At 37.7% G+C, this 143,444-nt stretch overlaps 9 protein-coding genes, 2 long non-coding RNA genes and 1 pseudogene across 13 annotated transcripts in view; 6 read left to right on the forward strand and 6 right to left on the reverse strand.

Annotated features, from left to right (window-relative positions):
• Positions 1–1,432: 1,432 nt before the first annotated feature.
• LOC146489626 (uncharacterized) lies at positions 1,433–2,640 on the reverse strand. The gene has a single exon (XM_085104268.1). The coding sequence runs from the start codon at positions 2,263–2,265 to the stop codon at positions 1,498–1,500; it is 768 nt and encodes a 255-aa protein (XP_084960394.1). The 5' UTR covers positions 2,266–2,640; the 3' UTR covers positions 1,433–1,497.
• A 3,854-nt stretch (positions 2,641–6,494) lies between these two features.
• On the reverse strand, positions 6,495–29,389 carry LOC146489627 (exocyst complex component 8-like). Its single transcript, XM_085103544.1, has 21 exons — positions 29,286–29,389; positions 29,015–29,170; positions 28,123–28,218; positions 26,266–26,342; positions 25,677–25,819; positions 24,788–24,867; positions 24,219–24,292; positions 23,328–23,595; positions 21,357–21,406; positions 21,108–21,201; positions 18,870–18,921; positions 17,927–18,071; positions 17,265–17,317; positions 16,029–16,156; positions 15,459–15,589; positions 14,396–14,515; positions 13,191–13,299; positions 11,753–11,847; positions 9,396–9,491; positions 8,967–9,038; positions 6,495–7,917 (listed from the first exon to the last, which is right to left on the reverse strand). Exons 1-21 carry the CDS (start codon positions 29,371–29,373, stop codon positions 7,807–7,809), a joined length of 2,238 nt encoding a protein of 745 aa, XP_084959670.1. The 5' UTR covers positions 29,374–29,389; the 3' UTR covers positions 6,495–7,806.
• A 14-nt stretch (positions 29,390–29,403) lies between these two features.
• On the forward strand, positions 29,404–58,707 carry LOC146489628 (exosome complex component 10-like). 2 transcript variants are annotated; one of them, XM_085103531.1, is made up of 26 exons: positions 29,404–29,527; positions 33,230–33,366; positions 34,129–34,258; positions 34,523–34,642; positions 35,102–35,261; positions 36,267–36,378; positions 41,950–42,025; positions 43,119–43,229; positions 44,196–44,339; positions 45,632–45,822; positions 47,032–47,188; positions 47,926–48,006; positions 48,581–48,648; positions 50,650–50,700; positions 51,092–51,209; positions 52,418–52,459; positions 53,153–53,222; positions 53,679–53,782; positions 53,949–54,029; positions 54,238–54,321; positions 54,661–54,706; positions 54,996–55,072; positions 55,157–55,295; positions 56,109–56,164; positions 57,042–57,112; positions 58,424–58,707. In XM_085103531.1, exons 1-26 carry the CDS (start codon positions 29,444–29,446, stop codon positions 58,458–58,460), a joined length of 2,547 nt encoding a protein of 848 aa, XP_084959657.1. In that variant the 5' UTR covers positions 29,404–29,443; the 3' UTR covers positions 58,461–58,707. The 2 variants fall into 2 exon arrangements, with proteins under 2 accessions (XP_084959657.1, XP_084959659.1); XM_085103533.1 differs by having other exon boundaries at positions 55,169–55,295.
• Positions 38,665–41,883, reverse strand: LOC146489629 (uncharacterized; annotated as a pseudogene).
• A 3,109-nt stretch (positions 58,708–61,816) lies between the features above and the next one.
• Positions 61,817–62,572, forward strand: LOC146489630 (uncharacterized). Its single transcript, XM_085104710.1, has one exon. It carries the CDS (start codon positions 61,817–61,819, stop codon positions 62,570–62,572), a length of 756 nt encoding a protein of 251 aa, XP_084960836.1.
• A 3,381-nt stretch (positions 62,573–65,953) lies between these two features.
• Positions 65,954–66,844, forward strand: LOC146489631 (uncharacterized). The gene has a single exon (XM_085104280.1). The coding sequence runs from the start codon at positions 65,954–65,956 to the stop codon at positions 66,821–66,823; it is 870 nt and encodes a 289-aa protein (XP_084960406.1). The 3' UTR covers positions 66,824–66,844.
• Positions 66,845–78,090: 11,246 nt separating this feature from the next.
• On the reverse strand, positions 78,091–81,935 carry LOC146489632 (uncharacterized). Its single transcript, XR_014863529.1, has 3 exons — positions 81,788–81,935; positions 80,165–80,231; positions 78,091–78,753 (listed from the first exon to the last, which is right to left on the reverse strand). It is a non-coding gene; the product is annotated as an uncharacterized LOC146489632 (long non-coding RNA).
• A 6,024-nt stretch (positions 81,936–87,959) lies between these two features.
• On the reverse strand, positions 87,960–99,640 carry LOC146489633 (E3 ubiquitin-protein ligase TRAIP-like). The gene is made up of 14 exons (XM_085103561.1): positions 99,429–99,640; positions 99,139–99,163; positions 98,066–98,198; positions 97,390–97,429; positions 96,905–96,939; positions 96,584–96,626; positions 94,966–95,042; positions 93,831–93,925; positions 93,579–93,686; positions 92,955–93,042; positions 92,514–92,603; positions 92,109–92,197; positions 90,971–91,108; positions 87,960–89,835 (listed from the first exon to the last, which is right to left on the reverse strand). The coding sequence occupies exons 1-14, from the start codon at positions 99,490–99,492 to the stop codon at positions 89,544–89,546; spliced, it is 1,317 nt and encodes a 438-aa protein (XP_084959687.1). The 5' UTR covers positions 99,493–99,640; the 3' UTR covers positions 87,960–89,543.
• A 66-nt stretch (positions 99,641–99,706) lies between these two features.
• On the forward strand, positions 99,707–121,268 carry LOC146489634 (28S rRNA (cytosine(4447)-C(5))-methyltransferase-like). 2 transcript variants are annotated; one of them, XM_085103550.1, is made up of 22 exons: positions 99,707–99,926; positions 101,682–101,730; positions 102,282–102,333; positions 103,109–103,149; positions 104,183–104,253; positions 104,951–104,981; positions 105,891–105,981; positions 106,484–106,576; positions 107,184–107,239; positions 107,357–107,442; positions 108,142–108,235; positions 108,789–108,894; positions 111,533–111,622; positions 111,896–111,983; positions 113,199–113,339; positions 113,944–114,033; positions 114,806–114,855; positions 115,436–115,525; positions 117,030–117,152; positions 118,273–118,370; positions 119,186–119,310; positions 120,523–121,268. In XM_085103550.1, exons 1-22 carry the CDS (start codon positions 99,833–99,835, stop codon positions 120,693–120,695), a joined length of 1,932 nt encoding a protein of 643 aa, XP_084959676.1. In that variant the 5' UTR covers positions 99,707–99,832; the 3' UTR covers positions 120,696–121,268. The 2 variants fall into 2 exon arrangements, with proteins under 2 accessions (XP_084959676.1, XP_084959682.1); XM_085103556.1 differs by lacking the exon at positions 99,707–99,926 and adding an exon at positions 100,055–100,075.
• Positions 109,267–110,403, forward strand: LOC146489635 (uncharacterized). The gene is made up of 2 exons (XR_014863425.1): positions 109,267–110,185; positions 110,234–110,403. It is a non-coding gene; the product is annotated as an uncharacterized LOC146489635 (long non-coding RNA).
• Positions 121,269–121,951: 683 nt separating the features above from the next.
• On the reverse strand, positions 121,952–127,635 carry LOC146489636 (transmembrane protein 26-like). Its single transcript, XM_085103574.1, has 4 exons — positions 127,342–127,635; positions 126,555–126,735; positions 125,289–125,609; positions 121,952–124,246 (listed from the first exon to the last, which is right to left on the reverse strand). The coding sequence occupies exons 1-4, from the start codon at positions 127,557–127,559 to the stop codon at positions 123,725–123,727; spliced, it is 1,242 nt and encodes a 413-aa protein (XP_084959700.1). The 5' UTR covers positions 127,560–127,635; the 3' UTR covers positions 121,952–123,724.
• A 141-nt stretch (positions 127,636–127,776) lies between these two features.
• LOC146489637 (large subunit GTPase 1 homolog) overlaps positions 127,777–143,444 on the forward strand; it is a 15,933-nt gene continuing 265 nt past the window's right edge. Inside the window, exons 1-15 of the mRNA XM_085103592.1 lie at positions 127,777–127,916; positions 130,819–130,936; positions 131,490–131,610; positions 133,339–133,425; positions 133,950–134,036; positions 137,330–137,390; positions 137,545–137,627; positions 137,741–137,825; positions 138,404–139,000; positions 139,185–139,286; positions 139,650–139,793; positions 140,797–140,914; positions 141,385–141,464; positions 141,902–142,033; positions 142,927–142,959. Coding sequence (XP_084959718.1) covers positions 127,827–127,916; positions 130,819–130,936; positions 131,490–131,610; positions 133,339–133,425; positions 133,950–134,036; positions 137,330–137,390; positions 137,545–137,627; positions 137,741–137,825; positions 138,404–139,000; positions 139,185–139,286; positions 139,650–139,793; positions 140,797–140,914; positions 141,385–141,464; positions 141,902–142,033; positions 142,927–142,959 — 1,938 coding nt within the window. The 5' untranslated portion in view covers positions 127,777–127,826. The remainder of the gene's footprint in view (positions 127,917–130,818; positions 130,937–131,489; positions 131,611–133,338; positions 133,426–133,949; positions 134,037–137,329; positions 137,391–137,544; positions 137,628–137,740; positions 137,826–138,403; positions 139,001–139,184; positions 139,287–139,649; positions 139,794–140,796; positions 140,915–141,384; positions 141,465–141,901; positions 142,034–142,926; positions 142,960–143,444) is intronic.

The raw sequence follows: 143,444 nt of genomic DNA on the forward strand, positions 1-143,444 counted from the left end.
AACAACACAGCCTTGATCATAGACAAAGAAACGATCTGTACAAGAAAGACGCTTGAATCTTGGCACACAGCTGAAATGATCACGGCTGAAAACAACTCATTTTTTCACTGTCTTCACACTTTTGTCACTTTTTGTAGACTTTTATACATTTTGTATAGAAAAATATTGACCACCTGTTTTTTCCCCTAGCTATGGGGTAGCTGTGGGGTAACTTGTAAGACGTTTGAGCTGAAAGATAATGTAATGTCGGAAAGTATTCAGATATTCTCCTTTCGGCAAGTGGAGGGAAAACTCAATCTATGATTGACTTCCAACTTATTGTGTCCTTCCAAAACCGGCGTTCTGTTAGCATGGACCATGAACTATCCAAAACAGTTACAATAGACTTATAAGTAAAACATTGAAATTCCACATGCGTTATAAGTTTCAGTTCATTGCATTGATGCTCAAAACAACACTGAATTTCAAACGTGTTACTGAATAAGAATTTTCATGGAGCATGTGAGGACGCGACGAGGCCATAATTTAAACGTTATACCTCGTTACGTATTACGTAATTCACTTATCCTCTTATGCCGGCAGTCGCTTTATAAAAAACCCAAGTGGGTCAAAATTTATGTTCGATTAAGAATTTTATTTTTAGAAAGGCCAGTCAAACCTGGTATGTATCAGAAACACCACACCTGTTTATGAAGTGTTTTGAACCTTCACTGAAAAAAAATTAATTCAAAATATACCACGGGAAGCATTTCACTTCATCTGTAAACCAATCGTATTTCACTTGACCAGAATAAAAGCAAATTGTCCATCAAATTGTATAAATAAAAAGATGAGAGCAGATGTCTTTGTTTGTTCATTCAGTCTCTTTATGCAAAGTTTAAATTCACATCATAATCCCTGTCTTAGTTTATCCATCCCTGGAATGCCGAATAAAGCTAAAAATGTATGCAAAAGAAAGATCTTTTCTGCAACTGGGAATAACAAAAGAGAGTAAGCAAGAAACTCAGTTGTCAACTTCAACGTATCACTCTATTCAAGTAACCTGACGTTATCAAATTCCACAACATCTTCTTCCTCTAAACACATGGCACAGCCATAGCTACACGTATGGCACCATTATCTAGGCGTCTTACCTGGTGCCCAAATATTAGTCAAATCAGGTCAAATCTCCTCACTTTAAGTAGTGATTCAAAGTATAAACTGGCTTTATACTGGTCAGTAAGTCTACTGTTAAATGCCCCAGGGTGGGGATGGAAAGAGAGATGAAATGCTGAACACCCCCCCCCCCCCCCTCCACACTGCAGCGTGATCCTAGCATTTTTACCAAACATTTGAAAAATACTAAAATGTCACTTTGTTTTTTCTTCTTGCACATTTTTCCTGTACCACTTAATTTCACAAGAATACATTTGCTCAATGTGTAATACTAGCCTTTACATAACAACAGCAAATAATTTAAACCTTCCACGAGATATTTGCGTTGAGAGAAATATGTATTCACAACATATACCGATGTTGTTTGTTAAACAAAATTGTTTCTATATGAAAGCCTCTTTTTTCTGTTCCTTTTGTAGGGCAGACAGTGTTAACGGTCGTTTCACTAGAGGAACCGTAACTAACGTCTTTCCTCGTCTTCATTTCATCCTCCTGGGCCGATGTCTTTTCCTTTGAACGTTCTTCTGCTGCAAAACTTTCCCGATTTCTTCTCGGAGCTCTTTTTCGCTTGTAGTCGCCCCGACTAAAGTCTTCGTAGTTAATCGGGTTGATTGCCCAAAAGTGTCCCTTGCCGTTAGGTGAGCGACCCACTTTAACAAAGCAATCATTCAGTGATAAGTTGTGGCGTATAGAGTTCCGCCATCCCGGTCCTTTATTTCTGAAGTAAGGATAATGCGTCAGAATGTAGTTGTAGATGTCGCCGAGCACAAGTTTCTGTTGTGGAGAGCTGAGAATCGCCTTTCCAATCAGACCAATGTATGACTGCGTTGGTTTCTCTTCGTTTGCGCTGTGGTAAGGCATGCCTTGTAAGGACGGGTGATAACACTGACTCGTCAAAGCCGGCAATACTCTGATGTCTTTATCCCGATGAACTGAATACATATCTGGACTGACATAACTGACACCAAAATGAGCTGGGCAAGGAAATACTGAAACAGTAGCTGCAGAAGGAAGATAAAACCTGGCAGAGGTCAAACTCACGGGGGAAAAACTGCTCTGCATGGGTTCAAAACTTGAAGCGATAAAATCTGCTGATTTAAAAACTGACATAACACCAATGCTGTTTGCACACGATGTGCACTGGAATATAAATGGACCTGCAGAAGTGAACAAGCTGTGATATTGGCTTGCAGCCTGAACGTTTGTTAACAATTGGTCGATAGCGCCTTGATCGCAGTTTTCAAAAATAACTTTGCTTGAAAAATAAACAAAGAAACAGAAGAAACAATTTTACTTATTGTTATCTTGGAAAAAAACGCATTTTTCCAGCTGTTAGTAAATAGACTACTGCATTTGCCATCAGATTATCTCCTATTACGTAATTATTTGTAATTAGCGGTATGCGCACCTTGTGTTTGGATTTTCTTTCTGTGTCGTTTGTTGGGAGAAAAAGTGAACGTGACAAAAATGAACTGCATACATATGTCAAAACTCACTAGTTTTCTCGCACAATACAATCTTACCTATTCTACCTCAATTCACTCATTTTTGTACAACGCTATAAATGTCTTTTTGAGCGGAAGACTTGAATGTTGTGCAACTAGTAATTAATAACGAAATCACCTGAAGGACAAAATAACAAGTTCAAGTTTCAAATAAACTCATTTGGACATACGATGTAACGCTGACACCTCGACCTCGTTATATTCCTGCTCACTATTTTTTTTAGACTGTTCACGATCCTCTATTTTTCTGTGGGATTTTCAAGACTCGTACGCTTCGATCGAACTCCCGTCATCATGGCTTATAACGGCGCAGGCAACCTGGGGAGACTTTAGTTTCTAATCTACCGAGGGGAGCGGTACCCTGACTGGGGCTCTCACCTTTACAAACTGAGAAGGCGGGAGTTCGACCGATTTGAAAAATAAGGATTTTCGTACAATCCGTCCACATTTTAGGCGTTGTATGAGTAAAAAATATGCATGCATGTTCCAGTTTATAGGTAAATTGTTTTGTTGCACTGAGCTGCTACATTATGTTTAAAATGTGAAATTTGATAATTTAAATATAGCGACTGTTGTGTTTATATCAAGGAAAAAAAATGCAGTGCATAGAGTTTAAATCCACGGTCCAAATTTGAGTACATTCCATTCTATAATTATGGTGAGGCGATCGGGAATCATTTGTGGTACAATTTAGGGATCATTTGCGGTCCGGGGATCATATGCGGGTCTGTATCAAAGTACACCTTTGTATCGTTGTTTAATAGCCGTAATTCTTTTTCAAAATTGAGCCTTTCTATGGGTATTTCCGAAGAAATCGAAGACGCGAAGATCACAGCGGAAAAAACGAAGATCTCAAGATTGAAGCGAAGATCTGAAAATTGACCAAAATTTGTGTGATCAAATTGAACACTCAGATATAAAACTGTCAACACAGGCGTCCCAAGCTCACGTTTAGAGAAAGCCAAAAATTAATTATCTATTTATTCATAAATGCGTCACGGTTGTGTGAGTTGGAACGTGACCTTTCATCTTACGCGGTGTTAGGTTACATGAGAACCGTTGAGAATTTGAGCGCTTTATAGATTTATAAGACGTTGTATGGGGAATAAAATATCGTTCATTTAGAACGCCAAATACTTTAAAATATCCTCATTGTTTTTACGTAAGATGATTAAAAAAAACTCACCTCTTGTGTGCCCGTTGTGCTTTTTTGTTATTTTCGCTGTTTTGGGCTCTTTATGCCACCACTGTTCTCCCCTTCATAAGACGGAGTCACGTTCCAACTCACACAACCGTGACGCATTTATGAATAAATAGATAATTAATTTTTCGCTTTCTCTCAACGTGAGCTTGGGACGCCTGTGCTGTCAAAAGTCGTAAACACTACACAAAATATCTATTATTTCTGAATTTTGGCATTTGACCACAGGTATCTCGCTGCGTGAAGATTGCACGGATATGAGTGTCTAACAGATCCTCGTCTTTACGAAGCTTATCATTGTTGTCTCTCGCTTTCGAAAGCTATTCTCGGTTTTCACTGTCACGCCATTGAAAAAAAAATCGAAACCATTCCATGAATGAAGTCAAGAAATTGACATGGTATAGAGGATAAATAAATAAGGCATCTGTCCAAGTGTCAGGTCTGTGCGGCATTCCGTACTCGAGTTATTTGACAAAATGTTCCACATAAATTTATAGAGCTTAGTATTGAGACGCCATGTTTGTGTCCAACATGGCGGCCGGAAATAGGAAAAAACATCTGGAGTTCACTTTTGCCAGAAAAGAGGTTTGTTTGCCCTTGTGAATTTTCGAATGTTTAGATTAACATTTCTCCTCAAACTTAAATTGTTTAGAATGATGAAAATCACCCGAAGAGTCATTTGTAAGATACGGAAAAGCTCTGTCACGGCCGTCCTCCTGATGTCACGCACGATGGAAATTCGGAAATTGAAACTGTTCTATTTTCAAAAGGAAGCACGACATCGAGCTAAGAAATTGTAAACAGACATATTTTTAGGTAATCTTTCCTGGAATGAAGGTAAAAATTTTGTAGGCCTCCCAGTTTTGAATTCTAGAATTTGGTGACGTCACGTGAAAACCGAGAATAGCTTGTTGTGCTGTCTTTTAGCTCTCTGAGTTGCTTCTTATCTGAAAAACAGCTATTGTGTTCTTAGAGCTGACAGTACCTCCATTATTTTGTGGCTTAGCTCGCATCTGCAGCAGGTTAAGATAAGAGTAAGACAGACGGACAACTCTCTTGTGAGTCTCTAGGATGCTAGTGAAATTTCTTTTGGCGAGTGTCTAATGTTTCTCGTGCAAGACTACAGTTTCGATTTCTTGGAATCTCATCAGCTGCTAGCATATTAAAATGGGGTTAAAACGTCGCCAAAAAATCCAACAATTTTTTAATGTTTCAATAACTGTTCATCTTGCTTCTCGTGAATTTGAACACTGAGTTATGCAATTTGCTATTGAAATTAATAACACTGAATACACGTTTTTTTTTTTAATTCGAAAAAACGAAGATCTTCCTAATAACACGAAACTTTGCGAAAAAAAATCGCGAGGAAAACGAAGACCGTGGGTACCCATAAAGAGGCTCAAAATTGTTGTGGGTAACGTGTCACCAATTGTAAGATGGGTGTGGTTGAAATTTTATGTTACCTATTGCTAATTACGAATAGTTTGTACTTCCTTTGGGGAAGAAACAGAAACTGTCATTAATGGTCGTTAACCTATGCCCCATTCACACCAAGACTTAAACACGTTTAAAAGCTGTTTAGTTAAACACAGTTTAAAATTGTTTCCTTCATAAAAGCTGCTTTCGGATTTTTGTCGACTACAGATTTAGCACAAAGGAAAGCTTAAGTTAAAGTTTACTTGAATTCCACGTCAAAGCCAATGGTTGAGATTTCTGTTACCGATTTTCATTTTGTTAAACCCGGTTTAATTAAACATGTTTTGTTGTTGTGGATGGGGCTCTAGTTTTAGAAAACACCTAAGGCTTTGTCTCAAATGCGTGTTCAATGGAATTCGTTTTAAAGAAAAAAAAAACCACGTAAGTGCCTCATGATTGCATAAGTGTAATTTTCACGCTGTTTATGCGCCGTACACTTTTCAAGTTTCACGAAGAGTTCAAGAACCGTAAGAAATCGCTGGCCAGGGTGATACTAATGTGAGGTGAGTATGTAGTGGTGATGGTTATTTAACACAGGTTCCGTTACTGTATCAGGCTGATTTAGTAACAGAACGGGAGCGTAAGTTGACAACGGCGCGCGCATCAAGAATGCACATATAGTCGAAATAGACTCGCATCCAGACTATTCCGTGCGCTCTCGCGTCCTCAAATGACATTCCCGTTCTGTTGCTAAATGCAGCAATCCAAAACACAGCTGTGCTGTCTGCAAATGATGAACATTGAAACGCGTTGTTTGATAAGCTTGTTTATCGTTTATTGGACAACATACAAGCGGACTAAAGAGCACCACTGAAAGAAACGACTACAGCTATCAAAAGAAAATATATACAATAATTTTTAACTATTTACAAAACAATTATTTCAGTTACATATAATTTGTTTGCATTTATGTCTAACTTTTACCTTTCAAATAACTATCTTCTGTCGCCTGCTGGTAAATGTCTGTGACATAGTATCTATTCTTGAAGTTCTGTCCGAACGATTGGTGTGCCTTCTCGGAGTATGATGTAATGTTGTTGTTGTTGTTTTTTTTTTTTTTCAATAACTCCTTTAATTGAGGAAATTGCTAATGCCTTTGGCATCTAGTCAAAATCCTTGTTTATTTCAACATTTTTCGGTATACTTTGTAATCCAAACACTGCGAACAATGTTTGTGATGGATGGCAGAGTTAGGATTGAAATGACCCAATTCCATTGGAAATCTTCATTACAAATGGTATGTTTATACAACACTTTTCAATTCATTTTAATAAAAACTGGCAACTTAAAGAGATCTGGAATAGCGGTGATGCGTTGATTAAATTTTCAAAACTTCAAAACAAACTTTCAAAACAATCGTGCGTTTCTCTGATTGTCTCAAGCATAAGTCTTATAAATTCATTTTTTCCATTAACAGAGGCAATGTCACTTTAATTTTGTCATGAAATGGAAAGTCACTTGTCATTTGGGAAATTAATGTTAATCTGGCAAGAGTTCAAAGTGGAACAGTTGAAAAGATTGGAGAACAGCTGCCTGTGCTCGGCGCTCGTCGTGTTTATGCATACAGTTTTAGCCGTACTCTTGTAGACAGCTGTAGAGCACCTTCCCGGTTCAAACATTTCCTTCTGTATTTTTCGAGAAAGAAGTGCTTGAGCAGATCGGAAGCGTCGGTTTTGTTGATGCTTGTCAACTCCAGTGTCTTGCCATATCGATCATTGTACCACGCTTGAAGGCGGAGAACAGCACTCTCAGTTCCTTTGACAGTGTTCTTCGCGATCTGCTTTCTCTAGAACTCTTCAATCTCCTCGTCGTCTAAAATTACAATACTACTTCTTTTCTTATTCGGCTCAGTTTGGGTTCAGATTCGTTAGTTTTTGGATCGCTATCTTTATTCAGCGACTCTCCTGTTTCGGTTTTGGTATCGATGTTCTCAAACAACTCTTTGAAAAAAGTACCGCAAATATCAAAATTTGGTATTTCGCCCAATTCACCACCACAGGAAATGATATGGGACCTCGACAACTCCTCTATTGAATTTCCACCTTTTTTCCTGTTTCAATTAAACGATTTTAGACACGAAAAATAACGAAATTGCCGGCAAATTTCAAACATCCCGAAATTTGTTTGCGAGTGAAAAATGTTACCATGGATACGTTCGCAGGTGGCAAGAATATGCATTTTGACCAGGCGCGAAATGATTTCTTTTCAGTTTTACTTGTCCTTAATAATGGAGGAATCGTGATACAAAACTAAACGATTTTGAGACAGCAAAACCGCATTATATTGACGGCGTCAATATAATGCCAAAAAGGACGTCAATAAAGCAGTATTGCAGTATTGCCGTCTCAAAATCGCAATTAGTTTATAAAATCAACTGTTACATTACTCGTCCGAGTTTTCTGTCAGCAATGGTCCAGTGGGCTGAATTAAACGTTGTTATGAATAACATTCCCATATTCAGTATCTGTATCAGCTGGCATCCTGTCCCTCGGCATCAGGAGAGCCAGTGCAAGGAGGCATGGCCTGTAACCGCTTCAGTTCACTTTGTATTTTTAAAAGCCGACTCCCGTTGCTACCCAGCTGCAAAATAATACGTGGAAAAATTAGTGAACCAAAACTACAGACAACACTACAGAGCGAACAGTAGAAGGGCGAATGAATTGCATCGATTAATCCTTACGGCCGTAGTTGGCGTTTGTTAGACGGTGCTGTGGTCAATTAAAGATCTATTCCGTCACTAAAGAATTGAAACACTCGGTTGACACCACTCAGGAGGTGGCTGCTTAAGGACGGTGTCTACTAATACCGAAGTATTTTTACGCGGTTTATGACTATGCAGGGAAAGTAGATCTTAGCAAGGGCTATTGGAATCCAAAAAGAAAATTGGGAGTAACCACGAATTTTGTAGAGATAATTAACCAACAAGTATTCTAAAAAGCTGTAAAATATAAAGGAATGTATGGCGTTTTTTCCCAAATTGAAGCTTTATTATCCCTAAAAAACGCATGGTCAGACCCAATTTTCTTTTTGGATACCAAAAGCACTTGCTAAGTTCTGCTTTCTCCGCATAGTTTTAAACCGCGCAAGAATACCCCTGTATTAGTAGGCACCACCCATAGGAAACCCGAGTATCTAGAGATGCGCAGAACGTATGCGCAGTAACAAAAGTAGCCCCGTCCTTGCTTTATGTATGGCGTAATCAATATATATCAAGTCAGGGTTTTAGGGCTTTTAAAAATCCATGACTTTCCATGACCTTTTCAAGTTATCCATCACAATGTGTTCGCATTTTAAGGTGTCAAAATATGCAGTGTTTATTTCTACTGGGTGAAAATCTGTTTGTTGGTTACTTTTCGTGCTTTCTTACTGACCCACAATTAAAATCCATGACTTTCCAGCCCTGGAAAACGAAATAACAAAATTCCACGACTTTCCAGGTTTTCCATGACCCGTACGAACCCTGCAAGTTATTCCTAACGCACAAATTTTTACTACAAAGAAACACCAGATAGCACATTTGAAAGCAAAAAGAAGCAGGTTGATACAGATCACAAATTATCCTCCTGACAAACAAAAGAACTCCTTGCCGTGCAAGAGACTCGACTTGAACTAAAAGTGACGCTACAAACCTTTAATTTCTTTTTAACAAGCGGAAGGATGGTTTCTAACACAAACGAAGCATTCTTGAGGATAAAATCACGCTGAAGTAAAAAAAGAGGCATAATGACAAATGAAATGTGGATCACAACAACAGCATATCAATTATAAGATGAAAACTTGCAGAATATTGTTATTCACTTTGATCACTGTAAAATACCCTGACCCAACCATTGTACCACATAGATATATAGAAGATATAGTAATAAGCACCAAACAAAGTCAAACAACATTCAACACCAAGGCAATAGCAAATCCTGACGTCCAATCTATACACCTATCTCTCCATAATTTGACGAGACTGGACATTTAGGGGTGTAACCAAGCTTTCTTAGAAGCATTTCTCTTCACTTTCATTTCCACTCATTCATTTACTTATCATTAAAACCCATGTTTCGTACCTGATTTGAATAACGACCAGCTTTAAGAATGCCGTCAAACTGGACAACTTGGTTCTGAAACAAGTCACCTATAGCATTCACAAACGTTTCCTGAAGCTGAAAGGTAAACAATAAACCCATGTTTGTTAACAAGATCCCTTTTTCTCACTCGTGATCCGTAACTTTAGATACCATATGACCGGACCAATGTCCCAGCATATGGCGGACCATGGGTGACCTAAGATCTCCAACTAATATCTCTTTCCTCTTGGGTCTGTTCTGCCAGCCCTCTGTCCATATGGATATTTGTCACGGCTGTAGAGGGACATTGCACGAGTTACCCCTTGTAGCTTTCACTATCTTATGATTTTGTCGCGGCCTGACAGAGCTAGAGATGGATCTGGGAAAATATCATGGCCCGTAAACTTTTCTTAGCATTGTCCGCTTATAGTCATTTTCATGGTTCTAAACTTAGGAGCAGATTTAACATAGAATTAAGAAATAATTTTAAAACAATAAAGCATTATTACCATAATATTAAGGCTTTCGGTGTCATTGATTTCCTGTCATCATTTTTTCCAGTAAAAACATCAAAGTTATTTAACTCTTTCAGAGTAGAAGGGTTCAGCATAGTTTTTGACAAGGAGAACTAAACTACACCGCTAACTATTACATTCTTTCGCTCTCTCACTAAATTAAAAGCGCGCGCGCTAACAATCAATCTTAGCTTCGAGATAGTCTGGGTACTAGAGTGTGACGTTATCGTTTGAATAAAACGTCGTGTTCAAATAATGTCGCGAGCTCGGTTAGATAAACAAACTTAACTGTTTTATCAAAGGAGCCAGGTAAAACGACTCAGTTTTAGCTGTTAAAGTTTTAAAGGTGAGCTGTAATTTGCCTTTCTTCAGCTCCGTGTTTCAACACTTTACATTTTCAAGTTGTTTCATCTACGAGAAGACTTAGTCCAGCCAGCTTTAATAATGCAAAATAAGAACTCTTCTTCGGCAGACGCCGGACACTCAGGTAGAAAGAAATGATAAGTTTAAAATTTGCTGAAACTGCATAGAATGATACATGTCAGCTCAGGCACGTAGGGCCAGCTGTGGTGCCGCAGTTTGAAACGTGTGGTAGAGAGATTCACCCTGAATTTATCCATAATTTTCTCCCTCGCTAAGATGTTTTACACATTTCCTTCGTGGTTTTCGTTGTTTGGCGTTTTTTGAACTCTCTACCGGGTCTGTTCACTGTGCCCCTGACGAGATTGACAGACCTTCTGAGCAGACCGTAGCTTTATTTTGCTTTAGTCACTCTATGCTGTTTCTTAATTATTTTTTTGGTGAGCTCACTGAAATACGTGCATAAGGTTTTAATTGTTACTTAACATTAAGTAATAAGGACGAATGCTCGTCGCTTCTCACTCGTTCCGAAAAGATAAGCGTTTTAAGTTTGCATTAAAATATCAGAAAATCAATTCAAATAAAAACACCTATGGCTATAAACAAAGGAGCTGTCCAGTCGGTCGTTCAGCTGTTCATCTCGTTTCGCGGGTTCGTTCACTCGGTGTTTCGTTCGTTCGTTTTTACCGGTGAGCGCTCGGTGGACCGTTTGTTCGTTAACTCAATCATTCGGCCATCCGTTCGCACGTTTGGATGTTCGTTCGTTCGGGCTTCCGTTTGTTCGTTCGTTTGCGTTTCTGGTTTGTTCAGTTGTTCCTCCGTTTGCCCAGTTCTTTTTGTTATCCATGGGCATAAACATGTTATAAAGAATAAAACTTAACCATTTAAAAGCTGTATGAAAACATTACGAAGAAGCCCTCAATTCAAAAACAACCGTATAATCGGCATTTGGTGCTGTTCTTTCGGTCGTGCGGTCATATCTAATATCCATATGCACAGAGGACTGAAAATTAAAACTCCAATAAGAGATACACACTAATAGCCCTTTTCAAACCAATTATAACCGTGCAATTGGCTTCTTATGCTGATCTTTCGGTTATGGGGCTGGGTTGACTTTCGGTCATGTGGTTTGTTCATTACAGCTGGTATACATGGGGTTTTTTGTCTGATTATTCGGTTAGTCTCTCAATGGCCCTATTGGTTTCGGCCGGCTTATGTTCACTCCTCTTTCCGTCTGTCTGTCCCTTCCCATATAAATCCGTATGGTTCAGTTATCTTCACTAGTGCTACTAGTGACACGGTTTTCTACAAACAAATTAACTTTTTATATGGGCTTAATCCTAAAAGTTTAAAAGCTATATTAAAACATCAGAAGTTTTCCCTTCGTGTTTTAATATTAAAGCTGCAATGCTATAGAGAGAGACTTCATCTCTCTCCTCTGATCTGACACACAAAGCCAGGACTGTCTTACATGGTACGTACCTGTGGTGTGTTGACACGTAACCCATCTGCCACAAATCCCAACACTCCTTTAGTAAATACTACAGTAGCACTGCTCAGCTCCACCTTTCTCCTAACTGGGAGATAAAAGACATAAGTTAAGTGGTTATTGACTAAGTTTGAGAACCCTGTGGAAGAGACGGGCAAGGAAAAATAAAGGAAAATATTTCTAGATTTCCACCAAACAACCTTGTTACAGGGTAAACTTGAACATTTTTTAAATGATAATAGTAATAGTAATAATAATAATAATAATAATAATAATAATAATAATAATAATAGCTTCATTTCTATAGCGCTCATATCCTGAGCTCATGGCGCTTTACAATGCAATAAATAAAAATGATTTACATATCTCAAGCATGAAATAAAATATATCAAAATCTAATTACAATTCACAAAGAAAAGGAAAAGAAAACAAAAATTCACATGTTAATTAGTTTGCTATTAAAATTAATATATAATGCTAACAATTTATGCAAAAAGCTAAATATACATTCTATAAGTATCGACATATGATACATGTACAGATTTTAACATCGTTTTACAAAAACATTGACCTACTCTCTAAAATTTACGCAAAAAGATTTGTTTTCAGTCCTTTCTTAAAACTAGTTACAGATGGTGACTTGCGCAGATCAAATGGTAGTGAGTTCCACAGTTTAGGGGCGCACACTGAAAAAGCCTTGTCCCTGTAAGTTTTCGTGAGAGACCTAGGCTGTTCTAGCAGCTGCTGAGATGCGGACCGCAAGTTCCTCGAGCGCGTTCGATAACTAACTTTTTAAACATGAAAAGGTGTGTGACCAGTCGAAAAGAGGAGTGAGCGGCGAGAAAACTCTGCAGTACTCGCACAACCAATCAGAATGCGTGATTCAATTCATCAAGAGGATGCCACGGGCAAAAGAAGTGTGGTTTGACAAATTACAAAACAGTTAAGGACGATGCCTACTTTTGCTACCGTGCATACGTTCTGCGCATCTCGAGATACTCGGGTTTTTTTATGGGTGGTGGCTACTAGTACAGGGATATTTTTGCGATTTTTGCGCGGTTTAAAACTATGCGGAGAAAGTAGAACATAGCAAGTGCTTTTGGTATCCAAAAATAAAACTGGGGGGGGGGGGGGGTACCATGCATTTTTCAGAGATAATAAAGCTTCAATTTGGGGAAAAAAAACGCCATACATTGCTTTGTATTTTACGGTTTTTTAGAATAATTGTTGCTTAATTATCTCTATAAAAATCCGTGGTTGCCCCAATTTTCTTTTTGAATTCCAATAGCCCTTGCTAAGGTCTACTTTTCCCATAGTCATAAACCGTGCAAAAATACTTCGTTAGTAGGCACCGTCCTTAAAGAAAACATGAAGTGAAAAGGTTTATTGGAAACATTGTTTGTCATGTAAGTCACCCAAGCAGACACTCACCAACAAAAAATGTTTCAAAATCTGTAATGCCGCAGCTTTCCATTTCTCCACACAGTGTGGCCAGTTGATCGCTTTGTCCTTCAAAGTCCATGGGTCTCCAGTTAGCTTCCTGCAAAATGCAAAACGTACAATCAACTTTTTGGCAGCTGCACTAAACTGCATTTGAAAATTATTCCCCAACTTCTACACTGCTGTTTAAGGGGGAGGGGGGCTACCTTAGCTAACACATTGTTACTATGGAAACTCTCACTTCCACAGTGCAGTTGTTTGGATCATCAACCTTTATTACAAAAACAGTAAATGCTTATGTCAGGTTATAGCGAAGGCTGGTATATCTCAGACTCGGAACTCTACCCATTTTTCTCCGACTTTTAGAGATTTTTCTCTCTAACATAACGTGAACTTTATATCAACACGAATTTTTGGGTAGCCAGAAAAACTAATATCTCTGTGTGTTGTGACGATTTTAAAATCCATCCGTTCACCCTCATACATTTCACCAATAAAGCGCCACAGAATAATGGAAAACAGAGTATCACAAAATACCATCATGAACAACTCTCATTTTGTAGTTAAGTGAGCCCCCCCCCCCCCCCCCACTCCCTTAATCACTAAAGCTACACATAAAGGCAGTTGGAACTCAGTAGAACAGCAACAACAAAATGTATAGAGGAGCCTTACTTGAAGACATTCAAAGTAGGCTAACCACATATTCTTGATCTGCTTCAGTTAAAAAATGAAAAACAAAATTCTATGTTTAGATCTCAATTACGCCACTCAACCGTTGCCTACAACTGCCTGCACCTTACAAACGACTTATTGGTAACATCAACAACACAGACAAACAATAGACAATTTGACTAAGAATAGACCAACGGACTTTTGACTTATAAAAAGACGGATCGAAAGGGTCGAAATGCACCAATCACTTTTTACAGTCTTTACAGCCAATAACATCACCGCTTAACTGAAAAACGACCAATAACATCTCGACTTCGTTCACCAATCAGGTCAACAACCAGAGACATATATACCATCTACTGACGTTCCACAATTTACTTGACTTTGAAGATGACTTCCGCTCAGCTCGTCCAAATGTCAGTCAATGCCACGCGGGTGATTATAATTTACGTACTTTATAATAGATCTCAATCAATAAATTTAAATATAAAAAGTGACAAATGGCATCATGTATGCAAACATACAGCGGCCCTGTGTCTTGCAAACTTGACCATCTGGTCTCTAGTGTCAAGTAATGCCTCGGCAATGTCCATCTTAAGCATTTGCTGCATTGAGAACGTCAAGTCCAGGCCTATCTCATGTAGCTAAACATTAAACAAAATAACAACAATGAGGGGAAGTTTAGTTTACTTTTATTATTTTTCTAAGCTATTTTAGCCATTTCCCGTCATGATTTCAGTGTAACACACAGGGTATTAGTAAATGAAAAAAACAAGTTATGCATTATTCGTTTGACACAGCGGTATGTGAACTTGAGTAATTTAGTACTGAAAAAAGACTGGACCATTGCATACGGCAATTCCCAGAGTTTCGATTGGCTCGGCGGCCAAGGGATATCAGTCATTACACCATGTACAAGAAGTAGCGTTATGAAATCGTCTTCTGGTCTTTGTTGCAAAGTGAACTCAGCAAGAGCTAACAACATTTCATGGTTACTTTCAATTAAGCAATTACTTGTTGGATTGGCTCTTCACACCTCATTGGTTACCTATCATATCATATCCATGCTATTGGAATAATTATTAAATGTAACAGGGAAATGATAAATCAATTTATTATCTCTCAGTTAGTACGCGCGGTGTGATTGGTCCATTTTGCGGGCCGTATTTCTTTGTGCGGCCCGCTAAATTTCCCTTGACTTCAACTAGTTTCCTTTCCGGTGCACCCGATTAACCCCATACATCTAATAAATATCTTACTAGCCTCGCTTTCTTGGTCTGTACTGTAAGTTACAGATCATCGTTTTTCCGTGTTCATTTATGGCCCAACCGCGACGAGGATTCGTAACTTACAGTACGGAACGAGAAAACGAGATAAGTAAGAGGTATATAATTTATAGCCCCATTCCATATGCATAATTGACTACTGGGTGAATGAGAATAAGGATAGTGGTTGTATTTTTTTGTCTTCATTGCAAGGAATCAAACCATATGAATACATGTTTGGAAGTAGGAATGTGTTTACATCTACTAACAATGACTGGCCATCACAAGAAACAGTTCATATTTGCTAGTTGTGATGACATACCTTTTCACACTCTTGTTTGGCCATACTGACACACACACCAATAGCTGCCAAACCCATCTCCCTGCGGAACACTTGGCACGAAAAACGGGACACAAAGTGCTGAAGCTCACTATTTGCCCACACTACAAAGGCTGTTGAAAACAACACAACAAAACCCATTGATGAATAATACTGTGCAGATCTGTATTGACAAATCAGTCTTCAAATCATCCAGCGAAACAAAACGGTCAAAAGCTTAAAATTGGGCGAGGTTTTAACCTAAAAGTGGTTCAATTGTAGTTTATGTTCTAAGTGTGTGGTGCTAATGACATGATTTACGCTGAGGCAATAAACTATTAAACAGATAAATCTCAAGTTGAGTGACTGCTTAGCAGACCTCAGAAAACCCTGGAAACCCTGATAGGGTTTTGTTACGATCAAACTGCAACATTGAGCTAAAGGTAAAATGACAACAAGTGAATTGATAGTTATTGTCACAAATCTGGTTTATAACCCAATAGATTTTCGGTCACTGAATCATCTTAAAGAAGATTATAAGCTATGAATCCAACACGCTGATGCATCACGGACCTGAGCTGAATCCTCTGTTAGCTGAGAATACTTGATCAAACTCCTTGCCAGTTTCAATAATGCTGCTGAAGAACGCACTTGACAACTTGTTGATGTACAGTGACGTAGCTCCTTCAATCTTTAGTTGTCTTCAAGAAAAGAAATGTAAGAAAAGAAGGATCAATTGTTACAGTGTACATTGTCAAAAATATCCGTATTGCACTGAAACTTTTCAAACCAAAATCCAATTTAAAACACAACCAAGACATACATTTAACCCAGACATGAGCAATGTTAACCAAAAGGTCATTTAATTCGTTCCTAGAATTGAAGGCTTGAGAGCATAACCAACCCAAATTTGGGCAGAAGTTATGAAATGGTTAGGCGATCATGATGTTAGAATTGAATTGCTTTCTGTTAAAGACATAATGTTAGGTATTTTAGTGTGTAAAGATGATCTGTTTATCAATCACATATTGTTACTTGCGAAACGGTCAAAATTCAGGATGCAAAAAAGTCATACCATCTTTCAGAGTGTTCACTGCGAATATTACGTTGGTTTTCCAGCTTGAGACAACAATCACCAGATCAAAAAATAAACTCCCCATCCATCTCGTAAAATGGAGCAAATACAATAAGGAGAACGAATCAAGTTAGCTTTCTCTTTCCTTCAGTATAAATCATTCTAATATTTTTACTTTACTTCATCTTTTCGCAAGAGATACGTTATGATAGTTTGCAATGTGTGTTTGAGGTCCTTTGTACAAATGTGTGTGTGTGCAATTTAGTTTAAAAACAACTGTAATCCTATTACATTAAAATAAAAACTATTAAAATACAAAAAAAAAAAAATAGAATAAAATAACCAACCCAAATGACTTTTCAGAGCTCAGATTCACCAGAGATTTTGCGTGTCACGTTGTGGCCTCGATTTCCTTCAGGAAACGTTGCTCCAATATTTTATTCGCTGCTTTGCGCTTCGTTTTGTGATAAAAACAGAAATCTTGCCCATAGTCATAGGTTTTTATTGCAAATTAACGAAGCTGCGGATAAAACATTGGAGCAATGTTTCCTGAAGGAATTCAAGGCCTCATGCAAAAACTCTGATGAATCTGAGCTAAAACAGAAAAAGCAATCTGAAAAGTCATTTGGGTTGGTTATACTCTCAAGCCTTCAATTGTAATAGTTCTGGTGTGCTTTTTTCAAAACTAAACAGTAACACATGTCCAGTTTGTATGTGTACAGTGTTTTATGTACCTGAGACTATGTTTAATGGCTTCACTTCTGTTCCTTAAGAACAATTCACATGCCTGCAAGATAAAAACAAAGTCGAGGAAAAGATTGTTGTTGTTCATTGTGGTACGTACTTTGTGGCAAAGTTTACATCGGAGAAACAGGTAGATCCGTACAGGAGAGAATCAAAGAACTCGACAGGGATATACGACTCGCCCATACCTAGAGTACCAAGACTGCCGCCGTTTCTAAACACACCCACGAGACCAGCCACTATCTACTTTGGGACAAGGTAAAGTCTATTGATCGAGACTCACTGGTACACACGTAGGGTTAGGAAGCTATCCACATAAGACTTCAAACTAATAATATCAACAGCAGGGTGTGAAGCGCTTTAGGGGTCCAAAAATATAGTAATATAGGACTCAACGACCTGAAAATATAGGACAAAACCCACCAACACTGCAGTAATCCGGCAGTAACTCATAGGCCCAACGTAAGGACGTTCCTCTTACTTCACGCTGGGCTAGTACAAAAATGTTTTTGTCGGGAGGGGGGGTGGAAGAGGATGCTTATTAACTTTTTGGGCTTTCAGAGTGGGCGCTTATTCGAGGGTGGGCAGTTAACCGACAACGACTTTACTTAGTTATTTTATTATTGATCTATTTATTCTTTTGCCAACACACCTCAGAAGCTCTCCCTAATCGCACCAGTAATGACACGGCGCGTCGTGTGGCTCGTGGTCCCACATGAAGTAAAAAACTTCGGCTGCAGTCCAGCTCGTCAATAAGAGCCTCTACTAGTAGTTTGACTCGGCGATCCAAACGTACTCTGTTCACAGAAAAAATAGCCATCATAAGTGAATAAAATTTAACGACAATAAGTTTTCTTTTCGAACAATGCATCACTTGATTATCTACCTTTAGTTAATGGAACTTGAATTCATGAATAAAAAAATATTACAGTCTTGAAATGAGTAATACATATATGTAAGAAATACATTATAATAAGCTAATTGTCAGAGATTCTATGCCTATCCCATTATTAAATAGTACCAGAGTAATGTTGTGTATTTACACTTAATCATTTTACCAAGGCTTACAGAACTTTACTGGTGTCAAGCTACTCAACTGTGGCATATTGTGAAGTTGTTTGTAAAGTGTGCATACTGACTCAAATAACCAAGGTATTAAACTTGTCAACAACAGCGGTGAAAAGAAACAATCTTGGACAGTGATATCTTTAAGACACTGTTAAAACAATTTCGTGGAAGAATTTACAAACTTAGGTAGCGCAGTATAATGTACAAGTAAGGATGCAGCATTTGTGTTCCATGAAACCAATTGAAAGTGATATGAAAACTGCTAAACGCGTGTTGAAAAATTATGCAGGTCTATGTCATCTTGACCTCCACCATCAAGCTGAACAATGCCTGATCACAGTGTAATCAAATCTTTTACTTCAGTAAATTTTCTATTATTATCGATATTATCGATGGCATTTACCTACGGAAGTAGTAGCTCTGAGACTGCATTAATATACTCGAGTTTTTTTTTTTTTTTGGGGGGGGGGGGGGGAGGAGGGGGCAAGAGCATGGGACTTCATTTAATTCAGTTATAATACACATACTTGATTTCCTTTGCTGCTTTAGAGCTACTGTTCTCTTTTAAATACTGATTTGCTGAAAACATAAAATAGCAAACAATCAAATGAAAGTACACAGCATGCTGGTTTCCCTTGCAGTAAAACTGATGTACTGCCAAACAGACAACAAAATTTCATGGTAGGTGAAGGCTAATTTAAGAAGGTATAGGTTGTCATGACTCTTAAGTATGAATTGAAAAGCCTGTCCATGGCCCATTTTCTTGGCTGCAACATTGTCATAGGCCAGATGTTTATGCCTGAATCTGTAAATTTCTAACTATACAGAGTGTTTCAAAAGTTCGTCCCGATGTAAAGTTGTTTATTTCTTAAACAAATCAATTGTTTGTTAGAACTTTTTCAATAAATTGAGGTAGATAATTTATTAAAATGGGTGGCAATAGCAATTTCAATTGTCAACTTGATGCCTTTGTTTCGATTTTCGCGCCAAATGTACACACGCGCGTTTTCCCACCATTTTTTCGCGCCCTTTGTGCATGTTGTTCCTTTCCCGAATTTGTTGTTATTCTCTGATTTTTTCCTGAACTTTCTGTTTTCTCTGTTACGAAAATGAAGTCAGACATTGTTTATGCTAGAGCTCAAGCAGCCATATTACGATCATCTGGTCATTCAGTCAAAGAAATCGCTAAATTGACTGAACGTTGGGTGAACAAGTGGTTGAAAAGACAGTGCTTCGAAGACAAACCATGACGCGGGCGACCGTCTGTTTTGACGAATTGTGCTCGAAAATCAATCGAGAAAGCGAAGTACAAACGGAACATTTCAACAAGGAAGATTGCCAAGAATCTTCAGCAGAAAAATATCCAAGTTTCGAGCATAACGGTGTGGAGATACATGACTAGGAAAGGATGGAAGGCTTTCAAGCGAAAGAAAATACCTCTGTTGAGCGAAAAGCAAAGAAAAGCCCGTTTGAGATTTGCCAAGAAATACGCGAAGCTGACAGCAGAGGATTGGGACAATTTTTTCTTTACAGATGAGTGTCCTAAATATCTTTTCCAGTACTCAAATCCAAAAAACGATATTGTATGGGGCTCGCAGGAATGTGATGTTCCTCCAGCTTTCCAAGTGAAGCAAAGTGCAAAGGTGATGGTGTGGGGTGGCATGACGGGTCGTGGGCTCACAAAGTTACACATGCTACCCACAGGCTAAACCGTAACTTCTGAATACTACATCAACCAAATCCTTGAGAAAGAAGTCAAACCGTTAACATCAAGGCGTCAGCTTACAGGTGGCCCGATAGAGAGGAAGCTGTTTAGCTCAAAGAAAGAGATGACATTCGTTCAGGATGGAGCACCGGCTCACACTTCAGAGGCAACTCAGAGATGGTGTCAAAAGAATCTGCCAAACTTTATAGCCAAGGATGGCTGGCCAGCGAACTCTCCTGATCTCAATCCCATTGAGAACATCTGGAGTATCATTGACGAGACAACGTACAAAGATCCAGCCCCCAAAACGATGAAAGAGCTGAAGAGGCGACTACGCTTTGCATGGAAAAATGTGACTCTTGACACGCTAAAGGAACTCGCACATTCTATGCCCAGGCGATTAGAAAATGTCATTAAAAATAAAGGCGGGCATTCTGGTTACTAATAATTTGTATGATCGAATGAAAAATAAGCAAAAAATAATATACCTAATTTTTAAAGAGGTAGTTTAAATAAATAATAAAACGTCAGAAGAAAACAAATCGGAACGAACTTTTGAAACACCCGGTACATGTTCTGGTTAAATTTATTATATACACTTGAAATATAAGTGGTTAATGAATACAGTGTTTTATGGCCACAAGATGATTGTGCCCTCTCACAGATGCTTACAAAAGTCTGTTGAACTGTGAACTAGATTCCAATGACACTGGACTTGCTCTTTCACATACTAGCTACATCCTTGCATGAACTTTTTTTCTTCAGTCAGTAAACTCAAAGCTTTTATAACTGTCCAAATCATCCAAATCTAAATCAAAGTGAAATCATAACTTTGAAATAGTATGAATGTCATGGCTTCCTACTTCAGCACATGGTCTACCATTTGATAGCATTAATAAAATTAATCATTGTTAATCATACTCTTTACTGGAATTACTAAGCAATAGAGTCTGATTTGGAATAAAATTCAAAAATTACAGTAAGAAGTTCAGCTTGTCTGTCAGATTTTATATAGCAGTCTTCTAATGCTAAGGAGTGCATGCATAAGAGACATACTCACTTCTGTCTATTAATTCCATTGCTCTTTCAAAATCTCTTTGTGCTATAAACATGTCTAAATCCTCTGGTAGATCTCTAAGCCAGCCTTTCCCAACCTGAAACAATTATTATAGTAAATTAAAGAAAAACAGACTCCTGGTTAAATCTACTTGTTAATTCCTCCAAAATGGAGAGCCTACATGGAGAAGGTGCTACATAGTACCTGAATTAACATAAATTACAATGCAGAAAAGAAATTAAATATAATTACCTTTACTATCTTTGAGCTACCTGAACCAGGTGAAGATGATGCCAGAGGCCCTGAAATCACACATGTAAATCATTTTATTCAAATTTAATTGTTGTGTCATTCTTTAGAATGAAACAAGTAATGAGGAATTGATACTATTGTCCAACTCCACTTCATAGTACTACTCAAACCGATATAGTGTGGCATTTGGTCTATTTGTACACTCAGCAGAATGTGGTAATTATTTGACGTACAGTTAGCTGATGCACACACCTCATCCCATTTCAGTTTTTGTCATTGTTGTAATTTATAAGGGGGCTTCAGATTACAAAGTACGAGTACCACGCTGTTAATCATTTAATGGGAGTTAATTTATTTCAAATGCTGTGTCACTGAATTGTATCTTTAGGTGGCTGACACTGGCTTCCATCCTTTTGCAGCACTTACACTTTGACAGATAATAGAACCATTCTTTATCACTTGATACAACAACAATGGTATCAAAAACATGCCTAAACAATTGTGAACATATTATGGTCATTTTCTTTAGTTGACATAGTAGGTTACAATAGCAATGGTGTGACCTGTTAAAAACACCCCTAATTTTACCTTTAAGGATGGTGCCTACTAATACCGAAGTATTTTTGCGCGGTTAATGACTATGCGGGTAAAGCAGATCTTAGCGAGGGCTATGGAAATCCAAAAAGAAGATTGGGGGTAACTACACATTCTTTTAGAGATAATTAAGCAACAAGAATTCTAAAAAACTATAAAAAATAAAGGTCTGCATGGCCCTTTTTTCCAAATTAAAGCTTTGTTATCTCTGAAAAATGCATGGTTACCCACAATTTTCTTTTTGGAAACCAACAGCACTTGCTATGTTCTGCTTTTTCCGCATAGTTTTAAACCATGCAAAAAAATCCCTTTATTACCAGGCACAACCCATAGGAAATCCGAGTATGCCGAGATGCGCAGAACGTATGCGCAGTAACAAAAGTAGGCACCGTCCTTGAGTGCTTATAACTCAAAAACGAGTTGGTGACCACATTTTTTATTATGGAAATGTAATTACCATGTTAACATACAATTTTTTTGCAAAGTTTAAAAGCCACCTAAAAATTTTTCAAAATTTAAAGTGGCTCTGAACCACTCTGGTAGAATATTTTTAAACTTTGCAAAAAATTGTGTCTACCATGGGGATCACTAACCACTTAAAGGTAAAATAAGGGCTGTTTTAAACAGGTTAACTGTTGCTATGGTAACCCATAATTTATGTGGAGAAAATGACCATAACTTGTTCACCAATAGTCATCATTGTATCATTATTGTTGTATCAATTACTGATAAAGACTGACAGTATCGATCCATCAAAGTGTAAGTGTTGCAATACATCACTAAAAGTTTATAACGAAATTAATTATGTTAAAACTACCCAAACTATTTAACATCTCACTACCATTAAATTTGGTAGACTTAATAGAGCTTAGTACAGTTGGCTACCGTTTTTAACATTCTTTTGTTCATATCAAATTAATATTTTAGAATATTTTACCTTGAACAAGGTAAGAAACTTGTAACAGAATATTAAAATGGAAGCCATTTTGGAATAAGGTTCTTACATGTATTTTAAAGGAGCTTAGAGTGGGCTGTTTCTTAACGTTCAAAGGCAAGCTGTTCGAGAGGACAGAACTGCAATATTGAGAACTTTGTTTTCCCGCCTCAGTATTAGGTCTAAGAATAAGGAGATTTTAAGATTGTGTGAGATTAAAATGGATCAACACAAAGAAAACCTCTAGCTATACAAAACTGAGCAAGAGTAGACTAGAATATTTGAACATCAACTTCTTTTATGTATGTACGTGCACACAAAAACACAAAATTAAAACAAACAAACAGAAAACATAACACACCCCCCTGTCAATAAGCTCTTCTGCAATAATTTTGTTTATTAATTTTAGCACGAAGAAAATTAAGTTTTGCAAATGAACCCACCTTCATCTTCATCAAAAGGATTTGTTGATTTCTTTTCTTTAAAAGGATTTTTGTCATCATCATCATCACCTTCATCATCATCTTCATTAGCAAAGGGATTGTTGTCCAGGAATGGGTTAGTACTATTTGAACTGCTGATAGTCCCTCCACTTGAGCTGCTGATTGTCTCTTTACTTGCCACCTCAGAATCTTCTTGTATATTAAGTTCTTGCTCCAGCTTCAGTTTAAAGTTCTTTTTACATTCTTCTATTTGGTCTAGCCACTCTTTCTGAGGAGCAAGTAAGGAGACTGTAAATTGTGCAAAGTTAGAGTCCGATAATTGGTTCAATACCTGAACTGTAAGTACATGCATCCTTTACAGAACCCCACACTTTACAGATAGTTAATATATAGCTGTACATGCAGCCAAAGTGATAACTTGGGAAATAACTTAGCATGACAAGTTCTATTATATTTTAATCACATCTTTTTTTAATGATCATGAGATATGCAGAGTGACTTATTGAGGTGAGATGCGTGTTGGAGAGCTTCATCATCCAAGGACATGTTTCTCTAGAATTCAAAGCCACCAAAGCCTAATTGGATTAATTATCTAGTGGAAAACTTTATTACTGCTGTATTATGATAGGATTTTCCTGAAGGAATTCAAGGCCATAAGCAAAAATTCCAGTGTATCTGAGCTAAAACAACAAAAATCTATCTGAAAAGTCATTGGGTCAGTTATGCTGTCAGCCCTTCAATATTGTTCAACACAATTTATTAGTGAGAAAATGAAAAAAAAAAGAACTTTCTTACATGGCCACCCCCCACCCCACCCTGAATACAAGTAAGTCCAGGGGTCCTTTGAATACTATAACATCATTATAGGTATAAATTGAAATATTTACTCACCTTTAATTGTTTATTGTCTGCTTGATACACATGGGTCTCCGGAAAAAGAAAGATCTTAAAAGCATTTTTCAAACCTAAGAAACAGTATTTTGAAAGTTTAAAATAAAGAATAGTTAGATCAAAGAATTCAAGAAAGCTGATCTTGAAAATGCTTCTGAGAATTTCTCAAAGCATTTCATAGAATACTGTTTATTACTCTGCTTAAACAGAATTCAAGAAGGTGCATGAAGGCCTGGGCCCAGTAAAGTTGTTCAAAGCCCGATTAAGCTACTCCTGGATTAACAACAACTTTGGTTCGAGTTTAATTACACAACAATAAAGATTTTTCAAAGAGATTATTGTCCCTCAGTTTTGACGTTGACTTGTCTTTACCACAAGCTTAACATTAAAGTTTAAAAACAACTTTAACGAGCGAGCAGAAAACCTCGGTTAACTTTTAATCGTGAATTAACGTTAATCGGTTTTCGAGCAACTGGGCCCACACCACTATCTGTTGACCACCATTCAACTACAATGCAACTTGAGACTGACTCTTTAAGTAAACTATTCTAAATACAAAAAATACACACCGTCAGCACTGGTCATATTCACCACAGCAACATTTTCAAGCTCAAATAAACAAATAAACTTGTAACGAACTGGACCTCGCCTGGGTAAACAGAAGATAATAACAAACACGACTGTTGCCATGAGTCGCTTTGAAATGGATGGTGGCATTCACGGTTGGTTACAATTAGTAAACTAAGGCCTTTTGGCATGACTTGAACCTTGGTTGATTGTTAATCTCATCATACAGAGATGATATTAAATTCAAGACTTAGCAAGATGGTGAGACTAGCATTGGTTTCTCTGAGCAATTGAGATTCTGAGATAACTTGACAACGAGACCCATGAAACTGAATAAAATATTGGGACACATACAATGTATTTTTGAAAGACCATTCACTACCCCTGCCATTCAATGTGCAGTTCCAGAAAATATCCATACTCCCCCATGGAAGGTTTTTTGTTTTACACCACCTTCCCCCTAGGAAATTCCAGTTTAGCTTCATACTTTGCTTCCAAACATTTTGACTTTTAAGACCCCCCTCCCCCTAGAAATTTCTGATGACCTTCCATTGGGTGGGTATGGATTTTTTTCTGGTACTGCACAATAATCTGCCACTGTATTATCCTGTTGTTACTATCTAGATTATTACATGATTGTCCACTTTAAATTATTCTGTTGCTTTTATCTACAGTAGATTGTTACATGATTGTCTTTTAAAGACAAATTAAAGTAAAAACCCTTGTGGGAAGAAAAATGGCAGAGCACTTTAAACAAGACCTTGGAAAATCAAACTTAGTTTTTGATGATCAGTCCTCATATTTTACAATGGTCTGTGATGGTTATTATACAATGAGCTACATGTATAATGACAGAATTTAATGAGACCTAAAATCCCGATTATCACATACCTGTTTTGAATAATGCTGGCTATTACCATGCTGTCATGTAACAAGAAAGCGTGTACTTTAAACCTCGGGAGAAAAGATTGTGGATCCATCTCGACCAGGTCTCCTTCATATACACAATTTATATCACTTATATCCATGACACTCTGATATCAAAAAAGAACAAAAATGGAGATGCAATTAACAATGTTACATTGACCATGATTTTGACTAAGGCAGGCATAAATTCAGATCAAGATGGTTATTCCTTGTAACCATTTTTAAGTGAGGGCAACTCACACTTACAGTTTTGCTTACATGTACTTGACAAGTAAGAACTCTAGTTGTTTCCACAAGAATTGGAATATCTGTCAATCGATAGTCAATGTTGTCTTATGAGATCTCCAAAAGATACCATACTGATCACCATGTTATCAACTTTTTAATGATCAGGATAAGATAATGAGATTCACTATTATTAATACATTGATGCTTCAATCCTGGCCTGGCCAAATGTAAACTGCCAATGCTATTTTTGTATCTGTCCCAGAAAATACTGGCCAGGATTGCTGTTACACCTGCATTCACCTTAACCTACTATGTATGTACTTACAGCAAGACCCTCAACAGACTCAATTGAACTGCTCCCTTTTTCATCTTTTTTGGAAGGTTTTGTTGATAAAGTGGAGTCTAAGAAAAGCACATCAGAGGGATGTTATTTTGAGACTAGAAATAGAATTATTATAAAATGCAGTTAAATGCAATTTAACGGAGTTAACAACAAGGAGCGCCTGTTCCATCCTGTTGGCCAGTGGCATTTGTGAGATGCGCATGTACCAAGACCCGTCATGCTCTGGGACCAGTATACATCTTAGCGTGGTCTAGTGGATTTAGCATTAAGCCATTTTGGTGTGTTCGGCAGCTTTTTAGCATGCTTTATTCAGCATGGAGGTATCACAAACATTGTGACTCGGTTTATAAGCGGTTTCTTCCCTTCCCCTTCCCTCCCCTTTTCCACTGATGTTCTCAGTGTGACGGATGCCTGCTTTCTTCCCTGCCGCGTGGGGGCTCATGGCTGGGTTGCCAGGATTTCCCAGCCATGGGAGCGGTCTCCATCTAGCAGCTGGCTGCCAATAGTGGAAGCTCCTGGGTATCACAGGCACTCAACCTCCACTTAGCAATGCAGTTGTTAATCTGCATAAATGTCAGACACTAACTACTCCTGACCAGTGTTTTTTCTTCTTTTTTTCTTTCTCCATTTGTAACAACACCACCAAAATTTGGTGTCCCTATTAGAGACAGTCTATAATTTAGCAGGAGTTCTTTTCACTAAAATTTAGAACTTTGCTGGTACTTCAACTCCTGTCTATAACAGCTGGGTGTCCATAAGACAGGAGTTCAATTGAATAGTTCTTTGTTATCCATTCTTTCCAGCTACTCAATCCTGTAAGCAGACTGTTTTAATCCACTTTTCCCCTCCCTGGGAGGGAGGAATGTTCATATGGGGAGGCTCTAACAAGAGATTTAACTTTATCAACTTTTATTAAATAAAGATGGTATCTACATGTATAGCCAACCACTATAGGAAACCCATAGGAACACGACTGCCAACATCACAGACTACAAATCCAATTTCTGTCACTTATATTCCTCTCCGTTTGGTTCATAAAAAAGTATTATTAAGTCTTATGGGTAAACAAAAATGTCTTATTAATGAAGTACATAAAAAAATGTAAAGCAACTATGTGACATCTATACATGTAGCATTTCTAACAGTATCCCTTACAGATACTTTTTTTATATACAGTAAACAACAACTTCATTGAAGACCTGTAGACATTCCTGGAATAACTTGTAATAATCCCTGCATTTAATTTAGTTAACAACAAGGACTTCTCTTTTAAATAGAATGCACCATCTTTCTCGACAATGTTTCTATCAATTATTGGATTTACTTTAATGGGCTATTTTCTTTAAATCATTAGGGATGGCGGCGAGAAGTTGAATATACTGAAACATATTTGTATGCAATACCTTTCACATGCATAAAACAAATGTATCCTTTTCTTATACTTCAAAGATATTGGTGTTATTGGTACAGCTGGACTATTATTTGCGATTTAATTTCTGCCAAGAATTTTTGATCAGTTATTATTAGCCTTGCTATTAAGTAATTGGGATTACTTCCCAACCTTTTGGTGCATAGTGATTAGTCTATTTAATATGTAACCCTTTAAAATACTGAAAGTGTAAATTTCCCTACCCTTTCACATACTTAGAGCGTAAAAATAGGGATCCCTTTCAGGTGGAGCCTAACCTTATAGCCCACTAGTAACCCCTGTCTGAGTTTATAAAGCAGACAGGGAAAACATTGCTCTGGAAAACATTCTCAGTTTTATGAACTCTGTCATATTGTTACAATGTACAGCTGCTGGTCATGTTACCAACTTTGCAGAGCTGTTGAGTTTACCTTGTGTTCCAAATAGAGACATATCTTCTTGGCTGGCTAGAATTGATCTCTGTTCTGCTAAGAAATGTCCCAGCTGATACATCTCAGCTTCCAGGTCTGCAGGTGTACAAAGCTAAGGAAATTGCAGTGTTTTTGAAGGTCCTTAATAATTAAGTGTGTAATTTACAATATGCAATATAATGTGATGTCAGACATGGACTCTTACATTTAAAATTAATGCATAACTGTCATTTAATTATCTAATTGTTTTGAAAGGTTTAAAAGACTAAAATGTTTAAAACTATTTCTGAATACTGTGAACTTTTTCCTTGCACCTCATACTTCAAGTAGAACTGAAGGTAGAAGAACTTGCACATTTTGCATGAGGTAATCGTTATAAACAAATATAATTGAATTATTGAGGTTATCGGAAAAATAGTTAAACACTTAGATACAGTGCAAAATTGGCATGCAACACTGTGGAAAACAAATTAAATTTGTCCATCTCTGGTAACAATTCATCCAAAACTTGTTGCATGTGATTTATTGCACCCAACAAATTTTGGGGTGGACACAACTTTAAAAGTTGCAAGCAAACGTGCACCCCATATAAAGGCCTTTACAAGTAACATGAATCCTGAGAAATAAGAACTAAAATGATTTTCCTTTATCAAGTTTTCAGTCCTGATGCATGATTGGTTCAGAAATTTAATAAAACAACACAACAATACTAGTACTGATTCACATGAAACTAGGCTAAGCGTACTTCAAAACTTCTTATTTATATTGAATTATTTTCATTGAACATGAATATTTTAAATATCTGTTAAAGGTCTTCTTCCTACTGTAATAGGTTCCCTGTCACTACATTCTTACTATACTGCCAAACGCGGTTTTAAACAATTAAGGATACATGATATTTCCTTGGATGTTTCGATGAACTGCATGTAATTCTTGTACACATTTTTCTTCAGACTAATAGCAGTTTCCTCGCTTAACGTCTGAATGCGTTTTCTATGATCTTGAAGCTCGGCATCAGTATCACATTGGGCGGACAAATCCCTCACATCTACATGAGGAAAGCAGTCAGAGCACTTCATACACAGCTAAACATTCCCAAACATTACACACCAGCTGCATATTAACACGCTACTGGAAATAAATGAAAAATTATTTTAGCTTACATTTCTCAGGATCAAAGGAAGAACTTGTAAATTTGAAAGCAAGCTGAGAAGGAGGTTGAGAAGGTACATCGTCCATTGACAGCGCCATGTTTGTTTTCGTGGGGTCCCGGAAGAGCACTGGGTACCAGTCTGTTACTGAGGCTTTATGAGGATTCAAGATGGCTGACCACATGGACCAGGAACAGTCCGGGACGAGCGAGGAGTTTTTGCCTGGAATTAGAGAGCTGAAAACATTTTCGCAGGTACGCAGACCAGAGTTGTAAAGAATTAACTCTGCAGTGTATGTTGAAGTACTAAAGTGAACCCATAAGTTTTCCACTGAGCGTTAGCCTTGGTAAGGAAAATGGCGATCGCGGTTCGGAGCGATTGAAGAATACCCAGCTTTTTTGGAAGGCCACAGATCTACTGTTCCCGCAGTCGATAAGTAATTCATTCTAAAGTAGTAGAACTCGTGGTCCTTCAATCACGCAGCTCGGTAGTTGATGAGATGAATTATTTAATCTGAGGTAGTAGTGAGCTTTTTCCTATGTTAGTACAACTGGCTGTCCTTCAGTCCTCCAGTCATGGAGTCATGACTGGAGGACTGGAGGAACAGTGTTTTAACTTGGATATTAAGTGGACTGGGTATTCTGCAATCTAGACAAGGTCGCACAAGGTAAAGAAAAAATCTTTGACTTCAGTGGGAATCAAACCCGCAACCTCCGGATTTGATTGTCTGTTGCTCTACCGACTGAGCTACAACGGGAGCCTCATAACTCAGTTAGTAGAGTAACGGACGATCAAATCTCTAGGTCGTGGGTTCGATTTCCTCTCCAGGTAAGAAAGACGCCAAGTAGCCTTTATTCATGCTTTCTTGGTCCAAATGTAGTTGATTGACAGCAGGTATAGTCTGAAGTCATGACTGTTCTGGGCCGAAAATTAAACAACTAGATAACAACAGGAATACTGTCACAGCCATATCTGAATCTAACAAACTGGAATGTGGGGAACACGCGAGCTGAAATAATGCGAGCTGCGAGCTGCGAGCTGCTAACAAAAAGATAAATAAATTTAAAAAAATCGGGAAATAAAAATTTACGCGAATTCATGTATCATCCTCGAAATACCGAAAACATGGACTCACGAGGAGAGCGCAACGGGAGTCTCGTTTGGCCCGTCACGCAATCCCGCTTTTCAGTCAGTATCAGGTCTTGTCTCATCATGACGACATGACTCTAGCCGAATAAATCTCGTAATTAATAAATTGTTGAAAGGGGTTGTTTGCGCAACATAAGCGGCTGCGAAAAGATGTGGGAAGAAAGCTACTAAGCGAACTGAAGGCCGGTCCTATTCTTTTTCCTATTACTATTATTATTATTATTATTATTATTATTATTATTATTTTTTATTTATTTATTTTTTTTTATTATAATTTTTTTTTTCTCGCAGCTCGCAGCTCGCAGCTCGCAGCTCGCAGATGTGAGCTCGCAAAATCCCCGGCCCGAACAAACTGCACGCTGTCTTTGAGCTGCAGCTATTTTGGACAACTTTTTTTACTTGTGCATATATAATGTACCTTCTGCCAAACACTGCTGTATTTCGTGCCTACTCGAAATCTATTAGTGAAGCTATGGTCAAAATGTTTACGAGTGACGGGAAAGGTATTACAGATTGTATGGCTTTATTTGGTTTTGTGAACAAATTTTTATCAATCTTTATTGAATTTATGACTGTTACACAAGCAGTGGTGTATTTTGGATAATGGATCTTAAACAGTGTATGGATTTTTCAGAAAAACATTAACTCTTCCAAACAACAGCTCAGCAGAGTTAATGAAGATAATGAAGTAGGCAGCAATTTTCACCAGCAGCCAGCTATTTTTCACAACCCTATCAAATGCAATCGGTCATTCTAATTCAGCCTGAAAGCAGTGGATGAAGAGTCACTCTGTGGATGTGCCACTGAAATTCCCATTTTATTTTAATTTATTTATTTATCAGTTAGCTTTGGCATATGTATGGAGTGCTATCTTAAACAAGGTTCTTTTACTTACGGTATACATGGTAGATTACTGTACCTAAATTTGCAGTAGAAGTTCTTGAGTCGTTCTACTATTGTACTGGAAGAGTAGATCTACACTGTATTTGTACTTCAGCTTGGTAAACCTTTCTGCAATAGGAACATAGGCATATTTGTGTCAAAGTACTTTAGCATACCTGCTAATTGGAGACACAGTTAATACCAAATAAATATTATTTCTTGACTTATTTGTCTGGGATTTGTATACCACATTAATTGAAGGTCTGAGAGCATAACCGACTTATGTCGAACTTTAGCGCGGCTTTCGATTTCGCACAGATTTGTCCGAATTTTGGCTCTCCCTGGTTTGGAAAACATTTCGCGGTTTTACAATCGTGGACAAAACTCCTTGAGAAAACCAAACACGAACAGAACAAAAACCACTTCCTTACTTCTCCCTCCCACCCCCTCCCCCTATGCAATGACAACCGAACACAGACAGCCAAAAAACCACTCACTTACTGTTTCTCCCTTCATAATTCTACCACAGTTACTTCTCCCTCCCCCCTCCCCCTTATGCAATGTTGATGTGGGAAGCGATGCTTGCCAGGAAACTGTTCGTGACCCAAAAGACAACAATGAGTCTACAAGTGAACGCGCTTGGAAGGCAAATTTTTTTTATAGGTTTTGTCCACGTCAGACTCGTTTTCCAAATTATCGGTAGGCTAAAAGTTTCCACTGTTCACGAGCCGTGTTTAGTCGCACCAGTTGTTGTTGCTATAAGTAACGTTTGAGATGATAACATGGTTTGCTTTTGCGGGTTGTAACAAGCCCAAAATAGATCAAGGCAGTCGGGATAAACAACTTGCGTATCGTACTGGCTAGTTGGTTTCGCTTTTGTTTGGTGAAGTTTGTAAACGCACGACATCTATGGATCTTTTGAAAAGTTATGAAATTGACGAATGCAGTTCACAGGAACTGGTGGAAATGTTGTCCAAAGAATCCCTCCTTGGTAGTGATGACTGTGCTGTGGCGAATTTTTCAATTCGATTATCATATCCCGCGGGAGCATCAGAGACAAATTCCGCCATATGCAAGGTGTTTTGCAAGCCTTAGTTGTGGTTTGCCAGGCTTGAAATTCGGTATGTAACGATTAACTTGACAATTTCAAGGCAATGATTCAATAAAAGTACGATTAACATAGATTTTCAACGGTTAACACCGAGTGGTCGTAAAAAGAATAGATAGTCTTTTCCTTTTAATAGAACTGCCGTTAATCGTTGTTAATCGTTGAAATGGCTGCATGTCTTCCTGTTAATCGTGTAAAATGCTAGTATTTTGCGTTATCAAGAGTGATATGTCGACAAACGGGACAAAGCTGGATTTTACGCCAGGAAATGGACACATTTTCTCTTGGAGAATGTAACTGTTTACATTTCGGACATTCCTGTCACGTACGTAGTAGTTTGTAACAGAATCAAATAAAAGCGTGACAGCATTCTTTTTGTTGCTCCCGCGAAAAACACCGCTTTCGTGTGCCGTGTTTCAAAGACAATGAGTGTATATTGAATACAAGTATTTAATCCTTAGTGCATTGTCCTTTTGGTCATCCAGTGTCTATAATGTTACCGATATATCTTTACAAGATGGTAAAATTTGTCAATGGCATTAATACGAAACACAAAGCGGCGTGAAAAAATACTGGACAATGGTTTTCAATCGAATTGCAGTTCACATGCAAAAGTTAGGACAAATCTGAGCTACATCGGAAAACGGGCTGAAATTCGACATAGGTTGGTTATGCTCCCAGCCCTTCAATTTTGATGCTGTGCAGTGTAGTTAAATTTTTGTCATATTAAAAATAACAACTTTTTGTTGAATAATTTGCAGCAGTGCAACATGAAAATTCATTGTCATACTCATAACATTCGTAAATGTTTTCTCAGGAATCTCTGGTCGCCATTGTTGAAGCCGTCAAAGCAGCTGGTAATCTGCCAGCAGCAGGAGAAGATCATGATTTTTACTACAGCTTCTCTGATTTCAGAGAATTCAGAACAGCTCAGGGGGCAAGACTTCTCAGCAAGTAAACAATATTGATATTACATATAAGCAACAGTTAAGGACAATATTTACCCTAAAAATGATTAAAAGCAAACAGAGAAACAAACAAACTCCCAATGAATTTTTAAACTCAGAACCTCTAAGTCACCCAAATTTTGCCAATGAAGTATGATAGTACAGGCCGGTAGAGTGAAGCCTATTGGTCCAAAGGTTGTCCATTGAATCAGTAGCCAATCAAAATATTTCTACTCTGGTAGTACTGATAAGGTTGGCTGCAGCAAATCTTAGTATTTATTGCAGGGCTGATTAGATTGGTCTGCAGCATAACTAGGGTTGTCACCAACTTTCTTCTCTAACTTTTTGGATTTGACATAGGAGGGTTTTCAAGGCATTGGCAATTTGACATACTGCTGTTAAAATATAACAGTGTTATAGCCAAAAAGTCTGTATAGCAGCAGGCAAGTTATAAGTTTAAGAAAAAAACGACAACACTTTGATTTTCAAAGACATGTTTTGACAGCTCTTCTGTCATCTTCAGTTTAAAGTCATAAAGTCTGTAGTTGACAGAAGAGCTGTCAAAACATGTCCACTTCTTGAAAAATCAAAACTGTCAGGTCGTTTTTCTTATAATGGTAATTATAATCTAACACTGACACTAATGGTTGGGACCTAGCCTTTTATTTGAGGTAAAAGAGGTTCGGAGCCGGAGCTAATAGAAATCCACTATATTTAATGCACCAAGGCTTCTTTTTTGTTTTGGCTTTAAGATTGCTTGTTTTCACAGCATAGGTAATCTGCTGCGTCACTGGAGGGTACACTGTCAGTGGCCGGCTGACAGCCTTGATGTTGATCCAGACAGTGACGAGTTGCTTGACAGTCTTGTAGAAGCTAATGACATGATCCTTGAGGGAGTGGTAAGGCTAGTGGCTCAGTAATAATATTCCTATTGTCAGATACTTGTAGTCTATTTAAGGTTCACACCTAGCATTTTGCCAAGAAGTAACATCTGTGGCAGTGACAAGTTCTTAAATTTTTGTTGAGTTGGGATGAATCCAAAGAGCTGATGTTATTTTTCTGCCCAATCTTTGAGCGGGGTGGGAAGGGAGAGGAACCCAATCTGATAATTCTCCCTTGAAGACTGGTGTGACGTTTTTATAATTTGTTTGTTTTTTAAAAAGGACACAAGCCTTGATGAGGCAGCAGGTTTCACTAAATCAAACAAAGCAGCAAATCAGACAGTGGCTGGGGCTCCGGGGCAACAAGGAACACCAGTGGTGTCCAGTTGGAACAGAAAGAAGGTGACTATTAAACTACCCATAATAGGCTTGATTCCTGACATGCAGAATCACTTGTTTTAAATAGGTTTGTATGTGGTTCATGTATAGTTTTGAAACAAAATTCCTCTTGGAAGATTAATTCTGGAGAACTGCGAGAGGTATGGTTTACAGAAAGTTCTACAAACTCCTACTCTAAATTTTCAGGTCTACCCCTCCATCCTCCCTCCCCCCACCAACTGCAGGAGCCTTTTTTGTGCTTGGGCAAGGGTCAGTGTGTACTTGTGTAAACCAACTTGTTGCCATAAAGAAGGATTTGTCATAATTTTATTTAATATAAAAGAAAACTTACCAGCTTTTAGATGAACAATATCAGCACTTTCTTGTGTTTTAACTCATGTAAAGAAATTGCATTGTTTTTTTAAATAGTTATTACGCAGCATACACTGTACTTTAATCTTTTCATCTTTCTCTATTCTACAGAGAGATACCCCAGGGAAAAGGGACGCCAGTTTTCGTTTTCTTATGGCCAAAAACATCCAACGTCCGCAACTGAGATTTAAGGACAAGATTGACAATAGCAACACTCCTTTTATTCCAATCCTCAAAAGCAAGCCAAATGCATTGAGACCTTTACAATCCAGTAAGTTTGACATTGCTCTTTTTCGAACATAACTACATATGTATAGATGAACCTTTGAAGTGGATCATCTATCATCATCATCATCATCATCATTATTACAGCTGTTTAAGCAAACCTTGCATATGTACATGTTGAGATTGAGAGCAAAAGCATTCAAAGAAAAAAACCTTTTTTCCAACCTCTGTTTTCACCCTTAATGCATCAATAGAGATTCTGTTCACATACATTATTTTGTGCGAAGACAACACATTTTTTTGTACTTTAAAGGGGAACTTTTAAGATGCAGCTTTGGCTTGAAAAGGCATTTAAAACAAGTTGAGGTGCACCTAAAGCATAGGCAAAAAAAAAAGACAAGCAGTAAACTAAAGTTTAATAATATCAATTGTTATTTAGTAATAAACCCCTTCAGGCTGCTGGTATATAATTTGGAGGATAATGTCCAATACAGAAAGATTGTCCAAATAATGAACAGTTTTCTTTGAGGACAACTGTGAAATTTTGAGGACAATCTTTCATCCAGCGGCATTTTCATCCAACATACCAATAAGCTGGCAAGGGGTTTATTTGTTTTATAACCCTCCATTATTTTCTGAGATGTGTGCTTTACTGTAGAAAATTGAAAAACAGCTTGTGATGGTTACTGCATGATTCCAATAGACAGCTGGCAAATTAATGCAAGCTGGCTGGTTTACTTGGTTTTATTATACTGTGATTAGATTAGATGAATTAAAACCTAAAAATGTGATGTTCTTTCATTGCTTTTGTGACAATAAATGCTGATAAATGTTGTCTGATTTTGCACCACGATATGTGTTTTGTCTATTAAGAGCACACAGTAATTAATTATTGGTGGGTTGAGCATTAACATGACTAGTTAGGAATTAATGTTCAAATTCTGATTTATTGTCTATTAAAGAAAGTTTCCTGTACTTTGAATTTGGCTTAATTAATCTTTTTTCTGTGATGGTAGTCACACTAAAATGTTCTTTATTTTTATTTCATAAGTTGCATCAAGCACCAGCATTCAACCTGAAAATTTGGAAGTGCCCTCAGTTATTGCTGATTTTGTACATCAGGAGAGAATGAGAGCACTGCAGAGTGAACCTGTTGTCAAGAGGTAATAATAGGGAGCTTAAATACAGTCGTTCGTGAGCCATGGACGGCAACCAGAAGTCGAATGTTTCCTTTTTTGGCATGGTTTTGCTCCTTACCACAGACAGGAAAAGCTCTTGTTGATGACTGTGGCTGGACGTTACAAACACGATGGTGTGAAAATGCTCCAAAAAGGGAAAAATTCAATTTCTAGTTGCCGTCCATGTGCTGTGCTTAAGTTCCCTTATGATAACAGTCAACTGATCTGAACTCATGGATTAATCATTCAAGCACTCAGCGGTGCCATAGCTGTTGTGTACTGTATTTATACCTGACAACTCTCACGCCTTACATGTATGTGTCACGCCTATGGGTTAAAAACTTCAATCTCATACCAGCTCACCCTTATGGACCAATTTCTTGTGCCTGGTTGAAAAATGTGAGCTATTTCAGCCTTAACTGAAATAGCTCACATTCTAAATATAGTACGTAAACTCAAACCAATGCAAGAAATGAAAAGTCCATGTAAAATAAGTAAATAATGATGCTTTCCCTGAAATGGGCCATTCCAGAAAATATCCATACCCAACAACAGACGGCCTCCATGTTTTAACCACCCTTGCCTTTGGAAATTCCAAAATGCGTTACCCCCCATGCCCTCAGAATTCCATAATCGTTCACCCCCCCTCCTCTTCAGAATTTCCAGTTTTTCTGGGAAGTATGTTTTCGACTTTAGCAATGAGTACATGAACAAACGAACATGAATTTATGCCTCTTCAGGGCTGTTATATAGCGGCACTAGGCGACAAGCTTTACTCTTCAGCGACAAGAAAAACCTACCGCTAGCGGCCAGGCTGTGAAAACTTCTTTTTAAGTCCGTATTTGGCTATAATAATAAACACCATTTATGGCAGTTTCACTCCTCTTTGTTTTCTTGTGCTGTTTTGACGTTTACAAAGCAGAATAGCTCAAATTCAGACAGTTAAAATCTTTCAGTGATCAAATATACCGTCGAGTCTTGTATGTTGCGTCCTTTTATAGGTCATGTAGTGTGCACGAAAAGTGTTCTCAACCGACATGCCTCATGTAGTGTACATGAAATGTATCATGATCTATCGATGTTTGTCTTCTGCTTCCGCCGTCATACGTTCGTGGATAATTTTATTTATGAACTACAAAAGTCCACTACAATAACGTTTTCAAGGAACTCACTCTACACTTTCTACTCCAGAAATCTCACCTGTGGAATTCACCAGTGCCTTCAGATATCCAAACGTAAATACCCCCCCCCCCCCCATGCCCTCAGAATTCCATAATCGTGAACCCCCCTCTCCTTCGGAAATCTTAAAAGCGGTCCGTGGTATGGTATTGATATTTTCTGAAATCCCCCAATCTCTGCATTTTGAAGGTCCTTATGGAGCATAATCATTTTCTTGAGAACTTCAAAATTATTTGGAATGTCTTCAGAAATCTTTGGATATAGTCGTGTTGTCTACAAAAATCCTGGAACTCCCAGGATAAAAATCTCATCCCTTTTAGTCAGAAAAAATTGTATTAATTAAAGACAAAAGCTGATATAGTGGTTGGCTAATTAAATGACTGACTAAAAAGGTGTATGACTAGCAGCTGGGACCAGCTCACACATAAGATAAAAGAAACGAACGGGGCACAGGGGGGAATCAGGGATACTAAGTAGAGGTATTTTCAATACACGCTTCCCAAATTGATTAGTCTTAGACCAAAAAAACTTAACACACAACCCATAGTGCGAGGGTTCAATGTCTCCCCTGCGAAGGCAACAATAAGCGTTATCAGCACACCGAGCGTCGGGAACCAAGTTGGAAATACGTGCAAATAGGAAAGAGGCAAACACGAAGGCGCAGGAGAAGGTAACGTGAATGGGGTCATCGATGTGACCAGAACTAACCAGAAGACCTAATAACTGGGGTGTGATGGGGGGAGCACGCAGAGGACAGTGCTGAGCTAACCTATCGATTCCTCGCAGGGTGGCTTGAATCTCGTGAGAGCTAAAATCTGGAAACGAATACCCTAAGGTAACATGAAGTAACTTAACCCCACTGAGATAATTACGAATTGATGGCGGGGTCATAGAACAACTCAAAAATTTACAATATAAACTAACTGTATTTAAGGAAGCTGGTAAAATGGCGAAATTGAAATGTAAACAAAAGTATAAATATGATCGCCATTGAGTTCGATGATTCTTGTGAGTTCCTGCGGCATATGCAGCCTTGCGTGTCTTTCTGAGATTCCTTGACAGCTTGGACAACACAGGGTCTGTAGAAAGAAACTAGATATCATCAGATGGGGCGAACAAAGAGGGATGCACGACGATTTCCTGCAAAGACAGAGATCCAGAAGTGGCGAAAAATTGTTCTTTATAATCGGGATTCAAATGCCAACGGGACAATAAATCAGCGAGGCGGTTGTCAGAACTGGACAAATGAGTCGCGCGTAACTCGAATTCCTGAGAGGCTGCGACAAACCAAATTGCACGTAAACAAACGGCTAAACGATGGTCTTGTACACGACTGGAATTGAGCGTGCTGACCACCGCTTTGTTGTCACACTGGACAATAATACGCAAGCCCTTCCAATTACATCCCCACAAGCGACACGCGACGAGGATGGCGAGAGCTTCCAGATGATGAATTGAAGGAAACTGAACAATTATCTCGGACGGAAATTCACTGTGAAAGAATTGCAGAGCTGTCAGTCCTCTGCATCCGGTTAAACACGTGTCCGTACTAAAAACACCGTCAGGAGTCGACCAGCTAAGAGACAAAGGAATGACAGACACACCATTGTAGGTCCTGAGAAAACGTAACCACCATTGAATATCCCGGTGAAATTCCTGAGAGAGTTTAGTGTGATAATGATTGTGTTTCAACGAGCGAAGAAGAATGAGAGTGCGGGACTAAAACAAACGACTTTGCCTGACGCACTTAGTAACAAACGACAATTTCCCGACTAACGATTGGAGTTCAGATTTTGTAGCCGACCTCCGCGTTGTCCATTGTAGTAGCAAAGTCTCGAGTTCCTGTAGCCTTTCGGGGGTCACTGAGAGAGTTAAGTCAAGAGAGTTGACCTCAATGCCCAGACGAGTGAGAACAGTGGAAGGTGGACAGGCCTTCGAAGGTGATTCTTGTAATCCTAAATCGTGTAAGAGTGCGCCACATTGATTTTAATTTAGTAAAGCCTGTTCTGGTGAAGAAACACCAATAAAATTGTCAAGATAATTGATCACATAGCAATCATCCTGTAAAAGCATGTGAGAGACGGCGGACGTTGATCGCTGACAGGCCATGGCGGCAGTCTTGAGACCCATAGGAAAAACTACGTCGAAGTAAAGTGCATCGTTCCACCGATATCCTAACGATGGATAATCGAAAGGATCGATAGGAAATTGACGATACGCCCTCTTTAAGTCACGCTTAAACAGCAAACAGCCCTGGCCGAGCAAGGCGACACAATCCACGATAGTATCTATCGTAGGATAAACAAGAGAATACTGTTCCGACAAGTAAATATGATCAGGAATGGCATCGTTTATAGACGATCCAGTTGGCCAACTGAGGTCTAAAATAATCCGCCGCTCGGAAGTATTCGGCTTCGAAACGGAGTTTAACGGTGAGACCACAATGGGACGCGAAAAAGGGTTGCTAGCAAAGGGTCCAATGACCGCACCTCAGTCGTGTTCAACTGAGAGATAAGAATCTACCGCGAGAGGAAAGTCTGTGGCGCCTTTGTGATTGCGAGGAAACTGATCCGTGGACAGAGAACTTGCAAAATCCAAACCGACCGGCCAGCCAAACTCGAGATCATCGTAATCATGGTAGTCACGTAGTCTTGAACGCCAAAGGGGTAAATTAAGCAAAGAAGGAACTTTTTATCGCGCTCCTAAAAAGTTGTACTGGCGACGCGCCCAAACGAGATCGTGTAAATGCACAGATGGTTGCGAAGATTGTCTCGAATAAAGCGAGCCACTCAAAACATAAGGTAAACAAGATAGCTCAAAAATGTCTGTGGCAGCATCAAAATGTCTAGAGTCTTGCAACGAAGTGAATTCAGGGTGATAGCGAGAAAGTCTAGAGTCTAGCGAAGATCGCGAGAGTTTAGAGTCTAGATACGAAAGTGTAGAGCCTTGCAAAAGTCCTGCGTCGTATCGCGAATCAAGTCAAGCCGGTGTGATTGAAGAGCTTTTGGAGGTAGATCCGGTGACCACGTTCTTTGTAGAACACTTGGAAGAGAATTCCGAATGTCTAGCAATCACGCGGGAAACTGTCCAACATTTAGCACAAATGTGTTGGAGCCACTTGGTCTCGTTCCGAATAGTGCCCTAGTGGTCCTTCGTGTGCGTGCACTTTCCGTTCTGATAGCCCCGACAAAACAGGACCGCCGCCCCGAAACGACTTGCGTTGGCACTCCCCATTGACCTTGAATCGTTGCGAAGAAGGCAAGATTCCAGGGTTGAAAAGGAATCTCCCCATCGTGCCCGACCGCATTCGATTTCGAAAAGCACAGCAGCGTGGAACTCGCGCACGGCTGGCCAAGTGAATTGCGTAACTAGATACATCAAACCAATAAAATGATCGATACGAGTGCTTCGTTCCGTCTCGGAGATTGTTGGTAGTTTAACTATAGAAACGTACCCAGCGGAAAACTCGGCTAGGGATAACTCGTCATAGCCCTTGTCCTTGGACACATATGCAAGACTCAACTGACTGTGGCGCCATAGTTGAGGATTACAACCCGACTTGTTAATTTTGTAGTTTTACCAGACTTTAAACGCGCCTTACCTTGTGCACTGCGAGTAGTTGGATTGTGCTCATCGTCTTCGGAATCGCTTGACGAAAACCTGAGGCACTCCAATTCTTCCGAAACTTGTTTATTAAGTGTCGGATTAGAACGAAGGGCCTTGATGTTCAGATGTGGCTCCCGAGGTGTACTTTGCTTGTTTTGTTTCTGCAACTGTGCATGCCTTTGGCGAAGGGCGTGTAGCTCGGCTTTCAACCGAGACACCTCTGTTTCGCACTCCAGTGCCTCGTTGTCGGCCTTAGCTCTAGCAATCGCAGCTGTAAGTGCGGCCACTTCGTCTTTAGGAGCACTAGCACTTGCACTGGTGCCCACATTTGCCAGTTTCCCCGATAGAGGAGTACTTGAAGCGTGATCCTGGCTTGCACTGGGCATAGCCTGTTCGAGTGGTGGCTGATACTGAAAACTGTCATGAAACTCTTCCTCTTCCTTTTCTTGCCCTTCATGCATAGCCGCGTAATCACGGGCAACGCGCTCTCGCAAATTGTAAGACATCATTGAAAACAGTAGAAGCTCAGCAAAAACTAACATATATGAACAGCAACTAAGGATAGTGAATCTCTGATACCAATGAAGGCCGCTATCTGATCTAGACACGTATGCTAAGTGTAACTAGAGCTAAGGCCACGTGAGTGGAAGGGCGCCAAAAGCAATCGCGGGAAATTAACTGTTTTGAAAAGGCTTCCAAAACAAAACAATTAAATGACTGACTGACCAACAAACCAACCAACTGATCAATTGATTGATTGATTACTGACAGCACAGTCCACCCTTATCAGCATGAACTACAAGTCTTTCAGCCCCCAGAGGGTCAGCTGAAGCCACGTAAAGAGCAAGTGAGTTCATTTTGCTGCTTATTTTTCTCACCCATATGACAAGTTAAGTCTTGAATAGTATTATTTTACAATGAGCGCATAACATTTTGACAGATAGAATAAACGTGGGTATATTTTAAGCCTGGTGAATGAATGAGAACGGTGTGTTATTCAGTGAGTGACACAGGAAACTCAGTAAAGGGAAATCTTGAGTGCTATTATCAGGAGTCAAACCTACAATAGGAGCACTTGGATTTCCTTTTTCTGAGTTTTCCTGTGTCACTCACTGGATAATACACCATTCTCATTTTGCTGGGTATTATGCACTTGGGTACTATTGGCACTTGTCTGCATAGATGACCAAATGAAGGCCTTGGTGGATATTAATTTTGACCTACAGTATATTGCATTTTAGATCACCTTCTGTTGTTTTAGCTCAGATTCACTGATCAGAATATTTTGCATGTTACTTCAATTCCTTCAGGAAATGTTACCCCAATGTTTTGTCTGCTGCTTACTTCTTTATTTCTTGACAAAAACTAAAAAATAATTCCCATAATTATAGGTTTTTATAATTGCAAATGTCAATGTGTGAGGTAACATTTTCTGATGGAATGCAAGGCCACATGGAAAAAGTCTTGTGGATCTGTCATGAAGCAGCAAAAAGCTATCTAGAATGCCCTGTACTGTAGGTCAGTTTGGGGAACACTTAGGGAACGCTAGGGGAATGCTTAGGGAACGCAATGCAGAACGCTTTAAGAATGCATTCAGTGCAGCGTTCTCTGTTTGGTTACTTCTGTCCGGTACTGTATGTGCCGAGCCCTTTAAATGTTACTTGTCACTGAGAAACCCACAGTAGTTAACAAGACATGAAAATGGACAAAATAGAACACAGCAGCACTTGCTCATGGCTATGGGAAACGACACGTCTTGGTATCTGAACATAATTTATAGCATTGATTCAGTATTGATTCATTATATCACCTGGCTGGCCCTATTTCATAGCATGGTCACCAAGAAATCTGAATGGAGCCTTGAAATGAATATGAGACATTTTTAGCCATTATGGGTAGCACATGCAGATACATGGTTATCATTTGTTTAATATCTTTAGCTGTATGAGGAATTAGACAAGACACCATACACTCTTGTGGAAACACAAGAGCAGCTGCAGGAACTGAGTGAGTGCCTTGCTGCAGTCACTGAATTTGCTGTTGATTTGGAGGTACGTTGTACAACACTTGTTATAATATGATAAACAGTTGAAGGGTGTCTCTTTACCTGCAGTAAAACATGTGTTAAAAATTACACCATAAGATTCAAAAGAAAATTAGACTGACAGTTACAGTTAAATGAATTTTCTTTGAGTAAAAGTTGTTAGGAATAATAATAATTATACCTGTGTGACTGACTGAAAAAGACATTCTATCATCTATTCACCAGGCTTTAAACATAACATTGCATTTCTTTCACATTATACCACTCATCAACATTTAAATCCTAGCAGTATGCAGGAAGTTTGTTACGTGAACCTAGTTTTATCACCTTAGCTCCCACCACTCTCCTGTAGCTCAGTGGTAGAGCATCTGAACTAGTTATCAGAAGGTCTTAGTTTCCACGCCTGGTAGGAGCACTCGGATTTTCTTTTTTGGAGTATGCCTGTGTCATTGACTGAAAAAATACATCAATCTATCATTTTATTGACAAGGCTTAAAATGTGACATCACACTTTTTTTTACAATTAAAATGTTTTCAGTATACTTAGCCACAGAATAAAAATGACAACTAATTGAAAGAAAATGAGGCTAAATAAGAGAAGAAAAATTAATATAGAATAATACACTGTTCATGTATTTTCCTCTTTCAACACTAACATTGCAAATTAGGTAGGAATGCAGCCCTCTTAAAAGATTGAGAGAGAGACTGTCTTATTGACAGTACATGTAGAAGGCATGTTATATGACTGGAGTATTGGGAAAAATTAGTGTGAAATCACCAGCTGCTGGTACAGAGGGCTTGGAATGCCAGTATATTATATCATACAGTGTATTAGAGAGGACACTGTACCTTGAACAAGGAACCAATCTGATCACTGAGTAGTGCAATATTCTTTGCTCAGTATGTGAGTAAATTATTGGTAATAAATTATATTAATTTTATCTTGTTTGTGACCAAATCTTTCTGTTTTCAGCATCATTCATACAGGTCATTCCAGGGATTCTGTTGTCTGATGCAGATATCCACAAGGCACCATGACTATCTTATTGATACACTGGAACTGCGGACTGAGCTCCACATACTTAACGATTCTTTTACCAATCCAAATATACTCAAGGTATAAGCGAGTAAAGACACATTAGTAAAACCGTATGTCTGTCTATTCCAAATCTGTCTCCAGCTTGCATGTTAACAGTGTAATGTTAGCACATTCCTTATAGTCTGTATGTAGTAGATAAGTGTTTAAGAGACAGCATACTTACCTACACACATAAGTCTTATATGCATGTTAAAATACATTGGCAGTATATGATCACTCCAACAATATAATGCTGCATCATTTGTCAGTCAGTTTGAAATAAGGATTAAGGCCAAGGGAAGTCAGTCCCTGTGTGAATTGCCAAGCTTGACTTAATAAGATGAGCTAGAGAGGCTGTAGTAAATAGTGTAGCTGAAAAATGGCAAGAAAGGTTAGCACAAAATGGTAAATTTGGCTTGGTAGGGCGTGACTATCATCAGTAGCCAGCAACTAGAATTATCAACCAGCAACTGCAAGGAAGATGATCCACTACTCAGTTTGAAACTACAAAAATTGGGGAACAGACTAGGCCTCCCTCGCAGATGCTCTATTGGCTCGTCACACAATCTTTCCTCCCCAAGGTTAGGGAGGAAAGATTGTGTGAAGAGCCATAAGAGTGGGAGACTAAAATATAGACTTGAGTGGTCCTACTTTTTTGCTCAGATCATGCACATGAAGCAACAGTAAAATTGTGCAATTTTGAAAAGTGAACAAGGAGGACTGGGGATAGGAAGGAAAAAGTAGAAATCATGCGAGCATGACGGAACTTAGTAGAAGAAAGAGACTGCTTGCAGTCTAATTGTGCAGTTCCAGAAAATATCCATACTCCCCCCACGGAAGGTTTTTTGTTTTGCACCCCTCCTCCCCCCAGGAAATTCTAGTTTAGCTTCATACTTTGCTTCTAAAATTTTGGCTTCTAAGACCCGCCTCCCCCTAGGAATTTCCGATGACCTTCCTTCGGGTGGGTATCAATTTTTTTGGAACTGCATATTGGGTAGCATGGTTTATTTCAAAGACATGCCCATTTTCAGTGAAGTTAATCCTGTCAAACAGATGTATGTCAAAACAATCACATGCCTGTCAAACCCAGAACACCATGATCTCAAGGCAATAAGACTGGGGAGTCATGGGGTTGATTCCCACCCCAGACATTGATTTATTTTTACATTATTTTGTTCTGTTAATCTTGTGTATGGCATAGATCAGAGTTTAGATTTCCTAGTTTGTTGTTGACTAGCTAGTAGAAATAGGCTCTCCAAAACTTAATTTCAGCACTGAGGAGGAAATTCCAAACTTCACATTTATCTGAGTTCGTTCTTTATTCTTGATAGGTTTTTCATGGGGCTGACATGGATATTGGATGGCTTCAGCGAGACTTTGGGATTTATGTTGTGAACATGTTTGACACAGGCCAGGCTGCACGAGTGTTAAACTATGGAAAATACTCCTTGGCATTCCTGTTGAAGAAGTTCTGTGATGTGACAGCAAATAAACAGTACCAGCTGGCAGACTGGAGAATAAGGTATTCAGTATTCCAAGTTTTAAGTTTCTAAATTCCACCCACTGCCCTGCTAATAGCAAAACAAAAACTCACTTTGTTTTTTAGTGTGGCTGGGTGGAGTTTAGTTCTTGGAACTTGTGAAACGTCATTGAGCAGGGTGTCCTTAATGATGATTATAAGTAGCTCACATTCTTGTGGTTACACTGTATCTTTCTTATTGAAAAGGTGGTTGTGCAAACAAGGTTGCTACAGTAAATCTTTATCACATGACTGCACAAAGACATAGTCATGTCATGCCATCATGGGAAACACCTGTCCAGAGCAAACCATATATATATATACAAATTTTCTAGTTGCAGTGAGAAGTATTTGAGTTGGTTTGCTGTACAGAAATTGGCATTTGGATTAATTTGCAAGGAGTTTTTTTTATGAATTAACAGTCGCAATGTGAAGAAACATAAACTTCAATAGCAACTCTAGTATTCAATACTTTTAAAATAAAAAAAAATAAACCTTTAAGTCATTTAATGTAATGATAGGACTTTATTATATAAATGTAATAATTATGTGAACAAAGCCACAGTTCTGTAACGGCAATGGCCTAGGCCATGTGTTATTGAAGGTGCATCTGGCTGTGGGATGAAACTGTTCTCGTGCTTTGTGCAACTTATGGTTCTGATAGTATAGCATGTTTAATCTCCTTGCTAGACACAGCAGGTCCTGGGGGGTTGTTGTCAACATTTACATTCAACTTGTTCTGCTTTACTCAGAAACACTACAAACAGATTGCAAAGTTTTGGTGCCCCATTTGTTAAGTCGTGTGTTTGACAATTTTTTCCATTTTTCATTCTCTTGGTTTTCTTTCTTTCTTTCTTGTTCATATTTGCTGCAGTTTGCCTCAGAGGTTTCGTAAAGCAAATATATTAATGTGACTTGCTGTATATTACATTATTATAAACAAAGCAGTGCCATGCACCTTGACCATCACCAGGAGATATCAATTGACATCTAAGGCACCCTCATAAAATAATCATTCTATGTTTATGGCACAACAGAGAGGAATATACATGAGGACATACATTCCAAACCAACAAGCAAATTATTGAGACCCTCTATAAATGACATTTTTTAAATTAATTTGATTTTGCAATGGAAAAGGAAAAGTTTTAGGGCTTTGTCTCCTGTTAATGTTGAGTTTAATTTTTTATTTTGTTTGTTTTCAATTTGCAGGCCTCTACCATCTGAAATGGTGCGTTATGCAAGAGAGGACACACATTATTTGCTTTACATATGTGATCGATTGCATAATGAGCTTATCACAAAAGGAAATGCAAACAGCAACTTGTTACAGTCTGTGTACTCCAGAAGTAAAGATGTTTGCTTGAAGGTGTGTTCAGTTGGACTTGGATCACTTGTACTTGTAGATGAGGTTCATCATGACAACAGAAGATTAGCTCAAAGTGTTTGTTAGCAGGGAAATTTATTCTCAATCTTTGATAATCTGTAGCTCTCACTGAATACCTAAATTGAAAGAAACTGTCTGAATGTTCCTGTCTTGTAGTAGTACTATGAACAAAAATCATTTCATTGATAGTAAAAGAAGATTAAGATTGAATTTGTGGAACCCCTTCTATTTTGGAACAAAAATCTCAAGCATAAAGGTGAAGCATAAATGTATCTGCTATTGTCTCATATATTTTTACCTAAATTTTGATTTCTTCAGTAACCTGTGACTGAGGGCTAATATTCAGAATTTCAGCTTAGAAGTCTACAAGAAACATACTTAAACCATTCAAAATCTCACGATAAAATGAGCATGCAAATTTTAAGGAAGATACAGTATTCAGTGACAGGAGTTACGCCAGTGAGTTCCTACAAGTCTCCCAGTAGCTCAGTAATTGGAACATCTGACCAGTGCATGCAAATGTGTCCTGCTGCTGTTTGGATGTGAAATTTTTCTCATCCCATTCCTGTAGCATGCTGAATACTGATTAAAATCTTTCTTTAAAATGCAGCACAATCATTTGTCAGGAACTGAATCAAATCTATTTGTTTTTATTTGTTTGTTTGTTTGTTTTTTTCATGGTAATTATTTACTAACCTGATCTCTTTTCTTCAATTTAGCGGTATGAGAAGCCATTATTTACCAGTGAATCTTATCAAAGAGTATTGGAAAAACACAAACGGACATTTAACTCTGAGCAGGTGACCACAAAAAGTAGCACAGAGCTTAATAGTTCTTAAGCCTATTGATCGACAGTGCTGTTGCTAACTTTTGAAGTGGGTGGGGAAGTGAAAAAGTATACTAGGGGAAAATCCCTGGCCCATACCCTCATTGACAGCCCTGTTTCAATCACAGTTATAAGGACAATTGACAGGAATCAGAAAGTCATCACAATGTACTAAATTTGACTTGGTCTACCAGTCTAATCCTCGCAATTAGCAATCAGTGAGGAGAATTGTTTACATTATTGTTAGTAACTTTTCAGGCAATTGTTTAAACTTAAAGATGTTTAGTGGTAGGATTTCTCTGGTGTGGACTGGAAACAGCTGGCTACAGTTGGCAAAAAAAACCTGGGGAGGGGAGAGGGCGAGGTTCTCCATAAGAATGTTCTATTACCGAGACAATGTTTTGTATTTAGGATGTTCTCATTTAGACGGGTATCTACAGCTGTAATTTCACCTTTCCTGTTTTGTCTTATTTGGGTCTACAATCCCCAGTGCACTTCTCTATGCACAATTCAGTTCAGTTACATATAAAAGTATACTTTTTCTACAGCTGTGCGCATTTCGTCTTCTCTACGCCTGGAGAGACAACATCGCACGAGAGGAAGATGAAAGCTATGGGTGAGTACCAGTTTCAGTCAGCCTTACTAAATTGTTTTTGTCGGATTAATTGAGAAATAGAAATTTATTAATGGAAATTAATGAGTATTGGATTTTGTTGCTTGTGCCTTCACTGTGGGATAGTTGATTTGGACTGTACCCTCATCAGCTTTTAGCTGTGGTCACACTGCGCACTTTTGCCCTAGGTAAACTTGACTTGTTGACAGTTTTACTTAGGGAAACTTAAATTTAGAAGTGTGACCGATTTTTCCCCAGGTAAATTACCTAGGGGAAATTTTTCCATCGAAGCTTGAATATGTCAAGAGAACAATAGAATTTCCCTTGACAGTTACCCTACATGTTTTGAAGGGGTAGACTGAAATCCCAAGGTAGTTAGCCAATAGATGCTCGTCGGCAAACACACTGATGACAGATTTTATTTTATCGCGTCACATTTTACTTGAAAAACATCGAAGTGCAAGTCTTTTTGTCATTTTTGTGGCGTGCGTGTGCGTGTGTCAAAGAAAGAAGATGGCATGGTTAAGATCAAACATGTAGGTATAAATCAAATCAGTACTGAGGCCTTGGAAGAACCCACGCAATACGCCGAGGCCGACATTCCTGCAAGGCAAAAGCAGTAAATACACAGAGTAACGCAACTAGTCCTCTTCTTTGGGCCCGTCGAGCAATCAGTCGCTGAAGGAAAATCACTCGTGATCCCCTTACTCGTTGCAACAACGTAAAAAAAGTAATGAAAAGAGGAGAACTATTTCTCTTTGATCTGCGTGATTTTCCAACATGTTGTTTTCGATTTGCGCGGAATAATTTAAATTTAATCCTGTCAATCCCTTGTAAATACCTCAATGTGATTTTCCTTAGTGTGACCTTTTCACCTGGGGAAAATGAAACCCGAGATAAATTTACCTCGGGTGAACTCAGTTAAATTTTCCCTAGGTAAATCAATTTTCTCGCGGGCAAAAGTGCGTAGTGTGACCTCAACTATTATGCCTTAGCAACTGTAGTTGTTAAATTAAAAATAACATGGCTGTACACGTCAGAATATTAACTACCACAAACATGACATTTAATTACATGAAAACCTAGTTTCATGTGTAGTCTTGCCAACTGAATTAAGTAAAAAATTAGAAGTTGTGAAGAGGTTTGATTCAAACTTGTGGAAATGTAAAATTCTTAGTGGAAAAAAGTCTTAACTCTTTAGTGCTGAAAAAAATAAGGCTATAATTGGATTGTCTTTGAGGTTTAGGAATGGGGTGTTTTATTTGTGTGAGTCAGGGGTACATGTGCCATTTCAGTAAAAGCTGGTATGTGAAAGTTTGGGGGTTGGACCCTCTGGACTCTCCCCCTTTCCCCCCCCCCCCCCTTACAATAACCAATCGCTATGAGGACTGCAAGGCCAAATTGTCACTTGAGCCTGTTTTTTCCCAAGCCCTTCCTATCGTTATTGTTACTAACCAAAGTATGTAGTATGGAGCCACTACACCTGTATGAAACCCACGTTTCCTCAACCCTGAATGAGATCTCTTAAAGACTTCACATTTGCTTATGCTAAACTCACTGTACTTAGCAAATCTATTCATTAACCTGGTTTTACACTTAGTTCAGTATTTAGAAAATAATGTCATTTATAAGCACCATTGGTTAGCTTACTGAGAGTTCACCTGTTGGCTAGCTTAGCTTAGGTTGAGTTCAATTGGCTTTATTCAGGAATAAGAATGAATGGAATAGCTGCTAGATTTTTCTTTTTAAGTAAAGTTGGGAAAATGCACCTACAAACTTTTGCTGGCACGTGATAATTTAAGAGCAATTTTGTACTCCAGTTACTCCAAAAACCTCTTATGAGGGATTTCTTGTGATGATGGTATGTATTCCTATTCCGGAATGGGGTGAATCAAACTCACCCTTAAAATCTTAATCTTTGACAGTCTTCATTTGACTCAGTTTTTCTTGCTTTTGATATTCTCATGACAGTGAGTTTCAATGATTATTATTTGTTTTTTTCAGCTTTGTTCTTCCTAATCATATGATGTTCCAGATTGCAGAAACAATGCCAAGGTAAGTATGATTAACTGAACATTATAGACCCTATGCAAAAATGGCTGACATTTTAATACTCTTTTGTTTGCATTCAAATTAGCCTCACTAGCCTCGTTCACAGTGAAATATTCTTTTGATTTTTGAACTCAAGAACGAGGTTAGTGAGGTGAACTTTTAATCTGACCAGTAAATACTATTTATTATAATATTGATAATGTGTAAACCACTTTGTTTTTTAAGTTTATTATTAAGTATTAATTTTATTGTTTACAATAATTCCAACTGAAACTTTATCCCAAGAAATGATTAATCGGCTTTAAATCTTACAGTGACTTGAAGTGACAAACTAACTAAAGTAAAATGGTGGGAAAAAAATAGTATGTGATGTTGTCACTTTTGGTTGTTTCAGAGATGCCCAGGGTGTGTTAGCTTGTTGCAATCCAGTACCCACACTTGTTAAGCAGTATGTGAATGAGATACATTTGTTGATTATGCAAGCAAAGGAACTTGCACTCACCTCAAACAAGGTCAGTATATTTTTCAGTTTTTATTGGAATAATAATAAGACTCCTTGATTATACTTGGTCTATGGTACAGTCAATCTTATGTAACAATGTTAGAACTTCTTCTTTTGCACATCTGCAAATTGAGTAAAACATTTTTATGTATAGTAGCAGTTGGGCAACTCTAAATGAAAACAATGAAAGATTAAACTAAATGATTTAAAAATGTAATATTAGAGTTGTTCCGCACAAGAGCGTTGCGTATGCAAATATCAAACTACTCATGTTGGACATGCAAATAACAATAACAGACGTGAAATGCACGCACCGCCTCATAATAGCTATTGGCCAGAATTTCAAGACGCAGTAGGAAGCATCGACGTTACGCCACATGAAATTCAGATTCCCTCAACAGAGCCACAGAGAGAATTTTATAGTGGACACAGGCACTTTCATTTATTAAACACTCAACTAATTTGTGACAACACAGGTCACATTCGATTTTTACAGACACGCTTTCTTGGAGGCATGCACGACTCCCAAACATTCCGCCTAATGGAACCTGTTGGTCCAGGGCAGGTGCTAGATTTGCCGAACGGAGTAGTGCTCCTAGCTGATTAAGGGTATCCTGATAATGTTCCTTTGCTAACACCGTTTCGTCAAGCACAAATACGCGCAATGAGGAACAACAGAGAAAGACGAAGGGCAAGAAAGTTCAATAGAGAGCTTGCGAGAAAGCGCGTTAGAGTTGAACACATTTTCAAACAAATAAAAGATTTCAAATGTACATCATCGATCTGGCGTCATCCGAGGTGGTTGCTGCCAAAAAAGTGTAATAGAAGTTTGTACCTTTTTAACAGAGCGCAGAATTACTTTGTTTCGGGGATTACTTTAGGAGGTTGCAGAAACAAACAGCGCTGATAATTAAATCAAAATAACAACCACGAAAGCAGTTGTTTAATCAATAGCTATTATGAGGCGGTGCGTGCATTTCACGTCTGTTATTGTTATTTGCATGTCCAACGTAAGTAGTTTGATGTTTGCATACGCAACGTTTTTGTGCGGAACAACTCCATTTACTATCAAATGCCTAAACCCAAATCTTAGGTGATTACTTAGAAAAAGATAATATATTACTATAAATAAACTGTAATGTAATAAAATGTTTACATTGCTTTTACAATAAAGTTACAAATTGCTGATTATATGTTTCTCTGGTTATGTTTTTGCAGAATTCTTCTTCCACTGTAAACACTTCCAAACAAAGTGGCTTGGTGAGAACAGCAAAGCAGCTTACTGTGCTTCTGGTTTAGTAATAATAATAATAATAATAATAATAATAATAATAATAATAATAATAATAATAATAGTAATAATAATGATGATGATGATGATGATGATGATGGTGATGATAATAATAATAATAACGGTTTATTCACAGCATATCCACATAAAAAGAATGTGGCTCTTCATCTGTGAAGGCCTACAATACTACAATAATAATTATTTAATATTTAATACTAATTAATAGTAATTAATAGTAATTATTTAATATTTATAAGAAAGGATGAAAAAATCTATGATAAATCTATGCATGAATACAAATGTGTAGAATGTAATAGTTAGTGGTTTCTATGTCTTTACAAGGAAGACAGCGCGTGCCTTCAAGAACGCCTTGCAGAAACTGCAGTATTCTTAAGTTTAGTCAGGCATTGATGCTGATTATAGATTTTACTGTATATGTACTTGGGTAAAATTATCGGATCTTTATTGCAAACTCAGGTACTTTAGTGTCAATAGTGTTGAATGCAAAACCATTGACTATAAGGCAAGTTGGGCAGACAAATTGTAATATTCTTTAAAGAATTAAAGATTTCGGATAAATGGCTCATTTAAATGAAACTGGGAATTTTTTTGAAGATACTGTATTGCCTAATATTAATTTTGATTCTATTTTTCATTTAAAGTCAGGATCCAGCCTTTCACAACCACCTTTGATTGACCAAGAAATGAAATCAAATCATTTGTTATTGAGTGGTGAGTAAAATGAATCCCTTTGTCATATGCCATGTTACCTGCCAACATTTTCATTTACCACAAACAAGGCACTTTTATTTACGTGGTCATGGTTTAATCACCCCCTCCCCCAAAGAAAAAGAAAAAGGAACAGCATTGTAGGGGGAGTGGGAACGAATGCTTGGTTTATGAAATGAGTTAATAATTAAAGGTAATTTGGTCACTGTAAAGAGATTCGAGAGTGATGTTTCAAGCATTAGTCCTTTGTCTAAGCCAAGAGTCTTATTTCAGTCAAAAAGCTTGTTGACATTGTTGTTGTTGTTGAAGGGTTTGGTTAGAGTCACTTTTAAGCTTTTAAAACTAAAACGCCCAGTCTTCCAACTTTCCATTTCTTGACAAACCAAGCCATGTCTTTTTTTTAAGGACTTGGCTTTTCTTGTGTGACAAAATGTTTACTCTTTCCTTTGATTTCTTCAGGTGATTCATCAGTTTTTCCAGCCAGTCCAACCTCATTTGGGCACATAATAGCATCAGGTCCCCCTGTAACAACAAGGGCAAGACCAGCTGTATCACTATTTGAGGTATTACTGATTCGTTTACTATGGTATATCTATCAACAACAAAAACACATTGGACTTACATGCAATACCAGCTCTGAGAATGCACATCATGTAGCTACTATTGTTTGAAGGGGGGGGGATTGCCTTCTAATGTTGCAATGCTTAACTCTCATTTGTGTGACTTCAGATTTGTGAAGAGAAACAGCTGACTGATGGAGAAAAGAAAGCAGCGAAAATCAAAGCTTCTTTTGAAAATCCATTTCAAAAGGTTTGTCTCTGTTTACTCTCAAAAATTTGAACAAAGTTATTAACTATTTACCCGCAGAGTATCCAACCAAGATGTCATTTTCCCTGTTTGTTTTTTCCGGTATTAGCAGTAACAGCCATGTTGTTGGTTTGTGATCACCATGGACCGTCCCTGAAAAGATTTTATTGATTTTTGTAAGCTTACTTTTTTACACTCTGTTCACCTTCAGTTTCTTCCAGTGAAGAGTCAGTCAGAGACAACTGAAGGCAAATCGGTCATTGATGAACCTCAGAGCCAAGAGCATGTTCACAAGGTCAGTGTAACGAGCCTCAAGTATAATGTGTGCCACAGGAGAACCTCTAGTACCTACACTTAGGCCATAACTGAAGCTCTTGTAACTTCATTGCGTAGTAGAGTTTCAATTTTTTTGTGCGCCAAAAGTATAGAGTGTTTTCACATGACGTCAGGGCGGCCATGTTGGTGTCTCAAACTAAACCTCTGGGAATTGAACTCTATTTTTATGCAAATACTTTCTTTTGTTTCAGTAAACCAATATGGCCAGTAGTCACGTGAATGAAAACGCTCTATATGCCAGTACATGTCGTACAAATGTTGTGCCATTCCATTTCCATGTTATTTTTTGTACCTTCAGATTAATCAACAGTGGAAAAGAGCTGCGCAAACATCAATCACTCCAGGTAACATCTAAATTCTCGTTTTCCTTTTGCTTTTCTTTGCTTTGTGGCTGTTGTTTGTTTTTGTGAAACCCCTTAGCTACCAAACCCTTCACTAAATGTAGTTTTATTTCATCGCGTTAACTAACCCAGTCTATCAAGCCCATCTTAATGCTGATATCATATCAGCACTCTTGTGGCAATTTTAATGTATGTTTATGACCTTGTAAATATAGATAAACAGTGTCCGCAATTAGCAGTGATGGTAAACATCCAGACACTTAAATAAACTATTCAATTATTCATTATGTAGAACCAAATGACAACAAGAAGCGTAAACTTTCTGATGATGAAGAACCATCAGAGGATTCAACGCCATTAAGGGATAGAGTGAGTGTTTGCTTGTTCTACTCTTCTCGTCTATGCAGCAACGACAGTTTCTGTTTTGACGCGTGTTTGTTTGTTTATCGTTAGACACATGGAAAGTCTTCAAAGAAAAGAAAACGTGAATCTTGTGAGGGCAGCCCGTCCACATCGCATAGCAGTGACAAGGAAGGCTCAGACGCCTTTGTACCGTTCGACTACTCTGCAGCAGATTACTCTACATTTTCCGGTACCATTCTCCCCCTTTATTTCATCTTAAGATTCCAGTCGATCTTAGGCTGGTTTATTACTTGAAATTTTTTTTAAATTAGTTGTGAAAATTTGGATAAGTACTGTTGTTAATTATAAATCTACCTTGAAAAACAGAAAAACTGCTAAGATTATTACGATAACATTGGAACAACTCATAAGCGGAAAGCTATGGAAAGTTAACGTTTATAAACAAGCGTTAGAAGCCATACAGAACATGATAACAAAATTATTTTCTTTTCAAATTCAAGTCGCATAGAAAAAGCAGTTGACAGTAATCTGTCCGATCGGTGGTGCTAGCATTTACGTCTCTAACAAATAAAAGTTGAATAAGTGGAAATAGCGATGTTTATCTCACGCCAGCCATCTGGTGTGTAACATCGCAGGTACCCTAGCATTACATTGCTGCTCTGTGTTCGATCTCTTCATGGCTTTTCTTCTAAATTTCGATTGCTATCATCTGCTTAACAGTTTATGAACCATTAGCGACCAAACTGCGGCTTCCCGTCTTCAAAGGACTCTCTCAGCCGCCTCTCAGCTCCTTATAACAGCAAGGAGCACGTCACATTATATTATTCTTAGTTCGTTGACTTTCTTAGTAAAGTTATACTTTCTTGTTGACCAACACTGAGCTGTACAGAACAAAATATCTTAACAAAACTGCTTACAAACTTCTCATTACCTTTATTAATTGAAAATTCTTAAACTTAAAGTGCTTTTTTTGTGGTAAAGGGATGATTCAAATACAGTCCTTTAAGTAGTTAAGTTCTACTAAACAATTTGTTTGTTTTAGGTGGAAGAGAAACCACAGAAAAACCCATCGTGTTTGATCCTTACAGGGATTCCAAAGTAAGCAACGACATTTTCTAACATACCTCCGTAAATTCCTTTCTCTAATAAGCCTGTCCCTGTGCTAATTCAAATTCCAAAAGAACGCAAACGTAACCTATTTTACAGCATGTCAAAACTTTAGAATTACTGTACGCAGTCGAACCTGTATTAAGCGGCACCGTATTAAGCGGACACCCTCTTTAAGCGGTCACTTGTCAAAGTCCCGAAAATTACTTCCCTTAGTTACGGTCACCCTTTACCAAGTTCTGACGAGTTGTTTCGATTGTCTTGACCTGTGTAAAGGTCACTTTGGAAAGGAAACCACTCAAATATAATACGAAAAAGCCCGACAGGTAATTGAATTTCTAAAGACCTGCAATAGTAACTGTTTTATTAGTTCGTTTTTATATACTGTTCTCCTTTTTCGTACTATTTTGCTGTTGCAGTTTCTTACCCGAGTAATTGATTTCGTGAGCGCTTTTGTGCATAAGTGATCAAATGTGATATAAAATGGGGAACTGTCGGCTTACAGGTCGTGGACATATTTGTATGAGGATTGACAAATAAAAGAAAGCCTTTCAATTTAAGCTTGGTGACGAAGAGTTTATCATGTCGCAAGTATGGGATAAATAAAAGCCTAGTCCCTTCATTCAGGGACTCAGACGTTTTCTTTGTCGTCCCACACTTCTTTTGTGGGGGTTCTGGTCTTCAGTTTCTTCTGTAAATTGGGTGTATTTTGGCCCTGTTGACACCAACGTCAGCGTTAATCCACCTGTAGTCAGTTTTTTTTTTCTTTTTTAGCTCATAGTAAAATCTCAGTTTGCATAGTAACCTCGGTAAACAAGTAATTTTACTTAATTAATTATTGAAAATGATTTCTTAAACCTTTGTTTAGCAATCCAAAGGGCCACGATCTAAAGTACACATGAAATCTGGACAGAGAAATTTGACGTTTTCCTCGAACAAGTAAGTTAAATAAGGTTCAAACATGTATTGATCTGGGCCCTAGTAGATTGCGGAGGTATGTCGGAGCCATGGAATAGTCTTAAAAGACTAAGATTAAACTTCGTTCGAGAGTAGCCATTCAAGTGAAGGGTACTGAACAAGAGAATCCATCAGACCGATAGTCACGGGGCAGAAGCACTCTATTGTTTTTGTTGTTCGTCACTAAATTTTTATCAGAACAGGAATCACTTAAACACAGACATTTCGAATTTAAGGCCCAGCGCGGCGCCTATTGAAAACAAGGATAGTTTTGCTGAGAGTTGAAACAACAAAACAAGAATAAACAAACAGGATATAAATACAATGAAAGCGATGTGTTTGTTAATTAATGAATTACAAAAAAAAATTCTGCTGACGAGTTGCATGATAGTTTATCACTTTGGATGAACACCACACGTCACGTGATCAATTTAATCTGGGAACTTTAGTAGTGAACTATAATTCCCTGTAGTGTCAGCCTGTAAAGCAAGCGTTTCCATGGGGTCCATTTTATGTCGCTTTCGACACAACTTTCGCAGAAAATACCAGGAAACGCTTGCTACACAGTGCACACTCTGTTTTTTTTTTATTTTTTTTTATAAGGACTTTTTTTTATAAGAACGTCGAGGCTGAGATTAACCAAAATTTTAAGAACACATTAAGAACATTCCTCAGGCTGAGAATCGATTAAGAACGTTTTTATTTTGCTAATCTGTATATAAAATCAAGGTAACAAATGTAAATTAACCAAAATACTTAAGGGCATGTTTTGTATAACAAACAATGGTGACACACATCTCGGTTTGTCATAATCAGCAGTTCTTGATACCATATCTCAGCAGGCAATGCACTTTGATAGGTTTCCTCGTCACGTCCTCGTTGATTTAGTGTATACCATATAATTTAAGAACATCTTAAGAACGTTTTCAGCCTCAAATCGCAAAAAAAATATAACAACGTCCAGCGTCAGCTCCAAAACTACTGTAGACGTTCTTATAAAATAATAATAATAATAATAATAATAATAATAATAATAATAATAATAATAATAATAATAAAAATATAAGAAAACCCAATCGGTTGAACTGTCGATAGAGTTTCTTACTCCTGTCTCCAGTGAAGTTCCTCTAAAAGAGGAAGACCGATTCTCCAGAAATACAGATTATGTTAATCTGCTGATGCTTAATTTATTATTTTAACCGGACCTTCAAAATCTTTTTTTTATGCTGAGCCCGTTTACGAAAGGTGTACGTAAAGACAGTTTTTGATTTCCATTTGTTTTTGTTATTTCAGACGCGCCGATCACAAACAATGCTGGCCTCGTAGATGACGACACAGAATAAAGATTATATTCTCTCTTAATGAACCTTATCGATTTTTTAACCTTTATCAGCTTTAGAATTATTTTAGGTGAAAGTCTCTTCAACTTATTTCCCTCCGTTTGTCAATGGATGATAATTTAATTTTTTTTGTAGAGATCAATGAAAACTACCTTGTTATACCTTTTAAAATGATTTTAGATGTTTTAGAGACTTTTACGCAATTCGACTTGAAATAAAAGGTCATTGTTAATTAAAGTGGGTATTTCATTAATTTCCCCAAAAGATTCCCCACAAGACAGTATTAACAGTAGTAAATATGTTCAAGTTTGTTTCCTTTTGATTCACAACTTTCTTGGTATTTTATACACTCGAACCTTCATGTGCGACCACCTATCCAAAACACCAAATTTTCCCCAGTCAAAGCCCTATAGTTGGAACTTCTCGTAAACGACCACCTCACTAAGCGATCGCGACCACTTTTGGGGGTGACGACATATTTTTTTCGTTGTTTTTAACCTCTTGTAAGCGACCACTTGACACATGGTCTGATCTCCATGTTCGCTCGGTATGAACTATGCTACTCAGAGTTTAGAGGTACGTCTAGTGACAATCTAACACTGCTCTTATTGTAACTAGGAAAATGTATGCAATGAATATTATCTTCGAATAAGGCGATGTGTCAGGCCTGTTACCGAAAAAACCCCTCTGGTTCGACTCTCGTAAGCGACCACCAAATCTTGGCATTTTAGGTGTTCGCTTACAGGGGGTTTGACTGTATTTGAACTGCTGATGAAAGGATGAAAAATGTACCCCACGCACTGCTAACTGACGACCTTAGGTCTAGGCTCTCCAAACTTGTGGATCCTTGCGAAGGAAACTTCGTTAGTCCCGATTTTGCCCGTGAAATATTCGCCCCTTCCCCTGACATCCCCGAACCTACTGAGATCTGGGTACGAGAATAGCTCCTGGGTATCCAAGGATACCGATCTTGCGGCTCGAATAAAAGGGGTTAAGAACGAACTCCAATTTTGCTGCTGAGTCTTTCGGTTGTTTCGTTGTGTTATCAGCACTTTTTTAATCTTTAAACAGAAGCGATCCTACGCTCTCTAATTTGATACTTTATGAATCTCTTTATTGTTGTATAATTGGGTCTCGTGAACGTGTTCTTTAGCGTCGCGCATTCATCGATGGAAGTTTTCCACGCTGATGAGCGTTAATAACGCTGGTCTACATGGCTGTCATAGTTGAGGAACAAACCAATGATGTTGGGATTTCTGTAGACGCTCGTCTCAAGCTTGGAACCCATCTTTGTGTGTTTGTGCCCAGGAAATGACACTCTCCCTTTGGTACACTCTAGTGAATGTGTGTGGAAAAGAAAAGAATTCTTGCATGATCCATGAAACCACTCCGCGTGTGCAAGCTAAGAATAAAACTGGTTTTCTACTAATGTAAGTAAAGCCATATTATAAAACATAAAAAGCCTTGACTGTGCTGGCTTTGTTCTGTAAAATAAAAAGCACGCAAGGAAGTGACGAGAGCACTCGAGAGGTATCCTACTTTTCGTTCGTGCGCTTAATACAGGGCCCCTTACACAATACAGGTTTGAATGTACAACCTATTGTAAAGCGCTTAAATTCTCAATAGCTGATCAGCAGAAGTCAAATTCGGCTCGTATCCGGATTGATATCAATTGTAAATACTGAAATAGACTTCATAGCAATGGACTAACTCTTCTCTTGTTCCATTTAATTTGAGCACTGTCAGAGAATTGAAAATACAAACTCCTTCGAATTCAGTTAACGGAAAATGTGGCTTATCATTCCGGTCTAGATCACTGTTAAAGAGCGAAGAGCCGCGGATATACGTATATACTGTCAGTAAGGTCGAGTCTGTTTATGGTATTGCTATGGTACCATACTAATTCTGAAGAGATGAAGACGTCCACAGCGCTGAATGTTATAGATTGGCACCTGAACTGAAAAGAATAGAAAAGGAAAGCTATTCACGAATGTAATGAACTGAGAACCAAGCAACTCAGTTAGGAACTAAGGAAAAAGTGACATTTTATTCTAAAACAACGACAAAGTCAACAAAACCTTTACACTAGTTGACAATTGTGTTCCGCAGAAAATGAATGTCGTTTTGGTTTTATCAACAAAGTTGATAAGGTAATTTTGCGAAGAGAGGGTATCCTGGGAACGAGGTTGCGAGTGCTGACGTTTCGAGCGTCAGCCCTTCGTCAGAGTGAATGACGCACATTTTAATTCGCGCTGACGAAGAGCTATCGCTGGAAACGTCAGCACTAGCATCTCTCTACATTGGCCAAATTACCTGATCAACTCAGTTGTAAAACCAAACATTCGTTTTCACTTCCCACCGATGCAGCACCACACTGATATCTTTAGAAACTAAACCCCGTTACCATTTTTCGTAGTAAATGAGTGTCAACGAAAACGTTATATATTAATTTTATGCGCTTATTTTTGGCTTAAAATCCATTCTATTGAAATCTGTTTCACGAGTAAAAGGAATGTGACAACAAGCTAACAATCTGATTGTTTAGGTTAAACCAGAGTAGTGACGCCCTGTGGTCAGAACCCCTCATTAAAAAACAATAACGCTAGCATTAGTAGACAATGGGGAAACAATACAACGCCAATAACGAATTTAGCTGAATGGGAATGCAGCGAGACATTCTTTTCACTCCAAAACATAAACACGACTTTAAATGACGTCAAAATATCCTATAGTTGTCCACTAGTTGGACACTCGGTTGTGCTTTTCTAAGCTCTTTTGTTTTTCAGTGTTTTGTTGAACAATCATTGTTTCCTGTAGTACAGAAAAGGTGTTGTCTTTGGGGATTAATCAAGTAAATTTCCCTATAATTGAAAAATACGAAGGTAGTGTTTTTTAGCTTGTTGTGAATTGCTCCTCCCGAGAAAGCACTTCTAAAGAAAACCAAACATAGGGCTGGGTGCTAATTACAAATAATTAACTTAACGATACTAAAAAAGAATTTTCGTGAGAATGTAGTTCACACACAAAAACATCCGTGAGCTTTAAGAAAAGGCAGTTGATGAGTATGACTTTTCCTTTTAGTTTTTTTTCTCCTTAAACCCTACTTTATATCAAAATTGTGATTAGCTTGGTGAATTGAAGATATTGAAGTGTTTGATTGTTTATCAGATACAATAGCTCCATTGAAAAACTACGTAACGACATATAGATTGCGAGCCAATATCAAAGCTTGTTCACTTGTGGCAGATTCATTTATATCCAAGTATTCAGCGTGTGAGGGACATACAGCATTGGTGTTATGTCAGTTTTTAAATCAGCAGATTTTATCGCTTCAAGGTTTGGACCCATGCAGAGCAGTTTTTCCCCCGTGAGTTTGACCTCTGCCAGGTTTTATCTTCCTTCTGCAGCTACTGTTTCAGTATTTCCTTGCCCGGCTCATTTTGGTGCCAGTTATGTCAGTCCAGATATGTATTCAGTTCATCGCGATAAAGACATCAGAGTACTGCCCGCTTTGACGAATCAGTGTTATCACCCGTCCTTTCAAGGCATGCCTTACCACAGCACAAACGAAGAGAAACCAACACAGTCATACATTGGTCTGATTGGAAAGGCGATTCTCAGCTCTCCACAACAGAAACTTGTGCTCGGCGACATCTACAACTACATTCTGACGCATTATCCTTACTTCAGAAATAAAGGACCGGGATGGCGGAACTCTATACGCCACAACTTATCACTGAATGATTGCTTTGTTAAAGTGGGTCGCTCACCTAACGGCAAGGGACACTTTTGGGCAATCAACCCGATTAACTACGAAGACTTTAGTCGGGGCGACTACAAGCGAAAAAGAGCTCCGAGAAGAAATCGGGAAAGTTTCGCAGCAGAAGAACGTTCAAAGGAAAAGACATCGGGCAAAGAGGATGAAATGAAGACGAGGAAGGGTTCCTCGAGTGAAACGACCGTTAACACTGTCTGCCTTACAAATGGAACAGAAAAAAGAGGCTTTCACATAGAAACACTTTTGTGTAACAAATGGGAAATGGTGAAAAATACTGAGCCACACAACGAAGTCTCAGCGTTTACTATTGCACCCAGGGCCTGATTGTTATGTGCCGCACAAAATATGATCGTAAATTGATTTTCCTGGCACCAAGAGATATTTTAAGGTAAACGGAATTGAAGGTTTAAAAGCGCACTGTATTTTTCCAATTGAGGATAACTAGCATAGCTTTGCTTTAAACGAAAAAACGTTAAAGCGATTCACTGCAATATCTGAGCGAATGGTTGGTATGCTTTAGAATGAAAATATCATGAACATTTTCTGTTGAGGAAGAATGTGAACGTACCATTAGAATCGCTAAGTTAGATAAAATTAAAACCGTGATACTGGTAAAGGTAGCTGTTATATGTTCTTACTAAATTCGTTTACAACAAACATTTTATCGCAAAGGGTAATAAATTATTTGTGAAAAACACAAACAACCTTGCTAATGGACTAAACTGATTTGTATTCCAGTGCAGCGATTGAAAATCAAGATGCAGCGCTAACGACTCCCATCTTTACTCCATTCTATTCACATGTAAATCTACATATTACTTAGCAATGGAAAAACAACAAGCAAACTTTATGGTGTGGTCCGGTTTAGTTTAACGTTACAAAGATGTTAGCAGTTTCCATGGATTTGAAATAAGAAAATAAAACAAAAAAAAAAATACTTAGTTAGAACAGATGGAGTGGAAAGCTCGGGTTAGATAATCTGGCCATGACTCGAATGTATTAACAAAGTGTTTAAAAATCGCGCTAACTTTTTAGAGTAACGAAGTCAAGTCAAATAAAATTACATGGTATATAAACACTGGTCTAAACAGCAAAGCGATTATTTTGAAAGCTTCTAAGTAAGCAAAGCTTCTCTGCTGTAGAAACGACGTTAGGACGAAAGTGTCAGTTATCGGGGCTTGTTTGTTTGACTTGATCAGCTTGTGGAATCGTTAGTATTGTTATTTTCTTATATCGCATCACGTCATGTGTTAAACGTTTCACGCTTTATACGATCAGTTAGTCCACCAAAATATACCGCCGAACAAACTTAAAAACTATATCTCCCTTGATCTCTTTAACAATTGAAAAAAAGAAGACCGCATTCAAGATATCAATAAACCACAAAGCTCTACGATGAACAAATCATTCCGCAAATACTTGAACTACATAAAATTTCGGGTAAACAGCAATTTGATGACAATAAAGTTTAATTGAACGTCTAAAAAAAGAAACTGCAGTATTAAAGGTAAACTTTCTCCAAGGAAAAGACGAATGGGACCAGGCATCACTGGCCTTCCGTCAAATGAATATTCTATCGAAAAAAAGGTTTGTGAGACATCTACCACTTTTCCAGGTCTTTGATTGTATTGGCATACAGATTACTCCGGTAAGGAGGAGGTCAACTGAACAACAGACAGCATTTACTTCAGAGCCGCGCATTAGTAATTTACGCCGAACGTGCAAGTTGTAACCTTTGATGTCGAGAGTGTAGCCACGTGGCTGGATTATTTGTAAATTGTTTCTCTTGCATCCTTCTTCCTTCTTATGATTTCTTAAGGTTCTCGGTTCCCGGTAGATTTTAAAACAAGTCGCTGCAGTTAAAATAAATCCAAGATACTAAATAATTTCCTGCCTTTATTTTTTTCAGCTTGTACAAAAAACTGCATAAACAAAGTGCTCCAAGTGAACGAGAAGCTGGCAAGATGAGAGAAAATATAGAGAAATCAAAAAACATGAAAAAAAGGAACAAATAAAAAAAAGTCCGCAGAAAACGCCAAGTCAATATTTCCTCAAATAATTAGCGAGGTTAGCTTCTAAAGAAACTGTGGTGCTCCATCGGTGGGGATTGAAAACGAAAGGGTCTTATAAACTAGGTAATTTGACCACCGTAAAGAAATTCGAGCGATTCGAGTGCTGCTTGAAGCTCTTTAAGGTGGCAAAATTACCTTATCAACTGAGCTGATAAAACCATATTTCCTCGTGTAACTTTTCCTTGACAACTGTGGTGGTACACAAAGAATCTTTTGCCATGACAGCTAAAAATGTTCAGAACACTTCAGTTACAACAACTTGGTTTGCAAATCCTTAGCTTCCACAAATTCGCTCTTTTTGAACAAAACAAGTAAAATTGTGATTATGGCGGATATATTTTTTTGTGTGTTTTTAGAACGAAATCGATAGATGACCATGGTGAGCTGGACCACGTGAGCTATCAAAACACACAGCCACTGCTTAAGATTGGTTTTCCACCTGAGTGAATAGCACTTTACGGTATTATTTGTTTACTTTTATACCATCAACTAAATCACAAATAAATAGTATGCAATAAGCTTCAGGTGCCGTCACACTTGTAAGATTTGTGAAATCTTCAAAGTTATTCAACTCGACGAAACTCACACAAGTAAAGATACAAAGTTATTTAATTTCCGTTTACCCGAAACGCAAGAAAAGGGAAAGAACAATAGTGATAACTTAGGAGCGAGGAGTCCAACTTCCGTTGTATTTCGTCTTTTTTGTCTTCCTTCTCAACAATTGATAATAAATTCTTATCGCTGTCAAAAACTTTTCGCTTTTCGTTTCTATTTGCCTTGTTACCAGTTTAGCTAACTTATGCTCTGCACCTAATCAAACGTAGAAAACACGTCGTTCACTTGACAGTAAACTCTGATCCAAGGTAGAAGCTAATTGTTTTGTTGTGGGCCGCAGCAATCACGCCCCTTTGTCAGAACCCTCCATTAGTAAACAATAACGCCAGCATTAGCGCTTAAGGCAAACAATACCACATCAATAGCGAATTGTGCAAAACATAACTGCGGGCGGGAGTGTTAGTAACGTTGAACTTCACACAGCTCAGTTCTAAATTATTACGAAGTGTACCGAAAGCTGGTTTGACGAAGGACCACACAAATATTCATCGTTAATTTCTAAACGTATCTCGATTTGTTTCGTAAATTGGTAGTGATTGTCTCTTGGGACAGTAAACTGAATGTCTTTTTTGAAGTAAAACCTATTTTGAACTTGTTGTAATTAGCTCCTCCCAACAAACAACTTGGAAAGAAAAGCTAAACACAAGGCGTGGGTGCTAATTACAAATAATTAGCTTTTACTAATAAAAGAAAAATAACGAGATTGCAAATGCAGCTCTCTTTTTACCACTGAAAATTCTCGGAGATTTTCTTTTAATAACTTCAGTCATATCATTTCACTCAATTCAAAGTTTGTACTTTACCTTCTAACATTTGAATTGCGTCGAGAAAAGCTAATAAACGGACTCAAACCAATATCAACGTTTTTATTGTTTACGAAATACAAAGCGTTATCAATCAATTACTTTAAAACATGCGTGTTCCAAGTCAATATCACAGCTTGTTCACTTGTGGCAGATTCATTTATATCCAAGTATTCAACGTGTGAGGGACATACAGCATTGGTGTTATGTCGGTTATGAAATCAGTAGATTTTATCGCTTCAAGGTTTGGACCCATGCAGAGCAGTTTTTCCCCCGTGAGTTTGACCTCTGCCAGGTTTTATCTTCCTTCTGCAGCTACTGTTCCAGTATTTCCTTGCCCAGCTCATTTTGGTGCCAGTTATGTCAGTCCAGGTATGTATTCAATTCATCGGGATAAAGACATCAGAGTATTGCCGGCTTTGACGAATCAGTGTTATCACCCGTCCTTTCAAGGCATGCCTTACCACAGCACAAACGAAGAGAAACCAACGCAGTCATACATTGGTCTGATTGGAAAGGCGATTCTCAGCTCTCCACAACAGAAACTTGTGCTCGGCGACATCTACAACTACATTCTGACGCATTATCCTTACTTCAGAAATAAAGGACCGGGATGGCGGAACTCTATACGCCACAACTTATCACTGAATGATTGCTTTGTTAAAGTGGGTCGCTCACCTAACGGCAAGGGACACTTTTGGGCAATCAACCCGATTAACTACGAAGACTTTAGTCGGGGCGACTACAAGCGAAAAAGAGCTCCGAGAAGAAATCGGGAAAGTTTTGCAGCAGAAGAACGTTCAAAGGAAAAGGCATCGGGCAAAGAGGATGAAATGAAGACGAGGAAGGGTTCCTCGAGTGAAACGACCGTTAACACTGTCTGCCTTACAAATGGAACAGAAAAAAGAGGCTTTCACATAGAAACACTTTTGTGTAACAAATGGGAAATGGTGAAAACTGCTGAGCCACACAGCAAAGTGTCAGCATTTACTGTCGTGCCCCACGGATTTTTATCTGCCACACGAAATATCAACGATAATACATCAAGAACATTTGTAGGCAATGTGAGTTGTACGAGGGGTTAATTATCAGCGCGAGAGCCGTTAAATCGGATGAGCGAGGAACTGTGTTTTTATGCGTAGGTCTGCGCTGTAAATACACGAGAACTACTTGAGAAGAGAAGACTATCATCTAACCAAACGCATGTTTTACCAAAAGAATGACACGATTTATCTACCGGCAGTGGCCTGTAACTATATTATGTTCAAAGATGATAATAGAAAATCGTAATAGTATAGATAATTTTCCCAAAAAATCAAGCAAGTTTAAATAGCTCTGCAGTTATCGGGTAATTTTTACAGTTTGGAAACGCTTGATCGTTAAGTTCAAAATGACCGAAAACATGAACTGATGGTATGGGAAAGTACATTACAGCGATGTATAAAATTATAGAACAGTCAGCATTCGGAAGCTTGGTAATGATGGCATTGTATCCTCACTCACAAAAATGACTGGCACGTATTTGGAAGCAAATCTAAAAACAATAAAGTTTGCTTTCTTGTTTGTTTTATTGTTGAGTGAAATGTTGATTTACATGTGAATAGAATGGAGTTGAGATGGAAGTCGTTAGCGCTGCATCTTGATTAGTTTTTCTCAATATGTTCAATTTGAAATAGAAGACTAACAGTGGAAAAGCAATTATTACAGGGAAGCGTGTAAACTGCCAAACAGGCCATGAAGTAGAGTTTCTCTACATTTACATTTTCTTCGCTTAAGGCAAAAACGGAAAACACTGGCTTATTTCAAGTATTATCACATACCTAGGTCTACTGAAGTTTTGAAAAACATTGTCAGAAATAGATCGGAGTAGCAGTTCATGTTCATCTAGAGAATCTTGTCGTCTTTTTCATTTGTAATCTGTCATTATCTGTTAGCGCTATTAAAAACTGAACTTTTGTGAGACATGAGTAATGATTTTCTAACAACCTTTTTGGGTAAAGGAAACAGAAAACAAAAGAATATGCCAAATTCCTGGCGTAAAAGTGATCGCGGCGGCTCACGAGAGAGTTTTTAAAACTGTATTTGACTGAGAAACAAACCGCTAGGAGACAGAGTTGACTGTGGTCTCTCTTTCCTTTCCATGCTGATAGGCAAGGGAGAGGGACACTCAAGCCCACCTAACAGCTGCTTAACGATACAGCCCACCTTCTCACGCCCACACGTGTGCAGTTCAACCCTCTCTAGAGTGAATTGGCCATAGACGCTGGTTTAGATGTGCCTCTGTCATTGATCGAAAGACACTTTATTAACCTACAACGATTAACACCGGCTTTTCACCAGTTTGCTAGCTTGATGATCTTCATCTCAAACAACGTTTTAACGTTGTGGTTTTAGAATAACGAAAGGCAAGTTAAAACAATACATTAATGTTATGTGGCCGGAAGTCTCATCTTTTTTGGACACAAACTTGGGATGATGGTTTTGCAAAAGCCAAGAAAGCATTATTTTTAAATAGCTGGTAAGTATCTGATAAAGCAGCAGCGTTTTTTGATTAGTTAATAAATTCAATTTTGGGCTTACTTTGTTGAACAAGGGTGTTTCCTTTACGAGAGAGTTGTAAGCTAGACAAAATAGATCACAGCAAATTTATAAGTGTAAGAGTAAAATAAAATCGTGATAAACATATTTTATAGATAAATATCAATAATGAATAGATAGTAATAAGGAAATGATTTACTGAGTAATTACCGTGGAACACGTATGAAGCGGCCTCAAGAGAAGAAATGGCAAGTGATCCCTCTACACTACAATGGTTTACATGGATTATTGCCAGAAAATCAAAAATCATCGTTTAGCTCAGTGACAACGGAATCACGTCTAGACGATAATAAAAGGGTGTTGCAATGTTTTTACACTCGGCGCCCAATAACTTGGACTCTTTTACAAAACAAAGCCAAAGTGCGTGAATTAAATTCTCAGTGACTTCTTAATGGGGGTAAAAACAATAATAGAACCGTCATTGAGACGACCAAAAGTGGGCTTGGCCGCTTAATAGAGGTTATATCTACAATAGTATACAGGAAAAAGTTACTAAACTAAGCTTAGCGGGTGGCGCGAAGTAAACGTTTTCGTGAACATTTTTTCAAACTTTCGCTGATTGATTATTTCGAAAGACAATAAAAAGAATAGGACACCATTCTGGCGAGGAAGAGTGTATCGAGCCAGGAACCAGTTTTGAGCAGTTTGTAAATTGGATGAAACACTCTTTTGAGTGTTTTACTTGAATAGCTTCTCAAACCATATCAAACTTGAAGTAATTCAAAAATTCAAAGCAAAAGTTCACCAAATTTGATGACAATTAGAGCCTCTTCAAAGTATCTGTCCGGTAACCCGGTTGGTACGGATAGCGGAGCGAATTTTGTTTTCTGTTTATATGGGAAATTTCAGCTCGGTTACCGAGATGAAAAAAGGCGCGATTCTTCGCTTTGGTCTTTTTTTCCTTTGAAAAACTGGACTAGATCAGCAAACAACTGTGAACCAAGCACAAGCCCGAACATAGATTCATCGTCCATATTTAGGTCGCAGTTCCTGGCGTCGAATTTGTTTATCAGCGTCGAAAACAAGGCCTTTGTTGGCCATTTTTTGGTGGTCATGGTAACCAGGTTGAAAGGTTGGAAATGGTAGAGAGGCTAGCCAGACCTCGGAAACCGGGCCAACCCCATACAAGAGAGTTCCTTAGATCATATTTTCAAACCTTATTAGTCTGACAATTTAGGTATCAAGTTGTTCAAAAGAAAACACGCCGAGGATTTAAATGAAAAACTTCTTGTTGTACCTGAATATTTAATTTATTGATTCATAAGGCAAAATATTGGTAGAGGTGTTACTTTGAAAAACTTTTACATAGCATGAACATTTGAAAGCCGATTTTGCTAAATCTTAACAGAGATATTGGGGAACAATGGAAGGGCATAAGGATTTTTAGTTATAGAATGGATCGCACTTTGTGGCAACTCTGTTAGCTACTAAAGTAAACTGATTTTTAAAAAAACGCGGTTTTGTGTCCAAGTTTTCTCCTCGAGAAGAACACAAAGAAACTCAGTAATCAGTCAAAACCTCCATTGTGTCATATCTCAGTGACTACGAATTTTTTATTTCAAGTTTCATTGAAAGTTATTAGATTTTAAAGGCGCAAAATTTATCATGCTAGAATTCAAAGCCTTCAATCTTCCCTTCTTAAGCTTATTTTTGAAAGAATTTTGGCGACAGTTATGATAGTCTACAGTACACCTAGTCTACCCCCCCCCCCCCCCCCCTGCCGTGTCAACTCATGAGAAATGCGAAAGAAAGAAATGCGCTGCCAGATATTTGCTGGGCAGATGAAAAGGAAGTTAAGGCCTTGACGAGTAAGCAGCTTAGACTATATTTGCAGCAACAGGGTTTGAAAGTCACCGGAAGGAAGCGAGAACTAGCTGAAAGGGTTCTGAGCCACACGCTTGATAGCAGGAAGTCTGAGATCGAGTACTCGTTAAAAGATTGTCGATATGACTTATTGGACGAAAGTGATCGAGCCGGAATCGACTGATTCGGTATCCAGTGAATCAACAAGCGATTTACAACCAGATTCTATGTATGTGGAGAGTGGCCTTGAGGTATCATTTTGTTCCCGATGAAAATATCATGCAAATTAACCAATGAAACGGCCACGAGGCCCTGAATAAGTAAATACAGTAAGTGGTCTCAATATCAAGGAAAAAAAAAACGTAGATCCGCATAAGGGGTTGGCGGGGGGAGTGGAGGTTGTGTCTTATTTATTTTTGTTATGAAGGTGGGGCTTGGTATAATTATATTTTCGTCTGCGGTAGGGGGTGAGACCTTTAGAATTTTTAAGCCGTTGCTAAACGTTCTAACGTTGTTGTATAACATTTTCAGGATCAACAATGTTGGAAAGTTTAGCACCCCATATTAGAAGATGTTTGATCAACATTTTTGTTGGTTGAATGTCAGAGTGTTGTCAGATCATGTTTATCCGTGCACCCAACATTGTTATAAAACAAATGTTGTACAACAATGTTGGAAAGCTCGTGCAGTCTCAAGAACTTTCAAGGCATCAATCTTACCTATTAATTGCAAATTGCAGTTAGAGGTGGCTGGTGTTTGGAAATATAAGTTTACTACCGGTTGGCGTTTGTGAACAATAGTTTCCAAGTTTAATTTGCTCTACGCGCGAAAGTGCTTCGACTCCAGAAACCGGCTCAAAACGAGTCTTATCTCGCGCGCGCACTCTGCGTCATATAAGGTCCTATTGTGACATCAACATTCAATTTGCTCTTTTTCACGGAACAGATCAGCTGTCTCTTTCGTGCAAAAAGCAAAAGTCTCAATATGAGAGAGAAGGTGTTCGTATTGGTTACCGCGATAGCAGTTTTCTTTTTGCTATCAGATTACACTTCTAACAAGAAGGTAAGACATGTTCATCATCACTTCTTTATTTATGATTTTACTTTTACCGCACTCGAAATGTTCATCCTAGAAACTAAGAGAAGTTTCCTTTCATATCAAAATGCTTACTATTCTCAGCAAATCATGCTCGTTTTCATCATTCGCGTATTAAAATGAAAAGAAAAAAGCATGATCCTATAACGTCAAGAATTTCAGTAACGATGAATTTTAAAAACTTTGTTTAGTTTTTCCCGAAAACCAAACAACTTTCGGTTGCCATAGCAGTTCCAAGCTTTTCTCGCGCGCGTGTAGCCATTTAATTTTTTTTCTTCGAAAAGCTTGTTTAAGCGTGCGGTTGGACGGCTAAGTCGATATTCCTTTACGCAAGTTTCGGCAAGTTGAATAAGTGTTTGGTTGAAAATGAATTTGCCTTCTAAGCAATGAAACTATTACAAATTCTATTGCTCGGTTTTGAATACTTTCAATTTAATTAAGACAAAACAGCGACTTTACATCTCATCACTAACATTCATAAACTCATCTTCGCAGGGTTTGAATTTGCAGTTGAGAAGAAAGACTTCTTCTTTAACGACTTTGAACGTGACACCAGTATTGCTGGGGGATGGGTAGGACGGGTGAGTAAGTTGTCTCCACACTATTTCAATCCTTTCAATCTCGAGAGCGTCACTATAAGAATTGAAGAAACATAACAAGTTGATTTTGTAAAATATATAGAAACTAAAACTTGCAACACTACGTGAGACATTGCGCAATGCTGCAGAAACTAAAGTACGGTGCGTCCTTTTCCTACTGCGCATGCGTTCTGCGCATCACGGGATGTTCCGAGAGGCTCTGATTTCTTAAGGACGGTGCCTACTAATTCAAAGGTATTTTTGCGTGGTTTTATGAATATGCGGGAAAGAAGATCTTGACAAGTGTCATTGAAATTCACAAAGAAAATAAGGGGTAACCACACATTTTTCAGAGATAATCAAGTTTCAAGTTGGAAAAAACTTCCATACATTGTTAGGTATTTTCAAGCTTTTTAGAAATATTGTTGATTAATTATCTCTGAAAAATGCACGGTTACCCGTATTTTTCTTTTTGGATTTCAATAACGCTTGCTAAGGTCTTCATAAGCCGCGCAAAAATACCTTTAAATTAGTTGGCACCGTCCTTAAGATACAGTTATTTTTTTTTTCTGTAACTTGCAACTCAACACCGTCGCGGGACAAGTTGGTGACGATAATGGTCGTGCAATATCCCCTCTTTGCAAAGTGTATTGCAACGTGAAATTGCCTCGTGAGTTGAGAATTCTGACTTTTCACATCGTTCTGAGGTACATTTCAGCGTGTAACAGTACTCAGCAACTGTTATCGTCATCAACGCGTTGAAGTTACTGGGAAAACTGCCTTGGGTAACAGATCGTGTGTTAATTCAGGACAATACTCTTTCTGGTACTGGTTCGAAAATGTTGTGTTTGACGTTACGAGCGGAATTGACTTTATTTTCCGTTGAGAAAGCGCGCGCATTACATCTGACGTCATTTATATTGCCTGTACTCTTACATTCAAGTCAGGAGTTTAAGCAGATATGACCACGACGGCAACGAGAACGTCATGAAACAATAGGATTTAATGAGCAAAACAATGCCCTGCACGTGCGTTATAAATTTTGGTACATTTCTACGCCGTTCTCGACAAAACAAGAACGTAAAATGACTAAATTTAAGGTTTTGTGGAGAACGCGATGTCAAGAAACTCCTTTCTGACCTGACCAGCAAAGATAGCTTTATTTTAATGACCGGTATTTTTATTGGGAGCGTCTCTATCCTGTTGATAATACGGGCTGTGAAAGGTTATCGACAAAGAAGGTGAGTTGTATTGTGGCAAAACAACAACAACAAAAACAACAAAACTTCGTCTTTTCTGTTCCCAGGAGTGGGGGGCCCAAACGTTCGAAGGATTTACTCGCGCTCTCTTTGTGTTTCTAATATTAGCGCCCGAGAAATTCTACCAGAACGTAGAAAACCGTTGCAGAAGACTACCACTCAATTCAGTTATCAATTGAGGCTATGTTCACAGGGGACCGGTTCCAAATGGTTCCGATCTAAAAATCGTGACGGATGGGCCTTTTGTTCACACGGGACCTGCTAACTGTACCGTCAATCCGTTCCCGATCAGGTCCGATAACTGGACCTCCAAAAAAGCAGGTCCAGTTTTGTAACCGTTTTGGTCCCAAATGGATCTGTCACCGTGTAAACACCAGGACCGGTTTCTTTTGGTACTAGCAGCGCAATTAAGCTTGGGTATTAGTTGAATTTATAGTACTTCGGTCAAGATAAACACCCTTTCCTTGGTGAAAACGCTCTTATCTCTGCCGTCAGGATATTCAGCTACTTGTGAGGCATCAAAAATCTCGGAAGGATATCTTTCGAGAAACCTTTTAATGATGTCTTCATATTTCCTTTTAACAGTTTCCCAATCTTTTCCGTTTGAAGCCTGGTAGGCTTTGTAATTTATAATAACTTTTAAGAGAAGGGATAATTCATCGTCTGTCCAGCTGAAGGCTTTATCTCTTTCCTCTATCGATTTAGCCTTCGGCGCCATTTTGAAAGCTTAACTGGTAAAAACAGCAGCTTTTCTTACTTCGATTCAGTACCGAACCATAACAGACCAGTCCCGTGTGGCCTGACATTGATAAGCGGTACGGTGCCGTGTGAACAGAAATGGTCCGTTCCAGGATAGGGTCGGATCCATTTGGGACTGGTCCCGTGTGAACATAGCTTGAGTGCTACAAGTCGGTGGCTGGGACAGTTGTCTCTAACTTGCACTGTAAGCCGCATAGAGGCCTGGGTCTGTCTCCAATAACCACCCTCCCGCACTATAAAAGGAACTTCGGCCTGGCCAAGCCACCTGTCACTGTATTGTAGACACTGAGCTGTAAACATTGCAGAGTCCGTGCGGCAAGATATATACCCCTTACTGACTGAGTTCCCCTGGGTCTGTAGTTTGCGGTCTGCAGTCTGTGGTCTGCAAATGTCAGACATCACATCTTTATTTCTATCTCATAAATGAATGTTTGCAGGTTCAATTTTATCTTTTTTTCTGCTGACATAGTCAGCAGCAACATGTTATTGCTAAAACTCTCTTTTCCGTACACAAGTTTCATGGAAAGATGTGGCACATTCTTTGTAAAGATACAGCTGGAGAGATACATGAACATAAGACGCCGTTGAAGAAAGAGAAGATGCCAGCAACATGGAATGAAATAAATGAAAAATTCACCAAGAAGTATTAGTATGGCGAATGTGCCTAAGCTAAAAAACGAAAGTGTGCGCTACAAACATACTAACCCTCAATTTCACATCCTGCCAGGAGTCGTTCAGAGTTCAGGTGTGAGCCTGTTTGTAGCTTTACACTATTAAATGCTGAGAAAGCGGGCTTTCTCATTAGTAGTTCTTTTGTTGTGCGTCATGCATAATCTACAGCCTTCGAGTTAAGCTGAACTGTTTGCTGGGCCCATCGACTGCAGCCAAAGCTGACCCATGTTGGAATGTTTAAAACCTCCACACGCGGGCAAGCCTGAACATCATTCTTGTGCAAAAGATAAAATCGCAATGTCAGGACTCAAAGTTTATTTTAGACTTTGGGAGCACCTGTGCTACCAGGTGTAAATTTCTAGGCGCACTGCCGAAAGTTTAGGCGCACAGCTAAAAATTTTAGGAGCACAACTTAAAATACAAGTAGCACCAAAAAGAAAAATCAGAAGCTTCAGACATGTTATCAGTGATCATTGATAATGGTGTCATGACGACAAAACGAAACGTTGTCCATTTCTTTTGCTTATTTTCGCTTGCTGATCGTTAACCAGCACGGTAATGTTTTATTTCAATTGTGTGTTTGTTTCTTTCAGTTTCTTACTGTACGTTTGCGATAGCAATAATACTGTTACTTTTTTTAGAATATTACATGTTATGGTAGGTTAAGCAAGATAATAAGACAAAACGAAGGTAAGGAATAACGTCATTGAATCCTTTCGATCAGACGAAATCCTTCAAGTCCCACGGATCACCCAACTGAAATTAATTTATCTGGCCACTTTCTGTAGGCAAGGTTAGGTCGCCTTGATCTCTGCCCACTGTTTAACCACTTCAAAACTGCGGTAGTTGGGTCAAAATTAATGTGTTGGAAGGCAGCAGCCGGCCGTTTGAGAATAAATTGTCTTTTTGTAAATGAGCGTTTTGGAAAAGAGAATAAATTACATTGTTGACTGTGCATTGACTTAACTGAAATAAAATTCATTGTTTCACAGGAAATATGTAACACTTGTGCTTGCCTTAGTCTCTTAACCCAGATTGTTTAGACATTCTTGACTCTTTGATATCGGCAAAGCGAACTAAATTGTGCGAGAAGCACGTGTTTCAGAAGGTTGCCTTCACTCGTACGTGTCAGCGGTGCGGTCACAAAACCGAGAAGAGTCTGGGGTGGGTTGAAACACGGACAAGAAATGGACTTGGGAAAACAACAAAGAAAACACACACTGATGCAAGAAAAACGGTGTAACTTTATTATGTGGAACCTATCCACATTTGAATTTATTATTTCAAGCTTCTGTTTTGTGTTTAATCAGGCAGAGTACACAATAATTGCCAGGTGAGGAATCAAAGTGGCCTAGATTCAGGTGCACTGAACTTGGGCATTCTTAGGCGCGTGAGTGCGATCACGTATGATTTTTCAGGCGCAAAATAAAAAATTTAGTCGCATATGCGACCAGCTGGTCGTTAACATTGAGCCCTGAATGTCACTGAGAGAAGGTTTTCCAGTTTTTCATGGGTATTCTGGTAGATTGAAGGGTGTTTTGGGATCAGTTTTTCACGGGCATTCTGGTGGCAAGATCAAGGGTTTTTTTGGGACCACTTGTACCACCGCGCTTGGTAACCGTCGGGACCTGAGCACAAGGTCCATGCGAATGGTGTCCCTCGCACGTGGTGTGCCTGCACTGATCAACGGCCAACCAACGGATCTTCAACTTTTTCAACTTAATTTCTTTAATTTTCCCCGTACATCTCTAGTACTATATTAAGAAAAAAATTACTATTTTACATTTTAATAACGAAGAAAGAAATGAATGTACAATAGATTAAAAGTTGTAAAGTCAGCCAACCCAACAACTGTTTCCTCTTTCTTGCGCTTGGCTGGTCTTCTGATGCACAGGCTTAGGCTGGTATTCTGCATACTGCACGTTGATCTAACAGTTTTGCCCGGCCTCATACGTGTCCTCACTCAATTCGACATCCTAAGAGACAGGTTCGACAGCGTCATCATCAAATTCGTCAAGTTTTCCACAGGATTCACTGGCGTTGGAATAATGTCCGCCACCATCTTGCTCACAGCTTTTGGTGAAGAAGGGGCTTTCCCACCACCTGTTTTCTTGCTGTCCCTTCTATGCTCATCAAATTCCTTTTTCCTTTGGATTTTCACGCGCTTCTTAGTACAACCCTGTGTTGCTTTCAGGTTGCGCTTGTTCCCATCTGGATTTCTAGTGTTGAAGGATTTCGCAATTTTTTCCCACGACGTCTTTTTCCATTTTAATCAAGCATTGCTATATCCTTTGTTCTCAATATAAGGATATTGTTTTCCCAGCTCAGCAAGAAAAAGTATTTCTTGCTCACTGAAATTGGCATTTCGCGATTTGGAACTCGTTTCAATGTCTTGTCTTTCAGTTTCAGTGTTATCGTGAAAGTTCAATTCTAACGCCCGTTCTTGCAAAACAATCGCAAGTTTGTAGAAACTACGTCTATCCGTGGCCTATGGACGCCTAAACCTCGATTTTCGAAAAAGCCAGCTTCGTTTAAATATTCCGCCCAGTGACTCTTGATTTCTATTTAACCTATCTTAAAGACTTAGTCAGAGAAAGTCAGATTATCGTCCTATTAGAAAAGAGAAGCTCATTTTATTTTTTTGTGGTTTCCAAAGTATTGCAATAAAAAAGTGTATGATTGGAAGAAAAGATTTCCTCATTTCATGTTTTCCTTTTCAGCCCGGCTCAATAACTGAACATTACGAAAGCCTGAGTATGAGCAGCCGTCACCGCCAATAATACAAGAGTGTCAAATGGCATAGAGTAAACGTGGTGAATTGCAATATGGAATAAATGTTTTAGAAATGAAGCTGCCCCACCAGTTGTCATTTGTGAAATGGTTTAATTACTGCCTCGTCCCCAGTCGCCCCGCGCTCACTCAAAGGGCATAAGCGGAGCGCGAGGAGTGAAGGGAAGGAAAAAACGCATCAGCTCCCGCTCGCGTATTTCTCCTTCCCATGAGTCTCCGCTCGCGCTTTTAGCTCGTTCCCATGCTCTCCGATTCGTTCATCATTCCCGGCTCTCCGATTCGTCCTCGTTTATCCCCGTCAAAATCCCCAAGAAAAGCCTGTAGAGGAGGCAGGTTTAATCAAACAATAAACCATTTTAATAGGCGGATGAGAAACCGTCTACTCTCCCATGTTGAAATGAAACAACCTAACCAGAATCGGTCCACGTAAATCATGATCCACCTTTGTTACGTACGCGGTAGACTGTTCATAGTCCCCCTATTTTTCCGTGGGATTCTCGACACTGCCGCCATCTTGGTTTGTAAAAGCGAGCGCGATCTGGGGAGAGTGTCTAAACTGCAGAGGGGAGGGGAGCGGAGTTGAGAGGCGGCGGGAAAAATAGGTGAAAGCGTTTTAACAAGAACTATGCTAGCCCCCAAAAATGCCGAAAAATACACTTAATCGTCGGCTTGATGTCCATTCGTCTACCCAAATGATCCCACAGTCACTTCCTCGTACCAGTCTTCTTACAGTTTCTGGAGTGGGAAATTAACAAAATAATACTGTACACACAGTAACCATAGCAGTAGGAAACCAAATGATGTAAACAGGTTCATTTATTTAGTTTCTTAACAATTCATTCCCTTGTGTTACGTACGAATTGTCTAGGCAAACAAATCAAAAAATCAAATACCATATCGGCACCTAAAAATAACCATTAATCTTGCCAGTCACCACAGACAGACAATCCTGATTTACAAAATACTGCCAGCAGACTGATCCCAACGGCGGAGGTGACGAGCTTGATAGAATAAACAACAAAGACTAGAATAACTGAAATATATTTGTTTTAAAAAAACAATATTTTGCCCGATATTTCGGTTTGCATGCAAACCTTCCTCGGGGGCTGAACGAAAAAGAAAAGTGAGAAACATAGAAGGATCGTTACAAATGAAGATTAAAAATATAAAATATGTTACAATGGTAGGTTATTTAGGACTAAGTTACAAGTGTGAACATGTCATTGGCGTGTTTCGTCACGTCTATGTTTTAGCTTTGTTGATTAAATGAGCTTCACGAGCCTTTCTAACTGAATCACTTTTGCAGCATGTAATCCAAATTTAACCGACGAGTAGGTGAGTTTGCTCATCCAAAAAGGATTATTCCCGTAAAGGCTTGGTTATCCGCCATTGGCATCTTTTCCAGCATTGAGAAGGCGACTGGAAAAACGTGGTGGTCTTTGGACTCGTTTGTCGGTGGATCTGATAAAAAAAAAAAAAAAAAAGAGATATAGAGTGCGTGAGAATAACATCTAATAATGATAGTATGTGTTTATGGTGTCCTACTTGCTGCAAAAAATGAAAAGCCTTTTCCTTTTTCAAACAAAAAAATAACATGCCATGCCCTCTGCACCCCAAGAAGTTTAAAATAATTTTTATGATAATTGTTTCTTAAATATATATTTTTTCTTTTTTCATAAAAAGGAAGTAAGTATCTGCTTTGTAAAATGTAAATAAAAGAATGGAGTTCGCTTTTTTTCCCCTGCAAATTATGCCGCAAGTTCTTGTTTCTGCTGGAATTAATGATCTCAAATTTATCTTCGTATTTTCCTGTTTGTTTTCGTAATGGATCAACTTCAACTTACGTGCCGAGCCGCTACAGTACTTGCTGTTCCCAAAAAAATTTTCAGCTAACGAATCAGATAAAACTGTGTTAATTTATACAAGTTTGCCTTTTGAGAGGTCAGAAAATTACGGAGGAATGCAGGCAACAATTTCACTATTTTTTAGCTTGAAAAACTTTCAAAATTGATGTGCACTGTATGGGTAGCCAGTGTGTACTTTGATGGAAGGGTGTGATGTGCTCACGTTGTTCAGTTTATTGCATTTTTTTTCTATTATGTTCTCGTGCTCATCTTATTCCGCCTCGACTAGCTTTGTGGCTATTTGCTGGGACAAGCCCTTTATATCATCTGAATTTGTAAATAAATTGTTGTTGCTGTAGTTCTCGTGATCAACCATGCCGCAGGATTCTCGAATTCCTGTTTGGGCAGACCATGAAAAATGCTGTTACAGTATAAAAGTTGTAAATCAAGTTTGTCTTTAACTTTCTTCTGCACAAGCTTCACAATTTCTTTAAATCCAAATCTAGCCTTAAATCTTCGAAATAAAATGCCCATGCTACTTCAAATATTCAGCTAAAGCGGACACTTGGTCATGTTCTCAGCTACATACAAACTCTACATTTTTAACCACTTATAAGCGGACACCTCTCTTAAGCGGACACTTGGTCATGTTTTCAGCTACCTAGAAATAAAAAACCCTACATTTTTAACCATTTACAGGCGGAACCTCTCTTAAGCGGGCCGTTTTTCTGGCCCCAAGGGTCTCCGCTTACGGGAGGCTCGACAGTACGCACTTTAAAGGACACAAAACGGTCCAGGTTAAAAATTTTGATTAAATAATCTTGTTGGGTAGCCCCGTGTCTTTTTAAAAGTCACAATGTTTATAATGCGTTTGGTTAGGGCCTTTTACATACAAAAATGTTTTATATCAGAGTGGGCTGTCTATTCAGTGTTGCAGTCTTTGCCGGTAACTAAACATTGAGGCACAACTAAAGAAAAATATACGATTATACTCAGTAGAGCTGAATTAGCCTTAAAATGAATTTTACCTTCATCTTTAGTTGCGTTTGAATATCCTTCCACCATTTCAAGCGCCCTTTCTTCTTGGAGGGCAATCTCCAGAGAGAAATACAGAACGGTTTTGACTTTTTTAAAGGATTTTTATTAGCTTCACGAGACGCTAATATACAATACTGACTAAACACTACCCAACGCTAATTGCGATAATTACCGTACTAACTGTTCTTACAATATATGCTTACTATACTACGGTACTAACAATTACACTATGTACAATACTAACAGTATCTTCACTACTTACTTTTTTATTATTATTATTATACAATTTTATTACTAACATAACTGACATTACAGTACAAAAGCCACTTACATTGCACTACTAAAAGGAACCTAGATTACAATCAATCCACAAACACTGTGGTATGAACAGGTAAGCTAAACGAAAAGAAACGAGCGTAAAAAAAGGACGACAACAATAGAACAAAAGCAAAAGAGTAGTGGAAAGTGATTCAAGGAATCCTCAAATAACCACGTCTTCGATTAATTTGTTGCGAAATCAGTGGTTCCCATTTAATCTTGAAGTGCTTTAGATAACCGTTTTCCTTGGCAATATCATATTCGATCCCAGTTTTTACGTAATTCTGTTTCAAACAAAGGGGAAGAAAAGGGGTGCCTCGTCTAGATGCAACGATATATGTAAAACATGGCTACTAAAAGGACTAAATTGAGGAGCATACAGAACCTTGAATACAGAACCTTGAATTATCTATCATACCATATAAAACTTGAGCGGGAGTATGATTGAATTCAATCTGGTTGTTTCGAAGCCACCATTCCCGAAAATCATTCCAAAACTGAGCTAAGTACGGTAAGCGGACAGTGAAACAGCAGATGCAGAAGTGTCTCAGGATTTTCTTTACAGAAATAGTATTTATCGTCCTGTACAATACTTGCTTTGAAAAGCCTATCCTTAGTGAACACAGTACTATGAATGATTTTAAACTGAAATATGCGCAATTTGATTTCCTCTGTTATATCCATGATAGAAGATTTTCTTTGATGAAGGTGACACAAATTTACTGTCAGCGATAGCCTGTAGCAGGTTTGCAGTGGTAAGATGGTAAGATTCGAGCTGTTAGTGCGCCAATTAGCAATTAAATCTAAAATGGCACGGGATTCTTTGTAGATGTTATTCCAATTTTGACGGATTGAATTGCATAAACCGTGATATGTTGTAAAGCCTACGAGTTGTAAAACCTACGAGTGAAAACTTCAAAAGGGAAAAATTTACCATTGTCACTCATTAGGTCTTTGATTTTGTAGACTCCTTTACGAAACCACGTTGGGAAAAACACAGATGTATTTTCAATTTTTATGTGTTTGTTGTTCCAGATGATTGTTTCGTTTGGACTAAAATCACTCTTGCCCACTAAGTGTGTGATCTCCTCCCAAAATTCTAACAGTCTTACGTAAAAAGGTGGTACGTCCTTCAAGTCAAGTTATTTTAACTGTGTAGTTACATTGCAACAGAAAGGAGAAACCTCCTAGATGCACAGAATGGTTTTGATGCCAGGGAAAGTTTGTTACAAATAACTAAAGAATTAATCATGAGAAATGTCGATCAAATAACTTTTAAAAAAAGGATGACCCACCTCGTCGGTTGCAGACATTTTGTTTCTTTCCTCAAGATATGTTGAACGGCTTCAATCGACCAGGTTCAGATGGTATACAAGTCACAAAAGCTTACCTGCAGATGTATTTGATTTTTATAGCCTACCCGTTTGAAGTACAAAAATACGATACCTTTGTTTTTCTTAAATTGTGAGTTATTCATATGATGAAATTTTGGCCTATCACGTAGTACGAAAAAATATGATAGCTTTGTTTTTCTCAAATTGTGAGTTATTCATATGATGAAATGTTGACCTATCACGTGGCTACGTTCCTTTATCATATGATGGCAGACAAGACACGAGGCGCGGAGGGGTCAATGTTAAGCCTAGTTCGCCTAGTTCTGAAATCTCGTGTTTGTCTTCGGACATGTTCTCTCGTGAAGAGTGAGAAGATCTGGGAACAAGATTATATATTTGTGGCTAAATTTCCTGGCAGTGGGCAGTAACAGCACAAATCGGGGGCGAGCTGGGACGCTTCCATTAACCCCAAAAGTTTGATTCAACCGGTTCAAATGCCAATATAACGTGCTGGAGTGCTTTCCATTTGCCGTTATGGAAAAACCAGAGAGAATTTTCCGTGAAATGGATTCTCAAGCGCGCTGGGGAATCACTGAAAAGGAACGCTTCTTTCTACTGGCAATTTTGGGAAAAAAATCGCGCATTTTACCAAGGAACATGGTCTGCAAATGTGATGAGGCAAATGGTTCAGTCATATTTTCCGGTCATTTCGGTAAAAACGAGAAAGGAGGAATAGGTCTGAAGTTATTCCTTCTTTTCCCAAAACTTTCCGGTGGGAAGGACTGTAAGTGTTCCATTTGTTGTCCCATGCACGAGAACGACTTGTTTGTGTGCCGTATTTTGCTACTACAGTTGGCACGTGGCCTACAATATGAGACCTCCAATACCAGGCCCCAACAAACGATCTCAGGCCCCAACCTACCATAACAGGCCCCGACATTTTCGTCTATTGTTTAGTCGCGTTATGAAGACGATTTACATTGGGTGCCCCTGGTAGTTCAGTCGAGGCTTGCGTAATTCATTACAAGTGAAAACAACGTCGCAAAATACTTCTGTTTTAAGACAAAGCTTGCGGAGAGAAAAGTCACTCGATTGAGTACAAACTCGCTGTAGAAGTTTTGTTCTACTCGAATGCTCGTTTATTATATCGACTTCGTCGCGAAATATTTTTAAACATATTCAGTGGAGAGGTGAATAACTCGGGTGCTTACTAATCTGCCTGAAGAATTGTCTCGCTCACTTCTCAGGGGCACCCAACGACAATTTTCTCTCAGATCCTTTGAAACGTTATTTTAGGCAATCTGGAGTGGCTTTAAAGCTCTATAGGTTTATTTTAGGCAGCGCTATAATATTTTTATCTGTTCGGTCATTCTAGGGGAACTTGAGTCTTTTCGAAATTAGTAGGGCATTTTTGTCCATTTCCCGAAAACCTTAGGTCTTATTTCCTTTCCGAAAATCTTAGCTGACCGTTTTTCGTTACCCGAAACAACATTTTTATCAATCCGAAAACACTAGGCCTTAAATTTCCCATATCACGAAAGTTCGAGGTGAAAATTCCCTTTAGGAACATAATTTACCGAAACGATCCGTTGGGTGCCCCTGACTTCTACGCCAAAGAAATGATGTTCATTCAAAACTTCTACGTACGCTCCCCTTGGAAGTAATAAGAAATACAAATATATTCCCAAACACGCATTCAAACATAAAATAGTTTTTACTGATAACATGCCTTTAAATGATAAGTTGCACAGCCCTTTTTACGTTAAATCAAACGTTACCCTAAACTCTTATACCGAGAAAGTTACGAAGGAATCACAGCGGTTTGTACCGTACCACATGATACATTGAGTATATGCACCAAGCAAGTCTTCCCAGCAACAAAAAAGATAAACTCTTAAACTTTACAACTTATTTACTCTTTTGAATGTTAGAGGGGCCTTTCTTTTCAGATTGTACATTCTTTTTGCTCCCCCTCCCTAAGGTAAGATAAGATAAAATCCTTCAGAACTATACCATATTTGATTTAAATAAATCTAACTACCTAACTAAATTAATGTTGTAAATAACTACTACAATAAGAGAAATGATAAAAACCTGCTTTACAAGAAAGCCGTGTATAAAAACAAAATAAAATTTATACTGTCAAAGTCATAATTCTTCAACTTAGATTTAAATTCATTAAGAGACAGCGACTGTCGAATATTTAAGGGCAGAGTATTCCACAGTACAACTCCGCTGTAAGATAGACTTCTTTGACAATAATTAGTGCGGGGCTGTGGGATACTGAGCAAGCGTACCATCACTATCTCTTAGGTTATAAGTTAAAGTATCAGAACAGAAGACAGCGTGAACTAAGATATTCCGGAACCATATTATTAACAATCTTGTTCATCATTATTGATTTATTAACTGAGACGTTGACGGTCCAGTTTATCCCAGTTTACCATCCGCAACAATTCATGAGTACTACGATCGCAATTTGAAAATGTTACGACGCGTGCTGCGCGATTTTGTAATTTTTGTAACTTTTGAGAAGAACTCTTACAACAGGATCCCCACACCGAACTGCAGTAATCGAGATGAGGTTGGACTAATGAACTGTAAATGGGAAGTAAAGTCTTATATGGTACCAAATACCTAATACGTTTAATGGCGCTAATACCAGAAGCAATCTTTTTAGAAAGCTCATTGATATGACACTCCCAAGTAAGGTTTACACCTAAGGATTTAACAGTCGAGACTCGTTTTATCGGAAACTGGTTGATATTAACAGTAGGATTCACTGTAAAATTTAAGCCTTTGTTTGGAACCAATCAGAAGGAATTCTGTCTTTGTCATATTTAAAGTTAGTTTGTTGGCTGCAAGCCACACACGATTTCTCTCCAAATCAAGATTAATACAACTATTTATTTCATCAACATCACTGCCAGCAAAAGTAACCCTTTAGTGTCATCGGTATACATCCTTGGTTGGGAATGCTGGAGGCAATTAGGCAAATGATTTATATATAATAGAAAAAGAAGGGGCCCAAGAATCGTTCTCTGTGGAACACCACAACGAAGGAACATTTTGGACAATTTATTCCCGTTTACAAGACACGTTTGGGTACGGTTTTTTAAATAAGAGCAGAACCATTGGTTTATGGAACCCTGGATACCATAAGGTTGTAATTTAGAAAGAAAAATAGTGGTCCACAGTATCGAAAGCCTTCTTAAGATCTAAAAATACAACGGCATTAATAAAGCCACGATCGCTTCAATCAATGCAGTAACTGCAGAATGAAGCGAGCGAAAACCGGATTGGTGTCTACTGAGAAGATTATTTTCGTTTAGGTAATGATACAATTGATCATATAATAATAATAATAATAATAATAATAATAATAATAATAATAATAATAATAATAATAATAATAATAATAATTCCCCAACAACAACAACAACAACAACAACAACAACAACAAAGTTGCAATTGAACTGTGACCACCCACCCTCAAAGTTCTTTTTAAGTTCAGGACATGAGGTTCGTTTGCTGATGAAAAATAGAAGAGAGTGTTGGGTTTTAGTTCTATCAAATTTATTTCAAACAAACACATAATTTATTTAGCCAACTGTCGGAGTATTATGTTAATCTCGTACCCCGATCTCAGTCGTCGGTTCGGGAATGTCGAAACTGACCGTGGGAGATCTGGGTACGAGATTAGTATTATGTTACATCATACAAATGGGATAAATCCACTTGCAAGGAAGAAAAAAATAGAAGTGAGTGCTGGGTTTTGGGTGAACATATCTACATATGTAGTTGTATCAAATTTATTTCAAACAATAACAACATTAATCAGTTTTGGCTTGGAACCAGTTGCTCAGATGTAAAAAAATTGGATCTTGTGTCTTATAGGGGGCCTCGATCGATAGCAACGGTCGATATGTCGGTCGACTCAAGACCGACTGACGGTCGAGATCTCGGTCGAGCCACGGTTGCTACTCGGTCGACACTCGGTCGATAATTGGGGATGACTGGGTCGATGTTGTGCCGCTATGGCGGTCGTCGTATCGACCGAGGTGGCTGTCGGCCGATATAGATAGTAATACACCAACACTTCACCAACACATCACCGATACTTCATCGATATTTCACTGCTTACCGGCCGATAGTATCGGCCGATATATCGGTCAATATTCTATCAATATGTTTTATCGACACTTCGTCCTTATCTCGATCGGCATTCGTGTACCTACCCCACTGATCTATCGGTCGTCATATCAGTTGATGGCCAATAGAGTAACTACCGATAGTCGGTCGATAGTCTGTCGTTATCTCGTTTTATTCTTCCACTATTGCATCATTTTACCATATTACCGTGTAGCATGAAAATTTTGCGTGTTCGGATTTTGCGAATTTACCTCGATTCGCGAAAATTAGCTCCCGTAGAAAAAAGGAAACCCGCAAAATAAAACGCCGCGAAAATTAACTCCCTTAAGTAATTAAAAACTCTGCTTTTAATAGACTTTTACCACTGGGGTGAAATACATTATACTTAAACAAGAACAGTAACATGAAATTTCGATAAAACAAGCAACCAGAGCTTAGATACATACGGTATTCTGTATCCAGACAGACAGTTTACAAAGACCAGAAAAAGCTCCGTTTTCAAAACATAAGCAGCTTTGCCGTGTCAGCAAACGAATTTCACCATCATTGCAGATACTGAAAATCAACTGCACAAATATGCGTTGCCATAATTTGTGATCTATGAGTTGACGATACCTTCTTGCTTTTAAAGCCCCTAAACAAACGTAAGGGAGTTTACTTAATCGTCATTTCGTTAATTTTCAATGAAAGAAATTGTTTTCAACGCAACTCGCAAAATATCCGCGCGTATTATATGTTAAACCATCGAATAACGTGTAAATCATCAATTACTCTCGGGATCTTTAGTCTTAAAACATAAAACGCATGGTACTTGTGTCAAAACTTACCTACATAAATAAATAATTTTAAATGATGTTTAACAAGAGAATATTATCTTATCTGGAGTTGAAACAACAGTCAAACAAGCGAAAACTGCTTAAACGTCCATAAATGGTCGCCTAATAGTCCGAAGTCATATTTAACTAATCGTATGCAACGATGTCTCGTTAATGGTTCTCTTTCTAGAATCTGCTCACTTAAATGTGGGGTACCGCAAGGAACAATCCTTGGCCCCCTTTTATTTCTTATTTATATTAATGACTTGCCAAACTGCCTTACTTCGTGCCAGCCTAGGATGTATGCCGATGACACCCACATCACATATGCTGGCGTTGATGTGAATTCAATACAGTTAAATCTGAATCACGATTTAGATAACCTAAACAAATGCAGCTTATTTCCAATAAACTTACTTTGAACACTGCTAAAACTGAATTCATGCTAATTGGCTCCAGACAAAAATTGAGTACTTTGTCGAACCCACTTGAGCTCTCCGGCGATTAATAATGTTCCGATAGAACACGTTTCCTCTGTCAAATCGCTAGGATAGTGAGGTTATTTCTTATTTTTATACTCCTGCTGGATTTTACCGTGTTTAAAAAGAGGATTTATTGATTGATTGATTGATTGATTGATATTGTGTCCGTATTAAAGAGGTGTCCGTAAGGAGAGGTTACACAGTTCGGATTTCTACTGTATTTGCGATTTCTGCTTATAAGCTACTTGCGTTCTCTCTTTTCCTATCACACTTTACTTGTCTTTTCTTTTGTTATTCTTGTATATTTTTGACGCGGACTTATACGTTGCCGTTGCAGGCAAAATCCTCGTTTCTTTTCATGTCGACCAAGTATCGGCCGATGTATCGACCGATACTTTACCGATACTTCACCGACGGCTCACCGATATATTGCCGACACACTGCCGATGCTACCGCGACCCGACTGTCGGTCGATCGTGATCCAATGATCGGTCGATCCGTCGCCTATATAGCGGCCGATGCTCGACCGACACCCGCCCGCTACTCGACCGACAATCGACCGATACTCGGAGGATGCATCGACCGAGATCTCGACCGTCAATCGATCGTGAGTCGACCGACATATCGACCGTTACTATCGATCGAGGCCCCCTATAAGACACAAGATCCAAAAAATTATGTGGTAAGGGGCATCACACACAACAGGTTAAGTTATAGAATGTGAATATGTTTCTCAATTGACAGGTTGTTTTTATCCAGTTTTACACAAGAAAACTGAAAAACATGATTATTGAAAGCGGTCACAGGCAGTAATGAAATAAAATATTAAGAAGCTTTGGCATTGATTCACATTCTTAATTTTTGACCAAAGCTTAAATATAAATAACTTTACAAAATTTTGACATTCCCCAAAACAATAACTGATAAGCTAGAGGTTGAAATGTCTCCTTTCAAGAGTGCACGATAATAATTTATTCTAGGTGTTATGTCTCAATTAACTGATCAATATAATTTTCTTTCACTATTCACAATTAAGTCACAAACCGTAGAGCCATGAATATCTGTTTATATAGTGCCTGTGGAGTAAACAAGTTCACCTTATTTGAAAAGCCTTTTAAAATAAAGAAGTCATCATCATCATCATCATCATCATAAGTGGTTAAAGTGTGGTGACAAATCATAAAATCGTAAATATCTTTGGAGAGAATGGGCTTTGGTAATTGAAACTTGGCATGGTCTATATTGTGATGTTACTAAGGCAACACTCTTGGCCCCAGTCCCGTTCTGCTTTGAGCCAAACATTGCCATTTGTGACACTATAATATGAAAGAGGTGGTACTGTTTGAGACAGATGCAATGCTTAGTCTCCCATCTACAATATTATTAAGGAATGGGTGATGTTCCTCAAGCCTAAAAAGTCATTCCCAGATGAGTGAGATCTGGAAACAAAACTGTTGCCAAGGCAACATCACTCCATGTCTTTCTCAAGTTGCATTACTGGTGCTAAGTATGATGTAATATTTCCAGAGGTATTCTTGATTTTGTGATTTGTCCCCGTAGTGTGACCACGTATGACATCATCACTTGTCAATGTTTAACTTGAATATCTTTAGAACAAGGAAAGGTATTTCAAAAAAGATAACTCCCTTCCTATTTTGAAAGGAGAACTTTATCATTATTTGTCCACTCCTCTTTTTAATAACATGCTGCCTGTAAGGCATTAATTACTTGTAGTGATCTGTAATGGGAACTGTTTAAATTCTAAGCTAGCATAGACCACCTTGTTTAAGGTTTAAGTATCACACCAGTGTTTAAGAAAAGTAGAGGTACTGCTACATGTGAAATGCAGTTATAAATAATATCCTTCATTAAGAACTAAAGGGATTGACTGCAAACAGTCTCTGATTTTCTACCATAAAAGAATTATAAAATTAACTACATTCGACTCCCAATAACTCGAACCTTGAAGGGAAATTGAAAAGGGTTCGAGTTATCGAGAGTAAAATTATATAGAAAATGACCTGAAGGAAAATTGGTTTGAGTAAGCAAGGGTTCAAGTTATCGGGAATGGACTGTAGTTTCATGCAGCAAAGCCACTCCATGGTTTTACATTGGATCATTCTCACATGACACTCTCTCTCCGCCATTTTTGAGAAAATAGAAAACATAACACTTAGACTACTCAGAGTGGCCACAGAACACTAACAACTCGATCCTTTTATACACATAGCCAATGTATATCACAATAATGTTTCATTAAATATTGCCTCATGCCAAGTCCAAGTCCATGACTGGTAAAGGAGGCTCCGCATTGGTGTGCTTATTGCTCTTGATAAACTTGGATACCCCTGTGGGTCTGGCTACTTTACGCGATACTGCCTTCTTTGGTCTGGATGGAGCAACAAACCTAGTGTGTCCTCCTAGCCCATCATAGCCCCGTCTAAACACTGATGTACCAACTGGCTCTGGCAGCTTTCGCAGCTGTTGTTGTGTGGGCTTTAAAGGGGCTCTCTGAAAAGGGGAAGCCACGCTTGTTGTCTTCACTAGTGCCAATCCCATTCTGTAAAGGAATGTAAAAATAAGTTGACAAGAGGTGAAGGTGGCATTAGTTCATCACAGCCTTGAATAAAAGGCTTGAACAAATCATCAAATAAGACATAACAAATAAAAGGTAGTCTAAAATACAGACTCAAATAAGTGGACATTTACTGGCCTCATCAATCCCAAGCCCATTAAACCCCACCTGATCTAGCATAATTTTGTCACCATCTTATAACTTTTACATTCCTGATAACATTAATTACATTGCATCTTCTATGATAAGCGCATTTGTTTTAAACAAGCCAGATCAGGATTAAGGCAGTTAGGATTGTTACTCTAACCCAGTTTTGATGTGAACATCAATTCCAGTTAATTATACTATTGCATAAATATATCTCCTTAAGATTGCTGATCAAGATGAAAACGTCAATTAACTCTAAATATTATTGTGGATTATATAACCAGCTTTTGAACAACCAGGTAATGTCTTATTGGGATCAACCATTTGTGGTTAGATGAGTTGGTTTAGATTAGTTTTTTCTTGTTCAACCAGAAAGGTTCTGCTTGGTTATCTGTTCCACTGAACTAATTTCAAACAGCTGAAGTTCTTGTATGTGTACTAGATAATAACTGTTTCAACCACTAACGGACAAAAAGTGTTCTAGATATCAGGACACTTCAACTAAGCAAAACTGTCCTGAGTTTAAAATGATAATGGTCTCAATACTGGTAAAAAAAAGATCAGCCTCCTTTGAGTTTGAGTCCTTTGAGGTTGAATCTTTTAGGTTAAGATATGCATGTACATTGTAGCCTCATGTTCTCAGAAATTCCCATTACTGTTCACATGTGGACTTAACGACCTACGACAGCCTTGTAGCAAAGAAGTCAAGCTAATTGTAAGCCCGTGGTTTAAGGGAGTTTTGGTGTCAAATGTATTTGACTTGAGGGAGGTTATGGATGGACTAATACACAGTCAAGGAAGGCAAATTCCTCAAGAGGTGCCAGACAGAGGCAAAAATGTATCAATGATTATGAGCCTTTTGCCATCAATCTCACAAGCCTTCAGTGAAAGGGAAAAGATTTACATGTATTGTGGCAAGAAGGTTCCCAGTAATTTACACACAAAGGTTACAATTTATTGATGAATTCCTTACTCTTCAGCAATACTCTTAAGTTCATTCTTGCTTTCAGGATTCTTTGGCTTTGGCGAAGGTGTCTCTGCTACAATGATATTTTCCAATTCGTCTTCAGGGCAGGTAAGCCTCGGTCTCTTAATATCCATAGGTGCTGGGCTGCGGAAAACATACAAACAAAAATGATGACCAACACAAACTCCACAAGTCAAGAATAGACCCTCGCTCACAAGGGCAGCTGTGAACTAATTACATATATGCAACACTATGTCTACACAGCAAAACTGTGAGGTGACTATATGTTTTTATGAATAAATATCCCAGAAAGGAATCCATGTAGCAGGGATTGCACTTTAAATACCTTATTGATAAGGCCAGGTATAGCTCCACATTTTAAGAGTATCTAAGCTTTACAGCTACCCTCAGAACGATTTCCATTAATTTGAATATTATTTTAATAGCCTCATGATGTCCATCTTTCAGTTTGGTATTGAGTTGGGGGCTTATGCTAACAAGTACATGTATCTAGAGCAAAGTGACAAATTTCTTTGTCGTGGCCACAATTTTGTATATAAGTGAGTTGGCAAATAATTACAATTGAAGATGTAATAATCACCATGACTGTAAGTTATAGAACAGCTGATTCTTTAGCAATCTTGGTAACCTGCTTTATATAAAATCTTTATCATGGTCAGAGATGATTTTATTCTTCTTAAAAGTGTCAAATGACCACTTCAAACATTTTTTCTTAAAGGCTCCTTTTAATTTTGTGTAGTATGTTGTATATACTTTTTTGAATCCTGCTGAATTTGTTTGAATTGTGTGTGTGTTTTTTTGCTATACATCAAAAAAGTTGTAAAATCTCTACGTCTGTTATGAGTTGGTAGTTTAGCAAAGCTGTCATTAGAAACAGAAATGTCATACCCATTAGACAACGAAACATGAAGACAGGCTTATTGGATATTTTACCTAATCCATCACACTGATAGCTCCAAAAATGAGCTAAATAAAGTAAAACAACTGCCCGTACCACCTTTAGTCTGGTAGGATGCAGTTGTGTTTTAGGTTCAAACTAAGGAAAGACAATTTGTCCTTTCACTTGTAAAATAAGAACAATCTAAAGTTTCTGATAGAGATAGAGAAGAATCATATACTTTACCTCTCTCTTATAAGGCGACCAATAGCACTACTGCGAGGACTTGGAGATGCAAATGCTCTCTCCATTGCTGTTAATTTCTTCTTATAACTCTGATATGGGATTTAAAAAGTTTGATATTGAAGATGAATACCAGTAATTGAATAAGGAAGCATTCTTATCACTGAATACAAAATTGACAACAAGTATTATTTATAATAATAGTAAAAATAAGGGTTATTAAGGGTTGTTATTGCTATTATAATAGTTATCATTACTATTACACCTAGTACCACTATTATTACTAAAACTACACTGTACTAACAACTATGATTGTACTTCTTCTTCTTCTTCTTGATCATAGAATTTTAAAATAATATTTCCAGAGCAGGAAATTAACTTTTTCAGTAAACCACAAATTCATCTTACACTGTTTTCCTTCTCCAACCTCCTAATGTCTTCTTCTGCCATTTTGAGGTGGTCTTTACTTTTCTTCAACTCCATTTCAATTTGAGTTAACTAAGATAACAAATAACACATTACAAATTATGCTATTGAATGAATATAAATATATGAAACATATATTCTGAACTGCGGATGAAAGATCAAATAGAAGAAAGATCCTCGCAGTTAGTACGCAACTTAAGCAGTTGCGAAAACGAAGCCTGAAAAAAAAATTCAGGCTAGAACGGGATTCGAACCCATGACCTCCTGTTCAAGCCTGAATTTTTTTTCAGGCTTCGTTTTCGCAACTGCTTAAGTTGCGTACTAACTGCGAGGATCTTTCTTTTATTTGAAATTATGCTATGCTATGCTATGCTACGTAAGATGACCATAAAAAAGGGGTTAAACAGAATCCCATCAATTTACCTCACTTTTGATTCTGTTATTTTCTTTCTTGGTTGTCTCAGCTGTATCTATGGCCTCTCTGCACTTCAATCTCTTTTCCTCCAGTTTTCTATAAACAATAATTGTTAACAAAAATAACTATTAATAGTAATTAAAAATTTGGTCAACTTTTTAGTTCAAGAAAATGAATGATTCAAGTAGGGATTTCTCAAAATTTTACTGTATTATACATTGACAAGTAGTCTTTATGAGACTGCAAAAAATAATATAATAATAATAATAACAATAAACCAGGTCAATCCTGAGGTATCAGTTTTTACATGGTAAATTAAAAAGGGATTTATGATTTGGACTTGTCATACAACACAATCTATAGCGTACAGTTGAAAATTATGAAACTTGGTCAATTTTAATACCGACATTCGATATTCCAGTATAATACCCATAAACTTTGAAAGTGGTAATCGAAAGTGTCTGTTAATTTCCTGTGTGTTTTGTTTCATGACTTGCACATGATAAGAGTTTATAAAGTAAATTTCAGAATTTGGTCATTTTGCCTTTCCAAGGTTTCATGGGGCCTCCAGGTATGCCTGTGTTAGGTGTTAAACCTTTCAAGTCTTTGGGCAAATAAACAAACCAGATTACTTTTTTAGTGTGATGAGCTGAACAATGACTTCAGGAAAGGACTTGGAGTCTAAATCCCGTAGCATGGTTTCTGCGTCACTCGTGTGCTCATCAATTAGCACCTTCATCCTGTCAAATAACAAAACTTTCAGTTCAGATGTCTCAAAAACAGATATCAAATATGTGACTTAAATTAATTAATTATTACAACAATAATTATTGGGAGTGGTAGAGATTGGGTAATTTTAAAAGTTTTTTCTGTGCAATACTCACCGTTTTAATTTTAAAAGGCCTTCTCTAAGTTCAGAAGCTTCACTTTGAGCAATCGCAAGTTCTGTTTCTTTGTCTTTCAAGTAACACAGCTGTTTCTGTTTGGAACAAAAGGGACTGTTCATTCACTATAAATTATACAAGGAAAAATATGATAATAATAATAATAATGATAATAATAATAACAATAATAATAGTAATACCGTAAGAATAATAATAGTAATAATAATAATGATTATAATAATAATAATAATAATAATAATAATAATAATAATAATAATAATTCCTCGCAAAGCAAGGTTAATAAATTTATCGGAAAAAGGCCCAAGCAGAGCTAAGCCACACGAATTCGAATGAAAAAAATAATTATATATATCCTTGAGGGTGTCCGTGCTGTTACCTGGCAACAGTGCAAACAAAGTTTGAATGACGTCAGACAAAGGGAAGGTTGCTAGGCAGCAACAGGTTGAAAGACAGGCTGGCGTCAGATGTAACTCATGTTTATTTATTGAGGGCTGAAAGTGTTTATTCATCGAGCAGTGAAAAATGTTTACTATTGGTGAAACATGACCAAATTGTGATGCAAATGAACCACAGGAGGATGCACAAGGGACAAGACAGATGCGCTGAGGGAGATTAAATAGCAAAACTCAGGACGAGCAGCGAAGAAGAAGGAGACATCAGGAAACCTCAGAGCAAAGACAAAAGACAACATCACTTTGAATCATCTGTCCACCCAGCCCTAGCTTCGCGAGGTTTTGCGAGTCGTGTATTTTTAGTAATAATAATAAAAGAAAAAGAATCACCCCAAAGGAGGTTCAAGAAACATAATATTATTATGACAATTGGCAGATTATTATTTTCCTGATTGTTTGAGTTTAATGCCTGGCAGTAGTGCACTGTAGGCTTCCTGATTGTTTTCCCATATTATTCTGTGAGCGAACACAGTAGAGATGTTGGAGACTGGCTACATGTGTTAGTGTTAACAAAGTTACAGGAAAAATGGAGTGGAAAGCAGCGTGTACGTACAAGTATCATGTGAGGTCCCCTTGACTGTCAGTTATCTGGGAAATATCCTTCAACTTAACCCTTGAGACAATTTGGTCAAGGAGTTCTGTAATCATCCTAAAATTCTTACCTTAAGCCCAGCAGTAGCTGACTTTTCAAGTTGAAGTTTCTTCTCATATTGCTTTTTAACTCTCTCAATTTCATTTTCTTGAATGAAATAAAAAGCTTGTTAACCATTTACACGTAAAATACTTTAAACCACCTACAAAAAAGCCTACTAACGCAGGATATCAATGAAGCTAATCACAGTTTGGGATAAGGGCGAGAATGAGTGGAAAATTTAATTCAGAAATGAATTTACCATATTGATGAAAACAGATGTAAAATTTTGTGGAGACCTGATTCAAACTTGAGCAACTATTTGTCTTGGAAAATTGCCAATTTTTTTTACTATTATTAATATTTTTTACCATATTGATGAGATATTATCATGTGAAAGAAATGTGATGTTATGGTTATTTGTTGTTGTTGTTGTTTAACACGTATGCAGCAATAGCCTACTGGCCATGGCCATTTCTTTGGGGACATTGTAAAATTGTAAATGACTTTGTATAATTATAATATTTCCTTGAGTTTGAATTTTAATGGGCCTCATACTGTAAAACTTCACATTTCTCTTAAATTTAGCATGGCAAATTCAATTCTAAAGGAAAATACAGGGAGATGAAAAGAATCAACCATAAGAGGACACAGAAAAAATCTGAGCTGCAGATGGGATTCGAACCCACAACCCACGACCCTCCCTGAAATACTTTTTCAACTTAATCTAATATTCAAAAATATCATGTGGTAACTGCTAATTGGGCTACTAAATGAACACCATTTAGAAGTCCAGTATAAAACTACTTGCATTCAATCAAGAATGTTAGCAGATTTATAATCTGATTGGCTCCTTTAAAATAGCAACTATCTATTCTGCGATGGACAAGCTGGTCAGTAATGGAAAGAGTCACTTGACTTGCAAAATTTAAATTTGAAAAAAAGAGATAGTAAAGCAAAACTTTTCATTTCAGTGGAATAACTAAGCAAGATTTTCACAAAACAGAACTTTGCAATAGATTATTAAATATTTTGCTCTCAATTTCTTGATCATGTTACAAATTGTTTTCAATTTTCCATGTCAGTAGGCTGATTTTATCATTGGCTCTCCAGGAATCAGGCCTACAGGACTTACTTTTATTCAAAGGACATTTCAAGGGCTCTCATATTTTCAAGTCGGCTGGCAGTTAGGCTTTGCATAAATGATGACAGTTTAATGCACCTACAGGTAGTAAGAACCTAAAACAGCTGACACTAACACTCCATAGGAGGGTAAATATCATCACGAAGGATGTTTGCATCTAACATTTTGTGGGCATATTGTTTTTGGTGGGGCCTATTTTCTGAGAGGCTTAGTCATTTTGAATTTTTATAGTACTGTTAATTTTAGTCTACACAGCTTGCTTCTGGGGCAAGAGAACATGAAAAATCAGTTGCATGATAACAAAAACTTCAGGACTTTTGAATCCTAAGTATAAACAAAGAAAGACAACTGAGGGAAATACATGTATATCAATATAAAACAGAGATTCAATTATCATGTAGAAGCACTCACTGAGATTGAAGTACAGTGTAATGGAGACTGATTTATTTCCAAATACAGTTTATATTCACTAACTAAGAAGTCATGCAAGCTATGCACCACTCACCATTTTGCTTTTGTAGTATTGCAATATTTTCAGCAAGGTCTTTCTACAAAACAAACCAGCCAAACACTGATTATTCATCTCAATTATTTGCTCTCCTTTCTTGAAGCCTTATATTATTCTGTAACCGACCTTCTTTCAGTGAGAAACTGGAAGGGAATGTCCTGAGGGCATGTACCCCTACAGGTCAGGAAAAAAAGTGAAGGACTGCTTTGATTTCTTTTTATTTTTTGAAGACTGTCGTCTAAATTATTAGCAATGAAGCATCCAGCAAAGGACTCCTGTACAAAGCGGTCTATTGCCCACGAAAGGCGTAATTCTCACCTTGTGCTCTTGTTTTAAACAATTGATATCCACCTCTAAAAGAAACATAACAACAGCCTGGAATTATTATTAATTAAATAATAATTACATGTACTACTTATAAAATTTCTAAATTTATTATTAACCTTGTGATAGACTACACACTGCAAAGCTTCACAATGATTTTGCATTAAAAAAAGCCTTACAACATGTAGAGGTGACTGCTTGTTCACCTGCCCACAGGCTGGTAGTAGAAAGGCATCCACTCATAGTATCAACTACATGTATTTAATACATCCATATCCATCATGAAATTACAATCAAACAATCCCCCAAAAGTGACAAAACATTCTTAAGTACAATAATATTGTTTCTTGTAACAACATCTTTGATATATCATATCAAAGATACTTCAAGTTTTTTAATGGCTGGATACACCCTTGTTCTTTGGACAACAAAGCAAAAAAATTGACTAGTACATGTAAATAAAGTTGACTTCAGTTCACCTTTCTGATTCAACAGAGACTTGAGTTCATCAATGCTGCTCTGTAAAATAAAAACCACAAGAAGAAGGGCTTCATAACATTCTGGGTATAAAATTGAGTAATACATGTACATGTATTCTCTTAAGCCACCATCACAATGTAATCAGTGTTTGGCTTTGGAATTCAAATGATAAACTTTTACTTAATCATCCTGATTTCAAATCCAGAGCAACACTTGGAGACAGGTCCTTTACTTGCAATGCACCAAAGCTCTGGAATGTGCTTACCGGTAACCACTGGATGTCAGAAGCGCCAAGACAGTTGATGTCTTTAAGACAAAGTTAAAATCGCACCTTTTTCATTTCGCATTTTTGTCATAGATTCGTATTTTGTAGGTTTTTACCTTTTTAATACAACATTCCTGCCAAGGTCAAACATTTTTTTGGGTAGGAGATCAGTCTAATACATGTATTTAAACCTGCAAATCAAAGTCTTCTTATCCTAGAAAATCAGATGTAGGTTTGTAGAGACCTACACTGTTAAGCCTTTAAGCCCTAACAGTGATCAGCATCAAATTTCTCCTTGTAACATCAATGCTTACAGTGTATTCAATCCCTTAGGTGATGAGAATTAAGGAATTGATATGATCACCAAAGGTAAATTTTCTTGATTTACACAACTTGTCTCAACTATATACCTTGAGGCTATCCACATCATCTAACTGTGTACTGTCCAAAGAGTCTGTCACATCAAAGAACAAAACCATTGGCTTTGAAGTGTGTTTCCGGCATGTTGGACAGGTGTGACTTTGTTTGAGCCATTCATTCAGGCTGTAAACAACAAGGTAGTAGAAACAGTGTTTTGTAAGTAAATAAAAAGAAAATGAGTGTCACTTCCAAGTACAAAATAAATGGGAGCCTAATAAGGTCTGAAAGTCAGCTATTCATGCAAGCGTATACTGTATAACTAGAAAAACTGTAGGGATATTTCAAAAGATGCTCTTAACTCAAAATCTCATACCATTACCTAACTTCCAATAAAAGTCAATTTTATGTGGAACACAGTTTGGAAATAATTTGTTTTTAAAAAGGTACTTTATCAATAACATGTCAGCAGCCAAAGGTCAAAATTCTCAAAAGTGCCCAAAATTTAGTGGTGAACTCATTAGCTTCCATGTGAAATCCAGATAAACTGATGTCATTGGCTACTGCGTAGGTGGTCCAGATTTTATAACGATCCCTTGCTTTTCACCTGGACCACTTACATTATATAAGCCTTTCCAATGTTCTTTTTTTTCTTACCCAGATAACACTGGCAGGATTTGTGAAATATCTGGTTGTGAATATTGTTCAGTCTGTGAAAGTAAAAGCTTCATCTGAAGAGGGCTATGATTGGTTCACCAAGGGTTCCAAGTTTTGCGCCTAGTGACAATCTCGTACCCAGAGTCTGCAGGCTTTTGGTCAGTGGGTGGGTGCCAGGAGAGACGCTGGGGAGCCCCATAACAGCTTGCATTGTTTTACCGCAGAAATCCTACGGTAATAAAAATCCAATACCCCAGAGTCTCTCCTGGCAACCAACTGCTGACTAAAAGCTTGATGACTCTGGGTACGAGATTAGCCTAGGGTCAGCTGACATGGACTGACCAGAGCTTATCACAAAATACGAAGTTCACTGGTTTGTATTGAGGAACCTTTCTCTTCTCTTTCAAATCCGTGGTTTACAATTTACTTTAGCATAACTTCGGCAAAACCACGTAAAATTTATGCTTACCATTTCAGGTGATAAACGTGACCACCTTAATAACAAAGTCAAGGAATCATTCAGTTTAAATGTACAGCAAGCTTACATAATAACAAAGCTTTCAATCTCCACCACACCATGCCACAATCAATGCAACAAATGGAATGGAATTGGAATTATTTAAGCCTTGGAAGAAACTGTTAGAGAAAAGTATATACCGGTACTTAAAAGTTTTCAATCTTAAAGGTTTTCCATACAAACATTTATAACGATCAAAATAATTTAAGCTTAGAAAACCTGATTACAAACTGGAAGGATACAAGGACAACAAGCTGCCCCATTTTGGATATTTTCAGTGCAGATATTGCACCTTGCTCGAAGCATATCCCCCTAGAAGTCACGTTATATCTAATCCACTTCTTGATTTACGAGCCATCTACTGCGGGCTGTTGGGAATATTCATTGAAAGCCGTAAAGATATTTCGCATCCGAATCAAATGAACTCAAGCTCAAAACAAAACTCCCGCGACATCTCCCGCTTGTTGGAAGTTGCCTTTGCGCATGCTTTTAGCAGCCGCCGCAGACAATTGTTGATTGTTTGTTCAAACTAGTTTCCAGACCCTTTGCAAATAATTTTGATCCACACGTGCAGAAGTTTTCTATGTGCTTGTAGAGAAATCACTTATAAAGTTTATTTCAAAGCCCCGTTTGTTTATAGCTGAGAATGGGAAGAAACAGACCATCAACTGAAGCCGTACCAAAAGGTCCAGGGAGGAAAGCAAGAAAGCAACCAGCGCCGGAGTTACCAAAAAGCTTGGGTAAATAGTTTCTGTTATCATTCATGTAAACACTTCTTTAGCAGCTTGGCAAGCAGCGCTGATCAAATTGGTTTTTTAATCTTTGCATGCATCAGCTACGTGGTGCAGATTATAGCTAACCAGCTGTGGACTACATTAGGTGTAATAAGGTGCAGAGAAAGCGTATTTAATTAGTCTACCTGTCCATTCAGTACGTACGTTCACAATTTAGATGTGCTTTTCACTGGTCGTAAACTTGTTTGTTTCATTTTATTTCTTTATATTTCACACATCTATGACCATGTCCAACGCTATTCGTTGTTAGATCCCCAAGGAAATCGTTGCAAGACTTCACTGAAAATGTAAAAAGCAACAAAGATGGAAGTAGATATTATAGATCACACATACTAACAGTCCAATGATACTTGCTCTTTAAACACTCCTTTCAATTCCTCACCATGATGACAGAATTTTTTGATGCTCTGGGAGGAAATACCTTCACTGTTTTCACCCAGTGGAAAATAAATGTGGAAAAAAGAAAGGGCCCAACTGTTGGGTGGGAGGGCATTAAGCAGATATGGGCACAAAATGAGAGACTCGTGTTACCCTGAATAGTTAGTTCTATTCTACATGTAAGAGACACTTTGCACAGAATAGGCTTCTTCTTTTGGGTTACTTTTTCGTATGTATTAATGATGTAATTGCGTGCTATATAGCCTATTACAGTGATCTGCAATCATGTTCTTAGAGTTATTGCATTGGTCAAAAAGTGTTTTTAGGGACTTATTATCCTTGTGTTCTGTCAGTGAATCTTAGAACCAACTAACCTCTTAGAACCAGGACAAGAACCAACAACAAACTCAATGTATGTCACCAGTCCAGGAATCAAACCTGGGTCACATTGGTGGGAGGCAAGTGCTGTTACCACTATGCCATCCCTGCTCCCCAAAATTATGTCATAATATTACTTGTAAAAAGGATTATGTTGTTGTTATATTGTGGAAATGGCAGTTCCAGAATGTTCTGTACCACAGCAAGGCTGGTTATTTTATATTTTAAAGCTATAAATTTAATAGTTTAAATAAACCTCTTCCAGTGGCTAGTCTATCAGAGGATAATTCCCAAGGATGAACTGTCAACTGTGAATTTTTTAGGACAATCCATCAGCCAAGGTTGTCAACAGTCCACATATCAGCAAACCAGAAAGGGGTTTATTTACTTTTAATTAATAACATGTTTAATTGCTTTATCACAGTAAAGAGAAAACAGCCACTGATGGTCACAACATGGTGATAAATAAAAAATGCTAGTTAAACAGTCCACTTGATTTTTTTCAGAGTTGTACTATGCTACAATAATTTAGATTAACAAGATGACGTGAGGAAAAATGTGATTCCGTTTGTTGTTGTTATTTTATTTGTGATGATTGGGTGACAGTCATCAAATAAGTGATTGTCTGATTTTGTCACATGATATGTTTCATCAAATGGAGGTGTTTTTAATCAAGTGAATGGCTCTAATAAAATCAATTTAAGTATCAAGTTTTGCTGTTTTTCAGTGTGCTGGGCTAGGGTGGAAGAAAATAAATTACTGTAATAATATTATAATAATTTTAAATGTGTCTGTATGGGTGAGGCACTGAAGATTTTGATAAATTTGTTTCATTTAATATCCCACATTGCCTTTCATCTTGATGTCTTTGGCGTATGTCATCACACTGTGCAAAAAACCCAACCATCATGAGACTGTCTTTTTAACTTTCTTTCCTTTTCACAGTAAAAGGTGTTGTGGAGAAAAACAACAATGTACGGAAGACTAAGAAAAGGTAAAGATTTCTAGTTACTGCTATCAATCAAGGGATTTGTACTGCATTTAATTTTGCTTGTTTTTCTATCTTGTGCAAAGTAGTAAAATTAATAATAGAATTCATCCATTTGAGGGAAGGTGTCAAGCTTGTTTCTCAGTGTAATGTCAGCTTTCTTTCATTCACTATCTTCTATGTTTCTGTGTGTTGGGTATTCTGAGGAGAGCACTTGAGGGATCAGGCTGGGGCCATTAAAAAGGAGTGCCAGCTCCCTTCCTGTTTTCTCTATTTCCATCCCGTTCACTACAATCCTTTAAACCTGAACTACCATTTTAGTTATTGGATTCAACCAACACACAGAAAAATGGACTGTTAACAGTTAGTGAGTTTCATTACATCTTGCTATATTTTCAGATGGACTGAATGATTTCAATGCCAGGTTTTATAACCTCAATTGACACACATTCCTCATGCACTGTACAGGATGTTTAGATAAAACTGGTACATTTAAAAATGCCTTGATTTGGTTGTTAATAGTTGTGTATATTTAACGTTATTGGTTACTGTTTTAGAAAGTTGAAAGAATCACAGGACTCAGGAGGAATAGTAACATTTGATGACAAGGTAGCTATGGTCTTTAATATGCTGTTAGTCACAAATTAAATTTTTTTTTTACAGAAATGCTACTCTATCAAGAATAAAATGTGTATATTTTGATAAGCCCTGTGAAAAAATGGCACACATAGTTTTTAATATTCTTTTGTCTGCATCCAAATTAGCCTCGCTGGCTTCCTTCAACTGAAATGTTCTTTTGCTTTTGAACTCAAGAACAAGGTTAGTAACAAAAGGCTAAATAAATTTGAATGCAAACAAAAGAATATTAAAATGTCAGCCATTTTTGTGTAGGGTCTGTAATCCATTTCGATATTATGCTCAATGAAATAGATACCATATTATATGACATTGCACTCTATAAAAGACCATAAAATAACAAAGAATGCAAAAGTCAGATTATAATTGGATCCAATAATTGAATGTTAATTTGTATAATGCATGGCTTCTTTAGAATTAGACAGTTTTCCTCCAGCCTCTCTACACAGATATGCTCTTAGGAGAAAACGTAATATACCAATCAGGAAACTTGTCAAATTCTCAAATAAAGCCTTGTATTTTAATCAAAAGAACACTAGTCTTCCTATTGGGTCCAATTACATTCTTCGTTTGAACAGTAGGTAATTTTTAAATGAATTATTAATTTATGAAATAATGTACCAACAGCCAACTTCAAACTTTATTTTTGGTTGGAATGTTTGACCTGACTTCACTATGATCGTTTTTTTTTAATTTCGAGGTGATTTAACATTTGCTGGGTTACTGTTTTGTTTTCTTTTGTTTTCAGTCTGAGATAAAGAAGAGGAAGAAGGCGATGAAATTGAAAGAGTAAGTCAGAGTGCATTGTCTTGATACTAGTGTACAAGTGTAATCTATCTGTTGAAATATGGTAGCATAATCTTTGTTACAGATTGCAGAGGTCTGTTTGACTAATAATTATTACTGCTGGTCTTCACCAGAGAATGGGCTGGACTGGGGTTACGTGTCACTTCATTTAGTGCTGGGGTTGTTTGTGATACATGGATTTTCAGTTTGAACCTCTTCCTTCATACTGCAGCTAGGTCATCTGCCAATGACAGTGTCAATCTCCTAGTGGGCTTTTGCTTGTAGGTATCCAATTTGCCATAAGAATTTCAGTTAAATCATCCATAATTTCCATGTTGTTAGGGGAAAGTCTTATATAATTAGTGCCACCTATGGCCATAATAATGCCAGAATATATATTAATAATGTCTGGCGTTGTTAGCATGTTTAAAAATGGCTTGAAGTTTTAATATATATTACCTTGGAAGTTGTGTTATGTCCTTTTGTTTTTCTCCCCAAATTGAACACCCTACAGTAACATGAGCACAATGCCATCCTATTTACCTGGATCTACAAGATCTTTTGGCCATTCTAAGTACCATCTGAGTGGTGTCAAACTTTTAATTAAACAATGCGCATGCCATGTTATTTGGTCAAAGAGGCAAAGAACTTCTTAATAAAGAAAGTTATTATTTTACCAAACCATGATAAAAAGCAAGCAAGTTCTCATTTCTTTTCAGTTCCTTGTGAAATGCATTTCCTTATCAATTTATTTAAAGGAGGGGGTCATGCACTCCAGAAATCATGTCTATTTGTTAATCCATCAATAAAAATTTTAATGTAAAGACTGAGTTGAGTTACTCTGTCACCTTTTTTGAGATACTGTATCTTTTTTTCTGAAGGTGTCTTCTCCTGTTAAAGTAATAACTAAATATTTATTCATTTGATCATTCATAATTGACATTCAAGAAGTGGTATAACTTTATAATTAAGTGAGCACTTCATTTGTATTAGCCCAGTTTTTAAATCAAATGACTTTTGTCTGTGTTTTCTGTAGTAAGAATGTGGAGTATAGTGATGATGAGGAGATGAAAGATTCTCAAGACATATTTGCTGGAGAATCAAGTGGTAAATGGCAAATTGTTGCTTTGGTTTCCATATTTGCGTAAACAAGTCCTCAAAGCATTCACATGAAATTTATTGCTGGCTTCTCAATGTGGATAAATAATAATAAATAAGATCTTTCAACAGGGAGCCCTTGTGTACTACATGACTGTATTTCTGTAAATCAAATAATGTAAAAAAGGTCTTCATACCTCAAATATACCTGAGAACCCACTTCTTGGACTGTACAACCACAAGTTATCATCAGTGGCAATGTGTACTTCCTTGCCCTCATCCCTCCCGCCATTAAAAGGAAAATTGATATTAATAATAATTGCAGATTGAAACCAATCTCCTTCATATTATCAACAGCTAGTCTTAGATTTTCATGAACATATTAGACAATTTCCTTAATTGTAGACCTAGTGGGATGGAAGGATGACCTTTCTGATTGACATAAAAAAATTAGTGAGTGGACACAGTTTTTAAGGTGTAAACAGTCAATTTGTTTGTTATCTTGAAGGATACAGATGTACCAAAAGATGTACCACCTGTGTTGACCAAGAGAAAACGTTGTTTTTTCCTTTTACCCAATTTCAAGTTGTACTGGCCCCAAATGTTTGAGTTAATTCTTAATTTATGGAGATGGGCAGTCCCTAACTAAGGTTTTATGTTTATTAACAGGCAGCTATTCTTACTACAACTTGTTATTGGCTTGCAGATGAAGAAATCAAGTTGAACTTCAAGTCAAAGTAAGGATATGTCAACTGTTACATTTTTTACATGATGTTGTGAGCTGATATTTAGCATGATAGTTATGACTAATTAAAAAATATCTTAGAATGAGCTTAGAATTGGCTGGCATTGAATGATTAAATGGACTATTTCTTTGAAGAAAGTTTTGGGAAACAACTGCAACAAAATTAATAAATTTAACTTGGCTACAAGAAAAACGGAGTCAATCATTGAAAACGGTTTAGCCTGATGTGGACATTTTCGCCAACTGGCAATTCTTTTTAATTAGCACTGTGGCTGTGTTTGTTTGGGAAAGAGTCTTCTTCCTTGCTTTCTAGTGAGCAGTTTTCTGAGATTCTGTGTGTAAAACTTGCCAGGATCAGCGAGTAATTCTGTTGTGTTGGTCACTCAAGCAAAGTTCTGTCATGAGAAAGTAACCTGGTGTAAGAAGCTAAGGCCTGAATAAAAATGGCATAAATTATGGAACTCAGCAATCAATTTGTCAGAAAAATGCACAAGTCTGTTAATTTTTTAAATACTGTCTGCCCGTTGTTCTCCTAGGATTCCAGTGCAATGCCTTCTCCTAAATTCTTTCTAAAATGTGTCAAAAAGAACATGGAACTTGAAACCTTACCCAGGATATGTGTAATGAAAGTTCCTCCAGTGAACTAGGCTGTTTTGGGAGCATCGGTTTGTTTTGTTACCCTCTTTTTTTTTTCCCTTTGGCTAAACCCGCACACTGCCCCCAACACATCAGCCAAAGTGAGTGCAGCATGGTATTTCTTTCTGCGATCACCATTCATCACTTGTTCTACTATCCTAGAGATCACACGTCTTGGTAGGGTGTTTATATTTCACCTTTTTAAAAAGTGCACCACAGAAAATTTTGTGGCGTTAGTTGATCAGTTGACAATATATATTTTCAGACCATTCAGTGATGGAAACAAAAGTTGGTTAAAGCTTGCCCAGGAGGACAATGATGATGACAATGACGAGGACACTGATGATGATGATATGGTAAACAACATTTTTCATTAGTTTGTAAAATAATGTTGGATGTATATGTTAGCTTTCCAAAAAAGATTAGAATGTGACAAGTTTGAACCAATGATCTTAATATTTATGCAGGTTTTTTTCCTTGGAACAGAATCATAAACGAAGTTAATAATCTTTATTATACCACTACTACATCAAGGGACAGAAGAACACACAACAATTTGGTAGAATGTAGGATCCTTTAATTACATAATTTACTGTGTCCTTGTTTGACCAGTTTAGGCTCTATACAGTGAAGTTTCCTCAAAAAAAATTAGCTTTTGAGACAGTGTAGATTAATCTTTTAATTGGATAAGCCATTGTTCTATAATTTTAGTCTTGCTTACCTTAGACTGTAGATGTCATGGCAATATTGTTAAATAGTGCTCTCCCCATAACAATTTTACCAAAGTACACCAATTGAGGGGAGATATTCTCTTAATGCTGTATGGTTGATTTGTTTTTACTGAATCTCTTTTTTCAGCCAGCAGATGAATTTGATAGTGAGAGTAACAGTGCCAGTGATGATAATAATGACAATGTGGATAGCAATGACGGCAGTGATGATGACGATGAGGTATGAATTGAAGGCTGCATTGGAAAGAATAGTCATTCAGTTATATTCATGTACACTTGAATCATACAATCATGTATACTAGCTTCTTGTTATTTTTAATCTATTATGCTTGAATATGAAGAATTCACATTTCAACTTTTGGTACAAATGCAAAGGCAAATAACTGATTCAACAAAAGAGGAAAATTAATGAATTTCTTTGAAGTTTACTCAGACTTGCAAATTTTCAAGTTTCAAGCATTTCTGTATCAGTAATTTTATAGTAGTGCTACATGGACTCTAGTGATGGACTAGCAACCTATCCATGGCGGAGTAGTAATATTCCAACACTTTAGTTGTTTAAGTATTTTTACAGTGTTCAGGATGTATGGTCGGGCCAACTGAAATTTGAGCATGACTGTATTTTACCTTAAGTAGAACAATATTGAGGGCCACTATATAATAGTTACTATGGTAACCACCTTGATTGCCACCTCTTTTCCTCTTCTTCCTGAATGTACTCCTTCTACTTCAACTTCTTTTTCATTTTCTTGTTTTAGGACGTTTTGTGATGTTAGGGTTATTAAAAATTATAACATGAACTATTAATGTTATTTTGGTTGTTATAGATGCTGCCCATAGAAAAGAAATCAAAGAAGTTGGACAAAAAGAAGGCCAGAGACAAGTTAGTTTCATTGGAGAATTGTACCTTTGTGATTCACTGCTTTTCTGACAAAGTTGACACTAAGCCTTGATTAGTTTGACTGTGCTTTGAAGAACTGGGTCCTTTGTTTTCACTTAGGTTGTTGGCTGAAGAAGAGTTAAAAACTAACATAGCTGAAACTGAGGTGTTTGTTCTTCCAAGCGGGCAGCAAATTGAGAAAGAAGGTGAGTCATGTTTTGCCTCAATCAGAGGCGGATCCAGGAATTTTTGATAGCCCAGGGGGTCCAAACTTTGATTGAGAAACACTGTTGAAACTTTTTTGAGGCAAATTGAAATATCCCACTTCCAAGTCCCCCCTTCCTATTCATGGTTACACGTTATCATCAATTTAACGTTAGTTTCTTGGCCCCATAAAGGATGCACCCTTGGAACTTCCTTCTCTTGCTCGGTAACAAAGGTTGTTCAGATATCATAAAATTTATATTAAATGTAAAGGGCATGATGCAAGTGCACGAGTGCAAGTCCTGACAACCACTCCTCAGACACCCTGTTTCTGAGATATGACTTGAATCTTCGCATGCCAGAGAATGAATGCTCAGCTTCGGCAGAACTACCCAGTTATAAGCAAAACTCGTATGTTCAGATATTTGTCCTTGCCAGCATGTTTTGAAGCACACTTGATAAGATTTCCCGGTAGTGGTAAATTTCAATTTTTTGGTGTGCGCTGTTTCCCCCAGACCCTCCCCTGGATCCACCACTGTCAATCCACTGTGTAGTAATGACATTTTTTATTGTTTGAGAGTATTGGTTCCTTTTTCACTTGTGGCAAAAACACAGGCTGGGTTCTCTGTGATTTCAGTTGTCATTTCTAGTTTTCTTAATAATTTAGTGATAAATACTTGTCATTACTTTTTGTTCCATAGCTAATGAACAGACAGATTTAACTTTGATTAACCAAAGAATCAGGGACAATATCCAGGCACTCAGTAACTTCACTAGTGCACGTGAAGCTGGCAGGTAATCAAACTAAAGTTGGTTTATTCTGGCCAGAGCAAGTGTCATTGTAGTGACTTTTACCAACAAAGCTCAATTGCTTAAACATTCATTTAAAAGACAACCAAAGGTCAAATTCTTTAGTTGTAAATTATAATATTTTGTTTTGGTAGACCGGGGCAAATAATTGGAATACATTAGCAGAAAAGAATCCAGGGTGGATATGCATGGTTTGAAGAAAATATATCCATACCACCAGGGAAGGTTTTTTGGTTTGAACTCCCACCCTTTAGAGGCTCCACTCCCTTTCATTTCATTTTGTTTCATTTCATTTCACTGAAATTCAACAGCACAATCTGCAGGGAAGCATGTTAAGACATGTCATATACCTAGTGCCCTGTTAATTAACTTGACGGAACAGTTAATCCACTTTGTTGAATAATAGGATATAAGAAATCACCCTTCAATTTATTAACAAACTAATTTCATTATAAGAGTGAAGAAATAAATTTGAGGAACATTTATAGTTGGAGTTTAGTTCATTAGTGTAATTTAATATTTTACTTTTTCGTTGTAGGTCCAGGCAGGAATACATTGATTTGCTTCTAAATGACCTTTGTAAATATTATAGTTATGGAGAATTTCTTATGGAAAAATTTGTGGAACTCTTTCCATTAAATGAGGTAACATACCATAACTAGAGTTAAACATAATTGAAGGGCTGGGAGCATAACCGACTTATGTCGAATTTCAGCCCGTTTTTCATTGTTGCTTGGATTTGTCCAACTTTTGCATGTGAACTGCAATTCGATTGAAAACCATTGTCCAGTATTTTTTCACGCCGATTTGTGTTTCGCATTAATGCCATTGAGAAATTTTACCATCTTGTAAAGAGATATCGGTAACATTATAGACTCTGGATGACCAAAAGGACAATGCATTGAGTATTAAAGACTTGTATTTAATATACACTCGTTGTCTTTCAAACAGTACACTCGTTGTCTTTCAAACACGGCACACGAAAGCGGTCTTTTTCGCGGGAACAACGAAAAGAATGCTGTCATGCTTTTATTTGATTCTGTTACAAACTACCACGTGCGTGACAGGAATGTCAGAAATGTAAACAGTTACATTCTCCAAGAGAAAATGTGTCCATTTCCTGGCGTAAAATCCAGCTTTGTCCCGTTTGTCAACATATCACTCTTGATAACGTCAAAAACTAGCATTCTACATGATTAACAGGAAGACATGTAGCCATTTCAACGATTAACAACGATTAACGGCAGTTCTATTAAAAGGTACTGACTATCTATTCTTTTCACGAGCAGTCGGTGTTAACCGTTGAAAATCTATGTTAATCGTACTTTTATTGAATCATTTCCTTGAAATTGTAAAGTTAATCGTTGCATACCGAATTTCAAGCCTGGCAAACCACAACTAAGGCTTGCAAAACACCTTGCACATGGCGGGATTTGTCTCTGATGCTCCCGCAGGATTTGATAATCGAATTGAAAAATTCGCCACGGCACAGTCATCACTACCAAGGAGGGATTCTTTAGACAACATTTCGACCAGTTCCTGTGAACTGCATTCATCAATTTCATAACTTTTCAAAAGATCCATAGATGTCGTGCATTTACAAACTTCACCAAACAAAAGGGAAACCAACTAGCCAGTACGATACGCAAGTTGTTTATCCCGACCACCTTGATCTATTTTGGGCTTGTTACAACCCGCAAAAGCAAACCATGATATCATCACAAACGTTACTTATAGAAACAACAACTGGTGCGACTAAACACGGCTCGTGGACAGTGGAAACTTTTAGGCTACTGCTAATTTGGAAAATGAGTCTGACGTGGACAAAACCTATAAAAAAATTGGCCTTCCAAGCACGTTCACTTGTACCCAAGCAAACTACCAAATCCCCTTCCCCCTCCCCCTGACTCAATGTTGTCTTTTGGGTCACAAACAGTTTCGTGGCAAGCATCACTTGCCACATCAGCATTGCATAAGGGGGAGGGGGGGGGAGGGAGAAGTAACTGTGTAGAATTACGAAGGGAGAAACAGTAAGTGAGTTGTTTTTTGGCTGTCTGTGTTCGGTTGTCATTGCATAGGGGGAGGGGGTGGGAGGGAGAAGTAAGCAAGTGGTTTTTGTTCTGTTCGTGTTTGGTTTTCTCAAGGAGTTTTGTCCACGATTGTAAAACCGCGAAATGTTTTCAAAACCAGGGAGAGCCAAAATTCGGACAAATCCGAGCAAAATCGAAAGCTGGGCTAAAATTCGACAGAAGGCGGGTATGCTCTCAGACCTTAAATTTATATATTAATAGCGAATTTAGTATTTAATATTAATATTAATTGATTTATTGTTACAGTGTATGTAAATTGATAGCATTTATTTTAATTTAGACTGAGGTTATTATAGCCTGCAAAAGCAAACATCTTTTCTGGCTTTTGTTTCACCCACCAGTGAAAAGAGAGCCTCTGAAACCAACTCTGGCTGTGTGTTCGGTGACGTAAAACCTCAATTAGTGATAGAATAGGATGAGTCGGTGGTCAGCGCTAACATAGTACAACATTACAGTTTCATAAATTAATGGAGAACATGCCAAGCAAAATGTTTCCACAGTTTAACATATGGAAGACAAATCAACAGCAAAAATCATGGTTGTAACTTAAAACAGAATTTTAAAAGTCTTCTGTAAGCAGTAAATATTAGTTCAATCACTCCCTAAGTTAATTGTCAGCATTTAGGGTACAAAAGTATAAAAGGGCAAATAGTCATGGCATTAAATGAGAACAATAACAATTAGCAGACCTGGCAGTTACAAACACTGTGCAATAATTCTCATTTTATCGTCCTAATTATTGTACTACGTCCGAGTTACTGTACTAATTGCAAAGGCTTTGATACATTTCAGCCACGTCAAACCAGTTAATTAATTAAAAAATGCCCTTTAAAATGGTTATTTCATTAACTTAAAAATCCACGGTTGCTAGACACTGACACAGTGAGAGGTCCTTTCCATTTGTTTTTGGTATACAGTATGTTATAGTGACAATTTCACAATGCTTGACCAGTCTACCCTGAGGATACGGTGACAGACATACCTTTTTCCATGGTAGCATGCTCAAATACCCCACCTACATGTGGCTTGGTGATGCTGCGGAGTTGTGTTATTTTACAAGCACAGACCCAGTGTTTCAAGACAGTAAGAGATCAAGTTAAATTATGCAGACTTGAATCTCTCAAAGATGACCAACAGAATTAGTCGCTCAATGATTAAAGTGTATTCTCAATCCTCTTTGCATGTTTTTAAGTTGTTAGAATTCCTTGAGGCAAATGAAGTTCAAAGACCAGTAACTATCAGAACAAACACATTAAAGACAAGAAGACGAGATCTTGCCCAGGTATGACTTCGTTAATAATTTGAAGCTTATTTAGAATCAACTAAATTGATGTACAGTGTACATTGAAAATTGTGTGAAACTGATGTTTAAATACCCTTTGTAAGATCTAGGTCAAAATACTGCAGATGCAGGTACTGTCACTTGCACACCTTCCTTATAGCATGTAAAGTAATTTTAAGGACTCACAAATGCACAGCTTTTAAAGAGTAATGTTTGCCAAAAAATAGTGTTCGTGACTGAGAAGGAACTGATTATTTTATTGTTCTCTTTCAGGCCCTTATAAACCGTGGAGTAAATTTAGATCCAGTCGGCAAATGGTCAAAGGTTGGGCTTGTCATCTATGACTCTTCTGTACCTATTGGTGAGTTATCACTTATGTATGTGCATGAGCTTTTAGTGTCATTGTTCACAAAATTACTCTCACCGTCAAGTGACAAATGTCTTAAACTGTAGTGTCCAGCTGAGGTCTCATGTGAGCACTCATTAGTAATCAGTATGTGATTGCAAAGTGAAGTGAGATAGACAATATTAGCATACATGTTAGGATGGCTGCTTGAATGGACCAGCAAAGCAAGACGTATTTGGAACTCTACACCGACCTTAACCTTAAAAATACAGTCGTAGCTTGATAGGCAGTGCACCACTGTATGATGGATCAGAGAATTAATTCTGCAGTGGATATGTTGTAGTGCAAAGTGAACCCACAAATTTCCTACTGAGTGTTAGCCCTAATGGGAAACCACACAAGGCAAAAAAAACATCTTTGACCTGGGCAGGAATTGAACTCACATTCATCGATTTTGATCACTCTTGCTCTCTCAACTGAGCTACAAAGTGAGATGGGGGTGAGTTGTGTGTGATTGTGGTCCCTTGGTAATTGCGGCAATTTGAATGTGAAGAGTACAATGAATGTTCTGCAGCTAGCACTAATGACACTTGTAAATGATGGATCAAAGATTTAACTCTGCAGTGTATGTTGTATGGCTAAGTAAACCCATTAATTTCTTACTGAGCATTAGCCCTTGTGAGGAAATGGGAGACCATCCATTAGTCAAGGAAAAAGTCTTTGACCTCAGCCAGAATCGAACCCATATTCTCCGGATTTGATCACCATTGCTCTACCGACTGAGCTATGAGGCCAGACGGGAGTAAGTTGTGGGTGATTATGGGTGGTAATTGCGGCTATGAATGTTGGGCAACTAGCACTTATAATGACACAAAACAATGATGGATCAGGGAATTGACTCTTCTTTCTAGAGCTAATGCTCAGTGGGATATTCATGGATTCACTTTGCACTACAACATGCACAGTAGAGTTTATTTTCTGATCCATTAATGCCATTATGGTAGCAGCAAAACATTCATTATACCCTTCACAGTGCACCACTTTAGTTGAGACATGCATCAAGTAATGACATTGTCACCTATCTTTTTTTTTTAATCGTGCAAGCACAAAGTTTTTACTGTTACCAATTGGTTTTTATTTAAACTTTGTTGTCCAACTTTCTTTACTTAGAAGTAAATAATTAGTATGGTAGTGTTTTCCTACCAAACTCAAATATGATGGTGTTTTCAGGAGCCACACCAGAATACCTTGCAGGACACTACATGTTACAAGGTGCTTCCTCCATGCTCCCAGTCATGGCTCTAGCACCTCAGGAAAAGGAGCGTATTCTTGACATGTGTGCAGCCCCTGGAGGAAAAACAACCTATATAGGTAAAGTTTAGCCAATAATATTAGAATTCTGAATCAGCTACATCATTCCCATCCAAACTGGCTGCATGGTTTTCCCTTTTGAATCAGTCTAGTGACTTTTCCCATCATATCCGTTCATGGAAACCTTATTAAAATCATCTTCATAGCCTTTTCATTGTTTTTTTCAAATGTGAAATTTGAAATCTCTGTGAGAGCTCGAACTGGTTTCAGTTCAGCCCACATTATGTTCTAATGACCTCCAGGATGGACCACTGCAATAGCATATCCAAACTGTACTGTTCCTCAATTGAGTTTTCCTCTTCTGTTTTATTTTGTTACCTGTTTAATTGGTTGCACTGATACTGTAATCATTCTCTAGGTTTGACATTCCTCTGCCTTGAACATGGTGTAAGAAGACTGTTTTGATGTTATCTTTGTTCTATGTCATAACAATGACCTAAAGAAAAGGAATCACCAACAAAGATTTGCTAAAATAAACTTAATGTCTTAAGTGTTCTCTTTTGATGTAATTTTATTGTACATTGCCTATTAAGATCAATAAACAAACAATCAATCAATCAAATTCAGTTATTAATACAAAATGTCTCTGGAACATTTCCCTTAGCATCACTTCTAAAGAATACTGGTCTTGTGGTAGCAAATGATGCCAAAAGGGAAAGAACAAAAGCTTTGGTGGCCAACATTCATAGATTAGGTGAGTTACGAAGAATGCTTTAGTTGACTGAATATCATTTAATACAAACAATTAAAATTTGCACAAGTTTAGATTCTATTAGCAGTCTCTTTCTTCTCCTTATAAATTCTGTGGCACACACGATGGCAAGCAGCAAAGCCACAAGCTGCGAGAAATGTGAACACAGAAGGAAGGAAAAGAAAGAGTTGTACTGTTTCCTCCAGGGCTTTTCCTAATTCCACCTCATTCACTTTTTTTTCTAATTTGCATTTTTGTTTTACCGTTGTGGACTTTGCGCACATGATCTGAGAGGAAAAAACTATGACTGCTTGCAGCCAACATTTTTTACTGGACTTGCAGGTCCTAATTTAGCTCAAAAATTGTACAATCGCATCCAAATTTGTGAAATACACAATATTTGTCATAGATGTTAGACAAGTGTTTTTTCACATTTGAGCTGTCAATCTATAGGGACAGTAATAATATTTGCAGCTAATGAATCCAAATGGGAACATTTTTACAGCAAACAACTTTGTCCACTTGCCCGAAAACATATTGTTTGCCTTAAGTTACAGGTTTTTCGTGTTGGTGGTATTTACATAAAAAAATATCACGTCTCCTATGCATGTCTTTGTTTTATACTATTATACAGCTACCTTGTTTCCAACTTTGCAATAAGAAAGGTACTAACGAGAATCTGGCTATTTTGCTGTAACTGTATAGTATGTTACTGTCTAATTGTCTTGTTGTAGTCATGCTGATGACAACTACGATTTATTTTTTCTTCCTACAGGAATAAGTAACACTTTGGTTTGCAATTATGATGGCAGGGCATTTCCAAAGGTACAGAAAATGTTTCTTGTTTCAGTTTGTGTTTAAGAACCTGCTTTGTAGGCTTTGTTCAAAATTGAATAAGGGCTGACAGAACAGTAAGTGAATGGTCAGCAAACTCACTTACCGTAATGATTCGATTTAGTGCCCGGGGTACTTACAGTATATTTATTAATGGTACCTCAATGGAGGAAGCTTAATCCAAACAGGGAGCTCATTAGGGACAGGGTGCTTATTTCCTTTTTTGAGAAACAGCCAAATGAGTGAAAAACAACAAAAACACATTCGAAGGGGGGGGGGGGGGGGGAGCACTTATTAGAGAGGGCTGCTTATTGGAAGGAGGGCTCTAAATTGAATCATTATGGGGTTCTACTGTACTTGCAAAGTTGTCGAGGGGTGGGAGAATTGCCCTCTCCCCCTGGCCCCAGAAGACAAAAAGAAAATCTGGTTTAGAAAGTTACCTGAAAGTGAGAACAATTTCGTGTCTCAGCAGCACCTCTTGTACTAAGTTCCTCATTCACTTTATTTGTGTATGCCACATTGAATAACAAAATAATTAATATTAATGTCTGTCTGCTTCTTCACTTTGAAGGTGATGGCAGGTTTTGATCGAGTTCTTCTTGATGCCCCATGCAGTGGAACAGGAGTCATATCTAAAGATCAGTCTGTCAAAATCAACAAGGTGTCTTTCTTTTTGTACCTATCTTTAATAGCTGTTTTCATGTCCCTGAGAGAGACTATTTAATACAGATCAGCAGCTTTTCCCACATAAACAAAAAGACTAGTTCCACGATTTATTCATTCTCGTCTCTTTTCAAAGTTGCAGCAGCTTCATATATCCTAATTTCTCTAGATTGATTAAATGTTCCTTAAAATGTTTGTGCCGTTCAATCCTACTTTTTCTTGCAATGTGCCACTTAGTGCAATGTGCCAAAACCTGTTTTGGAAGCTTGACTCAGGTTACTGTCACGGTGGTGTAAATTGCAAAATAAACCTTTTAAGATTTATTTATACTCTTTCACTGAGACACATCAGTAATTATATTCAACAACAGGTTTATGCTTATAGTACATCTGTAAATTACATAAATTTTATGTATTTTAATTTTTGTTTCCATGCAATATCGATAATTTTTAGACTTTGTATTCAAAGTAAGGCCAGATGCTCTTACTATCTTCTTGTTCAAAAGTTGTTAATGTCACTGTTCCGGTTAAGATTCATGCTACCTGGATCTATACTCAAATTTCAGACTCCAATTACAATCTGCGGAAAACCAGGAAATTCAGAGTCCCGGTTGCCAAGACCAAGCGTTTTGCCGAGTCATTCATTATGAAAGGAGCGCAACTCGCATAGGCCCTCGCTAAACTAGTGAAACTATGAAGATGTGTAAATAGCTTAGTTTTATATATTTTGATTATTGATTTTTAGTATATACATTTGTAAATACCGGTAGTCTGTAATTTTTTCTCTACGCAATTCAGTTTATACTGCCATGTAGTGTCTTAATAAACGTATCTATCTATCTATCATAGAATTAACTAAAGTAATGACAACAGACATATTGGCGTAAATAAGGAGGGAAACACCGCTCAGCAATTGCGTGACAGGCGACTTCTATTGTGTGACCATTTTAAGGCCTCACTTCCCTGGCTCTTCCAGCTGCACCTAGGCCAACAACAACAAAACACAACAATGCGCTGCAACAGCAGCACAGCTAGGCCAGCAGCGCCACTCCGAGAAGAGTATTGGCAGGTCCCAAAACTAGAGTAACTGAAATGACCTCTCTTGCCTCACCTATCTCACCTGCGGGGTCGGGTCGGACTGGAATATTGGCAGGTCAATACAATTAAAACACGGCAAAAAATACTAGAGAACTTAGCTTGGGGAGGTCGCTACGCAGACTTAACTGCCACAGATACACGCAGAGCGTGTAAAACTCTCTTAAAATTTACAATTAAGGAGTTACAAACACTGTTTTACCCTAGACAACATTCTGAAAAAATAACACATGGAATTCTTTGACACCAAGGATAAAAACAATCTTCAGTTTATTTAGTGCAGCACTATTACAGTCAATAGAGTGTAACTATTTAAATATTATCTATTTAACCTAGATACATTAAAATTAGTGAAAAATTCCACATGAATTTTGATACAAACAATCCATTGCATTCCTCATTTAACAGACAGAAAAAGATATTCTGCGATGCTCACATATTCAAAAAGAGCTTCTTCTATCAGCCATTGATGCCACGGATGCCAAGTCTCCCACTGGTGCTTACATTGTTTATTCTACCTGTTCTGTTTTGGTATGTCATATTTGTCCTGCACTTGTTTATTGACACATTTTACTATTATGATACAAAGCTCACATTAAAAATTACAGATCCAAATGAAATAATGCAATTGAATTTTTGAAAGACAGACAATCTCAAACCACCTCTATCTGTTTACCTAGAGAGCTATCCTTCCAAAACAAGCAATCACAATATAGCCAGGATTATTGAAAAACTGCAAGAGGCACCCAATGAAATTGATTGTTGGAGTTTTGATTGATCTGCTCTGCTCATCAGCATAGCAATAAATGTGCCAAGGGTGTTAAGTTTCAGACAAATATTAAGTGAAATTTGTCAAAGGCTTCCTAGCCTGATGGTATTTATCTCGCAACAGAGTCCCATTTTAAGAGTCCCCTGTAGCATTAAATAGTTACATGTATTTCTTAGTTGTTTCAGATAATTGAACCACCTACATTTTTCGGAGCTTTAATAGAACAGATGTTTAGGTTTTGATCCAGCACCTGTTTTCATGATTATTTGTAGCCTGTGTGGCAGGTGTTAGAGGGCAACTGGGCCAGATTATTTGTATGTGCAGTGATGGATAAACCAACTTTGTGTATTAAGTGGGTCAGTGCATGTGCTGGAGAGGGCTCCTGAGGGATGCCATAGTATATTTTACTCAGCAAATTAAAACTGGTAAAGTTGAAGAACAGCTCCACAATAAACCTTTTGGCCGACTGTTGGTGTTCAAACTGTCAACGAACAAATGACCAGCAATCAGCCAACAAATGGCCAATAGTTGGCAGAGTGTTGGTAACTGTTTAGTAACACTGCTAGCCTGTATATGGGAGTCCACAATTTAAATGTGCCCAAGGCTTCTCAGTCAGCTGCTGATTGTCACGTTCCAACTTCAGTTTGATGTAGATCAGATGAAGCAAAGGAAGAGATTTTCAAAGAAAAAATGTTTTAATAGTGAACAAAATTATTAACTGGCTCACTATCTTTACTGCACAAACTTTGTGGATGGAGTACACTAAAGAGGCCTACCTGAATGATCTTGTTAAAGCAGACAGTAATAAACTTCAGTAATTGAATGTCATTTTCATGAAAAGTCTTATTTTAACCATGATTGTCCTTCCCGTTAACTCAACAGGTTGAAGAAAATGAATGGGTGATTGACTATGCCCTCAGCAAAAGACATGTCAAGCTGGTATCAACCGGTCTGGACTTTGGCAAAGAAGGATTCACCAAGTATGCAAATACTGTTCATAGTGGCCCAATCATGTAGTCAAACAAACAGTGATTATTTTGTGGTCACTATATATATTGTGGTACAAACAGTTCTCTGTTACTAGGTCGTTGTTGTTACACATACAGGACACTCACTGTTAGTAGGTCACACCTTGCAATAGGTTCTTGAGTGAAACTTTGGTGGCAAACAACTTGTAGTTAAGTAGCAGTAGTGGTTGCATTAACACCTTTTCCCCAGACTTCCGCAGTAAAAGTTTACCCTTAATAATTTCCCATTATTTCCATTTGTCAGGGAAAAGTAGGTTATGCATTCTCGGGGTTTTATTTGTGGCATATTAATTTGAAGATATCAAATTATTGTATTTACCGGTAATTTCCCACCTTTTTCTGAAACACAAATTAAAGTAGCTTGCTTTTTTTCTGGATTAGAATCTCTTATGAATAAAAAAAGGTATCTTGTCAGGTCAATGAAATTTTCCCCTTTATTTTTTTTTATCTGATGAACATTAGTAAAAATGAACTCTTTACCAGTTTTTTCTCAGATTAAGAGATATAATAAATACCTTCTTAGCATTGTTTTCCTGGTCTGTACCAAAGTTTTGGATCCATGTTTTTCTGCTTGATTTACACATTTCCTGCTTGGGTAATAAATTTCAAGAGTAGTAGAAAACATTTTCCAAGACTCAAGTGAGGACCAAAGAATCAATGCTGATATAAAGTTAAATGTATTACATTCATGATCATGATGTTGCTGCTGTTGAATGTACTCCAATATAATTTAGTTTAAATTAAATTATTTAAATATTCTTTTTCAGGTTTAGGGGAAGACATTTTCATCCATCCCTAAAACTGACAAGGAGATTTTTTGCTCACACTCACAACATGGACGGCTTTTTTGTTGCAAAGTTGAAAAAATACTCCAACAAGATCTCAAGCGATGGTAAGAAAGTGTCATTTTTTAGTTAATTTCTCTATGCAAACCAAGCAACAACCTCCAAGTTTCATATGAATAGCTGTGTTTCATCTCTCGCAAAATGTTTGTTTCAAACTCATGAGTATGCGATTTTTGCAGTTAAATAGGGAGGGGAGGGGGAGGAGTCCAGTACAGGATGATTTTGAGGTAGTTCTTTTTTAAACAGCCTGTAAATGTCACTTTAAATGCTTCAATTATACCCTGGGTACATATCAGAGGTTTATCTCGCATGCCCTAGTGGGTTCGTAAGTCATGAGAGAAATCTTCAGGCTTAGCTTTAACTCTTTAAGCCCAACATCATATTATCCTCACTTTCCCTGGCTTGTATTTCTTATGGTTTCAATACTGGGAGAATTTCCTTAATAGTGCAGATGATTTCCTTTGTTTGCATGTATAACCTTGTATGTTGGATCAAGAAGTAATTTTGTTAAGAGGAGTTTAATAGTGATCACTATTATAATCATAGTGAAAGTCTTACACTGAGATCACATCCACACATACCAGGACCGGGTTTAAGTACAGCCAAATAACTGTCAGATTAGCTGTGCTAGCTGCGATTGAGAAAAAAAAATCATGACCTAACATGTGGGAACCAAAGAAACTTCTGGTGAAAAGGATTTAAATGTTTCATTGGGAATCTTGGTCGTTTGGGGGGTTAATACAGTCATGTAATATTGTGATCAAAAATGCAGAAAGGTAGTGATTTCTATAATCACTTGACAGTAGAGAACATTTCAACTAATGGAGTTCTTGTTTCCTTAACTTAGAGTGACATGATGTTTCGACATAGTTGGATTCTTCAAAGTAAATTAAAAAATTAAAATGCTTCATTTGAGGATTCTTCTTCTGATTCTGTTTCAACAAAATAATATACCAACAACAGTGGATAAACAACTTACAATAGTCAGGCAAGCAGCCATATGTCAATGAAGCTGTTATCATTTAAATGTTATAGTGAGCCAAGCAACATTCTCTTCCAAAGTTTAGACGGGATGTAAGTGCCATCTAAGGAATCACAAACCATCAGCCAGTGCATTGACATGTGTTTACATGGATAAGGAATGCCTGTTATGCTCAGGGTACACACACTACAGCAGAAAAAAGTTGTTGTTTAAAAAAAAAAACAGACTTCCGTTAGTTTTTTTTAAAATTATCTTATGAAACTATTTTCTTTTACAGAGCCTACAAGTCAAACAGAAAATAACCTTGACAATGGCTCTGAGGCTAAAGAAGAAAAAACTGACAACAAACAAACTGCCAAAGACGAAAGAAATAAAAAGAAAAACAAACTACCTAAGAGCAAGAAGGGTACAGGAAAGAAAACAAGCAAAAGGAAACCAAAGAAAAGCTGAGTGCCAATGAACATCTGCAGGGTAGAATGTAACCTGCACCATGCACGCAAACAGGAAAAGCAGAAATAGTGCAGGAAACTGAGACAGAATTATGCATTTTTTACACCAATTTACTTTCAACTCAAACACATTTATCATCGAAAAGCAACATCCACTATGTCATAACAATGAAAGGCTCAATGCAATGGATGCTATGATAGTTGACAGAAAAACAAAAACTGTAAACTTCACAATTTAGCCAATGGTTTATTTCAACCAGTAGCATGATGCGGGCCAACTGATCTTCAAGAACGTTGAACAAAGAAGCTGGTCACAACGGAGTTTTATCTGTTTTTAATAACATGGTGACAACCATTAATGTGGTAACTGATGAGCCATTAAAATGTGGATTCATCGGCAGTGTGGTGGGTTTTAACACAGTCAATTTTTAGGGAAGGGGGCTAATGGTTGTGTTAAATCAATTTGAAATTATGTAATTTTGCAAGTTAGTTATTATAAAGAGCTGTGAAGTTTCTGTCAACTTGCTAATTAAAATTTATTTCCAGTTCTGTTGTGACGTCTTGAAAAATTTTTAACCACAACATTTTAAGCAGCCACGTAGCAAAATGTAGACGTTATAAAGCATTTACTTTACCAAATATCTGGCACAATAATATGTGACGCACTTATTTGCTCACTGCTCTTATTAGGGAGTTTAAGAAACGAGGACGGCAACGGTAACGAGAACGTCATTTTAAAATATAACTTCTCGTTTTTGTAACTCTTTCGCAATCATTTAAATTTGTTTAACTTGGAAAATGCTGGCGAACTCTCCAGGAACTAAATTAGTATGAACGACGTCAAAGTAAGGAAAAGTAAAGAAGATTTTGCGTCATACGCTCCCGTTCTCGAGAAAACCTAAAATTTGGTCATTTCACGTTGTTGTTTTGCAGAGGATGGTAAAGAAATGCACCAAAATGTAAAACGCACGTGCAGAACGATTGTTTTTGCTCATTAAGCTCATTGTTTTGTGGCGTTGTCGTTACCGTTGCCGTCCTCGTTTCTTAAACTCCCTGTTTCCTCTCATCTGGTCACTCACCATTGAATGAATGTTTTACAGTACAATATTCATGTGGTTCAAGGTAACTTTTCATATTCATTGCGAAGTGCTTATACATCATTGTGGAATAGAATGACATCATTTAACTGCAGGGCCTGGGTGATCGCCTTTCTTAGTGATACTACACACACTGTACATCTACCAGGTCATTTGGGAGTATTTTTCAACTTTTTATTCACTGTATACTTTAGAAAAATGTGTTTGAATGAGAAAAATAAAATATCAGACTTTAAATACAAAATGTGTTGACTACTATGTACATTGGTGGTATTTTATATTACTATTTACAACTGTGTGTGCATTAAACAACTCTCAAAAGATGCAAAATTCCACTTGCTTGAACCACATTAGAATGAGTTATAAGAGATAATTGTCAAGGCTGCTGCCTAACAGGAGCCCGGTATCCTGGGGCACCCAAAAAAATGATCTGTGCGCCTAAAGTCTTTACAGCAGCACCTAACACTTCACATGTTGGGCTCCTAACCTCTCGGCTCTTGTACTCGTTGGCTACTTGAAAGTTTTCTTTAGCAATAGCCTTGGTCGTCATTGTTGAAACTGGCAATGATAATAACAATCTAGTCTGCAGTCTGTATTTTACCCCAGGGCTGCACTATTCAGAGTTATCTTGGAGGGGATTCATTGTGTTAATAAATTAATAGCCTTTACGCCTTTACATTTTTTTAAATCATGTTCTACCTGCCACAAATTAAAGTGAAACAATCTCTTTGTGAGCAAAGCAAATGGACATTTTGGCAGGCTATTTTGAGAAAGGATGAGGTCTTTTTCATGTCACAGAAAAGGAGAACGAGTTTCCAGGTTAAATATCCATTACTCCCTGGCCATGTCACCTCTCACTCAGTGACTTTTAGGGGTATTGTATTTTGGAGAGTGATATAATGCCCCTAAAACAACTGTGTAAGAGGCTAGAATGGATGTGGTACTATGCACGGTCTTGAGTGTGGGTTATCCTGGAAAGCAAGCTCAATCTAATGAATCCTGACATTACCATAAAAAAATACACTTGACAAATGATCTATCATAAACTGAACTGTATAAGCTAGCTACATACATGTACATTTGTTTTGTACTTGTTTATGTTGCATATTTTACAAATGTAAAAGTTTTTACTAAAAAAGAAAATGTGGTTGCATTAAATGTTAGAGTGCAACATCACTTCTACTTTACAGACTCCCACTATCTCAAACACCCAGTCTGAGAAAGCTGAAGTGTCAGAGAGTCAGAGTTTAATCACTGTACAGAAAATAGGGAAATGCATTTCTATTCAACACAATGAGTAAATTGTTCTACAAACCTTTCATGGTGCAAAAAGATCAAAGTTTACGGAATGCTAATTGCAATTTTCAATAGACTTAATTGTATTCTCTCCTATTTGAGTTTAAAACCTCCAATGAATGATGAAATTAAGAATTACTGTACATGTACATGTATACTAAACAAGGTCATGAGCATGGCATAGCCCTTTATTCTTACCATACAAGTAAGGTTCCTAAACAGAAACTACAATTGGATTGTCCCAACATGTTGATCATGGATTATAATTTGCTGAGTCTGCCAATTATATTTTTCACATGTGTACAAGTCACGACCAGCCTGGTGAAATCCAAACTAAAATTACCAAAATGTTAGCCTTACATTGGGGTAATGTTGAAAAATTTTGCCGTTTGAGCCCCTATAAAAATAATTTATAATAGGTTTTAGTATTATTATTTCTCAAGTGTATTCCAAAAGTTTTGATTCAATTATAATCATTGATCAGCATAGAAAGTCTAGAAAGTCTTGTACTTGTACTTTTATCCTGTCAAATAAATTAACTACTAGGACTAAGCAGTCTTGCTGTCCCAGAGTATTCCCTGGCAAATATCAATAACTTAGGAAAGATGAATTTACATCAGAGCAAAAACTTGTATATTTATCCTGCCAGCTGGATGGCACCTGCTTTCTGAAAGTTCTCACTTAGCACTGCTTGCTGAACATTCTGTAGCCTGGACTCCTGTTCTTGATGCTCAATGTCTTCTTCATCTTCACCACTGCATGTAAGAATACACAGCCTGTAAACCAGGAGGCTCAAAGCAATGGCATTCTTGCAAGTGAAGAAGATATGCATCTCACTGTACACTTTGTACTGGATGATAAGCAGCAATCTAAGGATCAGAAATGGACCATCCTGCATGAAGATGCCTGTTAGGATTCCAAATATGTCACCATGAAGAAGCATTTCACGGCGAGAAATTTCTTTAACCTCGCCACGAGCAGTAGTAATAGGATTGATTTTTTTCTCCTTTACACCTTTGAATCCTTTCCCTCTCATGACATTCATCTCTGTCTGCCGTCTTTTCATCTGTAATCTCTGAATATATCTCTCTTTGAGGTCTTCTTGCTTCCCATACCTATGCAGACTGATTTTGCGATTTATTACATCATCAGGGTTCACCTAGAAGAGAAATATTCCTGGTTGTCAAGTTCAGGGATGAAGTCAATTGTCAATAAAATCATCATACATGTAACGTTGCTTGGAGGTACAAACAAAGTCTGGCTATTGAGATACGCAATACTTGGTACATCCACAGTCTTGAAGTATAAACCCATACACCATGCTCAAGTAGAAGCTTTATCCCAACCCAGATAGAACTGTGGTTAATAATCATGCCTCAATTACATGTATTTATTACCATGTTACATTCCTGTGACAAGCTGTGTTGCTGTCTTTTATGTTGTTTTATGCTATTTATATATTAAATTTTGTTAGATACATGTGATCTCAGATAACCATTCGGGTCAATTTATGCACCACTACACATTGAGGCACACCAACACGTGTCATATGTCTACACTACTTTGCCCACCCTCTGTTGTACAGTGTGTCAAAAGTTGCAATTCAAGATAAAAACTTTATTTGTAAAATAATAATTTGACTTGCAGCTCCTTACAAATACAGGAAAAATGTGACCTTTTTATTTGTTTGCTTGAAGCTCAAAGGCACACATTGAGCCACATAATACTCTTAAACTTGAATTCTATGCAAACTTATGTTAGGAGCACTTTTTAAACTATATAAGCATTTCTACCTAGGTACTATTAATAGGTAATTTGTACTCGATTCTTTTGAAGGTTCCAGCCTTTATCAGAAACTTAAACAGGTAAGGGATAAGTTTCTCAAGAAACTGTAGTGCTGCGTGAGTGAGGATTAGTGAAAACAAATGTTTGATGTTATCAACAGAGTTGGTAAATGGAGGTAATTTGGGCACCATAAAGAGGTTCTCAGCGTTAAGTCTAATGTTCAAAATGCCAGCACTTGAATTTCGTCATGGTGGCCAAATTACCTTACCAACTCTGTTGGTAAAACCAAACATTTGTTTCATCAGAATAAGGTCACTTGGTTCAGTGGCTTTACCACTGTACCCCTGAGATGGTTCCCTTCCCCCTCTGCTAAGATGATCCACCAGCACAGTGGAACAGGAGCAACTGCTACTCACCTTGTTGTTGGTGATGCGTATCTGATTGTTCTTTCCAGTAGTGGCTGTGGTGACCAGACAAAACTGCAGCAAGCTCCAGGTGTACACACCTAACACAGCAAGTGTTACTTCACGTTGTGTTTCCACAACTTGTTCATCGAGAACTTCAAATAGTTCCAGGATGTCTGCTGCAGTACCCACATAACCCAATAAGAGGGCAGACAGCTGGTCACGGGTGATCTCCCCTCTCGGCAACAGCCATCTGCCTACGATGATACCAATGATCAGACCTAATTCACAGATCTGTCTGGCCAGTGTTTGTGTGTCCAAATTACCTAAGCACTAGAAAACAAACAGACAATCAATATTAGGAAACAGTCTTCACCAAGGAGTCTCAGTACTTAGTGAAATGGCTGAAATGCATCAAGCAACATTTGAGAAAATTCCTGAATACAGTGTTACATTGTATGAATGCAATTATTATTATTATGATGATGATGATCATCATCATCATCATCATCATTATTATAGAAAATAAAGTCCAGTGACCATTTTAGTTGAGCTACTTTTTTCCTATTGCCCATAACCTATTGGTCATACAGTATACCAACAATTAAGACTATTGTTTGTCTTCTCTGTTACAAATGTCTAAGATTTAAGGATGGTGTCTCCTAGGATCTTTGCACATGGTTTATGACTGACACACGGGAAAGCAGATCCTAGCAAGGGCTACTGAAGTGAAAAAAGAAAATTGGGGGTAACCAGACAATCAATTGTCACAGATAGCTAAGCAGAAAATTGAAGAAAACTTTAAAATACATACAGTGTATGGCATTTTGTTTTCAAATTGAGGCTTAAGTATCTTTGAAAAATGCATAGTTACCCCAAATTTTCTTTTCGGATATCAATAGCATTTGCTAATATCTTTTTTTTCCATATAGTCATAAACCGCACAAAATACTTTGAATCAATAGGCAGCATCCTCAAGAAAGTGGAATTGAAAAAAAATCCATCAGTATAATTAGTTGTCCCACTGAAGACTGCTTTGGATACATTTTTTTACATTTCTTGATGGGCACATTACCGTCATACCACATATCTGGCTTGCGACAACACTCCCCCTGACAAGCTCTGCTATTCATTAGTAACAGTGATAATAATAATTACTAATGAATACATGTACAGTGTAGCAGAGTTTGTCAGTGGGAGAGTAGTCATTTATATTTATTTATTACATTAAAAACAGACAGATCAAACCTGATTTCTTCAATCATTAGATGCACTTACCCCTGGGGGAGCATTTCTTTCAGTGGGCGGTTGAGTCGTAGTATTCTGAGTCCCCCCATCTGATGGATTACCAGATGTACCGGTAGCTGCATTACTTATACGTTGACTTAGAAGTTCTAGCTCTACAATCCAGATAATTGGAATCATTGTAGACATGTAGAAGAAACAACTGGGCCAAAAGCTGAAACAGATAACAACATGTGTGTTAAAGAAAACATTAAGTTGTTATTTGAAGTCCACCACAGAGATACCAACCTCTAGATCTGGACATTTTTGGCTTGTGTCAATCCCCTAAAATGAACTAGACCACCCCTCCCCTGTGAATAAAGTAGGGATATATTGAAGTGGATACACACGGATACAAGATGAACTAGAAATGATATACATGCATTTTGTACTTCCTTTTGATCGTGCAACACGCTCTTTTTTTACTATGTATACTTCTATGCACTTGCGAATTAATTTACAAGATGATTTCTGCATACAAAATTATTTTGACTCTGTTTGACTGCGTATCCACGAAACCACTCCATTTAGGGGTACAGTTGAAGTGGCAGGGTATTCTGCAGTTAAGCCCCACTACTACGCACTAGCCAAAGCTTCTCTAGCTCTACACTCCGTAGTTCTTTGTGATTTAAGATACACGGATCAATCGATCAGTTTCACGCAACAGAACATGCACATGCCACACCATCACTGGCGGACGTAGCCAATTCTTACAATTTATACTCTTGTAAAGTTAATGAAGAAACATTAACAGGATTTAATATGTGTTGGGCAAACTTACTATTTGTATTCTTGTCCTTTGCGAGCAAGCAATGTATACACCATCTCAAAGAACAACAACACAACTCCAACTATGGTTAACCAATAGATGGATTCTTCGTGACAGTGAGTAAGAAGCCAAACAGACAAAAACCCGTGGATAAAGAACATAACCCGAGTTAACACTGCGTAGAAGATTGGTCGAAAATTCCACAACTTTGTCCATATTTGATGCGCCATTTTTGCAATCCGCTTTCTTTTTAGTTTCTTTGTAATTTGGTCTCCCGGCGACAACCTACGTTCATCCAGCGAACCGTGACTTTTGTCTTGATTGGTTTGTTTTATTTGCATACGGGGTAGTGCTTGGTGCGCGACCCAGTGCACAACGCGCGCGTCTTCTCGAATCTCGTAAATGGAGACACTACATTACCGCATATACGAAGTAATCAGTCGAGACCTACGTCGAAGAAGTGTGCATTACGTTTTTAAATTTCTTTTATTGTTCAAATGGGGAAAAAGAACCAGCAAGTTTTGGGGAAAAGTATCATAAGGCAAAGGGCCAAGAGCGGTAGAAACATCAAACACGCTGATAGTTGGGTAAGCCTCTTTCATAGAACTTAGGAGTTAGAACCCGTACTTGAGCTGGTCTCAACCTTTCTGTACCATGAAGCAACTTCAGACGTTCTCGCCTAACGTGCACTCCATGTGAACCCGACGCCAAAGATAGCAAGGCTGAGATGTTTGAAATTCCGCCATGCTAAAACGAGCCATGGAATAACACCCGGCGTGTTCAATCGATAAATATCAATATCGGAATACAGTTCAATAAATCGATAAAAATTTATCATTAAATTTCTTAATTTACCGATTTTATAGATAATCTATCGATTGAACACACAGGAAATAACATGTGAAACCACGAAACCGATACACACCAAAGTTGTCCAGACTTGTGTCTTCAAAATTCATGAAAATGCCTGCCTTGTTTGGCAAATGCCGTGAATGTCAATCAGTGAAAGTCAGTCATTAATGGTTAATTGGATTATGGGAACTTTCAAAGATCTCTGTGTGACTGACATGGAGTACGTCATCTTCTCACAGTTTGAGATTTGTTATTAACCATAACCTTTTTATTTTACAAATGAGAAACAGTTGTAGTTATATACGCAACTGTAGCAGCTGCAAAAAGAAAGCCTTACAATCTTCATGCTTGAAGTAATATATCAAACATGAGGAAGAATGTTTCCTCCGATTTCCAAACACCGAGAAGTAGGTAGGAAAAACGAGGCGTAGCCAAGTTTTTTTTAAAGTGTATATGACACAAAATCTTTTATTAGCTTATTAGGAAGAGCTTTCAAAGTGATGAAGAATGGCATTTATTTTATTGCGATAGCATTCTTGGTTGCCGAGTTATTCAAGATTTAGGCTTATGCAAATTAGACAACTTGTGACATCACAAGACTGACACAAAATGAAGGGAAATCACAAAAAATGGAATATCTCTTAAGCCTTTTTCTGTATAGAACTGAAACTTTGTAGAGTTGTTATACTCATCACAAAGTTTCATGATATGATCCACTATGACATTTCCATGGCAACACAATGGGTTCCAGGCCCTCACCATCCAAAGGATAAAATCAGAGTTTCCCTTCCCAAGAAGCGCTTTTTGCTCTTGATATTTATTCAGTGGGTGTGAGGGAATATGGACATTACGCAGCACAAGTATAAGAAATTCTGTTTGACTGTGGAGCAATAAATAAGGCATTTGTCATTTTGGGAAGGTAGAGGTCTGGTAACGAGTACGTTGCTATGGTGACATCATAGCCACTATCACAATGTGTAGTTCTGTCAGCACATCAACCCTGCAAAATGTCAACCCTGTAGATGTAGTATTTGCGTAGATATTCCAAATTTTGTGATTTCCCTTCATTTTGTGTCAGTCTTGTGACATCACAAGTTGTCTAATTTGCATAAACCTAAATCTTAAATAACTCGGCAACCAAGAATGCTATCGCAATAAAATAAATGCCATTCTTCATCATTTTGAAAGCTCTTCCTAATAAGCTAATAAAAGATTTTGTGTCATATACACTTTAAATAACTTCAAGGTGTTTGGAAGTAGGAGGAAACCCTCTTTCGAGTGTTTGATATAGCTTCTCAAACTATTGATAATTCTTGGAGAAATTCGAAGCAAAAGTTCACAAATTTTATGATAATTAAGATCACATTTCTAAGCCTCCTTCACGGTAGTGATTTGCTTTGTTTTGGCTTGATGAATTATTAAAGAGTTTGAGAATGGGAATTGAAATCCATAACCTCTGCAATATCAGTGCAGTGTTTTACCAACTGAGGTTTGAAGCCAACTGGGAGCTGTCAGTTTTGGAAATATTCATGATATACCCATAGAGGTGAAGAGATTGAAGTAAAATAATTAATATGGATGGAATTCACATATTTGAGCTGCGGATTAAAAAAATAATAATGAATGAGAAATTATACTGTATGATACCATACCTATTCATACCATACCTTTCATCAGCAGCGAAGAATAAGCCAATGACTTTTTTTGTTATTTAAGATAATGAAATCAATGGAAGTGACAAAATATGTGATAGGCTAATTCTTGTACTTTCAGCCTTAAGGTTATTTCTAAACCTTTGTGGGTGTTCCCCAGAAAAAAATTGTATACGCACCGCTTTTTTTTAGAAACCCTAGAAATCTATGTATCACTGTAAAGCTAAGTGAATGAAAGTGAATGCTACTTTTAAACATTTTTGGTTTGGTAGGTAAGTGAAAGCCCTGAAATCCAAAACTGACTGTGTGTGTCTTGACTGAATTACCAGCCGTTACATTAATGCAGACATCCCAACAAACTGAACTATATCACTCAGGGTGTAGGCATTGCATCAGTGGGTTGGTGTAGAACTTAAAAACTCTTGCTGTTTCTTCGGCATGGTGGGAGGAGCAGTACACGGAATGCACCCTGGTCAGAGGGGAGCTCATTCCTTTTGGAGGTTATGACATTTTGGTGGTTAATTAACTTTTATTTTAAAAAAATTTAATATTTTCCTCAATAAGTTTAACTCACTCGGATTTTTAGATTTCATTTTTCTGTTTTCAGGTATAATTAAATCAACAATTGAAATAAACTTTAAATTGGCTGAAAAAAGTTTTTTTTTATAAAAGTAACCCTGCAAACCTTTGGAATACCCTTAATATCACAAAATAGAATATGGAACTATGGTTCTCACATGAAAATCAATGTTACTAGGATACAATGCACGACCTTTAATTTACCTCATTTATCCTCAAATATAGCATAAATTATTTACTGGCCAGGGTCTGTCTGTACCGCGACAACTCAGCCCTTGGTCTTAAGTTTGTAGCCTTGATCTGTACTCAAAACTGAGGGTACAGTTGTTCCCTATACAGACCTTCTGGCTATTGAATAACATGTGATATATGCATTGCATTGAAAACATCTAGAGTTCTCTTTTAGTTGCATTGTAGTGAACTGGATACTGGGACAGGTCCTAATGTTCAATCCATCACAGAACAAACTGATTTGGATGATTTCTTGGCAACTGCTGAACTGGCTGGTACAGAGTTTTCTGCAGGTACAGTGCTAATAACACAGAACTGGTAACAAAGCTTTCTCCTCTGTTATGTTCTTTTAGCATCTTTGTTACTCAGTTGTAACAAAGCTAGGGGAACTCACTATTAAAACTAAATATAGAAACATTTGCTACCTAAACAAACTAAACAAAATTTAATAGGCTTAATGATAAACATGATGCCTTCCTAAATGGTGAAGTTTACTGAAAGACACCATTTAAATATTCCGTCGACAAAAGTTTGTCTCGTGAACTAGCAGTCAATGAGATCATATCAACAGGTAGTTCCAAGTGTCTGTTTTTTTTTTTTCCAAAATCGGGGAATTTTCAATGCACTTCATCTTCATCTTCAAAATAAAGTCAGTAATTGCAATTTTTGTTGTTATATATTGACTGATGTTGTTTTTTGCATTATTTTCTAACTCATTATCCAACTGTGACATAAATTTTAAAAAAAGTTTCTTAACTCTATGTTGCAGAAGGTTTTTGCACAATTCCCTAAAATGTTTTGTACGTGCTGTAACATGAGTTTGTTTGCATTCATAACTGTTTGCAGAAAAGTTGAACACAACAATTGTGACGTCACGGCATAATGAAGGGCTTGTGAGTAGTGAAACAGCTGCAGCGATCAAACAAGCACAGCAAGAATATCAACATTTTCTCAGGATTCCTCGCAGGTTGGTTTGTTATAGGAAACTTAGTAGAAAACATACAGCAGATCCCTCTACTCAAACTTTTCATGAGAGACATTGAGAATTTAAGATAGCCAGTGAGAGTGGAGTTAGATTTCCTTTTTTTTTTTCTTTTTTTAATATAATTTCTGCATTGATCATGGCTTCATAAACTTCAACAACAGGGGAGTCATGATAAATCCAGTGTTTCAGGGGCCTTCTGAATACATGGAAGAACTTCCCTGCATGACCTTATACTTGTCACCCTCACTCTGTTGCAGTGCATATTATACAATGACCAGTATACACCGTAAAACTCGCATTGTGATTGGTGGAGCGGAGTTTGTGATTAAAGTATAGATGCATGATTTACATCATTGAGTGGTGTGACTGGCGCACGTGATCAGAGTTTAGAGTCCAGCTCGGAGTGACTGGTCAACACAGTTTTGCAAACTGTTTTTGCAAATAGCGGACAAACATACTTGGGCAGAATTTTGCAAGAAAGGAAAACTGTCCAATGAAAAATTGGACAAAGACCATTGAGAGTGACCGCAACCAGGTTAAAAGAACTAGAACTTTGTTGTGACGTGAAAAGGAAGAAAATACTTGCCCAAATTTGTCCCTGATAGAAATCCAGAATTTCACAAGAAAGGAAAACTGTCCAATGAAAAATTGGACAAAGACCATTGAGAGTGACCTCAACCAGGTTAAAAGAACTAGAACTTTGTTGTGACGTGAAAATGAAGAAAATACTTGCCCAAATTTGTCGCTGATAGAAATCCGGCAAAGGCGAGTAATCAATTAAAAAAAAGCGTGCAGTGAAGTGAGTGGTGACATGCTGTAATATTTTGGGGGCAGAAATTCCCACTGGAATAAAGGTTAGTTTTGAAAATATTGTTAGTGAAATTCTTTTGGATTATACTTATTAACCTTTTAACCCCTAAGGCAAAACGACATTTTCTCCAGATCCAAGACTTCAAACTCAATGTCCATGTATGATATATCATTTTAAAGCTACATGTACTCATGAGTGTATTTCATAACTGATACAATTATGAATGAGAAAAGTTATAGCTTTGAGATAAATGGCCTTAAAACGTAATAATTTAAAACTTCAAAAACGTCCCAATCCTTGTGTATATTAGGTATATCCCTGAACTATAGCTTATTTTGCAGGTCTCAACAAGTTCATTAATGTGAGAGATGTCTTAAGACCCACAACTTCTAGGGGGAAAGAGTTGAAAAGTTATGGGGGTGGTCAACCATATCATATATGGGAGGGGGTTATGGTTTTATCCTTTTAATGAGTAGATCTTCACAACACCATCTTGGTGTCAAAAATTCATAGAAATCTGTCAAATATTGAAAGAGTTATGGCATTATGTGCCATTTGGCACTCTTAGGGATTAAAGGGTTAAGAGGATCACAATAATTGTGTGCGTGTAGTAGTCTGAAAGTTTGCTGGAAAGTTTTTGACTCAGCTCAGTCAAAGCGATGTTCGCTCACGAAATGTGTTGAAATGTCTTGGTTATTGTATAAAACAAATAGATTCCATTTTGCCATAGGTCTGTTGATAAGAACATCAGTCATGCTACTCGCCTGCGACTCGTACTGTACTTCTTTTTTCTCACCACGTTTTGATGTCATCTATGCGTTATCAAAGTACAGACCCACGGCAAAATGAAATATATTTGTTAAACATTCAATGACTGTTTTCTTGTCTTTTGTGTGTAGGCCAGAATGGGATGAGAACATGACAGCTGATGTTTTAGAACAGCGGGAAAAGGACAGTTTTCTTGATTGGAGAAGGCAGCTTGCACAGTAAGAGCATATTAAATAATTATTATTGTTCATCCTCAAAGTGGTAGCCAGAACAAACTTAAACAGCACAAGCTCCGGCAAGCGAACAGATGCGAAATGAATTGGCACAAACATGTGAGCTGTAAGAACCCAGGGGCCCCTGCAAAGTAGGGTGGCCGCCCCGCATGTCCCAGCCATGCGGGCACCGCTGACCAGCACTTGCCTCGATTTTAACTTTGCCTAAATTACATTTAGCCACATAGCATATTAAATAATTATTATTGTTCATCCTCAAAGTGGTAGCCAGAACAAGCTTATTGGTGATTTGTAAATGACATTTAGAATAACCTAAAACATGGTTCCATGTACAAAGGAATGTTTCCAGAACTGCCCAATTGTTCTAGTCTAAGAGTGGGGATATAAAAAATTCAAATCAGTGGTCCTCACTTGAACAAATCATGTTTTTACATGCCATGAGTAGTAATGGATATTGTTTTTTTTCTTAAATTCAGTAGTTGTTTAAATGTCTTTGTTTTTCTCATCAGGCTACAAGAAAAGGATCACATACTTCTAACACCATTTGAACGAAATCTGGACTTTTGGAGGCAATTGTGGAGGGTGATAGAACGCAGGTACAGATGTCATTTACCTTGTATGTGTAACATTATCATAAGTTAATGTGTAAGACATTACCAAAGTTACATAACAATACTAGGTAACATATGGTAGCATCTTGAGACACCACACGATACTTTTCAAACAGCAAAACATGCTGACAGATGAAACCTCATCCATTGTCAGTTGTTCACAATAAAATAAGTTTGTTTGTAACAATTTAAATAAGCTTATAAAGTACAAGCAACTGACGGTGGACAAGGTTTCATTTGAAACATGTGATTGAACAGAATTAATTTAATGAACAGGTTCACAGGCTTTGCTTTATTTACCAAGCCGGGTACCAGTAATTCAAGCTTTCACACATTCGATAATTTGAACAAAAACATACAAATTTAAATATCTTTAAAATTAATAATAAATATTAATCTGTCTGCACGAGAAAATTATGAACTGACACTGGAAGAAAATAGATAACAGAAAAATAACAGCAAAATATTATTTTGTCAACAACAATGGTGGATTTGTCATTGTCATCATCGTTGTGAATGAGTAGTTCTACTATGTCCTTCTGTCCAATGTACCCTTCTGATACCTACAGTTCACGTAGAGAACAGGTAGATAATGCACCCACTGATTTGCGACATTTTGAAACTAAGAAGATGTATCTACTGTTACAGTACTTAGTAAATCGTTACTACAATAATGATTAAATAGTGTTCACAATATTTATTTCTTGAATGGCATCTTGTTTACTGTAATCTATGTAAAATTGACCTAGTCATCAGTTGATTCATCTCACTCTGCAGAGATGACTGTTGTTACCACCATAAAAGACACAACCTGTATAATTTGTTAAAACAGGTCACTGAATGCACCTGCCTTTATCAAACCCCTCTCTACCCCAATTCCAGCCTGAATTTTGAGTTTACATTTTTGGTTATTGCTGAGGGGAAAGGGGTGTTTAACAGTCAAGGGCAAGAGGACTAAGCCAAAGTAGAGGAAATAAAAAGCTCTTTTATATGAAATCACAATAAAACATTCATAGGGCCTGGCCTAGTGGCACAAATGGCAGGGCAGAATACCTTGATAATGAAGCTAGTCTAAGCATTGCTACATGTACTTACCCCTAATGAAATGGGCGATTCCAGAAAATATCCATACCATACCACGGACAGCTTTTACGATTTCCGAAGGGGAGGGGGGGTTCACGATTATGGAATTCTGAGGGCATGGGGGGGCTATTGCGCGTTTTTTAATCAAGGAAATGTTGTTTTCGAAGTTTTGATTCGAAGGATTAAAGTACAATCAAGCATAATTATGTGCAGCGTACTGGTAGCGATCGCGCGTGTTTCCATTCTCAGCTTGTGAAACAGCGGCCGAAAAAGTCACAATCTTTTAGTTTCTTTTCCTTCACTGTTTATTACTGGGTTTAGTGGACAGGTATTCCAGTCATCTTTGAGAGGAAGACACGGTTAAAATTTGAAATGAAGAAAACGTGAGATCGCCTTTTGAGATTCGATGATCTCGATAATATTTATGCAAATTTGTGACGCTACGCCGAAGATGTAAACAAAGTCTGCTCAAAGGCAAGCGAGCGGCTACGTTGAAGTTTCCCCGGTTCCTCGCCGAATTCTACCGTAGACGTTGTACGTTTTTAAATAAGGAAATGCTTTTTCCGAAGTTTTCATTCGAAAGATTCAAGTACAATCAAGTATAATCTTGCGCAGTGTACTGCTTGCGCAGCAAAGATATTTCAGAAGCGATCGTGTTACATTCCGCGAAAAAGACGCAATCTTGTCCACGTGCTCCGGCGTAAGAGTCGATCGACTGGAAGGCTGCTCTTGTATGAGGGTTTAGGCCCGGGGGGGGGGGGGGGGGGGGTACTCCTCGGAATTCTTGGTGGGGGTGTGCTGCCCGGGTCTTCAAATCCCGACCCTATTTCAGACCTAAACATGCCATTTTCCACACCCGTTTTCAGACCTGACCTCTAAAATTCATACCCGTTTTCAGACCTGATAATTATGCATCAGTGCCGAACGGAAGTTGACGAAAGGAGTAAAAGTAAGCTGGAATGACATAGTTTATCTATTTCTTTTTCTCGTTATCAGTTAGTCGTTCCAGTTACGTACTGAGAATATAAATATGTTTGTAAGCTCTCGTAAATGTTCCCCGCCCCAAAAACCCGACCCGATTTCAGACCGTAATTGTCAAAATCTATACCCGGTTTCAGACCAAAACGGCTCAAAAACCATACCCTTTGGGGCGGCACATACTTATATACCTTATATGGGGGAGTACCCCCCGGGGGTTTAGGTTAATGACTGCTCCTTTTTTCAGTAACATTTTGTAAATAAAGTAGATAATTACAAAACAGCAACGATGTATGTTTACTCGTGAGGGACTCAGGCACGTGGAATCGAATATTCAAGACGCGCATCACATGCACATATCACTGATAAATTTGCATAAAGTTGTTTTCAATGTTGTTGACAATGGTTTTTCTTCTTCCTCGCTATAAGAGTTTGAAATAGTTAAGACTAGGTATTCGTAATGTGGTAATTGAAACCACAAGTTTTCTCTTGATAGCGCCTGGAATCACAAATACAATTTAATTGAATTTTTAGTTCAGAAACTGAAGCCGCCTGAAGCATGCGAGGAGTCCTGGAATCCCAGACATTCTATGGATTTTGTGCGTGTATAAAACAAGGGGTGGAAAGAAATAATTTTGTTTTCATCCAATGCGTTGTTCTAGTTTCCTTCTTTTCCTAAAGGAGTTGAATGGCACAAGAAAACAAAGTGGAGTAAAACTGCCGTAAATGGTGTTTATAATGTTATAGCCAAATTCGGACTTAAAAAGAAAATTTCACAGCCTGGCCACTAGCGGTAGGTTTTTCTTGTCGCTGAAGAGTAAAGCTTGTCGCCTAGCGCTGCTAGATCACAGCCCCGAGGAGGCATAAATTCATGTTCGTTTGTTCATATAGGCGTTGCTAAAGTTGAAAATGTACTTCCCAGAAAAACCGGAAATTCTGAAGGGGAGGGGGGGTTCACTATTATGGAATTCTGAGGGCATGGGGGGGTAACGCATTTTGGAATTTCCGAAGGCAAGGGGGGGGGGGGGGGTTAAAACATGGAAGCCGTCCGTTGTTGGGTATGGATATTTTCTGGAATTGCCCAATAAATACTGGTACATAATTGCAAGTATATTCTTGTGAGGAAAAGACCTAGTTTGATTGTTTAGGGGGAAAGCAAGAATGAAAAGGCTAGCTATTAGAATGACATTAATAAACTGCATTTTATCTTTCTTTAGTGATGTTATTGTCCAGATTGTGGATGCCAGGAACCCCCTGTTGTTTAGATGTGAAGATCTGGTGAGAAAACATTTGTTTGGTGCTTCATGTATAAAGCACATTTTTTGCCCATGCTCGACATTTTTAATACCACGTCCTTGATGTTTCATTTTTTGCACATTTTTTGCCCCATGCTCAGCATTTACCATATCCTTGATGTTTCATTTTTTCTCAGGTGAACTATGTGACTGAAGTCGATCCAAATAAATGCAATCTCCTTCTTATAAACAAAGCAGATTTTCTAACTCCAGAACAAAGGTAATTTAAACTTGGTTGCTAGTAACTCTATATCATCATTTATTTTGATGGTTTTTCTTGTAAAGTTTTGGTATAGTTATTAAAATTAATTTTGTGATATGTTAATTTTGTAGATATTCTTGGGCTAGATATTTCAAAAGCATAAAGGTACCAGTGGCATTCTGGTCTGCACAGCAAGAAAATGAGAGGCTGACAGCAGTAAGTTTAGCTTGTTACATTGTTGTTGCTAAAGGGCAGGTAATTACACTGTGTGAATGATAAAGTAGTTGCTCATTTTACTCTTTCAGGCTTTTTAACAAGCTGTGTCCATGTCTTCCCCCAGGGAAGGGATTTTTTCCCCCTACCCTCTGGAAATTCAAATGTAGCTTCATACTTTCTTTACATTTTTGAAGACCCCCATCACCATGGAATTTCCATGCCATCTGTGGTGGATGTGGGTGTGGGGGGGGGGGGGGAGAGATGGATATTTCCTGGAACCACACAACTTAATAGTTGCGATTAACATCAAACATCATTTCTTCTTGAGTAATAAGGGTTATAGGGAGGAACAATCTTATACAACCTTGGGCCTGCTTTCACAGAAAATCTTACCTTTTGTGCACCAGAAAAGTAACCTGCCATCTCATTACTTTTAACTTGATATGAAAGTTAACCCTGGAAATGATATAATTTGTGTTTGCATGCTTGAGTTAATTTGTGGAGTTCTTCGTGTGCTGAACGCACAGGAGAGAACAAACGTTAAAAGTGGTATTAATAATGATTTGTTTCTTTTTCAGTTGAAAGCTGCAGATGAAGACAAAATACAGGAAACGAAAGAGAAAGAAATAGAAAGTGAAGATGAGGATGAGAGCAGTGATGAACAAGAAATTTTACTGCAGTCAAGACTTTCACAAATGGCCATTGAGGAAGGTGCTGAGGATTCACAAGAAGAACAACAAGAAAAGTGTGGTGATGAAAGATACAGTCCAGTCAAGTTTCAGTCAAATGCTATTACATCTACTGAACTTGCAAGCACAGTTGTTGTGTCTTCCAGTAGCACTACAGAAGACTGTGAATCTTGTGTTCAGGAAAGAGAAAATGATTCAATTAACATTCAGAGCAACACCAAGACACTTACAGAAAGAGAAGCATCTCTTTTTACTGGAAGTAATAGTACCTGTAGTGATGATGTTGTAAGTGAACAATGCTCAGAGGAACATGCAGCCGCAGATGCTTTATCAGAGGATTTGTCAACATCTGCATCAGGTGATAATGAATATTCAGGAAGACTGCTGACAAGAGATGAACTGTTGGCTCAGTTTAAAATGCTTCACATCAAAAATGACCCAAACGCAGAAGATTATTCCCAAAAGAGTCTCACCACTGTTGGATTGGTAAGTAAAAACAACAACAAAGTTGAGTGATGTTGAGTGATGCAGACCTTTGGCATCCAAATGTTAATTTCATTAGCATCCTGTTCCCTTTGGTCATTTGGGAAATCGATCAAATAAACTTGTACTAATTTATGTACTTCTTATAGGCTTGTTTATTTATCGTTTTTTGTTGGTGTGTTGACAGGTAGGGTATCCAAATGTTGGAAAAAGTTCGACAATCAACACACTTCTAAATGACAAGAAGGTCCCTGTATCAGCCACACCTGGACGAACTAAGCACTTTCAGGTAGATACGTGGTGTTCGTGTAACAATTTTATTATGTGGGCACACACTTTTACGATATTAGTTACCCACAATTAGCAGGGCTATTCAAGGTGGGTAACCATAACTGATAGTAATACGATGCTCAAAAAATGAATAAAAAGAAAAGCAAAACTAGGAAAACATAAGCATTAGACTGACATTACTAATAAGTTAACAAATAATTAAAATTAGTGATTGAAAAGTTATTGGGAAGTGTATAACAATCAAATCGCATACAGTTTATAACAAACTAAGATGATTAATTACCTGGGAGATTAAATTTATTGGGGGTTATATAGCACGGATTGTGTTGTTCACTGTAGTTTTACTTAATATTTTTTTCAGACCCTCTATGTGAATGATGAAGTATTGTTGTGTGATTGCCCAGGTCTGGTGTTCCCTTCATTTGTGTCTACCAAAGCTGATATGATTCTCAATGGTATTTTACCTATTGACCAGATGAGAGATCATGTGCCTCCTGTCTCTCTTATATCCTTTTACATCACTTCTGTATCATAGCTTAGCTGATTTTCATAAATGAGTACTTATCGGTAGTGAACACTGTAGTTACAACATGACTGAGGAACACTGATACTCATCTGTTGATCAGTATATTCATAATCTGTCTGTCAACAGAGTTTATTCTAGAAATTGGCTTGTGGGGGTTCATGAGGCACCCTACAGAGATTGTAGAATTACCTTTCCTCACAAAACGGGGCCAAAGATATTTCAGCTTCTACTACAGAACTTATAATTTTGCTGTCTCAATATTTTGGCCTCGTTTTTCTTGAAAACTGGGATTAGTGTAAATCAGCGGAAAAAACACTGAGCAGTGTTCTCTGATGAAATTGAATGCGACATGCAAAAATTCAGACACTTTTGTGCAATTGAAAAATCAGCCTAAAATTCAATATATGGCGGTTATGCTCTCAGCGTTTGAAATACTTTTAGTCATGGTAAGGAACATCTTACAAGTTGATTTGATAGCAGTAGCATTTTCAGGTTTGCATTGCAGCTGAACATTGTTAAAATAATACACATCCATGTTCCGACAAGGTTTTTAATTGTCAATTCTCTTTGTAATAGGAACATGGCCCTCATGGATGAAAATTGCACACCACTTTTAACTTCATGCAGATCTGCTACTTTCATATGTTCATTTGTAATATATTTTTATTGGTGATAATCTTGTTTTGCCACACTCTCTAATAAATCCTGTGTCAGTATTGTATTAACCCTTCTAGCCTTAACAGTGATCAGCATCAAATTTCTCCTTGTAATATTAATGCTTATTCAACCCATGGTCATGAGAATTAAGGATATGATTTCCCAAGGTGAATTTTCTCAAGATATTTTTATAACTTCTCCCTAGTACTTTTATAAGAAAAGTATGGAAACAAGATAGGACAATTTGTTCTTTGATATTATCGGTTAAACTGATTGTTTGGCTTGTCACTGTACATGCCTAGTTTGTTTCCTTTACTGCCATCACCTCTGTCAGAGAATTCCTCGTAGTATTCTTGAAGCAGTCTATGGTATTAATATCACCCTGCCCCAAGAGGAAGAGGACAGAGCCCCCTTGGCTGATGAGCTGCTCTCTGCTTATGGATGTAAGTTTTGTACTTATACCAAGTACAGCCAACTCTCACCTTGCGGACACCTTGCTATTATGAACACCCCGATAATACGGACAGCACTGAGCTAAATCCCCGGCAAAAATTAATTACGGACATTTGACTTACATAAATTCCCGCTATTACAGACTCTTACTATTAAGGACACTAACTCACAGCCCCAAGAGTGTCCGAGTATCACGAGATGGGAAGAACGTTTGCACAGTAACAAAAATAGGCATCGTCCTTAACAGATGCCTTTACATTTGAGCACAAACTGTGTATTGTTTCATGCCAGTGCAACTTTGAAATCTTAAGCAAATCACATTTCCAGGGCTTTTTCTGTCTACATGTGATGCGTAGCAGAAATCAAAAGGAGGCTGGCGTCACATCCTAGTTTCTAAGCACTTGTAAGCTACTCCTGTGTATGGAAGTGTAATAACGCGTTTGTGATGACTGTGTTACAGATCAGAGAGGCTTTATGACATCCCATGGCATGCCCGATGGCTCACGGTCTGCGCGCTACATCCTTAAGGATTATGTTAAGGTACATAGTTCTACTGTCCTCTTATGAAGAAAGAGGTTTTCATCAGCAATATTGTCCACTGTAGTTTGCAATGGGAAACATATTACATATTACCTGGGAAGATATTACCTGCTCGTTGATATTCAGATCCTAGCAGTATACAGGATGTTTGTCCCATGAACCTAGTTTAATGGCCTTAGCTCCCACGAGTCTCCTGTAGCTCAGTGTTAGAGTATCCGAACTAGTAATTGGAAGGTCTTAGGTTTGACTCCTTTTGGGAGCAATCGGATTTTCTTTTTCCAAGTACGCCTGTGTCACTGACTGAATGAAAAAGCATCTATCATATTACCTCCCGTTGAAGAAACCTGATCAAGTTACTTTATGCTATCAGTGGAATCTATTTTGCTGTAACTGGTCATTAAGCAGGTTTAGATTGTTATTATCTCATTTTCCTTCAGGGAAAACTTCTCTACTGTGTTCCGCCTCCTGAAGAGGACGAAGCTGTCTTTCAACAAATGGGACATAAACCGCAAAAACTTGTTGATTTTGAAGGCAAACAGCTCAAGGGAAAAGATGAAGCTCCCAGACAGGTTGGTGTTACTGCAGCATATTAACCTACACACTCTCTTTACCCAGTTTCCGTCGATATTACTGCCACCACAGGGTTGTGGCCCAGAGACCAAAACAAGAGGAGGCGTTCTTATTGTTCCCTATAAAATTATAATGCGGTACTTACAGTAACAATACAGCGATTCTCATGTGATCTAGAAATATAGTTTCCGTAAGAGTTTATTCGGGTGGTTTATGACTTGTTTGATCCGCCACTAAACAAATACTTTTTTTTTTACTTTCGTAAACAAATAGTTTATTGTGCACGGTGTCTGCATATTTCCAAAATGATTTACCGCAAACTGAGTCTCCACAAGTTGTATATTATCGTGAAAGGCGTTATATATTGAATGTCGTTTGCCAGTGAAAGTAAGTAGAGACCACTTGTCTTACACAATATTCTTAAAGAGATATACAGCTTATTCCATTGATGCTTATTCCTAAGTAAGGTCAATCGAAGACGTTCTTACAGCCTGTGTACAGCCACCCTCTCTCATTAGCGGGTGGCTCAACACAGCTAATCTTTGATGTTGAAAGAGAACAGAGATGAAATGAGACAAGAAACAAAAGATATTTCTTCAAAAGATCATGAATATTTGTTGCAAACTCTGCAGAGAATCTGGAACGTTATCACAGCGTAATTATGCGGGTATGTCATTTGATTGAAACTCAGTTAGTCTTTGTCGATGAAATCGCCTCCTTCGGCGAATCTCAAAGAGTGTATGGCCACTGCTGTGCCAGAAAATCAGAATGTGACCATTGAAATTAAAGCTAATGGCGTTTCTCCTCTGTGTTTCTCTTCGTTGTAGCAGCAGGTTTTTGCTTTCTTGGACATTCTTGTCAAATGCAACTGTTTTTTTTTTCTTTTTCTTAGATGAATGATGTGGACAAGGATTTCTTCAGACAGGTATTTTGCACAGCGCTGATTCAGCGATCGGTTTAAAGGGGCTTATAAAACTTTATCAGATCAAAAGGAACTTTACGATAGTTAAGACTGAGAAAGATGTTTAATTAGCAATTTAACTGTAACTGTAACTGAGGACATTTCTGATTGATGAGTTACCAAGGTCACCTGAAGATGAACTTTAAGGGCGGGGATATTGCGGATAAGGATAAACAAGAACTCTAAGCAGTTCAGTTTTTGTGTGCCAGGTGAATTCCCAAATAACTGAAAAAGAGAGAGATGTAACGCGTCGATTTTTAAACGACATTTACACAGGGCTTTTTAAGAAGAGTCTTCTAAACCGTATTTTAATGTTCTTTAAACGGAGTTTTAATGCTAGTCAGCGTTAACTTGAGAAAGACGAAGAGAGATTTTTATTCGTCTTTCTCAAGTTAACGCTGACCAGCATTACAACTCCGTTGAAAGAACATTAATCAGCTTTATTTTTA

The sequence above is a fragment of the Pavona decussata genome, unplaced genomic scaffold (assembly GCF_977016875.1).
Source record: "Pavona decussata unplaced genomic scaffold, jaPavDecu1.1 SCAFFOLD_4, whole genome shotgun sequence".
NCBI classification, from domain to species: Eukaryota; Metazoa; Cnidaria; class Anthozoa; order Scleractinia; family Agariciidae; genus Pavona; species Pavona decussata.

What these genes read in the sequence shown, in the direction of transcription:
- LOC146489626 (XM_085104268.1), bottom strand. Translation starts at nt 2,265, where the DNA reads ATGTCAGTTTTTAAATCAGCAGATTTTATCGCTTCAAGTTTTGAACCC.
- LOC146489627 (XM_085103544.1), bottom strand. Translation starts at nt 29,373, where the DNA reads ATGGCGCTGTCAATGGACGATGTACCTTCTCAACCTCCTTCTCAGCTT. An exon ending in AACATCCAAGGAAATATCAT is followed by an intron (nt 28,219 to 29,014) that starts GTATCCTTAATT and finishes GTACACCTGCAG; the next exon opens with ACCTGGAAGCTGAGATGTAT. An exon ending in TACGTGTCAACACACCACAG is followed by an intron (nt 9,492 to 11,752) that starts GTACGTACCATG and finishes TTTACCTTTCAG; the next exon opens with CTTCAGGAAACGTTTGTGAA.
- LOC146489628 (XM_085103531.1), top strand. Translation starts at nt 29,444, where the DNA reads ATGGCTGACCACATGGACCAGGAACAGTCCGGGACGAGCGAGGAGTTT. An exon ending in GGGGCAAGACTTCTCAGCAA is followed by an intron (nt 33,367 to 34,128) that starts GTAAACAATATT and finishes TTGTTTTCACAG; the next exon opens with CATAGGTAATCTGCTGCGTC. An exon ending in AGATTACTCTACATTTTCCG is followed by an intron (nt 55,296 to 56,108) that starts GTACCATTCTCC and finishes TGTTTGTTTTAG; the next exon opens with GTGGAAGAGAAACCACAGAA.
- LOC146489630 (XM_085104710.1), top strand. Translation starts at nt 61,817, where the DNA reads ATGCAGAGCAGTTTTTCCCCCGTGAGTTTGACCTCTGCCAGGTTTTAT.
- LOC146489631 (XM_085104280.1), top strand. Translation starts at nt 65,954, where the DNA reads ATGAAATCAGTAGATTTTATCGCTTCAAGGTTTGGACCCATGCAGAGC.
- LOC146489633 (XM_085103561.1), bottom strand. Translation starts at nt 99,492, where the DNA reads ATGCTTCGAGCAAGGTGCAATATCTGCACTGAAAATATCCAAAATGGG. An exon ending in TGGGGCAGCTTGTTGTCCTT is followed by an intron (nt 99,164 to 99,428) that starts GTATCCTTCCAG and finishes TTTGTTATTAAG; the next exon opens with GTGGTCACGTTTATCACCTG. An exon ending in ATAACAGAATCAAAAGTGAG is followed by an intron (nt 92,604 to 92,954) that starts GTAAATTGATGG and finishes TTGTTATCTTAG; the next exon opens with TTAACTCAAATTGAAATGGA.
- LOC146489634 (XM_085103550.1), top strand. Translation starts at nt 99,833, where the DNA reads ATGGGAAGAAACAGACCATCAACTGAAGCCGTACCAAAAGGTCCAGGG. An exon ending in AAGGCGATGAAATTGAAAGA is followed by an intron (nt 103,150 to 104,182) that starts GTAAGTCAGAGT and finishes TGTTTTCTGTAG; the next exon opens with TAAGAATGTGGAGTATAGTG. An exon ending in ATGGCAGGGCATTTCCAAAG is followed by an intron (nt 114,856 to 115,435) that starts GTACAGAAAATG and finishes TTCACTTTGAAG; the next exon opens with GTGATGGCAGGTTTTGATCG.
- LOC146489636 (XM_085103574.1), bottom strand. Translation starts at nt 127,559, where the DNA reads ATGGCGCATCAAATATGGACAAAGTTGTGGAATTTTCGACCAATCTTC. An exon ending in AAAGAAATGCTCCCCCAGGG is followed by an intron (nt 125,610 to 126,554) that starts GTAAGTGCATCT and finishes TTTGTTTTCTAG; the next exon opens with TGCTTAGGTAATTTGGACAC. An exon ending in TACGCATCACCAACAACAAG is followed by an intron (nt 124,247 to 125,288) that starts GTGAGTAGCAGT and finishes TTTCTCTTCTAG; the next exon opens with GTGAACCCTGATGATGTAAT.